Source organism: Cervus canadensis, chromosome 27 (genome assembly GCF_019320065.1).
Source record: "Cervus canadensis isolate Bull #8, Minnesota chromosome 27, ASM1932006v1, whole genome shotgun sequence".
NCBI classification, from domain to species: domain Eukaryota; kingdom Metazoa; phylum Chordata; class Mammalia; order Artiodactyla; family Cervidae; genus Cervus; species Cervus canadensis.
The window spans coordinates 2,976,433-3,120,611 of record NC_057412.1 but is presented as its reverse complement, the minus strand read 5'-3'; the positions used below and the strand labels follow the sequence as shown (position 1 = coordinate 3,120,611).

General features: G+C 42.8%; 3 protein-coding genes across 6 annotated transcripts; 2 read left to right on the top strand and 1 right to left on the bottom strand.

The window, feature by feature from the left end:
- The first annotated feature begins 69,785 nt into the window (after nucleotides 1-69,785).
- On the top strand, nucleotides 69,786-78,313 carry SOD1 (superoxide dismutase 1). The gene is made up of 5 exons (XM_043448624.1): nucleotides 69,786-69,956; nucleotides 73,694-73,784; nucleotides 75,549-75,618; nucleotides 76,419-76,536; nucleotides 77,889-78,313. The coding sequence occupies exons 1-5, from the start codon at nucleotides 69,885-69,887 to the stop codon at nucleotides 77,994-77,996; spliced, it is 459 nt and encodes a 152-aa protein (XP_043304559.1). The 5' UTR covers nucleotides 69,786-69,884; the 3' UTR covers nucleotides 77,997-78,313.
- Nucleotides 78,314-80,409: 2,096 nt separating this feature from the next.
- SCAF4 (SR-related CTD associated factor 4) lies at nucleotides 80,410-140,813 on the bottom strand. Of its 4 annotated transcripts, none has more exons than XM_043448620.1 (20): nucleotides 140,686-140,813; nucleotides 119,498-119,581; nucleotides 118,580-118,624; nucleotides 117,216-117,377; nucleotides 115,985-116,120; nucleotides 115,520-115,659; nucleotides 114,748-114,924; nucleotides 109,101-109,285; nucleotides 108,628-108,736; nucleotides 103,385-103,549; nucleotides 102,766-102,851; nucleotides 101,919-102,109; nucleotides 100,706-100,806; nucleotides 100,168-100,281; nucleotides 99,203-99,359; nucleotides 98,002-98,159; nucleotides 96,506-96,671; nucleotides 96,329-96,415; nucleotides 95,980-96,171; nucleotides 80,410-81,681 (listed from the first exon to the last, which is right to left on the bottom strand). In XM_043448620.1, exons 1-20 carry the CDS (start codon nucleotides 140,713-140,715, stop codon nucleotides 80,768-80,770), a joined length of 3,399 nt encoding a protein of 1,132 aa, XP_043304555.1. In that variant the 5' UTR covers nucleotides 140,716-140,813; the 3' UTR covers nucleotides 80,410-80,767. The 4 variants fall into 4 exon arrangements, with proteins under 4 accessions (XP_043304555.1, XP_043304557.1, XP_043304556.1 ...); XM_043448622.1 differs by having other exon boundaries at nucleotides 95,980-96,105; XM_043448621.1 differs by having other exon boundaries at nucleotides 114,748-114,918.
- A 130-nt stretch (nucleotides 140,814-140,943) lies between these two features.
- On the top strand, nucleotides 140,944-142,306 carry LOC122428642 (translation initiation factor IF-2-like). Its single transcript, XM_043448674.1, has 3 exons — nucleotides 140,944-141,072; nucleotides 141,108-141,473; nucleotides 141,591-142,306. Exons 1-3 carry the CDS (start codon nucleotides 140,944-140,946, stop codon nucleotides 141,810-141,812), a joined length of 717 nt encoding a protein of 238 aa, XP_043304609.1. The 3' UTR covers nucleotides 141,813-142,306.
- The last annotated feature ends 1,873 nt before the right edge of the window (nucleotides 142,307-144,179 follow it).

Here is a 144,179-nt window from a genome sequence, read left to right as displayed (position 1 = left end):
ACAACCATATGGGGTAAATACCCTCATGGTTTTCATTCTATGGATGAGCAAATAGAGGCTTGGGGGATTACTCCAGGGCCACTGAGTCAAAACAAAACAAAGCTAGGATTTGCACTTAGACTGTTCAATATGGCATCTATTTCTGCTTTATTGACTGTGCCAAAGTCTTTGACTGTGTGGATCACAACTAACTGTAGAAAATTCTGAAAGAGATGGGAATACCAGACCACCTGACCTGCCTCTTGAGCAACCTGTATGGAGGTCAGGAAGCAACAGTTAGAACTGGACCTGAAACAACAGACTGGGTCCAAATAGGAAAAGGAGTGCGTCAAGGCTGTATATTGCCACCTTGCTTGTTTAACTTCTATGGAGAGTACATCATGAGAAACGCTGGGCAGAGGAAGCACAAGCTGGAATCAAAATTGCTGGGAGAAATATCAATAACCTCAGATATGCAGAGGACACCACCCTTATGGCAGAAAGTGAAGAAGAACTAAAGAGCCTCTTGATGAAAGTGAAACAGGAGAGTGAAGAAGTTGGCTTAAAGCTCAACATTCAGAAAACTAAGATCATGGCATCTGGTCCCATCACCTCACGGGAAATAGATGGGGAGACAGTGGAAACAGTGGCTGACTTAATTTTTCTGGGCTCCAAAATCACTGCAGGTGGTGATTGCAACCATGAAATTAAAAGACGCTTAATCCTTGGAAAGAAAGTTATGACCAACCTGGACAGCATATTAAAAAGCAGAGACATTACTTTGCCAACAAAGGTCCATCTAGCCAAGGTTATGGTTTTTCCATTGGTCACATATGGATGTGAGAGTTGGACTATAAAGAAAGCTGAGTGCAGAAGAATTGATGCTTTTGAACTGTGGTGTTGGAGAAGACTCTTGAGAGTCCCTTGGACTGCAAGGAGATCCAACCAGTCCATCCTAAAGGAAATTAGTCCTGAGTGTTCATTGGAAGGACTGATGCTGAGGCTGAAACTCCAATACTTTGGCCACCTGATGCGAAGAACTGACTCATTTGAAAAGACCCTGATGCCGGGAAAGATTGAGGGTAGGAGGAGAAGGGGATGAAAGAGGATGAGATGAATCAGTAGCATCACTGAATCAATGGACATGGGTTTGGGTGGACTCTGGGAGTTGGTGATGGGCAGGGAGGCCTGATGTGCTGCGGTCCATGGGGTCGCAAAGAGTCAGACATGGCTGAGCTGAACTGTTCAATATGAAAATCTAGGGACTTCCCTGTGGTCCAGTGGCTAAGATTCAGTGCTCCCAATGCAGGGGGTCCGGGTTCAATCCCTGGTCAGCGAACTAGATCCCACTTGCCACAACCAAGGCCTTGTTCACAAGAATCTGCTGCAACAAAGACCTGGAACAGGCAAATAAATAAATATTAAAGAAAGAAAGTCTAATCTCCCAGTTACCAGCCTGTACCACATCCTCTGTTATAGATGCCAGACAGTGACCCTGCTGCCTGGGTACACAGAAAATAAAACGTGTTAAACACCACAGGCCTCGACTGAGACCCTCTTCCATATGGTGAACTGTGTCTTGTGCTGTGGAGCATAAAAAATCACCAAGCAACAAGAAGACAGCTTATTGTGTACAGAAAGGGAGAGCAGCTCTTTCTTCTTCTTTTATTACTGTACAGAATGCTACAGTAAAGGCCCGCTCCTGCCTTCATGGAGCTCTCAAGACGGTCAGCTGTAGGCACTCGGGACATCCTCTTCGCATGAACGTGAAACGTGCAAGCTGCTCAGTCGTGTCCGACTCTTTGTGACCCCGTGGACTATACAGTCCATGGAATTCTCCAGGCCAGAATACTGGAGTGAGTAGCTGTTCCCTTCTCCAGCGGATCTTCCCCACCCAGGGATTGAACCCAGATCTCCCGCATTGCAGGCGGATCCTTTACCAGCTGAGCCACCGGGGAAGCCCATATTAGAGTGGGGTTGGTCCTTAATCTGGTGTGACTGATAACCCGATGAGAAGTACAGAAGAGACACGGAGACGGAGGCACACAGAAGGAAGACAGGACGTGAGGGTGGGGCAGAGACTCGTGTAGCCGAAAACCAAGGAACGCCCAGGATTTCAGGCAATCACCATAAGCGACGAGAGAGGCGTGGAACAGAGGCTCCCTTGAGCCCTCAAGAAGGAATCAACTCTCCAAGTGACGCCTGGGTCTTCGACTTCAGCCTCCAGGAGTGGGCGGAGATACATTGCAGGTGCTGAAGGCACCCAGCCCGACGCATTCCCAGCAAGTGAAGGAGACATGGACGATAGGGTGAGAGCAGGCGTCGGGAGGGCGAGTGGGTGGGAGGAGGCGCTGGTCTCCCACGCGGATTCTCGATCTTCACTGTCCACTTACACAGGGGTGCTCTCCGTCCCCCCAGCCAGGCTCAACCAGGTCCCCTCGAGCCCGCAGGTCACACCAAACTCACCTAGAGACCTCAGCCTCCCTGGGACCCCCACTTCTGGGCAGGAGGCCTCCCCACCCCCACTAGACCGTGAGCTGCTGGTCCAGCCCCTCGGCTGTTGGAAGGGGGAGGGTGACCTGCGCCCCCTCTTACCCTGTGATGCTTCCTTCTTGTACCGTCGTGCCGGCTTTTCCATCCTTGGGGTACCTGCACGTAGTGTCTCGTGCAGAATCCAGCCTCCAGAAAGGCCTGCGGAGTTGAACTTGAAGTCAAGCCTGAGCTGGGAACCTGGGACAGGGCAGAAGGTGTTGTAGGGTCGCCAAGGGTTTTGCAATGGAGTGGACGCTCCATCTCTGCAGGAATCCTGAGAGAGCCGGGGGGGCCCCCTTCCTCACCCCTCTGAACAGGACGTTTATTTTGAGAGTGGGTGAGGGGTGTGTGTGTGCGTGCACCCTCGTGTGTCTGATGAGGCTGTGAGCGGGGATGGGGGTGGACAGATGGCCAGCCTGGGATGGAAGGCTGATGTCCCTCCCCATCCTTCAGGCCCCCGAAGGTTCCCAGGTGTGAGACTGGCTAAAATAGGCTGAGAAACATTTTTTTTTTTTAAGCCAAACTTTTAAAAATTTATTTTTAATTGGAGGATAATGGCTTTACTCTATTGTGTAGGTCTCCGCTGTAAAACAACATGAATCTACTACACGCGCACATATATCCCTTCTGTCCCACCCCCACCCCCATCCCACCCCTCGAGGTCATCACAGAGCCCCGAGCTGGGCTTCCACTAGCTGTCTCTTTTATACGTGATCGTGAATATATGTCAGTGCTATTCTCTCTATTCGTCCCAGCCTCTCTTTCCCCTCACTGTGTCCACAAGTCCGTTCTCCACATATTGTCTCTATTCCTGCCTTGCAAATAGGTTCATCAGTATCATTTTTCTAGGTTCCATGCAAATGAAAGTCTCTCAGTCGTGTCTGACTCTTTGCGACCCCATGGACTATATGTCCATGGAATTCTCCAGGCCAGAATATGGCAGTGGGTAGCCTTTCCCTTCTCCAGGGGATCTTCCCAACCTAGGGATTGGACCAAGATCTCCATTCGCATTGCAGGCGAATTCTTTACCAGCTAAGCCATGAGGGAAGCCCAAGAATACTGGAGTGGGTAGCCTTTCCTTTCTCCAGCGGATCTTCCCAACCCAGGAATTGAACTCGGGTCTCCTGCATTGCAGGCGGATTCTTTACCAACTGAGCTATAGGGAAGTCCCAAGGTTCCATATATATGCATTAATATAGAATATTTGTTTTTCTCTTTCTGACTTAGTTCACTCAGTAAGACAGACTCTAGCTTCATCCACATCTCTACAACTGACTCAGTTTCACTCAAGACACCAAATTTAAGCAGTGGGCATTGAGAAGCCTGGAGAAGAAAAACTGGGATTTCAACACTTAAGAGTAAGAAGAGAGAAGCAGAGATTAGCCAACAGCTGAGATGATACCTGGATTGAAGAAGGTGTTAAAGGAAAAATTATTCCAGTGAGGAAGACTATTCAAGACCATCACCAGAGGGGAGAGATATGGGGTTCACCTCCAAGTACAACAAGGACAAAGGGGATTTATAGCCAAGAAGCTGGGAGACCAGGCCAGTACGTGGGAAATTACGCAGAGGAATCAGGGTGCGGGGATTCCTGCTAAACTGACCAGACAGGATTCTTGATAAAGGGAGGCCAAGGACTTACACATCAAAATTTGGAGATGAGGAACTTGATCAGCTACGAAGGGTGAGAGATTCTCTATAAAGTGACTTAGTAGAAGTGAGAAAGTCAGAAAGAGAAGGACAAATACCATATGATACCACTCTCTATGTTGGCTCTAAAGTCCGGCACAGTTAACCTCTCCATGAAACAGAAACAAACTCATGGACGCAGAGCAGACTGGTGGCTGCCGGGGGCAGGGAGGGGGAGGAGGGATGGCGTGAGAGGGAGGGGCGAGCAGATGCGAGCTGCGGCTCACAGAATGGACAAGCAAGGCCCTGCCGTAGCGCAGGAACCACACTCTACACCCTACGACAAACCACCACGGAAAGGCGTACACACACATGTGCGTGTGTGCAACTGAATCCCTCTGCTGTGCCGCAGAAACCAACATCGCGCTGTAGATCAACTGCACTTCATCTAAGTAAAGTGACTTAGCAGCTCAGTTCAGTTCGGTCGCTCAGTCATGTCCGACTCTTCGTGACCCCATGGACTGCAGCACGCCAGGCCTCCCTGTCCATCACCAACTCCCGGAGTTTACTCAAACCCATGTCCATCAAGTCGGTGATGCCATCCAACCATCTCATCCTCTGTTGCCCCCTTCTCCTCCTGCCCCCAATCCCTCCCAGCATCAGGGTCTTTTCCAATGAGTCAAGTCTTTGCATCAGGTGGCCAAAGTATTGGAGTTTCAGCCTCAACATCAGTCCTTCCAATGAACACCCAGGACTGATTTCCCTTAGGATGGACTGGTTGGATCTCCTTGCTGTCCAAGGGACTCTCAAGAGCCTTCTCCAACACCACAGTTCAAAAGCATCAACTCTTTGCCACTCAGCCTTCTTTATGGTCCAGCTCTCACATCCATACATGACTACTGGAAAAACCATAGCTTTGACAAGATGGACTTTTGGTGGCAAAGTAATGTCTCTGCTTTTTAATATGCTGTCTAGGTTGGTCATAACTTTCCTTCCAAGGAGCAGGCTTAGTAGCATTCTTGCTAAAACCAAGGGGCTGGAGGGTCCCAAGGTAGATGCCTTGTTGAGAAGAGGGCTCAGAGAAACTTGTCCAAACTAATGGTTAAGGAGAGCATTTTGTCAACACAGCCCCACTGAGAAGCACATGAAACTAGCAGTCCAGTGGTGAAGACTCTGCCTTCCAATGCAGGGGGTGCAGGTTCGATCCCTGGCCAGGGAACTAAAGCCCCACATGCTGTGGGGTGTGGTCAAAAATTTGAAAAAAAAATGCAGGGTGGGAACTAGAGGGCTAAATATGGGAAGAATGCAAATATAAACAGTGTTGTGTAATACCTGTAGTTATGTATGATACTTAATACATATTTATAGATAATGTTTTATACATACTCTAATACTTGCAACAATTGTTTTTCTTTTCTCTAAGTAGATTTGATTGATGATCAAGAAACCCAGGACTCAACTCAGCAGAAACCATATTTAAATTTTCAATCTCTTATTTCCTGAGAAGATAACATTTTGTTGAAGATTCCCTGGAGAAGCGAAAGGCTACCCACTGCAGTATTCTGGCCCGGAGAAGTCCATGGGGTCTCAAAGAGTCGGACACAACTGAGCGACTTTCACTTTACTAACATTTTGTTGAGTACTGATGAAATCTCATGACAACATGTCCATGATTTAGACAGTTTGGGCCTAAAATTATCTGAAAGATTATACCACGATGGTTGTGAAATCAGTCTCGTTAATCTTTAATAAACTGTGGAGAAAGAAAGAATCATTGAAAGGTCAGATTTGGGCAAAGTCTGTCCCGATTATCCAGAGCCTAATTATTCAATGATGTGACTGAGGCAGACACAGAAAATAGCTGGAACCATGAAGAAAACAGAGGAGTAAATTCTGCTAAAGCCAGAAAAGTGGTTCACAAGGGGAAAGAGGGGATTCCTCTTGGGAGAGACACACAGTGGGTGTCTCTGGGAGTCTCCCAACATTCAGCTTACCGCTTGTGGGCAGTTCTGTGAATGTTTGACTGTATAGTTATTAATTATTTATATTTTATGTCCTTTTTTGGGTATTTGTATTATACCATATACTTAAAAGTTTTAAAAAATAATTTGTCTTAATTTTCAAGAAAGGAGAAATGAAAGAGGAGGCTTTCAGGAATCACACCCCAATATAATTCTTGAAAAAAACAACTCGAGGGGCTTCCCTCGTGGCTCAGAGAATCCTCCTGCCAATGCAGGAGGCGCGGGTTCGATCCCTGGTCTGGGAAGATGACACATGCCGCGCGCAACTAAGGCTGAGCACAAGTACTGAGTCTGTGCTCTGAGCCCACATGCTGCAAATACCGACGTCCCTGCGCCCCAGAGCCACGCTCCGCAAAAAGAGACGCCTCTGCAGCGAGAGGCCCGCACACTGCAACTGGAGAGGAGCCCCTGCTTGTCACAGCTGAGAAAAGCCTGTGCATCAGCAAAGACGCAGCACAGCCGAAAATAAATAAACCCAGAAATAAACAAGCGAATACACAATTCTATAACAAGCTACTGAGGACACGGAAGGACAGTGGTGATGCTAGGAGTTGGCACGGTTCTTTTGGAACAAGTTGAGCCCCAAACACCTGAGTTTTGTTTTCTATGGAGTTCCTAGACTAGTGGGTCATGGACTGTAGAAAGCAGCTGACAAGATCTTTCATGATATCCCTGTGGACCGCACAGAAATATGGGCTGGACCAGAGAAAGCTTATCTGGAGGATACTGAGGTTGGCTTGCTGTGGATGGTATAAAACACAGCTGCAAATGTTTTGATACTTTTCCTGTAGAGAGATAAGGTCCATGCAGTGTTATCCCATTAAATGCCTAACAACTGGATTTCTAAAGGGAAAAGCCCTGATTTGCAGTGTTTGCCAATTTCTGTGGTGTAAATGCTTCCACTGTGACTTATTTCAAGTCAGTGTTTGATTTGCAAAATTTTTGACCATGTTGCTGGCCAGTCTGAGCAGGCTTTACTACACTGCTGGGCCTATGTCTTCTCTTGGATTTGACAGGTTTGATTAAGAGTCCAGTGCAAAGATACAGAATAGAAACTTACAGTTACCAAGGGGGAAAGCGAGGGAAGGGGAGTAGGGGAGAAGAAATACTTGGGAAACTGGAGTTGACACATACACACCACCACATATAAAATAAGAACTAATAAGAACCTAGAGCTACAGTGGCTCAGACGGTAAAGGGTCTGCCCACAATGCAAGAGACCCAGGTTCGATCCCTGGGTCAGGAAGGTCCCCTGGAGAAGGAAATGGCAACTCACTCCAGTATTCTTGCCTGGAGAATCTCATGCACAGAGGAGCCTGGCCTGCTACAGTCCACAGGGTTGCAAGAGTTGGACACAACTGAGCAACTAACACCTTCACTTTTCTTTTCAATAAGGGCCTTCTGTATAACAGAGGGAATTCTACCCAGGACTCTGTAATGCTGACAGTCCCTTGGACCTCAAGATGAAACCAGTCAATCCTAAAGGAAATCAACCCTGAATATTCATTGGCTGGACTGATACTGAAGCTGAAGCTCCAATACTTTGGCCACCTGATGCGAAGAACTGACTCATTGGAAAAGACCCTGATCCTGGGAAAGATTGAGGGCAGGAGGAGAAGGGGTTGACGAGGATGAGATAGTTGGATGGCATCACTGACTCAGTGGACATGAATTTGAGCAAACTCAGGGAGACGGTGAAGGACAGGGAAGCCTGGCGTGCTGCAGTCCATGGGGATGAAAAGTCAGACACGACTGAGTGACTGAACAGCAAGTCTGTAAAGAACTACACGGGAAAAGAATTTTAAAAAGAGTGGATGTATGTATATGTATAACTGATTCACTTTGCTGTGCCATAGAAACTAATGTAACATTGTATATCAACTATACGCTAATGAAAATTTTTTAAAAAGAGAGTCCAGTGCAAGTGACCATTGGAAATGCAAAACACAGCCATCAAGGCTGTGCAACTTCTGCCCTGAGACTCGAACAGTCTCTGGGAACATCTTCTGGGAGCCCCAAGTTGCCATGTAAGAAGTCTGACCACCTGAGAGGGCCAGGCTGGAAAGGCCAAGTACAGACCCCTGCAGCTGAACTCAGCCTCCCAGCCATCCCCACCAGAATGCCAGATAGATGGGGGAAGCTGTTTTCGACTCTTGCACAGATCAAGTGACCCTCATTAATATCACCCAGCTGAGCCCTGCCCAAATGCCTGACTTTCTATGTCATAAGATTTAATAAAATTCCTGCTTTAAGCTATGACGTTTTGGGGTAATTTGTTCCGCAAAGTACATCACTGAAATACTTCCCACAGTCATTTGCACTCCGTTCTCAATTTGAGGCTGGAGAATGGGGCGCTCTTGTTCCAAGCCTCCCTTGCAGCTAAGGGACCATGGGACAGTTCTGGCCAAAGAGATGTGGGCAGAAATCTCTGAAGAGGCTTTAGCTTCCTGAATTAAAAAGGCAAATGCTTAAAAGGTGAAGCATTTTGCTCTTTGTTTTTGGTCATGCCTCATTCTTCCCACCTGGAATGTGGATGCAATGGTTTGAGGTTCTGCAGCTATTCTGTGTCAGGAGGAGAAAGTTGGATGTTAAAAAGAGTGGGAAAGAAGAGAGAAGGGCAGAAGTCCTGCATTATTTGCCTCTGGATCTTTTATTACATGGAAAGAATAAAATCTCACTTGCTTAAGCCATTAGAAAAGAAGCTTAATCAGGGCTGGTTTCATGGGTGTGTGATCTGTGTAGTCTTGAAGGGTCTCACACTCAGAAGGGCCCACCCTTTGTTTACAGTTCTCTTGTCTCCATCTTGAAATTCTGAATTTTTTAACAAGAAGTCCTGCATTTTTCTTTTGTGCTGGACCCCACAAATTATGTAGCCAGTCCTGCATTTAATGTGTCAGTATGATCTTAAATAGGATTTCCCTGGTGGCTCAGACAGTAAACCATCTGCTTACAATGTGGGAAACCTGGGTTCGATCCCTGGGTTGGGAAGATCCTCTGGAGAAGGAAATGGCAACCCACTCCACTACTCTTGCCTGGAAAATCCCTTGGACAGAGGAATGTGGTAGGCTACTGTCCATGGGGTTGTAAAGAGTTGGACACGACTGAGTGACTTCACTTTCACTTATGATCTTAAATGAAATTTGTGAGCAATCAGTAAGCTCTGTTCTTAAACTTGGCCGCATAGAAGAGGACTTAGAAGACATTATTAAATTTCTAAGCAGCATAGCATTTGATAGATTATCAGTTAGATGACAGATTTAATAGTTAAAAGGAAGTCTAAATTGTCACAAAGTCCAAACCAGAAAGATGACATTTATCAAGAGATAAATGAGAAGCCTGTATTCAGAGTTTTCTTTTTTTTCTTAAATCCACAAGGTCAGAGCTGTACATCTGGAAGGGACAGGGAATTAGGTTATTACCACATGTCTTGGGGCTTCCCAGGTGGCTCAGCAGTAGAGAATCTGTCTACCAACACGGGAGACTCAGGTTCAATCCCTAAGTCGGGAAGATCCCCTAGAGAAGGAAATGCAACCCACTCCAGTAGTCTTGCCTGGAGACTTCCATGGACAGAGGAGCCTGGTGGGCTAGCGTCCATGGAGTCGAAAAAGATTTAGCAACGAATTAGCAGCTGAACAACAACTGTGTGCCTTAAATAAATTACCACTTCTTTTTTTTCCTGGGCTGGGCCGTTCGGCATGTGGCATCTGAGCTCCCTGACCAGGGTTTGAGTCTGTGCCCGCTGCATTGGAAGCTTGAAGTCCTAACCACTGGACCACCAGGGAAGTCCCAAATCACCACTGCTTTGTATCATGATGTCTCTATCTGCACGGTAAGGGGTTTAGCTGGGTAATACCAGGTGGACCTAACTGTTGGGTTTGGTAATCTTTTACCACATAGCGATATTTGGTAATGGCATTTCATCTGCGAAAGAGCCAGGTGCACACACATCTGCTGAGGACCCCCTGGCCTTGCCTAGCCGGTGAATACCACACGCACACGCATGTATTTATACAGTGAATAGAAACACTGTGTGTGGGTGTGCTGTTGCTCAGTCGTGGCCGACTCTTCTCGACCCCAAGGACTGCAGCCCGCCAGGCTCCTCTGTCCATGGGATTCTACTGTCAAGAATACTGGAGCGGGTAGCCATGCCCGTCTCCAGGAGATCTTCCCAAACCCAGGGATAGAACCCAGGTCTCCCGCATTGCAGGTGGATTCTTTACAATCTGAGCCACCAGGGAAGCCCATAAATATTATATGTGTATATAATAGTTATAAATGAAAATATCATACATAAGAGTTATGGATCATTTTATTTTCATCCCATTTTATTATAGTCGCCCAGAACAGACCGCATTATCCAATAAAGGTTTATAAACAATAAACTTCCAATGAGAAACACTGATGATGTAACATGAACATTTCCCAAAACACGTTGGGTTAGCTATTAAAAGAGTAAAGCCATAAAACGTGATGCAGGTGCCCCAGGCCTGAACCACTGTTATAAAAACAGCTTGCCTCCTTATCTTACCGCGAGGATTGAAGGGGGTGATCCAGGCGACGTGCTCAGTGCTCGGTACACGTGAGCCATCAGCGAGTTTTCACAGCCATCTATTTATCCTTCACCTTCTCAGAGCCAAAACTAAAAGCTAAATTCCTCTTTGTCACCAAAGACGTGTTATTCAAGGAAAACAAATTAGTGAGAGCTAGATGTTGATGCTGCCCACCTCTGAGGGAAAAAAAAAAACATGAAGAAGACAAAGTGGGAGAGAAGGAAAGAGCTGCAAAGTTTGCTTCCATTTCAGCTTAATCTAGAGCTGAGAACAAAATGGAATTTTCCCCGTATCAATGAGTCAGCCGTCAACAAGGACAGCACGGTAATTGTGAAGTGGTGGCGCCACCTGCTGGTCAGAGCCCCGCACTCCTGCGGCCGCTGAAGTTGGATTTCGTTGCTAAGTCGTGTCTGACTCTGAGACCCCGTGGACTGCAGGCTTCCCTGGGTGGGGGTGGTAAGTAAAAAATGGATGGTTTTCTTTGTATTTTTGTACAAGTGGTCTTTTCCAGAACTTTTGTGCTCAGCAGGTAGCATTAACAGTGTTCGACATTATAACACACATGGCAACTCCTGACGCCAACAAATGCCTGATTTTGCACTTACCCACGTTAGAACTTTTTCTGGGTCGGGACGATCCCCGGGAGAAGGGAATGGCTACCCACTCCAGTATTCTTGCGTGAAGAATTCCATGGAGCGGGGAGCCTTAAGGGCTACAGTCCATGGGGTCACAAAGAATCGGATACGACTGAGCGACTCACACACACACACACATTTAAGGACTTGTAGCTTCTTTCCCTCTGACATAAAAACAAGACTATTAATAGGATCTTTAAACAAGGTCTGACTTTACCCTGGGGTAATGGTGTGTCTTGGTAACTTTCCAAAGGGGAGAAAGTTTCTGGATCTTTAACTTCCATTTGCTTCCTCCTCCAAGGCTAACCTGCCTGCCCACTAGTGTGGATGAAGCCAGCAAGCTGGTTTTCAGTCTCCCGCCCCCTTTACGATCACTCTTCTCCTACTTTACAGAGGAAACATCTGTGTCAGCCACTCAGTCTCCCGGAAGTGCCCCATCCCTGGAAGCAGGGGGTCCCCGGGAACACCAAAGGGAAATGGCAGTATCTCTGTGGCCCAAGGGAACTGACTGATACCTGGGTCACCAGTCCTGACAATCGGGTCATTTCCTATGTATTGTGTGTGTGTTTTATTTTAATTAAAAAATATGCCTGAGTTTTGTTTTCAACTTTTTTTAATCTTTTTTTTTTTTGCTATGCCACATAGCATGTGGGATCTTAGTTCCCTGATCAGGAACTGAACCCAGGTCTCTTGCATTGAAAGTGCAGAGTCTTAACCATGGGACCACCAAGGAAGTCCCCCACGCATTATTTTACACAAAGTTAGAGGAGGACCTAAGTGAACTGCCATTAATACAGCATCAAAATTGATTTTTATGGAAGATCACTAAATGATTTCTGGTAAATTGTGCTGAAGGAATTTAAAGAATCGAATGACAGGGCTGTAAGAAAACTTCTTCCAAGCCGTCCCCTGATTTATGTGAAGCTGGTTGCTCAATACATACATCTTTTTCTTCTTTTAATCTGCCTGCACCACGTGGCATTAGGGATCTTAGTTCTCTGACCAGGGATTGAGCCCGCGCCCCCTGCCGTGGAAATGCAGAATCTTAACCACCAGACCACCAAGGAAGTCCCCACATCTTTTTTTTTTAATTATTAATATAGATTCATAGAAAGTTGCAAAGATAATAGAGAGGTTCAACATATCCTTAACCCAGCTTCCCCCAGTAGTTAAACTTCTGTAGCTGCAGTGCAAGATCAAAACCAGGAAACTGATGCCGGCGCGGTGTGTGGGGGTGGTCTACGCCCTCTCATCACACGTGTGGAGTCCCATCACCACCGCCACAGGCACAGTACAGAACTATGCCATCACCACAAAGTGCTTCCATTCACTTCTCCTTCATCCACACGACCAGCCTTCCCCCTACCATCCCTAACCCCTGGCATCCCGTCTCTGAATACTGCCATTTTGAGAATGTCATATACATGGAATTATACAGTATCTGACGTTTTGAGACTGGCTTTTCCAGTCATCATAATACCCTTGAAATTCATCCAAGTTGTTGCAATGAATCAATTTTTTTTTTTTTTACTGCAGGGTAGTTTTCCACAGTAGTTTTCTATATGAAAAGTGGGGATAGAGTTCATGCCAAAGCCTGATTCATTCTAGCAGCATTTTTTTTAATTTTTGGCTGTACTACATGGCATGTGGGAATGTAGTTCCCTGAGTAGGGGTTGAACTCATGTCCTCTGCAATGGAAGCTTAACCACTGGACCACCAGGGAAGTCCCCTAGCAGTTAGGAGTTTTTATCACCAATGGGATGAATTCATTGTTACCAAAAAAGTCACTTGTTTCATTAAGCTATGTATTTCTAATAAAATCACTTTTTGCTTTATCTCATAACTGTCAATATTTTTGTTGTTTTAATCGATTGTATACTACTAATCATTGTAATTGTAAAGTAATACAATTATAGCCTTATGATCATAGGAAGTGGAAGATATTTAAATTTATGCATTCTGTTGGAGAGAAATGATGGGTGTTCAACAAAAATCTTCAAATATATAGCTAGAACTCTATAGGGCATATGGAACAGAAGGGGGAAAGGAAGCAAAATTTCTGACTGTCATTAATAGAAGAATTTGTTACCTATTTTGTGAATGATTTGTGATGGTTATTAAATCATTGGGGTATTAAGTTTCCACCAGCTTTTATATTTGTTTATTTATTTGGCTATGCCTTGCAGCTTGCAGGATTTAGTCCTCCAACCAGGGAACAAACTCAGGCCCTCAGCAATGAAACTGCAGAGTCCTAGACACTGGATTCCCAGATGCTTTTAAAAGTGATCAGAGAGGAATGTCCCTAGGGGTCCAGTGGTTAGGACTTGGGTGATTTCAATGCTGAGGGCCCAGGTTCAATCCCTAGTGGGGGAACAAAGATCCCACAAACTATGCAGTGCAGCCAAAAATAATAATAATAAAATAGAAGTGACCTGAGAGATTTTGTTTGTTTGTGGTAAGAACACTTGAGGTGAGATCTACCCTCTTAACAAATCTGTGTGTACAATACCGAATGGTTAACTATAATTACAGTGTTGCAGAGCAGGCAGATTGCTAGAATGTATTCATTTTGCGTAAGTGGAACTTCATACCTGAAAAAATAATGTATGAGTTTCATTTGAAAATGTCATTCTTCCCAGTGGTAAAGAATCCACTTGGGCTTGCTCCCTGGGTCTGGAAGATCCCCTGGAGAAGGAAATGGCAACCCATTCCAGTATTCTTGCCGGGGACATCCCATGGACAGAGGAGCCTGGTGGGCTACAGTCCGCAAGGTCTCAAAAGAGTCAGACACGACTTAACAACTAAACAACAATAATATGGGAGAAATTACATCGCAAAACTTAAACTTGGCATGAAAATGATTTTTAAATGCTAAAACCTTTAAAAAGCATGTGGCACTGTTGCATAGCAGAAGTTAACACGGCACTGTGAAGCAGTGTCCTCCAGTAAAACATTTGTTAAGGAAACAACAGCAACAGAAAAGCATGTGGTGGAACGCCAGTGTTTCAGAATTCTTCCATGTGAGCAAAGACATTCATTTACCACCATTATCAAGAGGTTTCGGCAAAGTGATTTTGAAAACTAATGAGGTGATGAAGTCAATGTAACATAAATACAGGTGGCCCTGTTACATAATAGTGTTCCATAGGTGTTCATCGGTATCCTCTTAAGAAACCAATTTGTACTAGTCAGGATAATTTCAGTGGGAGTAACCAAAATCTGGTTAAGCAGAAAAGAGGATTTATTGGCCTAAAAACGAAAAGGCTGGGGTGGCTGATCCATATGCTTAGACAGTAACAAGGATCCATATCTCTCCACTTGTTTTGGCTCTCCTTTCCTCCTGGATGGTTTCACCTAGCAGCAGGTTTTCCTCATGGTGACAATACGGCTGCAGGCAGCCCTGGCCTCCCATCCTCCCAGTTAACCAATCCTGGTGGGAAACGACTTCTCTTTCCCAGTAGGTCCAGTGAAATGACAGGAACTGAGTTTTATTGGTCTGGCTGGGATCATGCCCATCCCTGAGCCAATGACTGCGGTCATAGAAATGGAATGCCCGGATTGGCTAGGCCCCGATCATGTGCCCATCCCTGAATCTGGGGAACAGGTCAGTCCCACACAATCCACAGGCACGGAGGGTGAAGGAGTAGAGGAAGACCAGAGTTTTACCAAAAAAGAGAATGGACAATGGAAGAGCCAGGATATAAGGCTAGATATAATATAAGGCTAGATAAAAAGCCTCTTAATGAAAGAGGAGAGTGAAAAAGTTGGCTTAAAGCTCAACATTCAGAAAACTAAGACCATGGCATCCGGTCCCATCACTTCATGGGAAATAGATGGGGAAACAGTGGAAGACTTTATTTTTTGGGGGCTCCAAAATCACTGCAGATGGTGATGGCAGCCATGAAATTAAAAGACGCTTACTCCTTGGAAGAAAAGTTATGACCAACCTAGACAGCATATTAAAAAGCATCCTCTGGCATCCTCTGTCGTCCCCTCCTCCTCCTGCCCTCAATCTTTCCCAGCATCAGGGTCTTTTCCAACGAGTCAGCTCTTCACATCAGGTGGCCAAAGTATTGGAGTTTCAGCTTCAGCATCAGTCCTTCCAAAGAACACTCAGGACTGATTTCCTTTAGGATGAACTGTTGGATCTCCTTGCAGTCCAAGGGACTCCAAGAGTCTTCTCCAACACCACAGTTCAAAAGCACCAATTCTTCGGCGCTCAGTTTTCTTTATAGTCCAACTCTCACATCCATACATAACCACTGGAAAAACCATAGCCTTGACTAGACAGACCTGTGTTGGCAAAGTAATGTCTCTGCTTTTTAATATGCTGTCTAGGTTGGTCAAAACTTTCCCTCCAAGGAGTTAGCGTCTTTTAATTTCATGGCTGCAGTCAGTCAGCAGAAATTCACTGAGTTGCAGGTGTTACAGAGAAATCAAAGTCATAGACCTTTTTCATTATTAATGGATGGGCTTTGAATGCAGTAGCGTAGGTAAAGTGCTTAGAACAACGCTTAGCACAAAGTGAGCACAGATTAGCCAATGCCCGCTGCTTCTCCTCAGAAGCAGAGCCTGAGAGGCCTTCTTGTTCTAGGATTTATTGGGGGGTGGCTTTCAGGGAAAGTGGGTAAGGGAAGCAGGATGTGGTTGGGGAGATGGCTGACTAAGCAAAAGTGTGGCTGTAGCTAGAGACGAACTTCGGGCTGATCCCACCGGAAGCTGTGCGGTGAGTGGCACCCCAGAGCTGGTTCCTCTGACAGCAAGGGGGCTGGCCGTTCATCCACTGTATTGGGTGGGGGTCACTGGCTGCAGGGGAGGTGGGGTTGAGGGAACACAGCCTCCCCTGCTCTGCGCTCCTGAGCCTGCGGGCATTTCTCTGGAGAAGAGGTAGGTGTGACTGTGGTCAACACCCATGGGACGACTTCCCTTGCCAGGGGAATCTGGGCAGGGCACCCAGAGCATCTGCTATAGCCCCTTGTCTTTATCTTTTGATCGAGGGCACAGAAGCAAAGGTAAATGAGGACAGAACCTCCATGCAGTTTGTTTTTGCTTAGGCAACATGAGGGGAGGAAAAGTTCTCTCGTGGAGCGCCCCTGGGCCATCAAGGCGGAGCGGCCTCAGAGAGGAAGAGCTCAGCCCTGCTAGAGGGCCTGGGGAAGGTTCTAGGGGAAAAAAAAATGGAACTCGAGCTGTCATTCCAAGGATAGGGAAAGCTCTGGATGATTGAGGGGAGAGAGGAGGCAAGGTGGGCGATGGGTCAGCGCTTTCCCACAGTTTGGACTTAGATGGTGGAACTCTTGACAGGAGATGGATGGGGTTGGCGGGGGGTGGGGTGGGGGGTGGGGTTGGAGGGGGTCCATGCATATGAGAGACTGCAGGGGGTCGGAAGGATGGGCAGAGAGGATCAAACGACACAGTGGCCCTCAGCTTGCCAACTGTGAGCCTCTGATGGGCACATGTGTTAGCACTTGTCACAGATGAGAATATGGAGGCGCAGAGAGGTGAAACTGTTGCCCAGAGCTGCCCAGCTGTGAAGCCGTGGAGCCCAGGCCCCCTGGCTGTGAAGTTGGAGTCTGATCCTCCCCTGCTGAGCTGCCCACTTTGACGATGGTGGGAGTCCTAGAAGAGCAGCGTGGCCCCGGCTGCTGGCCACTGCGCTCTGGGCAGAGGGCGTCCGGGGAGCGGGAAGGCACAGTCCCGCTTGGGCGGGCACCCAGTGGGAAACAGTGAGAGTGAGTGTCAGGGGGTCAGTCTGTCTGTCCGGTTCTTTGCGACCCTGCGGACTGTAGCCCTCCAGGCTCGTCTGTCCATGGCATTCTCCAGGCAACAAGCCTGGAGTGGGTGGGTTGCCATTTCCTTCTCCAGGGGAGCTTCCCGACCCAGGGATCGAACCCAGGACTCATGCACTGCAGGAAGATTCTTTACAGTCTGGGCCACCAAGGAAGCCCAGGCAGTGAAGTGCAAGTCGCTGAGTGGTGTCCGACTCTTTGCGACCCCATGGACTATACAGTCCATGGAATTCTCCAGGCCAGAACACTGGAGTGGGTAGCCTTTCCCTTCTCCAGGGGATCTTCCCAACCCAGGGATCGAACCCAGGTCTCTCACATTGCAGGCAGACTCTGGCAGACTCTTACCAACTGGCAGGGCAGAGGTATTGCCAAAATCTCAGCTAAGGCTTCTGCAGCCCTGCTCTAGCCTGGGGGATAAAAGTCAGTTGGGCAACTGGGTTGGCAAGTTGGGGACCTGAGTGGAGGAGAGGGAGGTGGGAAGGCTGGGAAGACGGGGCTTGGGAAGCAGAAAAAGCCTGGGGCCAGGAATGCAAGCAAACAAAGGGCTTAGGGAGAGTGGGAACTTTTTTTATAAAGAGACATTTTTTTAATAAAGATTTTAAATAATTGATTTATTATTTTTATTTGTCTATGCCAGGTCTTTAGTTGGGGCGTGCAGGATCTAGTTCTCTGCCCAGGGATTGAACCCAGGCCGCCTGCATTGGGAGCTTGGAGTCTTAGCCACGGGACCACCAGGGAAATCCCTTTATTTTTTATAAAGACAGGACATAAAGCTTTAGAGATTGAGGTATCCGTTTTAGAAGGTGATCTAATGACTTCCCGGTGTACTCAGCCCAGGCTGAGGACCACAGAAGGAAGCCACGTTCAGTGACTGGGCCCAGAGGTCCCAGGTGGAGTCTGCAAATGCGGGGATGGGGGTTGGGGGGGTGGGGGGTGCTGGAGCGAGGAGGGGCCCACTCTGGGGTGGCTTTGGTCCTCAGACAGAACTTGGCTGCACATCCACCTTGGAAGCCGCTGGGCAGGTTTCATTTTAATTTTTTTTTAATGTGTGTGATAAAATGTCCATTTTATAAAATGTACCATTTTAACAGTTTTTAAATGTACAGCTTAATAGCATTAAGTACGTTCATCTTGTACCGTCATCAATCACCACCATCCAGGTCTAGAACTTTTCATCACCGAAAACTGAAACTGCATACAGTAACTCCCCAGTCTCCTGTCCCCTCAGCGCCCCGGTAATCTCTGTTTCACTTGCTGTGTCTACGAATTTGCCCATTCTCAGTACCCTGGATAAGTGGAATCCTACAGCGTTTGTCCTTTTGTGACTGGCTCATTGCATTGAGCGTACTGCCTTCAAGGCTCATCCATGTTGTGGCATGCAGTGTAAATACCTGATATTAAGCTTTTGTATTTTTAAATAAGGAGAGATTTTAAATTATTTATTTATTTATTATTCTTATTTGTCTGTGCCAGGTCTTAGTTGGGGATCTAGCTCCCTGACCAGGGATCAAACCTGGATCCCCTGCATTGGAGCTCGGAGTCTTAGTCACTGGACCACCAGGAAAGTCCCTTTTTTTTTTTTTAAATAAAGAGAGGACATTAAGCTTTTGGGCATTGAGGTATCCATTTTAGAAGACATGTTTTTGAACAAGCGTATTGCCTGCTGTGTGACAGAGCTATTAGCTAACGAACCAGATAAGGAACTAGACCCATGCAGGTCCCCTTTGAGAAAGCCCTGGACAACCTGGGTAACTAATTGCTCCAGTGACCAGCCTCTGTGCTTACTGGCTTCTGATTCCTGCTCAGATTAACCAACAGTGGGTGAACCTGCAAAGCCCTAGACACCCCGATAAAGGCAGAACCCCAGGTCTGCACTCAGGGCTCTCTTGCACTCTCTCAGCCCACGAGCTTGCTGCATGGGCCTTGGTGTGCCGTGAACCCTCTGTGAGTAATAAATTCTGGTCTGGTCCCAGTGGGGAAGTTTCTGTGGGGCAAGTGCCTGCATGCATTCCTAGCCCAGAGCTTTACCAGTATCTGGACTTCATCCCTTTTTAGAAAAGTTGACTAATATTCCATGGTATGGATATATTGTCTATTGTTTATCCACAGAAGCAGGTCACTGGAGCAATTAGAACCCCGCACGCCACAGCTAGAGAAAAGCTCGCACAATGAAGCAGCCAAGACCCAATGCAGCCAAAAATAAATAATTTTTTTTTTAAAGAAAGAAATGGGGGACAGAAAGAGAGAAAGAAAGGCTTTTGTGCCCAGGAGTCCCAAAAGGTCTTGCTTGGTATCACTAAGACTCTAGTTGTTACGGACTTTAAGCATGTGAAACACATTCAAGGCTGTGAGGGTTATTCTCCATTTGCCCCTCCAGACCCATCCCCGGTCTCTGCCTTTCTCAGCCCCATCCTGTGCCCTGGGGCTGACCCCTGTGGATGCTTTATCTGAGTTTCCCTCTTCTGGCTTCCTGTGGGCTTGACCAATGAGCGGTATTAAGAGATCAGACCTGGAGGAGAGGGAGGCCAGGGTATTTCTCTCCTGTAGGTCCTGGCCCACCCACTTTCCTAGTCTCACTTCCTGCAGCAAGTGTGTCTCCTCCTCTCTTGCTCCAGCTGAGAGCTTGTTGAGAACAAGGCTTGGTAACACTGTTTCTTTCCTTCTGTTGTTGTTCAGTCCCTAGCTAAGTCCTGTCCAACTCTTTGCGACCTCATGGACTGTAGCATGCCAGGCTCCTCTGTCTTCCACTTTCTCCCAGAGTTTGCTCAAATTCATGTCCATCGAGTAGGTGATGTTATCTAACCATCTCATTGCTCTGCCACCTCCTTCTCTCTTTCCCAGCATGAGGGTCTTTTCCAGTGAGTCAGCTCTTTGCATCAGGTGGCCAAAGTACTGGAGCTTCAGCTTCAGCAACAGTCCTTCCAATGAATATTCAGGGTTAATTTCCTTCCTATTGACTGGTTTGATCTCCTTGCAGTCCAAGAGACTCTAGAGTCTTCTCCAGCACCACAATTTGAAAGCATCAGTTCTTCAGTGCTCAGCCTTCTTTATGGTCTTACTCTCACATCCGTACATGACTACTGGAAAAACCAGAGCTTTGACTCCATGGACCTTGGCGGGCAAAGTGACCTCTCTTCTTTGCCTTAGCTTTAGTATTGCTACTGTGCTTTCAGGGTTCCTCCACATCTCTGTGCATCCCTTAACCCCATAGCTACTTTGAAACCAATGCTTTGTTACAAAGTTCATTTCAGAATTCCATGTGAGTGTACCTTGTTTCCTGCTGGGAGTCAAGACTGTATAGAGGCCCAGAACTATAGCCAAGTGTTAATAAGAAAGCTCTGCTCCTGGGTAGGGGCAGGATGCTCATTAACACACTGGAATGTTGTTGATGGGGCTCAGTTACAGGAGAGAAGACAGATCCCTGTGGATCTGGGAGGGGGCCTGACTCTGCTGGTGCCTCCTCCATGCATTCGTTCTTCTCCATTTGCCTGCACAACAGGAAGATGGATTCAGAGGAGGGTGACGAGTGTGGAGAACAAATACAATAATGTGAGGCAAATCCCTCCAATCCTAGGGCAAAGGTGAAATCAACCTTTTATTGGTTGCTGAGAGTTCCTGGCTTGGTGTCAAATATTTATGATCTGTGAAAGTTTGACCAGGCTGATTCCACCATGAGATCACACAACAAATTAAGTGAAGTTAAATAAATATATTTATATAAATTATTGGGCTTCCCTGGTGGCTCAGTGGTAAAAGAATTCGCCTGGCAATGCAGGAGACATGAGAGATGAGAGTTTGATCCCTGGGTTGGGACGATCCCCTGGAGGAGGAAACGGCAACCCACTCCAGTATTATTGCCTGGAAAATTCCATGGGCAGAGGAACCTGGCAGGGTGCAGTCCAGAGGGGTTGCAAAGAGTGGGACACGCCTTAGCGATTAAACAACAACAAACACAGAGTTAGATGTAAATTATTAATAAATACAGAATCAGATTTGTTTCACACCCATCCTGCTCTGCATTCTGCTGAGCTATAGCTAATAGTTTACGAAGAGACCCTAGAATTCCCCCTAGACTTTCTGTTCGTAAAAGGATCAAATCTACTGAATAGGGCCTATTTGGGGATTTCTTAGCAGCCCCTTCGCCCAGATGGCTCCATGCGGGATGGCCTCAGGACCTCCTTACGAAGTGCTCCCTGGCCTCCGTCGTCTGGCAGAAGCTCCTTCTGCTCCTGCTGCTAAAATCTTGGTTCTCTGGGCACTGAGGCCAAACATAAATACAGAGACAGAGTTATAGAGGAGAAAGGAAGAGTGGTTTTATTTCTTTGCCAGGCAAAGGGGGCCCAGAGTAGGCTAGGGTTTCAAGAACTGTGCCCCCCTCCCTGGTGAATAAGGGAGAGTTTATATAGTCAGGCAAGGGTATGTGATAAGGATCAAGGCAGTAACTAACAGTCTTGCAATCTTCTTCCTTCTGCAAAGTTTCAAAAGGGCTGCTGTTGCTCATCGTGTTCAACTCTTTGTGACCCCACGGACTGCAGCATGCTAGGCTTCCCTGCCCTTCACCATCTCCTGGAGTTTGCTCAAACTCAGGTTCATTGAGTCGGTAATGCCATCCAACCATCTCTAAAGAGTGTAGAGTTGCTGACAAGATGAGGGTGTGTGCAGGGTGTCAGGTGGTGGGTCTCTTAACCTTGATGAGTTCTCTGAGCCTTTTCAACTTGCCTCATGTGGTTTTGTGGTTGCCCCTTTCTTGATTGCAATTGTTTAAATCTGTTCTTTGGAACTCAGGGAAGGTCATGGAGGCTGGAGTTTTGCCTACAGGAAATAGGGGACAAAAATGTCTTCATGCCCGGGAGCCCCACAGGGCGCTAGCTTCAGCTCCTGTAGGAAAGTGTCAGCAGACATCACGCCTTTTGGTTCTGTTTTAGAATTCTCTGGGGGCTCCCAATTCATCTGTTCCTCCTTCCAAAGGCACAGCTATTGTTCATGGAGAGTTTCAAGGCCTATGTCTTGATGGCTCTAAGGGAAAGGAGTTAGTATTTTCCTCCATCTTTTGGATTTCAGTTTTGTATGTCAAAAGTCAATGCAGCCCATCCTAAAGGAGATCAGTCCTGAATATTCATCGGAAGGACTGATGCTGAAGCTGAAGCTCCAATCCTTTGGTCACCTGATGCAAAGAGTAGACTCACTGGAAAGAATCCTGATGCTGGGAAAGACTGAGGGCAGGAGGAGAAGGGGACAACAGGGGATGAGATGGTCGGATGGCATCACCGACTCAGTGGAATGGTTTGAGCGAACTCCGGGAGATAGTGAAGGACAGGGAAGCCTGGTATGCTGCAGGGGTCACAAAGAGTCAGGGTCACAACTCAGTGACTGAACAACAACGTGTCAAAAAGGAATTAGCGCTTTTGATGACAGATAACGGAATGCAGCCAATGAAGGGACTGCCAGTGGATTCCCTTTGAGACATTGCAATGGTTAATTTCACGTGTCAACTTGGGTATGGTAACAGTTGCTTCCTTAACTAGCAGTCCAGATGCTGCTGTGAAGGTATTTTTTAGTTGTGACCAATATTTTAAATCAGTAGGCCTTGAATAAAGTAGATTACCCTGCACAAGTGGATGAGCGTTAGTCAATCCATTGAAGATCTTAAGAGAAATGACTGAGGTCTCCAGAAGAGGAAGGAATTCTGCCTCCAACCTGACTTCAGACTCAAGATTGTAACATGACCTCTTCCCTGGGTCTTCAGCCTGCCCGCCTGCCCTGTATATTTAGGATTTGACAGCCCCCATAATCAAATGAGCCAATTTCTGTCTAAAAACCACATCAAAAGAGGCTCAACATCACTAATTAACAGAGAAATGCAAATCAAAACCACAAGTGGTCCAATGGTTAACAATCTGCCTGCCAATGCAGGGGACACAGGTTCCATCCCTTGCCGGGGAAGACCTCCATGCTGTGGGAGCTAAGCCCACGCACCACAATCACTGAAGCCCAAGAGCCCACGCCCTGCACCCAGAGAAGCACCTCAATGAGAAGCCCATGCACCCCAACTATAAGTTGTATGTATAAACACATATATAAAGAATTATATATACATACAAAGCATTGATTTTATATATGCCTGTGTGTTCACTCAGTCATGTCCAACTCTTTGCGACCCCATAGACTGTAGCTGCCAGCCTCCTCTGTTCATGGGATGTCCCAGGCAAGGATGCTGGAGTGGGTTGCCATTTCCTTCTCCAGGAGATCTTCTCCACCCAGGGACTGAACCTGCGTCTCTTGCATGTCCTGAATTGCAGGCAGATTTTTTAGCACTGCACCACTGGGGAAGACCTATTCTATATATATGTTTACACATACACACATACGTATATGCTGTCCTTAGTCACTCAGCCCGTGTTTGACCCTTTGAAACCCAATACACAGTAGCCCACCAGGCTTCTCTGTCCAAGGGGATTCTCCAGGCAAGAACACTGGAGTGGGTTCCCATGCCCTCCTCCAGGGGATCTTCCCAACTCAGGGATCGAACCCAGGTCTCCCTCATTGCAGGCAGATTCTTCACCTTCTGAGCCACCAGGGAAGCCCAAGAATACTGGAGTGGGTAGCCGTTCCCTTCTCCAGGGGGTCTTTCCAAGCCAGGAATCAAACTGGGGTCTCCTGCATTGCAGGCGGACTCTGCCAGCTGATCCACAAGGGACAGGCTCCCCACTCCAGTGTTCTTGCCTGAAGAATCCCCTTGGACAGAGGATCCTGGTGGGCTACAGTCCACGGGGTTGCAAAGAGTTGGACACAGCTGAGTGACTAAACACAGCATATGTGTATGTATGTATGTGTGTGTGTATATATATATGTATATATATATAGGGCTTTCCCAGTGGTGTAGTGGTAAAGAATCTGCCTGCAAATCAGGAGATGCAAGAGATGCAGTCAACTATATTTCAATTAAAAAGTACTTTAAAAAGTTGAATAAATTTTTAAAAATGAGCCAATTTCTTAAAATCAATCTATTTCACACATAGCACACACATTATATACTTTTATATGTATATACACACATCCTATTGCTTCTGTTTCTCTGGAGAGCCCTGACTGATACAGCCATCATGTAGGATAAAAACAGCAATCAGGGCTTCCCTGGTGGCTCACTAGTAAAGAATCCTCCTGCCAATGCAGGGAACAGGGGTTCAATCCCTGGCCCGGGAAGATCCCATAACCCATGGAGCACGAAGCCTGTGTACCATGGCTACAGAGCCTGCGCTCTAGAGCCCGGGGGCTGCAACTACCGAAGCCTTCCTGCCCTGGAGCCTGAGTGCTGCAACAAGAGAAGCCACGGCCTTGAGAAGTCCACATGCTGCAACTAGAGAGTGGCCCCTGCTCACCACAAATAGAGAGAAGTCCTGACAGCAACAAAGACCCAGAACAGCAACAAAGAAATAGATAAAATTATAAAAAAAGGATGCTAAAAAAATCAAGCAATCTGCTTTCCCATGAACTTAGTTTTAGGTGCTATATAGAAGGCTAGAATTTAGTATTTCCAAGATTACCCTCGTGAACTTCAGTTCTGAATAAGAGCTCAACTTGACACAGTCTGTTGGTGGGTGATACATCAGCTGTCCAAAACTGTCCTTTGCCCTGTCCCAAGAGATGAGCCAATTGCTGCTTCTGTGTGTTTGTTTTCAACTGAGCATCAGTGGAAGAAATTGCTTGGGTATTCAGGGCCTTATTATAGAGAAATAAACAGATACTTAAAATAGTAGAATCACACTCACAAGGTGAGATCCTCATATTGAGAATTACCTAGGAACTGAGATCTTATGAAGGAATATTGAAGTCAAACCTCCAGTCTTTTTCCTACTCTAGGCCATAGATTTATTGACGGGAATAGCAGGCAGAAATCTCCTTCATGAGTTAAGTCCATATTCTCTCTGCCCCCAATATGCATTTGTAATTGATATTATGTGCATGCATGCTCAGTTGTGTCCGATTCTTGCGATCCCATGGACTGTAGCCCACCAGGCTTCTCTGTCCATGGGATTTTCCAGGCAAGAATACTGGAGTGGGTTGCCATTTCCTCATCCAGGAGATCTTCTGGACCCAGGGATCGAACCCAGGTCTCCTGCATCTTCTTTACTGCAGTCAGATTCTTTATCACTTAGCCATGAGGGAAACCCCATGTGATGTGAGTTACATGTAAATGTATGTTGGATGTGACTTTACTGTACATTAAGAGTGATGGTCTGGGTTTCTATCAGATTTACTGAACAAATTCCCTGAGACTATGGTGTGCTATTAAAGTGGCCTGATTTTGCATTATATCTGTCTCCAAAAGAGTCATCAAGTTTGGATAGAAATGTGAAAGAGGCCTCTCTGATCTTGACACAAAAATGCCAGCGAAAGTAGCCCCATGAAAAGTCTGTCTTAAAAATCACTGACTCGGGACTTCCCTGGCATGCCAGGGTTAAAACACTGCCTTCAAATGCAGGGGGCATGGATTCAATCCCTGGTTGGGGAATTAAGATCCCACATGCCACCACACAGTGTGGTTAAAAAAAAAAAGATTGCAGACTGCTCTCTGCAACTGTCAGTCTAAATTCAAATGCTTCCAAAGAATAAAGAAAATAAAACAGTTGACCTCTTGTGAACAGAAGCCCTACCACACCACCTTGTATGTGACTTCCCAGGTGGCTCAGTAGTAAAGAATCCACCTTCTAACATAGGAGACGTGAGTTCCATCCCTGGGTTGGGAAGATCCCCTGGATGAGGAAATGGCAACCTACTCCAGTATACTCGCCTGGAAAATCCCACGGACAGAGGAGCCTGGCAGGCTACAGTCCATGGGGTCAGAAAGACTGAGCACACATGAACATGTACTTCATATACTACTGAAAAATCACAAATGCAATCGACTTTTAGCATAGAGCATATCAATGTCTGTAGAGATGAAAAAGTAGTTATGCTTATACTAAAAAATAATATCCTTGATGTTTCTTTTCATAACACTGGCAAAAGAGTTTGGCCTCAATTCCTAACAGCCACCTCGTTTTCTGGTATGTGTATCTCACATGAGACGTAAAATATACAGATAATACATGTATTAGCTGGGAAGAGGCAGTTTCATGCTTCTTAGCTTCTCTCATTTCTGAGTCTGAAGAAAATTTCAAGTGCAGTTCTGTGCATACCAAAAGAGATTGAAAACTTCTGATAAATGTCCTATTGTTTTTCAAACCTTTTTGTAGGAAGCTAATTTTTTTTTTTGAGTAGTTCTGAAGTTATCATCAGAGGTCTAGTTTAACTCTGGTAACGTTCTTGTATTATAATAATATGAAGCTGGTAGCCAGCTTCATAAGATGGGCTCTCTGTATGAATCCTTACCTTCTGTGGTCCACATATTTGTGTAGTCCCCTTCTACCCTGGGCCAACCTATGTGATCAACAGACGACCGTGCACGTGGTGGTATGTGGCTTCCAGGTCTGGATCATAAGCTATGCTGCGGCTCTGCCCTGCTCTCCCGGATCACTGGCTCTCAGGGGAGCCAGCTGCCGCGCCCTGAGGACATGCTCAGAGGAGCAGAGACTGTGCCAAGCTGCACCAAGTCAGAAGCCACGACGGAAGCCCATCCTGTGACTCTGGTCAAGGCGTAACTCAAGCCCCAGTTTAAGAGCGACCTTAATGCAGAAGTGCACGGCCAAGCCACTCTTGAAATCTTGAGAGATCATAAATCATCATTATTGCTGTTTTTTAAGCCACTGCATACATAAGAGGTGCTTCGTTAGAACTGAGAAGGATAACGGGCTCCCTGCCAGATCAGTAAAGAAAGCTTGCTGCAACCGTGAAGCCGCCCAGACACTGAGGCCCGAGGGGCCTGAAGATGGAGACCAACCACTGCCAAGTCCTCCGTCACTGCGGCCATGCCAACCGTGCGCCCGGGGGAACTCGAACACGGCGTCCTGGGAAAGAACAGGACAGTGGCCCTGGGTAGCTAAGGTGCAGATCCCAGGAATGATTCCAGTGAGCACAGACTCTTGCATCTTCCCATACACAGAAAAGCATTAAATTCCTTGAGATATCTGGTTTTCTTAACTAACAATCATCTTTTGCTTTTCATTGTGATGTCCTAGTCTTTGCTGCATAAACCATTATATATCCTAGCTCCTCCCTCACCTCTTCCGAGCAGTCTCTCAGAGTAATCTGAGAGGCTTGAGTTCCTGAGAAAGTCCACCAAGTAAAACATGATTCTCAACTTTTAGGTGGTGCATTTTTTTTCAGTTGACAGCAGAAATATGTAACTAGTACAGGGATAATATCGATCATGATTTCATTTTTAAAATTAGTTATATGGTGACAAAATGATGCAATGAACCATGTCCGGTACCAGTCCCTGTGAGTTATGACTGATACACTTCTGCAGTCTTACTCTGTAAGTTGTCTTGCTTGATGCTCAGTCGTTAAGTCGTGTCTGACTCTTCGACCCCATGAACTGCAGCACACCAGGCTTCCCTGTCCTTTGCTATCTCCCTGAGTTTGCTCAAACACGTATCCATTGAGTCAGTGATGCCATCCAACCATCTCATCCGCGGCTACCCCCTTCTCCTCTTGCCCTCAATCTTTTCCAGCATCAGGGTCTTCTCTAATGAATCGGCTCTTTGCATCAGCAAGCTAAAGTATTGGAGCTTCAGCTGCAGCATCAGTCCTTCCAATGAACATTCAGGGTTGATTTCCTTTAGGATGGACTGGTTGGATCTCCTTGCAGTCCAAGGGACTCTCAAGAGGCTTCTCCAACACCACAGTTCAAAAGCATCAGTCCTTTGGCATTTAGCCTTCCTTATGGTCCAACTCTCACATTCATACATGACAACTGGAAAAACCATAGCTTTGACTAGACAGACCTTTGTTGGCAAAGTGAAGTCTCTGCTTTTTAATACGTAGTCTAGGTTTGTCAAAGCTTTGCTTCTAAGGAGCAAGCGTCTTTTAATTTCGTGCCCAGATACGTTTCTAGATATTGAAGACTATATACAATTATAAAAACATTTTCCAGTCCAATATTTGAATTTAGGAATTACTAACATCTGTATATGTTAATTCCTAATATATTACTGATAGTATAACATAATACTGATAATAATAAGTTACTAACATCTGTAGTCTTACTAGATGACTGATTTATTATGAAAGGACATATAACTCAGGAACAGCCAGATGGAAGAGCTACAGAGGGCAAGGCAAGTAGGAAGGGCTGTAGACTCCATCCGTTCTCTGGGTGCATCACTCTCCTGGCTTCTCCATGTGGTCACTGACTCAGAAGCTATTCAAATGCCATCCTTCTGGGGCTTTATGGAGGCTTCATTACACAGCTGTGACTGATTAAACCACTGGCCACTGGTGATCGATTTGACCTTTAATCTCTTTCCCCTCCCAGGAGGTCAGGGGGTAGGACTTGACAGTTAAAACCTCACAACAACGTGGTTGGTTCCCCTGGCGTCCAGCCCGCATCCTTGGGGGCTTTCCAAATGTCACTTCATTGACTCAGTCAGGGTTGAAATGGGTTTGTTATAAATAGCAAGACCTCTTTATCCCTCTTGGTGCTTCCCTGGTGCTCAGACGGTAAAGCGTCAGCCTGCAATATGGGAGACCCAGGCTCGATCCCTGGGTCAGGAAGATCCCCTGGAGCAGGAAACAGCAATCCACTCCAGTACTCTGCCTGGAGAATCCCATGGACGGAGGAGCCTGGTGGGCTGCAGTCCACGGGGTTGCAAAGAGTTGGACACGACAAAGCGACTTCACTGTCTTTTCTTTCTTTCATCACTCTTATCGCTTAGGAAATTCCAAGGGTTTTAGGAGGTTTGTCCCAGGGATGAGGACAAAGACCAAACATACATTTCTTGTTATAAACCACAATACTGAAGAAACACGCGAGGAGCAGCTGTGGAATGAGACCAGAGCAAACAGCAATGAGAAAGGGCTTGAGGTGGGAGGGAGATGGTGAGGCTGAGGAGCAGCAGAAAGGCCACTGCCTGAATGCAGAAAAGAACGGTTAAAGGGTAAGAGGTGGGTGGGGCAGAGGGCAGGCCCGTGGGAAGGTGAGGGTGCGACGTGTGGACTCCTGCGGACTTCCTGCTGGGTGAGGCAGGAAGCCATTAAGACCAGGGGCAGAGAAGGGGCGCTGTAAATTTAAAACCTGAAAATGAAGTGTCAGTGAGGATGTACAGAATCACAGACTCTCATGCACCAAGTTCATCCAGTCTAGAGGAGAGTGCCTCAGACCACTGAAAAGTTCAGTGTGCAGGTACCCGATCATGTATCACGTTCATTTCAGAGAGAGGCACAACCTTACACGTATGAGAAGGTACATCCTGGTTAGCGAAGTGAATTAGAGTTCTCCAGAGAAGCAGAACCAACGCACCTGCAGGAGACTGGTTTCAGGACCTCCCACAGATACGAAAATCCAAGGATGCTCAAATCAGTTATACAAAATGGGGTAGTAGTTGCATGTAAACTCCCCACATCCTCCTATATACTTTAAATCATCTTTAGAAATGTTGTGAAGTAATTAGCCTCCAACTAATAAAAAAAAAAAATCATCTTTAGATCGGGCTTCCCTGGTGGCTCAGACGGTAAAGTGTCTGCCTACAATGCGGGAGACCCAGGTTTGATCCCTAGGTCAGGAAGATCCCCTGGAGAAGGAAATGGCAGCCCACTCCAGTACTCTTGCCTGGAGAATCCCATGGACGGAGGAGCCTGGTAGGCTACCGTCCATGGGATCAAAAAGAGTCAGACACGACTGAGCGACTTTGCTTTCACTTTAGATCACTTATAAAACCTGATACAATGTAAGCTCTATGTAAACAGTCGTAAGCACAAGGTAAACACTAGCTGCTGTTGCACAGTAAACGCAAGTTTTGATTTTTGGAACTTTCTGGAATTTTCTTTCCTTCGGAATATTTTTGATCTGTGGTTATTTGAATCCACAAACACAGAACCCAGGGATACTATTTTTATTTGAGACCCTAGAATGAGACCTAAAATAATTGGCTTCCCAAACCATGAACTCACTATGATATTCAATCAAAAGAGGAAGCCCCCCTCCCTGCCCTCCAGAATAATGTGTTTGTCACCATTGGAGGTAGCTATGGGTCCAGCTCCATACTCTGAAAATTGACCACTGAAGGGAAATAATTGAACATTTATCCTGCCTTCACTTTAGGAACTATATTTCAGAGTGATCAAATAGGCCTGAATGATGAGAAACGGCCAGTTAATAAATGTAGAAAAATCACAGTATTAAAATCACCATTTAAAAAAAAAATCACCATTTTACAAACTCTAATAAAATAACCAATTCAGGCAACATCTGTCATTAGATGAGAAAAACTTCGGGTGGAAGACTGATGGGGAAGAGTGTCAAGCGCCACGCCAGAGGTTACCTGCTGGTCGAGAGAGGGAAACAGCTTTCCCTGAGGACTCAGGCTGCCGTCGCCAGAGCTCATCAGATCGCGGCATCGTATGGGTCATGGGGCAGCCAGATATTGCGAGCATCCTGGTATGCTGAACAGAAAGCCCAAGACATCATCTTTGAAGCATTTTTACCAAAAATGTTTAATGCTTTTATTAAGCCTGGGCAGGATTTCAGGTGTAAATTACAGGTGACAAGAGGCAGAGCTGTGTGCGTGCTAAATCGCTTCAGACGTGTCTGACTCTGTGTGACCCCATGGACTGTAGCCCACCAGGCTCCTCTGTCCATGGATTCTCCAGGCAAGAATACTGGAGTGGGTTGCTATTTCCTCCTCCAGGGGATCTTCCCGACCCAGGGATGGAACTGTCGTTTATGTCTCCTGCATTGGCAGGCAGGTTCTTTACCATTAGCACCACCTGGGAAGCCCAAGAAGTAGAGGGGACAGGTTAAATGACTCCATGAGGGAGCAACCAACCAAAACCAGAATGTGGGACATTTTGCAGAAAGACTGATTTGGACGTCTCAATAAAGCACTGAAATTTAACAAAGAAAAAGCATGGAATTGTTCTACATGAACACAAATCAACTGGAATAAAGTGTTTTCTTAAGGACAATTAGGAAAATTCAATAGAGGCTGTGTGTAAAATGGTATTAGGGAATTAATTTTCGTATGTGTGACAGAAGAATTACGGTTCTGAAAGATGCTGTCCTTTTTATTTAGGTTTGAGACGCTATGATGTTTGTAATTTACTTTAAAATGTTTCAGGAAATTATGTAAAACAAAATGAGAAGCAAAAAGGGGGCAAATGATCCTCAGTGAATCTAAGTGATGGATTCATTAAGTCATTCTCTGTACTTCTCTGAATATTTGAAAATTTTCTCACACAAAAGTTAAAAGGGGTCCGTGGGGCTCCTAGGAAGAAGAAATTCAGAGGTTTCAGGAATCATTTAACATTTGAGAAGTCACATTCAAACAGAAATTGATGGATATAATACTTACTAATATACTTAGCTTTACAATAAGCCTGTCTCAGAAAGACTGTTTACCCAAACAATAAAAAAAAAAAAAATCCACCATCACCAACAAAAACTTAACAGTTGTTTGAGAGAAATTCATGATAGCAAACTGGTCAGACCCTTGGTGCTCAAGAGTGGATCAGACCAGGGACCAGAAGCCTTGAGTTCTAGACCTGGGGCCGCCAACTGTTATTTCTTCCAACCTGAGCCTGACTGTTCCTGCTCCAAAGCGGGGAATCTGCATCTGTTCAACTCCAGGAACACTGCTTAGCCATGAACAGTGTTCCAGCACTGGGTTAGGTGCTGCTGAAATGAAGAATGATCCTATGAGGCTTCTCATTTGTAGAAAAAACAGAAAAGGCAGTAGGAAAGACAGACAGTAAAGGCAAACCAGGGAATTCCCTGGTGCTCTGGTGGTTCAGTTCAGTTCGGTCGCTCAGTCGTGTCCGACTCTTTGCGACCCCATGGACTGCAGCATACCAGGCCTCCCTGTCCATCACCAACTTCCAGAGCCTACTCAAACTCATGTCCATGGAGTTGGTGATGCCATCCAACCATGTCATCCTCTGTCATCCCCTTCTCCTCCCACTTTCAGTCATTCCCAGCATCAGGGAATGATGGATCCAAGAAGTCAGTTCTTCACATCTGTTGGTCAAAGTATTGGAGTTTCAGCTTCAACATCAGTCCTTCCAATGAATATTCAGGACTCATTTCCTTTAGAATGTACTGGTTGGATCTCCTTGCATTCCAAGGGACTGTCAAGAGTCTTCTTCAACACCACGGTTCAAAAGCATCAATTTTTCGGCACTCAGCTTTCTTCAGTCCAACTCTCACATCCACACATGACCACTGGAAAAACCATAGCTTTGACTTGACAGACTCTGTTGGCAAAGTAATGTCTCTGCTTTTTAATATGCTGTCTAGATTGGTCATAACTTTTCTTCCAAGGAGCAAGTGCATTTTAATTTCATGTCTGCAGTCACTATCCGCAGTGATTTTGGAGCCCAAACAAATAAAGTCAGCCACTGTTCTCATTGTTTCCCCACCTATTTGCCATGAAGTGATGGGACCAGATGCCATGATCTTAGTTGTTTGAATGTTGAGCTTTAAGCCAACTTTTTCACTCTCCTCTTTCACGTTTGTCAAAAGGCTCTTCAGTTCCTCTTCGCTTTCTGCCATAAGTGTGGTGTCATCTGCATATCTGAGGTTATTGATATTTCTTCCAGCAATCTTGATTCCAGTTTGTGCTTCCTCCAGCCCAGCGTTTCTCATGATGTACTCTGCATATAAGTTAAATAAGCACGGTGATAATATACAGCCTTGATATACTCCTTTCCCAATTTGGAACCAGTCTGTTGTTCCATGTCCAGTTCTAACTGTTGCTCAAACCCCCCAGAATTCTATCCAAAGACCCCTTTGGGGTTAAGAATGTCTGAATGTGAAGCTGTGCTGCTTACCCTGAAAATAGGTACAGCACTAATGGATGTATTGTTAGGATCTTGGTGAGTTCAGGGAGAACTCAGATCTGAGTTTACTAACTGATTCTTTTAAGTGAATTAGTTTGGGAGCAGGAGATTCACACAGGCTCCCCCAGTATCTCCCTACAGGGGAGTTATCAATCATACAGAGGAAAAAAATCTTTATAGGAGGTAACTATCCCAGACATTACAATGTAAACAACCACTGCAAGTGTGCAACGTTCAGAAACATTAGTAGTAGGACACACAAATGTGTGACATCATGTCACTCTAGACCCAAAATGTGTAACCAGGATGATCTCAAGTAAATAATCAGATAACCCCAAATCGACGGACCCTGTATGCAGCTAGGCACCTCTTCTCTTCAAAATGTTCGCGCCATGACAAAGAAAGGCTGAGGAACTAGCTCAGATTATAGGAGATTAAAGCTGTTGGCTATCTGAGATTATATAAAAGAATGTCTTTGTTCTTAGAGAATATACCCTGGATTATTTGGCTGTGAAGGGGATATATTAGACTTAACAGTTTAGCAAAAATAAGTCTTTCTGTATATTAGATAGATACAAGGTATAAATATCAGATGCATATGCATACATATAGACATGTATTTCTACACACACATATAGACATATATATATACATACATATAGACGTATACATATACATATTTGGAGGGAGAGAGAGAGTTTGTGAGCAAATGAGACAAAAATGTAAACAAATACTGCATCTGGATAAAAGGTACAAAGAAGTTCACTGTCCTATAGTTGTAGCCTTTTTGCTGGTTTGATTTTTTCCCAAATCACAAAGTTTAAAGGAAATTGAAAAGCCCACTGTCCAGAGGCAGCTGTTACAAACACTTCAGCTACTGTTACCTCTGATCAACACCAGACTCTCTGTTAAATAGATAATGCATGTTTAAAATGAGTTTCATCGTGTAATCACAGTGCTCAGATGTGGGGATTAGCTGGAGTTACAGTGCAGCCCCCCAAGTTCGAGCAGGGGATAAGAACCCGACCATTCCCTTGGCCTGCACCCCTCTGAACCACCCACCAGCGCAGGGGCTCACTGGAGGCGTTTGTTCCTGAAACCAGAGAAATGACACTAGAATTGTAATCTCTGTTTCTGCCCTAAGTGAACCTCTCAGAGAAGGAAGCTTTGGAGGCTGAAGTCCTATAGTCTGGACTACGTGGAGCTCCAGGAGAGGCATCAGAGGGCTGCTGGGGCAGCTTGCTCATGAGTCTATGTGGCAGAATTCAGCCAGAGTGTATTTTTGTCAAGACGTTCTCCTTTTCTTCATTATTATTATTTTATAGCTTTCTGGAGGTATACCTTACACATACCTCCCATTTTTAGTGAATTTTGTAAATACATAGTCCGCTGTATTCGTTTTATTTATTTTCACTTCGGTTCAGTTCAGTCGCTCAGTCGTGTCTGATTCTTTGTGACCCCATGGACTGCAGCACACCAGGCCTCCCTGTCCATCACCAACTCCCGGAGTTTACTCAAACTCATGTCCCTTGAGTCGGTGATGCGATCCAACCATCTCATCCTCTGTTGTCCCCTTCTTTTCCTGCCTTTATTTCGTCACTATTTATTTTTATTTATTTGACGGCCCTGGGTCTTAGTTGCAGCACCATCTTCATGGCGTCATGCAGGGTCTTTAGTTTCAGCATGCAGGATCTAGTTCCCCGACTAGGATGGAACTGAAAATGAAAGTGAAAGTTGCTAATCGTGTCTGACTCTTTGCAACCGCATGGACTATACAGTCCATGGAATTCTCCAGGCCAGAATACTGGAGTGGGTAGCCTTTCCCTTCTCCAGGGGATCTTCCCAACCCAGGGATCGAACCCAGGTCTCCTGCATTGCAGGCAGATTCTTTACCAGCTGAGCCACAAGGGAAGCAAACAATTTCTTACATATGGACATTTAGGTTGCTTGAATATTCTGAGTTACGAATTACACTGTAATAAATAACCATTGGAAATTTTTTGTATTGTTAGAGGTAACCGAAGATAGTACCCAGAAGTGCTGTTTCTACGTCAAGGGGTAAATGCTGTGTAACTTCCTCAGGTACTGGTCAGTTCCCCTCGACAGAGGCTGGACCATTTTGTACGCCCATCAGTGATGTTGTTTGAGTACCTGCCGCCTCCCAGCCTCACCTCAGAGTAGTCTGTCAAGAGTTTGAGTTCTGCCCTTCAGACAAATGACGGGTGGATTGTCACTTAGGTTGGCCTCATCGTGTGCATAGAGCTTGCAACCTTCCACCGACGGAGCGGCTTCTAGGACCTTATTTTAGAGAAATGATTTCAACTCGGGCTCCAGGGGCTTCTTCTTTGGTCCCAACCCCTCTTTCCCCCCTGTCAACACAGACGAGTCAGTCAGGCTGTGGGAAATGGGACCCTCCCTGCCTTTGTCATCATCGTCAAACGTGCCTAAACCTCAGAGGGCACTCCGTCCCCTGGTGACACGTGGGGCATTTACGTGGAGCGGGAACCTGCCCAGCCCTCTCGCTGCCCCCTCAGCCCCCACAGCAACCTCCTCCAGGTACAGATAACCCTCCTCGTTAAGTGCCGAGAGATGAAGCTCACCCAGCCATCGAGAGGAGAGTCCAGTCCAGAGACCACACGTTCAGAGCCCCAGTCCATGTCTGCAAAGTGAGGGAACCGTCCCCAAGACGACTCACTTCTGACACCAAAGGCCAGTCCAGGGGTCCATGCAACCACTGTCGATGATTCACTAGAAGGACCCTCAGAACTTGCTGCTACTATACACACAGTTACGGTTTATTATATCAGTCAGTCAGTTCAGTTGCTCAGTCGTGTCCGACTCTTTGCGACCCCATGAACCGCAGCACACCAGGCCTCCCTGTCCATCACCAACTCCCGGAGTTCACCCAAACTCATGCCCATTGAGTCAGTGATGCCATCCAACCATCTCATCCTCTGTCATCCCCTCCTCCTCCTGCCCCCAATCCCTCCCAGCATCGGGGTCTTTTCCAATGAGTCAGCTCTTCGCATCAGGTGGCCAAAGTATTGGAGGGGATCAGTCCTTTATCAGTCCAACATCAGTCCTTCCAATGAACACCCAGGACTGATCTCCTTTAAATGTAATTCTAGATTACATTCAGTTAAAGGTTAAAATCAGCCAAGAGACGAAGAGAGACACAGGGTGGAGGCAGGAGAGGTCCTACCAGAGAGTCCAGGGAAACAGACGGGGCCTCAACGGGGCTTCCAGGGACAGACCCCCTCCCTCTATGTCCTTGCTTTAGCTCCTCTCCGAAGCACTGAAATAACATTATTTGATGTACATTTCTGGAGTTGTTTCTACAGTTGTGAAAAGCGCCCCCCAAATGGAATACGTTAACTACTTGATGACCATGAGCACTTAGCCCCCAGACCGACCCACACCTCACAACTGGTAATGTCATCACCAGGTCACCTCCCGGTTACCAATCAACCAATCAGAGGATCGTGAATGAGCTGACTACAGACCTGTAACTCCCCTCCCTCACATGGCCTTTAAAAATGCCTCCCTGTGAGAAGGCGAGGGTGGGATATTTCAAGAGAACAGCATCGAAACATGTATATTATCTATGGTGAAAGAGACCACCAGCCCAGGCTGGATGCATGAGACAAGTGCTCAGGGCTGGTGCACTGGGAAGACCCAGAGGAATCGGGTGGAGAGGGAGGTGGGAGGGGGGATCAGGATGGGGAATACATGTAAATCCATGGCTGAGTCATGTCAATGTATGGCAAAAACCACTACAATATTGTAAAGTAATTAGCCTCCAACTAATAAAAATAAATGGAAAAAAAAATGCCTCCCTGAAAACCACAATTGAAAGAGACACATGTACCCCAATGTTCATCGCAGCACTGTTTATAATGGCCAGGACATGGAAGCAACCTGGATGTCCATCGGCAGACGAATGGATAAGAGAGCTGTGGTACATGTACACCATGGAATATTATTCAGCCATTAAAAAGAATGCATCTGAATCAGTTCTAATGAAGTGGATGAAACTAGAATCTATTATACAGAGTGAAGAAAATCAGAAAGAAGAACACCAATACAGTATATTAATGCATATACATGGAATTTAGAAAGATGGTAATGATGACCCTATACGCGAGACAGCAAAAGAGACACAGATGTAAAGAACAGACTTTTGGACTCTGTGGGAGAAGGCGAGGGTGGGATGATTTGAGAGAATAGCATTGAAACATGTATATTACCATATGTGAAATAGATCACCAGTCCAGGTTCGATGCATGAGACAGGGTGCTCAGGGCTGGTGCACTGGGATGACCCAGAGGGATGGGATGGGGAGGGAGGTGAGGCGGGGTTCAGGATGGGGAACACATGTACCCCCATGGCTGATTCATGTGAATGTATGGCAAAAACCACTACAATATTGTAAAGTAGTTAGCCTCCAATTAAAATAAATAAATTAATTTTAAAAATGCCTCCCTGAGTTGGAGTATTTTGCATATTTGTTGCCCTGGACCCCTTGTTTGGTGCCTTATGATAAATACTGAACTCCTTCATGGCAAGCGGGGTCAGTAGACTGGCTTTACTGCCTGTGGGTTAATGGACCTACGTTTGTACAAGAGTCTAATGGCTTAGAGACCACCTCTGGGGAGCTGAAGGCAAAGACCAGATCTCTCTTTGGGCAAGGATAAATTATTATACAGGGCCCTTTCCTTGTGATACATTCATACCTGCTCATGACCTTGGAGGAAGAGCCCAACCTCTGTGCTCACGTGACTGGCATGAAGCGGAATCCCACTTGGCTAGAGAGCAGGATGGGGAAACAGACACGGACAGCCAGTCTGTAACAAAATGTACCACAGACTGGTCATTGAGAAATCACCCCCGGCACTTTTCTCTACTCATCCAGTGTGGAAGAGAAATGTCAGTCTGACCCCACCCAGCTCTCGCGTCAGGCCTGGTTGGCCTCACTTCTGATTTGGTTGTGTTCAGAACCCATAGTCGGCATCGATTTTCAATTGGAGCGCCAAATCATTTTTTCTTAAAAAGGAGGCAGGGGTGGAATCTCAAAGATTAACAAGCTTCTTGCCTCTATCAGGTTACCTTTCCCAGTGAGGTAATGTTACCATGAAGATTGCCTTGCAATCTTTACCAAAGGGGGAAGTTCACATCTTTATTCATTCTGGGACCTTGGTGACACTTGAAAAGTCTTCCGCCTGCACCACAGACAAAGTTCAATAGATGGGGGGCTGCCGGCCTTACTATTTCGGGCTGGAGGAGGGGAGAGGAAAGAAAGACAGCTTTGGGCCTGAGGGTGCAGGGGATGAGGGGAGGGGTGGGAAGGGGACTAGAAGGGAGAACACCTTTTCACTTGACCTCACAAGCTTTCTCTACACCCTGGGCCATCCCGAAGGAGGAGGGGAGAGTCTCTTTTCTCTGGAGGTCCTCCAGCCCCCCAATGTCCTCAGGATTTCCATTCTCCTCCAGCTTTCCTCCGATAGGAGACCAGGGCCACAGACAGATGCTTTATCCCTTCGTTACATGGACAAGCAGCAAAAAAACACCCAAACCCAAAGGCCTGGATGGCTAAAGCCTCGGTGGGGGGCGCCTATTATAGGAACAAGAGTGGGGTTTTCCTCCTCCCCGCCACCCCACTTTCCCTCCTGTGCCTCATTCCTAGAGGACCCAGGAGGTTCCTCCTGGGGATATTTTAATTATTTACTAACACGTACTTATTAATACTGAGCATCCATTACTGCCAAGCATTGGTGGGAGTGATGACGGAGAGACATAACCGATAAAAATAAAAAAGGAGTAAAAGAGTGTTTGAATGACTGGGTGAATGATTTCCAAGTGCACAAGAACCATGTCTTTAAGAAAGTGACGTTGAAAAAAAAAGAAAAAGAAGGTGATGTTGAGGGACTTCCCTGGTGGTCCAGTGGCTAAGACTCTGCCCTCCCAATGCAGGGGACCAGGATTTGATCCCTGGTCAGGGAACTAAATCCCACGTGTCACAACTAAAGGTCCTGCATGTCACAGTAAAGAGCCAGTGCAGCCAAATAAATTAATTAAAAACAAAACACACACCAGGGGACTTCCCTGGCCGTCCAGTGGTTAAGACCACGCCTTCCAATGAAAGGTTTGCAGGTTTGATCCCTGCTCGGGGAAACTAAGATCCCATATGCCTTGGGGCCAAAAAACCAAAACTTAAAACAGAAGCAATATTGTGACAAATTCAATAAAGACTTTAAACAAACACACACACACCAGAAAAAGGAGAAGGAGCAAGCAAAGCTAAGAAGGAAGAGGGAAAAAATCCTTGATTGGACTATGTAAGCCTTGAACTGAACTGGCTGAGATGTTGCGTCTACACCTTGTGGGATGAGTGTTCAAAGTAGAAATTAAGTTCAGCCACAGGAAAGTTAATAAAACTACAGTCTTCACTGTGCTTCCCGGGTGGCGCAGCGGTAAGGAAGCCACCTGCCAATGCAAGAGGTACAGGAGACGCCAGTCTGATCCCTGGGCTGAAATGGAGTGGGGGAAATGGTAACCAGCTCCAGTATTCTTTATTTTTTTTTTTTAAGGAGGAATTAAAAACATTGTATCTGTGTATTCAGAATCACACACAAGTTACCTTTACAGTTCAAATTACTACACAGAAATCATTTGGGTTTTATATTTTCAGTTAAATTCTGAACTTACAGTATTGGTTTTTTTTTAAAAAAAGACTTACATTAATTCAGTGCCTTTTTAGCATACCAAATTGAAATATGTTAAGTTCAAACTTCAGATGTATGGGAAAGAGTCTTCAAATACAACACAAACATTTTTTAAAGTTACCATATCGTTCACATGTGGTGCTTGCAATTCTGAGTTGTTATACACAGAATAGCTCTCCTTTAAATATGGCAAAACTGAAACTATGGCAAATATTCCATGAAGCTCAAAGTTGTATAGTCAAGCCAAGGAGTCAAAGTTGTACCGTCTCTTAAAAGATTTGGCATTTCTGAACTAAAAAGCACAACATGTAAAGAAGGTTAGGAACAATTCCTCCTCCTCATTAGTTAAAAAACGTTGCATGGTGGCTTGGAATTTTGCATAAGATGCCACATTATACCTTGGGAAATTCCAAGGGTGATTAGACGACGTCCGATTGGGGTCCTTTTCCCGCTCCAGCATTCTTGCCTGGAGAATCCCATGGACAGAGGAGCCTGGTGGGCTACCGTCCACAGGGTCGCAAAGAGTCAGACACGACTGAGCACACATGCGTGCACGCACAATCCTTATCATGGACGGGGACGGCTGGGGAAGGCCCAGGCCTTGGGCTGAATGCTCCAGGGGTTTCCTCCAAGGCTAACTAGCCCTCGTGGTGACCCACATCAGCTTGAGCATGGTGGGCTGGTGACAGTGGGGACTCCAGAGTCAGAGGGAAAAAGCTTTGAATTCTAGGTGTGTGATTTCAGGCAAGTACTTGATGCATTGAAGCCTCGGTTTCCTCATCTGTAAAAGGGGTCTAACGCACCCTCCCACTGAGGTCAGGAGGGCCAGATGTGCTGGCCCGTGGAGACTGTTGTCACAGAGTCAGGCACAAAGGAGCCCAGAGGGTGGGGACAGCCACGCAGCAAAGATTCTTGGTGGCCCAGGGGACAGACAACTCAGTGGGAAAAACAGGGTTCCCTCGTGTGTTCCCAGGTCTCAGAAAGGAAGCCTTTACTACCTTAGGGCTCTTTTCTAGCACGCTCTTTTTGGCAAAAGAAAAACATCACGTTCTTGGACTACTGTTACATAACTGCTTATGTAATTGCTTAAGGGAAGCATAGCTCTACTGAAGCCTGAGATTTAACAGGATCATCTGTGATTGCTTTAAAATAAACCATTTCCAGACTTCCCTGGAGGTCCAGTGGCTAAGACTCCACACTGCAGGGGGCCCGGGTTCGATCCACGGTCAGGGAACTAAGATCCCGCATGCTGCATGGTGCAGCCAAAATAATAACAGTAATAGTTTAAAATAATAAAATAAACCATTTCCCCACACCAACACAGAAAGAGCAAGCCTAACAGTCAGTGCAGGAGGCTCCCCACCACCTATGAGGCTCTGATTAATGGTGGTAGTTAATATAAACTGAAAGTAAAAGGCAAGAGCAAGCCCATCTTCTCTGGGAAGGCAGGCGATCAGAATTCTAGTCCTGGTTGGGAAAGCTTGCACAAGTCACTTACCTCTTACTACTCAAAGTGTGGTCCATGCATTAGCAGTCTGGGCACTGGGGAGCTTGTTGGAAACACAGAGTTTCAGCCACACCCCAGATTTACTGCATTAGGGCCTATATCGTTAACCAGATCTCCAGGGGATTTTATGCATGTTGAAGCTTGAGAAGCATTGAGTTAATATTCTGAGACTTTCTCTCCTAAATGAGGGACCAGAGTGGCATTTAAACAAATTGAATGTAAGTATGACTGGCTTTTTAGAAGATAAAAAATATATATTCATAAAGAAACACATTAAGCAAGACAGTGAAAGTGAAAAGCAAAGTCCTTTTTCAGCCCAGAACTCCCCTTCAATCCACAACACCGCCCAGCTCCTCCCTTCCAGTAACCATTCTCTAAATGTCTTCAAGCTCAGCCTCGTGTTCAGCCTTTCTTTCTTCCTGGCAGCCCATCCACACTCCAGCCAGGCCTCTCTCTCTCTCTTTTTGTTTCATGGAAAAGCATTTAACTTTAAATATAGCCTTGTGTACATGTCTGTCTCAACCTCCGAATCTAACCCTCCCCTCTGTCCCTTCCCCTGTGACCATAAATTGTTCTCTAACTCTGTGAGTCTGTTCTTTTTTGTAAATATGTTCATTTGTATAATTTTTTTAAAAATTCTGCATATAAGTGATATAATAATATGATTTATCTTTGTCTGACTTATTTCACTTAGTATGATCATCTCCAAGTCCATCCACGCTGCTGCAAATAGCATTATTTCATTCTTTTTAATGTCTGAATAATATTCCATTGTTTATAGTACCATACCTTCTTTATCCAGTCATCGGTTAATGGATATTTAGGTTGCTTCCATGTCCGAGCTGTTGTTAACAGTGCTGCAATAGACATTGGGGTACATAGAGCCTCTCGAAGCTAGGCAGCCTTCTCTTGAAGCCCTGTTATTTGCCTTGAGGTTGGGGGCGGGGAATAGGAGTAGAAAACACCTTTTCTCCCCAAGCCAACCATGCTCTTCAAAAAAACGCTCACAGCTTCCTTAGCCATTCGTCTGCTGATGGGCATCTAGGTTGCTTCCATGTCCTGGCTATTATAAACAGTGCTGAGATGAACACTGGGGTGCACGTGTCTCTTTCAGATCTGGTTTCCTCAGTGTGTATGCCCAGGAGTGGGATTGCTGGGTCATATGGCAGTTCTATTTCCAGTTTTTAAAGAAATCTCCACACTGTTCTCCATAGCGGCTGTACTAGTTTGCATTCCCACCAACAGTGTAAGAGGGTTCCCTTTTCTCCACACCCTCTTCAGCATTTATTGCTTGTAGACTTTTGGATAGCAGCCATCCTGACTGGCGTGTAATGGTACCTCATTGTGGTTTTGATTTGCATTTCTCTGATGATGAATGGATAAGGAAGCTGTGGTACATATACACCATGGAATATTACTCAGCCATTAAAAAGAATTCATTTGAATCAGTTCTAATGAGATGGATGAAACTGGAGCCCATTATACAGAGTGAAGTAAGCCAGAAAGATAAAGAATATTACAGCATACTAACACATATACATGGGATTTAGAAAGATGGTAATGATAACCCTATATGCAAAACAGAAAAAGAGACACAGATGTACAGAACAGACTTTTGGACTCTGTGGGAGAAGGCGAGGGTGGGATGTTTCAAGAGAACAGCATCGAAACATGTATATTATCTATAGTGAAACAGATCACCAGCCCAGGTTGGATGCATGAGACAAGTGCTTGGGTCTGGTGCACTGGGAAGACTCAGAGGGATTGGGTAGAGAGGGAGGTGGGAGGGGGGATCAGGATGGGGATTACATGTAAATCCATGGCTGATTCATGTCAATGTATGACAGAACCCACTACAATATTGTAAAGTAATTAGCCTCCAACTAATAAAAATAAATGAAAAAAAAAAAAAAACAACAACACTCACTCTGATCTGGCTGACAGATTCTTCACTTTCTCTTATGTCTTTTACAGGAGTATTCCAGGTCAAAAATTGGTCCAGCCACCTCTTAGCAAATTATGAGGGAATATACTTACATCTGTCTTTAGAATGTCAGGGGCCTATCACCTATCATTCATATTCGTGGCTTGGGGCTTCAGCTGACGTTCCCAGATGGAGGCGTGCTACAGTCTTCCAAACCTGAAGGTCTGTGGATTGATTGCAGACACCTGATTTGTTCACCCATCATTTCATGGTTGTCTCTTTCTCTATTTCTTCAGTGTGATTGTGACTCAGTCAAAATATGATTTCCTTCCATGTGGGCCATTCTGGCCTCCCTAAAGGGGATCTCCCAACATCTTGGGCTTCCATGACTCCAGTTAGATACTTTCCATCTTTCTCCAGATTTAAGCGTCAGGGCATCTTGCATGCCTTTGTGCTCAGTCACATCTAACTCTTTTGTGACCCCATGGACTATAGCCCACCAGGCTCCTCCGTCCATGAGAATTTCCCAGGTGAGAATACTGGAGTGGGTTGCCATTTCCTCCTCCAGGGGATCTTCCTGATCCAGGAATCGAACCAGTCTCCTGTGTCTCCTGCACTGGCAGGCTTCTTTATCTGCTGAGCCATCAAGGAAGTCAGTCTTAAGGCCAGTTTATCACCTGTGCTTCTGACCAATCAGCTGTAGATTGATTCCAACAACCCTCTTCCTTGAGTTTGATTAATTTACTAGGGTGGCTAACCCTAGTGGCTTAGGGTGGGCTTCCCTTGTGGCTCAGCTGGTAGAGAATCCACCTGCAATGCAGGAGACCCGGGTTGGATCCCTGGGTTGGGAAGATCCCCTGGAGAAGGGAAAGGCTACCCACTCCAGTACTCTGGCCTGGAGAATTCCATGGGCTATATAGTCCATGGGTTCCCAATAAGTCGGACACAACTGAGAGACTTTCACTCTCAGGGTGGCTAACAGAACTCAGAGAAACATTGAACTCATTAGATTATCAGTGTATTATAAAAGGAAAGGGCTTCCCAGGTGGCGCTAGTGGTAAAGAACCCTCCTGCCAATGCAGGAGACATAAGAGACATGGGTTTGATCCCTGGGTTGGGAAGATCCCCTGGGGGAGGGCATGGCAACCCACTCCAATATTCTTGCCTGGAGAATCCCATGGACAGAGGAGCCTGGCGGGCTATAGCCCACAGGAGGTCCGCCCAGAGTCAGACATGCCTGAATCAACTTAGCACGCACACATAAGTTGAAGCATCTTAGCACGCATGCCTAAAAGGATGTGAACAGCCAGATGGAAGAGGTGTGTAAGGACAGGCATGGGGGAGGGACGTGGAGCTTCCTTTCTAGGCATCCTTATCTCCCCCACCTTCATGTGTTCACCAGGCCAGAAGCTCTCCAGATCCTATCTTTTGGAGGTTTTCTGGAGGCTTTGTTACTGAGCAGGGCTCTTGGTCTTCCCAGGTCAATAGAAACTGACTAGAGGCCAGACAAGAATTTAGGCCAGGCTTACTGGGGCCACTGCTGTGGCAGTGCGGAGTGAGAGCAAAGAAACAGGTTCCCTTACTCGCTAGCTCTCAGACTGGGGGGCAGCCGAGGTTGGGGTTGGGAGCAGGCTTGTTCCTTGCATGGGGTGAGGGAAGGGGTCAGGCTAGAGGGGTGGCTTAGGCGGTCTGCCCACCCCTTAGGTGGTGCTGAGCGCAGGGGGCATTTGCAGCAGCCTGCTTTGGCCCCCAACACCAGGCTTTCGATCTTGTTCACTCAGTCCTGTCCGGCCGGCTCTTTGCCACCCTTTGCGACCCCAGGGACTGCAGCACAGCAGGCTTCCCTGTCCTTCACTATCTCCCAGAGTAGGCTCCTCAAAAAGCAGCTGTGAGATTTTTGGTCTCTTTGTATCTTTTGGCTCCAGAATTTGCCCTAAAGGGGTATGCTCATGCACACAGTTATTTTAAGTCTCATATAGTTTCTTTGTATTTTGTTGCTTGGCGCGAGTTGTGTTCAGGTGCAATCACTGCCACTCGGTAGCAGAGTCCCAGGTCTCAGCTTATCTCAGCTTCATTATATAGACATCACTGATTAAATTATCATTGGTGACTGATTCAATCTCCAGTTTCTCTCCCTGGAGGGGCCAACCTCTGATGATTTTCTCCTGGCAACCAACTCCCATCCTTCAGTTCAGTCACTCAGTCGTGTCCGACTCTTTGCGACCCCATGGACTGCAGTAGGCCAGGCCTCCCTGACCATCACCAACTCCCGGAGTTTACCCAAACTCATGTCCTTTGAGTCAGTGATGCCATCCAACCATCTCATCCTCTGTCGTCCCCTTCTCCTCCTGCCCTCAATCTTTCCCAGCATCAGAGTCTTTTCAAATGAGTCAGCTCTTCGCATCAGGTGGCCAAAGTATTGGAGTTTCAGCTTCAGCATCAGTCCTTCCAATGAACACCCAGGACTGATCTCCTTTAGGATGGACTAGTTGGATCTCCAAGGGACTCTTAAGAGTCTTCTCCAACACCACAGTTCAAAAGCATCAATTCTTCTGTGCTCAGCTTTCTTTATAGTCCAACTCTCACATCCATACATGACCACTGGAAAAATCATAGCCTTGACTAGACGGACCTTTGTTGACAAAGTAATGTCTCTGCTTTTTAATATGCTGTCTAGGATGGTCATAACTTTTCTTCCAAGGAGTAAGTGTCTTTTAATTTCATGGCTGCAGTCACAATCTGCAGTGATTTTGGAATCCAGAAAAATAAAGTCAGCCACTGTTTCCACTATTTCCCCATCTATTTGCCATGAAGTGATGGGACAGGATGCCATGATCTTAGTTTTCTGAATATTGAGTTTTAAGCCAACTTTTTCACTCTCCTCTTTCACTTTCATCAAGAGGCTCTTTAGTTCTTCTTCACTTATCCTTCAGTTCAGTTGCTCAGTTGTGTCCGACTCTTTGCAACCCCATGAATCGCAGCACGCCAGGCCTCCCTGTCCATCACCAACTCCCGGAGTTTACTCAAACTCATTCACTTATCCTTAGGTGGAACCAAAAGTCATCTCATTAACATAAAAAAAGGCACCTTGGACTTCCCTGGTGGTCCAGCAGTTAAGGATCTGCCTGCCAATGCAGGGACATGGGTTCGAAGCCTGGTCCAGGAAGATTCCACATGCTGCAGGGCAACAAAAGCTGTGTGCCACAACTTCTGAGCCAAAGCGCCAAGGGCCCGTGTGCCACAACAAGAGAAGCTACTGCAGTGAAAAGCCCGCACACCATAGCTAGAGAGCAGCCCCCACTCCTGGCGATTAGAGAAAGCCTCGTGCAGCAACGCAGACCCAGCGCAGCCAAAGAGACATTAAAAAATTTTAAAATATGATTACTAAAAAAGGACATCTTTATCTCTCTAGTCGCCTAGGAAATAGCAAGGCTCTTAGGAGCTCTGTGTTGGAAATGGATGAGGAGCAAATATATATTTCATTACGTTATCATACTGAACCCGTGTACAAGCCCCTGTGTCCTTGTCTTCTGAAGTAAAATGTTGACTTGAGAGTTAATTGGACTCCCCAGGTCATACTAGTGGTAAAGAACCCACCTGCCAATGCAGAAGACGTAAGAGACGCAGGTTTGGTCCCCGGGTCGGGAAGATCCCCTGGAGGAAGGCATAACAACACACTCCAGTATTCTTGCCTGGAGAATCCCACTGACAGAGGAGCCTGGCGGGCTACAGTCCATGGGGTCACAAAGAGTTGGGCACGACTGAATCAATTTAGCATGCACACAAGAGTTAATGATTGGGAAATGGGACGATGTAGAAACAAAGAATAGCTGTTGGGCTAAGGAACTGGTAACAATTTAGATGATAATTCTGCAACATAACAGAGTCACCAACTGCCAGGTCCTTGAAAGATACAGACAAAAGCCTGACACGCGTTCCTAAATTGTTTTCACAGGAAGCAGACTCCCCTCCACATGAAAACTGCTGGTCACAAGAACACAGACCCTAGACCGGTTGAAACCAGAAGGTTAATGATACTTGAAACCTCACTTTGATGCCAACCCATCTAAGAATTGTCCACGAGTTGATCACAGCCTGCTCCTTGAGCACTATAAAACCCTTCACTACCCCCTCCAGGGTGGGCCACAGGGTCTTCAGGGTATTAGCCCACTGTGGCCCCCTGTGCCTGGCAAAGCAAGTAAAGCTACTCTTTTCTGCTTTACCCAAAACTCGGTCTCCGAGTTTCTATCTGGCACCGATGAGCAGAGGCCGAGTTGCAACACTGCTATGACACAGACACGCGTTCTTTAGGGAAACGCAGGATTGGGGCCCATAAGCAGCCTGTATTTTGTTTTGACACCAGCTGATTTACTCATCAGATATTTAAGGGCTTCCTTTGTGTCCAGGCGCTGGACTGGCACCAGAGGCTTGCTTATGAGCAAAAGAGGCAAGGTCAAAGTCGAAGAACGGCACCGCTCTGAGATGGCTTCCCATTATTTTCAATTCTGGGAGGAAAAAATCTGAGAACTGAAAGCCTTCCCTTAGTCTTGTCAAAAGATAAACTGAGGTATATTAAATGTTCTGAGTTTATTTGAGCAAAAAGTAATTTGAGTCGGTCAGCATCCAATCCAGGAAACGGAAAGCATCTCTGAGGGGCCGTACAAAATGAGAATCCTAAAGGCAGAAGGGAGCAGAAACAAGGAGGGAGCGAGACAGGCTAGGACCTGGGACCCTTCGCGGCAGTGCGGGTGCCTGGACTCACCTCTCCTCTAGCAACAAATACAGAGAAACTGTATGGGACTAAAAATAAAAATAACTGCCAGCACCAGCCTGGGCAAATTTTGGAGAAAAGATACAAAGAGACAAAAAAATAAATAAATAAAAATAAAAAACCACAACTGCCACTTTTAAAGTTGTTGCTATTGTTCTGTTGCTAAGTCAAGTCGATAAGTTGGGTCTGACCCTTTGTGACCCCAAGAACTGCAGCACACCAGGCTCCTCTGTCCTGGACTATCTATCCCAGAGTCAGCTCAAATACATGTTCATTGAGTCAGTGATGCTATCTAACCATCTTATCTTCTGCCATCCTCTTCTGCCTTCAGTCTTTCCCAGCATCAGGGTCATTTCCAATGAGTCAGCTCTTCGCATCAAATGGCTGAAGTACTGAAGCTTCAGCTTCAGCATCAGTCTTTCTAGTGTGTATTCAGGACTGATTTCCTTTAGGATGGACTGGTTTGATCTCCTGGCGGTCAAAGGGATTCTCAAGAGTCTTCTCCAGTATCTCAATTCGAAAGCATCAGTTCTTCGGTACTCAGCCTTCATGGTCCAGCTCTCACATCTGCACATGACTACTGGAAAAACCATAGCTTTGGCAGGAGCAAAAGCAGGGTATTGCACAGGCCCTCTGCACACAACACCAGTGCTACACTAACCAGTGTAGGAATCTGACAATTCCAGATTGGCTAGTTAAAGATTCCATTTCTGGGAGAGCTGAAACTGTAACTAAATTACAGCTTGGTAACATGGGGCTTCACACAAGCGGTTCCACTGGGGGCCTGTTGTCTTGTTTTTAACAGCCTCAGCCAGAGGTGTAAAATTTATCTTAGTGGTATTTTTAATAGTCAAGCAGTTAAAGATACGTGTGATAAAATAGTTTTGGAAAATACCCGAGCATGGTAAACTCAAATGGCCCAGAAGGGTGAGCAGGTATGTCAGCACCTCCCTTCCCCAGAGCTGATAGGGGAAGTTGTGGTCTAGGACCTGGGGCGGGGGGGAGGGCGGAGGGGGGCTCCCGGTAAGCTCTCCTTTCTTCTCAGGCCTGTCCTAGATCCTTGGATCAGACGGTTCTGGCTTACTGGCCAGAGAAGGTGGCGGCAGGGGTAAGATGAGTCCCCAGTCCCCAAGAAAGGCCTTGGACTCACAAGTCTAACCAGCTGTGTAGCTCACTCACTGTCAAATGCTCCTGGGTACCAGACACTGATCCAGACGTTTGGGGTCCAGCATCTTGGAGGGGAAGAGCTAGGAAGGGGTGGGTGGATGAGCACCTGACGTGAGAAACGGGGCAAAAATCTACCCCTTCCCCACCACTCTCAACTGCAAACCAAACATTCCTGGGACATTTAAAAAAAAAATCCTGCTTGTTAACATTGCTAGAACATTTTATCTCAAAAACAAAAGTAAACAATAAGGACATTCCCCAGTCACTCTCAAACCAACTTATTAAGAACCACTTTTTCAGAACTTGCCTATGGTTCGCCATAGCGTGCTTGTCCTAAATTGAATTGTTAATTTCTCTGCTATTACCCGAATAAGCTCGTCTTCCTGGGAAAATAACTAGTTTCTAACAAAACCAAACTGAAGCACTCTTCCACCCAGCTGAACTGGTTTGACTTGTCTTCCTGGTAAAATTGGACTGAATTTCTCACTTCAAAGCAGTTCAGAGTTTTTATTCCCGTGCAAATGAAGAGCTTTACAAGAAAAAAAAAAAAAAATATATATATATATATACCATGTTGATTCATGCACAACTAATTGCATATGTAGCAGGACTGCTATTAATTTAAATACCTGATCATCTCTGGAATTATTGTGAATCTGAGTCCTGTTATATACGGCACTAAAAGTAAACTCAAAACACGTTTGTAAAAAAACCGTAAGGGGAAAAACAGTCCTGATCAAGTGGCATTTGAAGGAAAATTACTATTATTTTGAGTAATAGAAAGCCAAACAGATCTTAGAGACCTTAGGTACTTAGTGTGTGTTTTGTTTGAATCAAGGCATGTGAGAGTCTTACAGAGATTAGTCACTTTAATAAGGCTTAACCTGCAAAATCATCAAGGCTGTATATTGTCACCCTGCTTATTTAACTTATATGCAGAGTACATCATGAGAAACGCTGGGCTGGAGGAAGCACAAGCTGGAATCAAGATTGCCGGGAGAAATATCAATAAACTCAGATATGCAGATGACACCACCCTTATGGCAGAGAGTGAAGAGGAACTAAAAAGCCTCTTGATGAAAGTGAAAGAGGAGAGTGAAAAAGTTGGCTTAAAGCTTAACATTCAGAAAACTAAGATCATGGCATCCAGTCCCATCACTTCATGGGAAATAGATGGGGAGACAGTGGGAACAGTGTCAGACTTTATTTTTGGGGGCTCCAAAATCACTGCAGGTGGTGATTGCAGCCATGAAATTAAAAGACGCTTACTCCTTGGAAGGAAAGTTATGACCAACCTAGACAGCATATTAAAAAGCAGAGACATTACTTTGCCAACAAGGGAAGGTCTGTCTAGTCAAGGCTATGGTTTTTCCAGTGGTCATGTATAGATGTGAGAGTTGGACTGTGAAGAAAGCTGAGCACTGAAGAATTGATGCTTTGGAACTGTGGTGTTGGAGAAGACTCTTGAGAGTCCCTTGGACTGCAAGGAAGATCCAACCAGTCCATCCTAAAGGAGATCAGTCCTGGGTGTTCATTGGAAGGACTGATGCTGAAGCCGAAACTCCAGTACTTTGGCCGCCTCATAGGAAGAGTTGACTCATTGGAAAAGACCCTGATGCTGGGAGGGAAGAGAAGGGGACGACAGAGGATGAGATGGTTGGATGCCATCACCGACTCGACAGACATGGGTTTGAGTAAACTCTGGGAGCTGGTGATGGACAGGGCAGGCCTGGCGTGCTGCGATTCATGGGGTCTCAAAGAGTCAGACACGACTGAGCAACTGAACTGACTGACTGACTGAACCTGCAAAATTAGAATAACCAAGTGAGGACAACGATAAGACGTCATTTTAGACTTTAAAAGAAATTTCATGGTGTGGTTCCAAGACTGCTGGCCTGAAATGGACCCTGGTTCTAGTCCGGGTTTTGCCATTTCTAGACTGTGATCACCTCTGAGTGTTAATTCTCAGTCTGTAATTTGGGGATATGATACTCGCCTGGCCTCCTAAGATGTGCTTGTGAGTACAAAGCAGAACAGGAAGTGTGAGGGCAATTCATGGACTTGACTCCCCGTGCCAAGGACAGTTTTGTGTAGGAGGGGGGAGCTCCAGGTAGACAGGAGATGATACGGCTGTTGGCACAGATACCCTCACAGTGTGAAACACCAGCCCTCTCTAGCAAAGAAGAAGTACAGACCTATCACAAAACAAGCAGCTTCAAGCTCAAGTTCATAACCATGTCAGTTCCTTGCAGTGGAGATGGTCCAGCTGCTGGTACTGGGTTGACATTGCTAGTGACCACCTGGGCATCTTCATTACTGCCCTGAACGTTCTGTGGTGTTCTCCTCAGGCTGACTTTCTCTCCTTACTTTGCGTACCAGTTAGGATGCTTTAACAGGCAAGTGAAGAAAATGCTTCTCAGCATGGCTTAACTGATCACAGAGTGCATTATCTTGCAGGAGGAGAGATCCAGAGAAGGGATGGGTTCCAGTTAGTTAACTAATGGGCTAGAAAATGCTCTCTTTCAGCTTGACCATCCTTAGCTTGTTTTTACCCACATCATTGTTTGCAGGCTGGTTGCCTGAGGACATTCAGGAGGAAAAGCCAAATTCTTTTCATATATCTTTTTTTTTTTTTAAATAAAGTAATTTCTTAAAAAAAAAAATTTATTTATTTATTTGGCTGTGTTGGGTCTTAGTTGTGTTCTGTGGGATCTTTCGTTGCAGCCCACATACTTTCGAGGTGTAGCCTGCAGGCTTGGGAGTGTGTAGGTTCCGTAACTGTGGCAATTGGGTTAGCCGTCCTACAGCATGACACTGTCAGTTCCATGTTCTACCTTAGTTCCCCGACCAGGAACTGAACCTGCGTCCCCTGCATTGCAAGGCAGATTCTTAACCACTGGACCACCAGGGAAGCCCTGGTCACAGTTAAGTTTGTGATGGCTCTTGGATATCTAAGATAAGAAAGGTAACAATGGACTTTCGCTTTCAACTCCAACTTCAAATTCACAGCATTTCACACTGTGAGGGTTTCTGTGCCAATAGCCTTATCATCTCCTGTCTATCAGTAAGCCTTTTTTAGAGAAAGAAAACATTCCCCAGAGCCCCTGAATGGCTGCCCCCCCGCCCCCCACCGCCCACGTCTCACTGATCAGAACTGAGAGTCAGGCTTACCCTTCTACTTAGTGACAGGCAGAATGGGCTGACCTGGCTGGTTTAGACAGTGTTTTCTCCAGTCACACAGCTGAGGTCAGACACTGGAACAAAATCTAAGTTCTGCCAGTCTGGATGGGAAAAAAACAACAACAGGGCAGTCAGGCAGGCATACAACAGTGCCTGCTGGAATTGGAAAATAACCTTTATAGTTTGGTTCAACTCTGTGTAGAAGCTGAAAGGGAAGGTCCATTCTTACCCTTCTTATCTTAGATATCCAAGTGACATCACAAACTTTACTGTGACCAAAATGAAACTACTGATCTTTCCTTATCCTCACAAAGAAACCCTGCTCCACCCACAGTCTTCCAGTCTTTCCAACCATCCTCAATAACAAGCATCTCACACATTGAATCGAAACCCTGGAATCATCCTCGACTTCTCTCCTCTTGCATCTAGTATTCCAACCACCAAGCAACTCCTACTGGCGTTGCCTTCAAAACACACCCTCCTTGCGGCCCAGGAAACAAAGAGCAGCAGGGAGCTGAGAGGCCACGCTCTGGTACCAGAGATGACGGAGCATCTGGAGGCAGCATCCCCGCGTGGAACTGGGGGCCCTAGTGACGGGACGCTGCAGAAGCGAAACTGCTCCAGGTGGCTCTGGGGACCACGGAGGGGGACAAGAAGCCAGAGCAGAAGAGGAAGGACAAGGCCTCGTGGGGGGCTGCAACTGACATTCTGGTTTGTGGGCACCTGTGACCTGCTTCTTGGGGGCATGCCCAGAAATAGCTAAGGACACCGGGGGATGGAGAAGAGGGCTGATGCCCAACGGAGCTGGTGGCGCTTATGTCTGGAAGGAAGTGCAAACGGCCTTCATTTCGTGGCTGAAGGATAGTCAGGCTCTTTGGTGCTATAGGTGCGTGCCTCGTGGCTCGGCCATGTCCGACTCTTTGCAACCCCCATGGACTGTATAGTCCACCAGGCTCTTCTGTCCATGGGATTCTCCAGGCAAGAGTACTAGAATGGGTAGCCATTCCTCTCTCCAGGGGATCTTCCTGACCCAGGGATCAAACCTGAGTCTTGCCTCTCCTACATTGCAGGTGTATTCTTTACCACTGGGTCACCTTGGTGCTATAGGTGGGAAACTCAAATGAATACAATCGGGATGATGTTTTGAAGATATTAAACCTTTATATTTTTATTTCCTTCTTAAATCACATTCCCTGGCAGCCTTCCAACTCCAAGTTTGAGCCACCAGCCTCTTTGTCCCAGGAGAGTCTGTTTACTCCTAGAACAAGGAAGTCATGGCTTTGAGTTCCAAAGATGATTTTCTTGAGCTGTAGCATGGGGTAAAGAGGCATCCTGGTTTGCCTAGGGCAGTCCCAATGACTCTCGTAATCTCGACATGATTATTAATGCACCTGATCATCAAAGGTATCCCAGTTTGGACAAATAAATTATAGTCACCCCCACCTTAGACAACAATAGTTTGAAAATTTTTTTTTTTAGAAAAACGACTTTCTAAGTTTCTTTAGCATCCATTAACAAATCATGAATCAAGTCTTCTGAAAAGATTCTAGAATTTCACTTTAAATTGAGGGGAACAAGGAATCAGGGTAGCCACCTCCCGTCTCTCCACGGCCCCTCAGGCTAATTTGCCAAAATGACCAACACAAAGGGAAAGAGAGCGGCACCGCTACATGTTCTCGAGGCCTTTTAGAAAACATGGAGTTGTTCCTCTGGCCACATACATGCGAATCTACAAGAAGGGCGATATTATAGATATCAAGGAATGGGTACTATTCAAAAAGGAACGCCCCACAAATGTTACCATGGCAAAACTGGGAGAGTCTACAAGGTTACCCAGCATGCTGTTGGCATCATTGTAAACAAACAAGTTAAGGACAAGATTCTTGCCAAGAGAATTAATGTGCGTATCGAGCATATTAAGCACTCTAACAGCCGAGATAGCTTCCTAAAATGTGTGAAGGAAAATGATCAGAAAAAGAAGGAAGCCAAAGAGAAAGGGACTTGGGTGCAGCTGAAGCGCCAGCCTGCTCCACCCAGAGAAGCACATTTTGTGAGGACCAGTGGAAAGGAACCCGAACTGTTGGAACCCATTCCCTATGAATGCATGGCCTGAAGGGTGTAAAAAGAAAGACCTGGACTGTACAAATGTTTCTCTTAATTGAGTAGAGGTGTTGTGTCCAAATTCAGTGGGTGATGTCTTTTCAAATTTAGTGTTTTTTCTTCCTTAAAGATGTAAGATAGTTTGTTGTTCAGTATGCTCCATTTTTTAATAAATTGCCAGATATTATTTAAAAAAATAAGAAGTCAGGGTAGAAGGTAGACCAGTGGTTCTTACAGTGTGGTTAGAAGACCAGCAACAACAGCATCACCAGGAAGGCTGTAACAAATGCACATTCTTGGGCTTCCCTGCTGGCTCAGTGGTAGAGAATCCGCCTGCCAACGCAGGAGACACTGGTTCGATCCCTGATCCGGGAAGATCCCACGTGCCTCGAAGCAACTCAGCCCAGGAGCTGCAACTACTGAGCCCTCCTGCCATAGCTACGGATGCCTATGCTCCACAATAGGAGAAGCCACTGCAAGGAGAAGCCTGTGTACCACAACCAAGAGCAGCCCCCCTTCACCACAACTAGAGAAAAGCCCTTGCAGCAACAAAGACCCAGTGCAGCCAACAAATAATAAATAAACTAAATACATGAAATTTAAGAAAAAAAATGCACATTTTCCACAACTTCCCTGGTTGCCCAGTGGTTAGGACTCCGTGCTCCCAATGCAGGAGGCCCAGGTTCAGTCCCCAGTGGGGGAACTAGATCCCACATGCTGTGATCTGGTGCAGCCAAATAAATAAATAAGAAATATTAAAAAATAAAAGACGTGCACCTTCTCAGGCCCCATCTCAGAGCTGCTGAATCAGAAGCGCTGGGGATGGGGTTGAGTCATCTGTGCTTTTACAAGCCCTTCAGGGGATTCTGATGTAGCTCACGTTGGAGATCCTCTAAGGTGGAGAAAGTAAAACACCTGTCCTTCACGTGATGGGAAGAGAGGGAAAGGAGAGAGGGCCATATGCGAAGCAAGCGGCACTAGCCACTCAGGTCCTCACCTCCTCTCTCCCTGTGAGTGCTGAGGTAGAAACACCTAGACGAAATGGAAGATCCTGAGAACTTTAGGAATGCCAGCAGAATTCATATCACAGTGGGTAGAGCAGGAACAAAGCTTTAGGAGAGGGTCCGCGTGGAGACATCCCAACATGGCCCGCCAGGGTGGGCAGTGGGGCGCAGAGGGTCCGCGTGGAGGCATTCCAACAGGGTGCCAAGGCGGGCAGTGGGCGCAGAGGGAGCTGTCAGGATAGAGAAGTCGGAGCAGTAAAATGTGGGCTCTGTTTGGTACCTAGAGCCCCTGATGTTCCTGTGGGCCCCACTGCTGGGATAGGAAAAGGCTGAGTTGACCGGTGGACCAGCAGAAGACCGGGGCAAGGCAAAGAAGTGGGGATTTGGTGACAAGTTGGCAATAGTCAGAACCACAGACGACAGTGGCAGGACCAGTCACGCTACAGCTGTCTCAGGTCCAGAACCAGACTGGACCAGCTGCTGCGCGGCAGGAACCAGTGAGGACCCTGGTGACACCACGTGGGAGGAAGTGCCCGCCTCTACTGCTGCCTGACCTCTGCCATCTAGATGCCCAGCATCTCTCCTGGGGCCCAACGGTGGGAAAGGGGGAACTCTGTATTTACCCAGGTGGGCGAGCACGTCCACTATCTGAGCAAGGCAGCCTGGAGAAGACCGTAGGGGCTTGGGATAATCAACAGCCTCCAGGGGAAAATGTCTGGCATTCGTGATAAAATAATTTGAGCAATTTTCTTACAGACTTTGATGAGATTAAGAGCCCACGTGGGCTGTTAGGTTTACTTGAACGATCTTGTTATGCATCACCCGAATTGCTGACCAGCAGGCTCGTGCTGAACAGACAAGACTTTCTTGACCCTAATGTTAACAGCATTATCTAGTCACCTTTATTGCGACTGAAGTTTTCTATAAAACAAAAATATTGGAATAGGTTTTATTGGATGCTTTGTTCCCCTGCAGCAAGTTTAAAATAAAATTTCATGTGTGCTCATAATGAATTCATACTTGAGAAAGTTGTTTTCACATCGAAAAGAGATTGACTTAATCTAAAGCAGTAGGTTTCAAAGTGTGGGCCCTGGGCCTGCAGCATTAGTATTACCTGAGAACTCATTAAAATTTAAAATTTCCAGCTACACCTCAGGGTTAATGAATCAGAAACACAGCGGGGAGGAAACAGACTTCTGGGTAGGGCCAAGTGAAATGGTTAGCAAATCCTTTCCCCAGAAAGCAACTATAAAGCTAGATAAAACTGACAAGAACATTAAGGGCTCTAGAAAGTGAACAAAGAGGTACAATAGTCTGAGACGTGTTTATGCTTGAAAACTGCTGAACGTTGGGTAAGGATAGTGGATACCTGAGGCTTGCCTGCGAGGACTGCTTCCACCTCCTCCAGCCCACTGGGTGAGGAGGCCCTGCCAGTGCTGGCCAGGCCGTGAGGACTGGGACGGTGCTGTTATCAAAGGGGACTCGACTGATTTGGTGTAGTGGGTAATGCCCACGTCCAGAGGCACTGTTAATAGAAGGGATGACAGCCTTTCCTTTCAAGAAATACTACAGGATTGAAAGGTAAGTGACATCCAGATTGAAAGTAAGTGACATCGGATCACAATTTGAATGCACAGGAAGAAATGAAAAGTCCTGAAAATGGTAAATGTGTGGGTAAATATTAAAGACTCTATATAATTTTCCTCATTTCTTCTCCTGATGTCTTTAAAAGACATAAAATTGTATAAAGCAATAATTGTCACACTATATTGCTGGGTTTCTACTACATATAAATGTATATTATATATAACTGTGATAACACAAAGGTGAGGAAGAGAATGAGCTACTCTGGAGTAAAGTTTCTGTATTTTACCAGAATTAGATCAATGTTAATCACAGCTGGATTTTGGTAAGTTAAGATGTTGCAGTTTACAGAGTAACCACTAATAAAGTAAATTTTAAAATAGTAAAAAAAAAATTAACAGAGGAATTTAAATGCTATACTAAAATGTTTTTAACACAAAAGAAAGCATAAAAGGACAGAGAAACAAAATAGGAGACACAGAGGAAACAAATGGCAAATGTAAATCCAAACAGATATTAATTACATTAAATGTGAATGGTCTACAATCCAATCAAAGAGCAGGGATACAAAAAGACAAGAAAAAAGCAAGAGTCAGTTACGTGCTGTCTGCAAGAGGACAGCTTAGATTCAGAGACATAAACACACTGAATCTAAAAAGACGGAAGAAGATACGCCATGAAAACAGTAACCATAGGAGAGTTGAAGTAGCTATACGGATAGCAGCTAAAATAGATGTTAAGGCAAAAAATTACCATAGACAAAGAGAGATGTTCTAAAATGATAAAAGAGTCACTATAACAGGAAAGCATAACAATTATAAATGCATATGCATCTACCACCAGAGCCTCAAACACCTGAAACAAAAGGGACAGAATTAAAAGGAAATGTGGACACAAATAATAAATGTGGTGAGGGTGTGAAGAAAAGGGAACCCTCCTACACTGTTGGTGGGAATGCAAAATGCTGCAGCCACTATGGAGAAAAGCATGGAAGTTCCTTTAAAAAACTAAAAACAGAGTTACTATATGATCCAACAATTCCACTCCTGGGCCTATATCCAGAGAAAACTCCAATTTGAAAAAGGTAAATGACCTCAGTGTTCACGGCAGCACTATTTGCAATACCTAAGACGTGGAAGCAACCTAAATGCTCATTGCCAGATGAACGGTAAAGAAGATGCGATGTGTGTGTGTGTGTGTGTGTGTACACACAATGAAATATTACTCAGCCATAAAAAACTGAAATAATGCCATTTGCAGCAACATGGATGGACCCAGAGATGATCAGACTCAGTGAAGTGAGTCAGACAGAGACAAATGTCACAGGATACAGTTTTTTTATGGAATCTAAAAAGTGATACAAATGGACCTGTTTATAAAACAGACATAGATTCACAGCCACAGGAATAAAACCTACAGTTACCAAAGAGGAAAGGGCGAAAGGGCAAGGGTGTGCGGGCAGGGATAAAACAGGACTTTGGGATTAGCAGATATGAAATACTGTATATAAAATAGATAAAACAACAAGATCCTACTGTACAGCACAAGGAACTGCATTTAATATCTTGTAATAAACTATAATAGAAATGAATCTGAATCACTTGGCCATCCATCAGAAACTAACAGGACACTGTAAATCAACTGTACTTCAATCATTTATAAAAGGAAATGTAGACAATACGGCAATAGTAGTTGGAGATTTCAATATCCCACTCTCAATTACTTATAGAAAAACCAGACAGGAAATCAGCAAAGGTACAGAGAACTTAAAAAACACTATCAACCAATGCAACCTAGTGATGCATGTAGAATGTTTCACCAAACAACTGCGGAATACACACTCATTTCAATAGCAGATAGGATATTCTCCAGAATAGATTGTATTAGATCATAAAATAAATCTCAATATATTTAAAAGGAATGAAATCATACAAAGTATATTCTTTCAATTTACTGTGGAATTAAACTAGGACGCAATAACAGAAGGAAATTTGGGGAACCCTAATATTTGGAAGGCAAGCACTATACTTTAAAGTAATGCATGGGTGAAAAAAGAAGTCATGAGAACAATTAGAAAATATTTCAAACTGACTGAAAATAAAAATGTGACGTATCATGTTATGGGTGTAGCTAATGCAAGGCTTAGAGGGAAATTTATGGTTTTAAATATCCACACTAGAAAAGAACAAAGATCTCAAATCAATAAACAGTGCTTTCACCTTAAGACACTAGACAAAAGAAAAGCAAAATAAACCCAAGGTAAGCAGAAGAACAGACATAATAAAGATTAGATTGGAAATCACTGAAACAGAAAACAGACGAATGATAGAGAAAATCAATGAAACCAAAAGTTGGTACTTTGAGGGGAATTCCCTGCAGTCCAGTGGTTAGGACCGCACCTAGGGTTTGATCCCTGCTGGGGTAACTAAGATCCCCTAAGCTCTGTGACACAGTCAAGAAACAAAACAAAGACAGAAGCTAGTTCTTTCACGAGTCAATGAGATAGACCATGGCTCAGTTAGACTGAAAAAGAAAATTAGAGAGACAAATAAATAGCCAAAATCAATTATGAAAGAGGGGACACTATTATTAACCCTATAGAAATTTAACATTTGTAAGAAAATATCATGAACAACTCTGTATTAACAAATTACACAATTTAGAAGTGAACAAATCCCTTAGAAGACATAAATAACCAAAACTGAATCAAGAAGAAATAGAAAATCTGAAGTGAATTCTAATAAGAACCTGAATTAGTATTTAACAGTCTTCCCACAAAGAAAAGCCTAAGTCTAGATGGCTTCTCAACTCATTCAAGGACACCAGTATTATCCTGATATCAAATAAGGACAGCACAAGACAATAACATTATAGATATTAACAAATCAAATTCGGCAACATATACAAAGGATTATACACTCCGTTCAAATGGAATTGATTTACAGGAACACACAGTCGGTTAAACACCTGAAACTCTATCAACGTACTACACTAGGTACATAGAACAAAGGACAAAGACGACATGATTGTCTTAACAGACGCAGAAACATCATTTGACAAAAGCTAACACGACAGAGGATGAGATGGCTGGATGGCATCGCCAACTCGATGGACATGAGTCTGAGTAAACTCTGGGAGTTGGTGATGGACAGGGAGGCCTGGCGTGCTGCGATTCATGGGGTCACAGAGTCGGACACGACTGAGTGACTGAACTGAACTGAACTGAAATGAAATGAACACCCTTCATGTCAACTAACCAGAAATAGATGGGAACTTCCTCAATCTGGATAAAGGGTATCTATGAAAAACCTATAGCTAATATCACATGTGAGGGTAAGAGAGTTAATTCTTCCCCCAGCTATTGAGAACAACCCAAAGATCTCAACTGTTACCACTTCTACAACATTGTACTGGAGGTTCCAACCAGTGCTATAAGGCCAAAAATGGGAAAAGACTCACAGAGACATTTCATCAGGGAAGATACATAAACAGCTAATAAGCACATGAAAAGATGCTCAACATCATTAGCTGTTAGGGAAATGCAAATTAAAACCATAATAAGATACTACATACTCACTGGAATGGCTATAATAAAAAACAGTAGCAAGTGTTGGCAAGGATGTGGAGGAAGTGAAATCTTTGCTGTTGCTGATATGACTATTTCAGTAGCCCACTGAAATACTGTCTAGCACTTTTTGTGAACCAAAGTTACAAAGCAAATCAACGAGAGATGAAATTATATGTCCACATAGATGTGTATATCAATATTCTTGGCAGCATTATTCATAACATTCAAAACTCAGAAATAATCTTGCATTGGTTTGCTAGGGCTTCTGTAACAAAGTGGTTTAAATGATAGAAATTGATTGGTTCACAATTCTGGAGGCCAGAAGTCTGAGATGAAGGTGTCAGCAGGATTGGTTCCTTCTGGGCTGTGAGGGAGAACTTTTCCCACACCCCTCCCCTAGGTTCTTGAGGTCTGCTGGCAATGTTGGGTTTTCCTTGGCTTGTAGAAGCATCATCCTGATCTTTGCCTTCATCTTCACATGGTGTTCTCTCTGCCTGTGTCCAAATTTCCTTTTTATAAGGTCACTAATCATATTGGATAAGAGGTCCACCCTATTCCAGTATGATCTTATATTAATTAATTTCATTTCCAAAATACCATTTCCAAACTAGGTGACGTTCCATGGGTGTTAGGACTTCAACACATATATTTAGGGACACAGTTCAATAACACATAACAAATGCAAATGTCCACCAACTTGTGACTGGGAAACAATTTATGGTATTTCCTTGCCATGGAATACTCTTCAGACATAAAAAGGAGCAAACTACCAATACAAGCTACAGCCTAGATTCAGCTCTGAAACATTATGCTGAGAAGCCAGATGCAAAAGACTACATACTGTTTCCATTTATAAGAAATGTTAAGAAAAAGTAAATTTATAGGATAAAAAGCAGATTAGTAGTTGCCTAGGGCTTGGAGTGGTAGAAGGGCTTAAGGGAAAACCACAATGAGGAAACTTGCTGGGCTGATGGAAACATTCTAAAACTGCATTTGGGGAAGGGTTGCTAATTACAAAAATTCTCTAAAAATACTGCTGAAGTGTATACTTACAACGGGTGAATGTTTTATACTACATGAATTATATAGTAATAACGCCACTTTGGTTTTTTTTTAAGTGAAAAAAAAAACAACCAAAAACCTCTGGGGTGGACCAGCAATCAAAATTTTAACAAGCCTTCTAGCCAACTCTAAAGTATGTTAACATCTGAGGGACTTTCCTGGCAGTGTAGCTGTTAAGACACCATGCCTCCAATGCAAGGGACACAAGTTCATCTCTGGTTGTGGAACTAAGATCCCACATACCATGTGGCATGGCAAAACAAAAACAAAACAAAAAAAACCCACCAGGATATTAACATTTGAGAATCACTGCTCTAAAGAATCTGTTTTAACCAGATGAACTTGAGAAAATGTCAATGGTGCCTGTGTGTGTACGTGTGTGTGCTCGGTCCTGTCCAACTCTTTGTGACCCCATGGACTGTAGCTGAACAGGCTCCTCTGTCCATAGGATTCTCCAGGCAAGAATACTGGAGTGGGTTGCCATTTCCTTCCACAGGGGATCTTCCCGATTCAGGAATTGAACCTGAGTCTCCTGAGTTGGTAGAAGGATTCTTTACTACTGAGCCACCTGGGAAGCATAATCCTCACTAGTTTCCTACCCAGTGTGAGAGAATCATGATGACAATTATATCTCCTAAAGGGAATAAATGGGCTTCCCCAATGGCTTTGCTGGTAAAGAATCCGCCTGCCAGAGCAGGAGACGCAAAAGACACGAAGTCAATCCCTGGGTTGGGAAGATCCCCTGGAGAAGAAAATGGCAACCCACTCCATTATTCTTGTCTGGAGAATTCCACGGACAGAGGAGCCTGGCGGGCTATAGTTCAAGGAGTTGCAAAGAGTCAGACTCGACTGAGTGTGTGCACAAACAAAGGGAGGAAGTAATACATTTTCATTACAAATCTGAATAGCATATGGACTGGGTCTGATACACAGCCCACACTGGGTGACCCTGAGGCTCACAGTTCAGTTCAGTCGCTCAGTCGTGTCCGACTCTTTGCGACCGCATGGACTGCACCACGCCAGGCCTCCCTGTCCATCACCAACTCCTGGAGTTTACTCAAACTCATGTCCACTGGGTCGGTGATCCAGTAGGACCATGGGCGCTGGAGCGGCTGTGAGGAGATACCCCACATCCAAGGGCAAAGGAGAAGCTGCAGCAAGATGGTAGAAGGGGCAAATTCGTGTTTAGAATCAAACCCCATTCCTGCCAGAGACGCTCAGAGGGCTCAAACAAACCTCATGCACACCAGGACCCAGAGACCCCACAGAGACTGAGGCAAAGCTGTGTTTGAGCGTCTCCTGTGGAGGCACGGGCTGGCGGTGGTCTGCCGCAGGTCTGGGTGCAGCAGACTTGGGTATGGCATAAGCCCTCTTGGAGGAAGTCGCCATTAACCCCACCATAGAGCTGCCAGAACCTACACAGGGCTGGGAAATAGACTCTCAGAGGGCACAACAGGACCTTGAGCCCCAGGACCCAGGAGAAAGGAGCAGTGACCCCACCGGAGACTGTCCTGACTTGCCTCTGGGGGTCCGGGAGTCTCCAGCGGAGGTGTGGGTCCGTGGTGGCCTGCTGCAGGGCTGGGGGCGCTGCGTGTAGTACATGCATGGGACCGTTTGAGGGAGGTCAGCACTATCTTCATTACCTCCACCATAGTTTGGCCCCAGGTAAATAGCAGGGACGGAACACAGGTCCACCCATCAACAGAAAATTGGATTAAAGATTTACTGAGCATGGCCCCGCCCACCAGAACAAGACCCAGTTTTCCCCTCAGTCAGTCTCTCCCATCAGGAAGCTTCCATAAGCCTCTTATCCTTCTCCATCAAGGGCAGACAGATTGAAAACCACAATCGCAGAAAACTAACCAATCTAATCACATGGACCACAACCTTGTCTAACTCAGTGAAACTGTGAGCCATGTCGTGTAGGCCACCCTGAGGTTCACATCGGTGTTCAAAAGGATGCATCCACCTCAGCACTTCCAGGATCCTCAGGCACCCAGATGCACCCTTGTCCTGAATGAACGTCTTAATCTGGACCTTGCTTTTCATGGTATTAATAAATGGCAGCTCTATCCTCCAGTCTGGCACCTGAGCCCCAAATCTGGGAGCTACCCTTTGCCCTGTTTCTCCCTCGCCCTGCAGTTCTGGTCAGGCCCTGAGGCTGAAGATTCCTTTCTCATTCTCTCTCCGCTGTTTTCTAGCAGTGGCCTCTGGCCAGGACCTTATAGCTCTACTCCCAAATGGCCTTTCTGCCTTCACTCTCTTCTTTGATCTCCCCACTTGAGTATCCATCTTACTTCTGCACAAAATCAAGTCCTTTCCTGATAAAACGCCCCTGGAGGCTTCTTCTCTTTCAGTTGGAACTTGCTTTGAACTTCATGCAACAGAAACCTGGTTATGCTTGTTTAACCAAATATAAGTTTATTTTCCTCATAGGACAGAAAGCGCCAAGGTAAGCGGCCCATTTCCAATGAAGGCCATTGCCAGTTTCTTATGTAACGTACAGCAATGTCAAGTGGATCTACAGTTTAAATAAACACAATTTGAAGATGTGCATGTAATTGGGCCCAAGCACACTGTTTCCAAAAATCTCCTGGGTGGTTCTAAGGTGCAGCAAGGGTCGACAAGGACTGTACCTAACCTAGGGGCCTCTGGTTTACAGGTGGGCTCTCCTGGTAGCTCAGCTGGTAAAGAATCCGCCTGCAATGCAGGAGACCCCAGTTCAAATACTGGGTTGGGAAGATCCCCTGGAGAAGGGATAGGCTACCCATTCCAGTACTCATGGGCTTCCCTGGTGGTTCAGATGGTAAAAGATTCCGCCTGCAATGCGGGAGACCTGGGTTTGATCCCTGGGTTAGGAGGGCATGGCAACCCACTTCAGTATTCTTGCCTGGAGAATCCCCACAGACAGAGGAGCCTGGTGGGCTACAGCCCGTGGGGTCGCAAACAGTTGGACAAGACTGAGCGACTAAGTATCATCTTCATCTAGAGAGAATCACCCCCCAAGACAATACAGTAGGCCAGAGAGGGCCAGAGCCCAGAGTGCAACAGCTAAACAGAGCTTATCATGCCACGATTATTAAACGGGAAAGTGTTAGTTGCTCAGCCGTGTCCAACTCTTTGTGACCCCGTGGGCTGTAGCCCACCAGGTTCCTCTGTCCATGGGATTCTCCAGGCAAGAAAACAGGAGTGGGTAGCCATTCTGTTTTCCAGATGATTATTAGATATACAGCTAACTCTTAATTACAGTTTGCAAATGTCTAATCCCAGGCTGTTCACTCCTGCTTACCAACAATTTTAATTAATTGTTACACTTTTCCCTCCCCAGCTTTCAAAAATGCTTCAGACACTTCATGATGCTGGGGTATAATCTTTTCACAGGGTTTACTGATAATAGCTTTTGGTCTGGGGAATTTACTAGCATTAAATATCTGCAGGTAGGAATTCCCTGGTCCAGTAGTTAAGACTCTGCTTCAACTGCAGGGGGCACAGGTTCAATCCCTACTCGGGGTATTAAGATTACAAATGCCAGGCAGTGGGGCCAAAAGTCACATATATATATATTGTCATTGTTTAATTGCTAAGTCATGTCTGACTCTTTTGTGACCCCAAAGACTGGGGCCCACCAGGCTCCTCTGTCTATGGGATTTTCCAGGCAAGAAAACTGGAGTGGGTAGCCAATCCCTTCTCCAGGGGATTTTCCTGACCCAGGGATCGAACCCAAGTCTCCTACACTGCTGGCAGATTCTTTACCATCTGAGCCACCAGGGAAGCCCAGATAGGACTAGCAAATACTGCCTTTAACTGTTTCTAATTTGCTTCCTAGTTATTACCACATTTATTTCTTAGCATTAAAAAACAAACAAACAAACACAAAAACCTCTCTTTGTACTTTGCTTCTTTTGTGTTTGCCCAGTTCTGATGTTTGCCTACAACCTGGTGGCTCAGATGGTAAAGAATCTGCCTGTAATGAGGGAGACCTGGGTTTGATCCCTGGGTTGGGACAATCCCCTGGAGAAGGGCATGACAACCCACTCCAGTATTCTTGCCTGGAGAATCCCCATGGACAGAGGAGCATGGCGGGCTGCAGTCCATGGTGTCACATAGAGTTGGACACAAATGAACGACTAAGCACATATATAAAAACATATTTTTCATCAGCCTTTGTGATGAAATAATAATTCATCCCTTTGTGATGAATCCCTTTGTGATAATCCCCTTGTGATGTGTGATGTGAAGCAGATGAAAAGAAAACTACTTATTCACTGAGCACCATGAAGGTGTAAAGGAGGAACCGCCTGGGGATTTCAGGAGGAAAAGAATGATTTTGGGGAAAAGGGAGATGAAATAAAGGAGTGCTGTGCTGCGCTTAGTGGCTTGATTGTGTCTGGCTCTTTGCGACCCCATGGACTGTAGCCCGCCAGGCTCCTCTGTCCATGGGATTCTCCAGGCAAGAATACTGGAGTGGGTTGTCATGCCCTCCTCCAGGGGATCTTCCCGACCCAGGGATCAAACCCAGGTCTCCCACACTACAGGCAGATTCTTTACTGTCTGAGCCACCAGGGAAGCCTGAAATAAAGGAGAAAAGGGAGGAATGAATCCTAAGAAAGGAAAAGAGGAGGAGAAGGATCGAAACGCAAGACTGACCAGCTGGTCTCCCTTCTCACTTACTTCTTAACCAAACACTGATTTTCATGCTCAGAAACGCCAGAAGGACACACAGTAAACTGCTGAGTCATCTGCACATGAGGCAGTCTGGTCCGAGGCACCCAGTCCTCACCATTCCCTACAAAATTCAAGTCTCTCTGGGTCAGTGTGCCTCATCCTGACTGTCAGATGCCAGCCACATTCCTGGGCTCAAGACAACCCTACCTACTTTTGGAGTCCCTTGACTTCTTGGCGATAATAACTCTCAATGGGATTTGAATTTTTCAAAACCACTCGAGTTCTCTGATCACACACATGACCTTTGAGACTAGATTAGGGGGCAGGAGCACCCCAAAGCCATTAAATCGGGGAAACTCAAGGTCAAAATGAATAGGCCTGCCCTAACATAGGACAGGGGCAAGGGCATAAAGGGAAGCCTCTGTACCACATGGACCGCCTTCCTACAAAACAACTTAGGAATGTGTGTCAGAACTTTATCCTTCAGGGACCTGGGAGTTTAGTGACCTGCTCTGTGACTGGTTTATAGCCTAAATTGCTAGTAGATCCTCGGTTCAACGGCTAGTCTTTGTTTCCACCATCTTCACATTTCCTGATCATTAGCTCTTTGCAGTCAGTCCAGTGTATTGTGTGGGCTTCCCTGGTGGCTCAGAGGTAAAGAATTCACCTGCTAATGCAGGAGATGGGTTCCGTCACTGGGTCGGGGAGATTCCCCTGGAGAAGGGAATGGCAACACACTCCAGTATTCTTGCCTGGAGAATCCCGTGGACAGAGGAGCCTGGTGGGCTACAGTCCATGAGGGTACAAAGAGTCAGACACGGCTGAGTGACTAACACGCACACACAACCCTTTTCTAGAAGGAGGGGTAAGACTCTCGTGGGGGCATCTTCTCAGCTCCACACCTCTCCCCAGCGGAAATATGGCCTAAGGAGGAATAGAACAGGGCCCTCTGAAGTGTGGGACCCCTTGCCTAGGCGTGAGGGTAGTACTAGGAATGAACCTCAGAGGTCCTCGAATCCTGCACGACACAGCCCTGGCACCGACCCAGGTTTTGTCTACCTATCTCAAAAGAGGAGGAACCTGGATCCCAGGGCCACTGCATGTGGGCTAGTTTGTTGGCATGTGAACTGAAATCTGATTCCAACTTCCTGGAAGCCAAAGGAACTTTGGCCTTGGGCAAAGGCCCTTTGGCTGTGATTTGCACATTTATGCAACTTACAGGCTAACTGGAAAATGCTAGTTGAGTACAACAAGCAAAATTACAAATATGTATATTTTCAAGAGGATGATAAAAAAAAATATGTGAACTGTGTCTTTGTGACAGATGATGATTTGAGTCCAAAAGTAGAATTAAATAAGTCATGTGCAGCCAAGAAGTGGCTGAAGTAGTTTTTGCCTTGTTTCACTCTAACCTTGAACTAGATCTCACTCAGCATTTCACCATCCCCACAACTGTGTGTGTGTGTTAAGTCACTTCAGTTGTGTCCAACTCTTTGCCACCCCATGGACCAGGCCCCTCGGTCCATGGGATTCTCCAGGCAAGAATACTGGAGTGGGTTGCCATATCCTTCTCCAGGGGATCTTCACCACCCAGGGATCGGACCCAGGTCTCTTACATCTCCTGCAGTGGCAGGCTTTACCACTAGCGCCATAACTAAATCCTCCCTACCGAGCATTAGATGGAAAGGCAGATTGTGTTAGGAGTTCACCGGGAGACATGGAGGATTTCAACAGAAATTCCTAGCAGTCAGAGCTCTCCTCCCTTAGGTGTGTCCCTCATTGGCCCCTGTCTGGGTCTCTGACTCCCTGTTTATTTTCAGGATACTTTCCCCATCTCCTCTTTTGAGTCAAGTAGGTCCAGCTCTTGCCCTCAACTTGCCTACTTCACTGGGCATGGAAAACACCTGCAGGTCAGAATTTCTCAAAGTGCCAACATCAGAGCTCCCTGGGAACAAGGGAGGAAGGTAAATTCCAGGTTCCCACAGCAGACCCACTGGGTCAGAAACACAGCAATCTGCAGTTTAACAAGCCTTCTAAATGAGTCCAAAGCGTGCTTCCAGATTAAATTAACCTCATCTCTGAAAACAGTTCACTCATCTTTGTTACTCAGGCAGCCCGCTGAGGAGGGAAGAGGAAGATTCTTCTCTTGATGCCCCCTGGCAACCCGTGGTTATCAAACCATTTTGCCAAGAAAAGCATGTTTGTAGGGGTGGGGCCAGATGGTGGTGGTAGTGGGGATTCTCCTTCTGAGCCAAACTGTTGCAGACAAATGCACAGTGAAAAGTGTAAAAGTGAAAGTGTTAGTTGCTCAGTCCTGTCTGGACTCTTTGCAGACCCCACTGGACTGCAGTTGGCCAGGCTCCTCTCTCCATGGAATTCTCCAGACAAGAATACTGGAGTGGGTAGACCTTCCCTTCTCCAGGGGATCCTTCTCACCCAGGGAGTGAACCCAGGTCTCCTGCATTGCAGGCAGATTTTTTACCATCTGAGCCAGGAGAGAAGCAAATGCATAATCATTGTAAAAAAATATTTTGAGCGAACATTAGTAAAAGTTAAATTTGCATTTCCCAAAGGTACCCACCCACAGTCTCCTGTACATCTTTCTAGAGATTTCTAAGCACACAAGTAAACATGTTTATATTTTTAAATAAAAACCCACAGAAGTGGTTTGTGCTGTTAGCTAGTTTCATGAAACGTCTTCCTTGAAGGTTAAGAAATACCCTGGGGTATGGAGCTATCATTCGCCCATTCTCCCCCTCTCCTTGACTGTTGCGGCAGCAGACAAAACACAGAGGAATGTAGAAATCAATCAGTTGACTTTTGGTTTTTTGTATTTTCAGGTTCGTGGCCTTGCCACACAGGAAATATTCGAAAAGACGTAATTCTGACAACCAAACACGTACTCTTATGTGTTTAGGACGAAGACAATTGCAGAGAAGAAAAGGTGAGACCCGAGACTGAGATCCACCGTCTTTACAGACCCTCAGAAATCCACAACGCAATTGAAAAAAAAAGGAAACTATCAAAAGCTCGCAGCATGGGAGTTTCAACTTGTGAAACACAAAGGCGACAGCGTCAGGACCACAGTCAGTTATCACTCATTAACATCTGTGGACAAAGGGGCTTCAGATCGTCAAGGCGTGCCACGTATATACCTCCTGTCCCACTTTCGTGTACTGCAAACCGCAGATCACACCCTTTCGAGGAGAAAGGCTGGGTTGTAGTTTTTTTTTCCCCACGGATTCAGGTTTTACTGCGCGTTTTCACACAGCCTCAGGGCGGAGGGGGCTGGCGGCGCTCGAATGACGGGCTCCCTACGCTGCCCCTTGGCCCCTCCCCCCGGTCCGACCGGGGCCCCCAGGACCCCCGGGGGGGAGCTCGCTGAGAGCGCGGGCGGCGATTGGTTGAGGGCCAGGGTGGGCGGGGCGCGGCTGTCCGGCCATATAAAGGTGCGGCGGCGCGCTCTCCTCGGTTTTGCGTCGGCGTGTAAGCTGCGGCGTTTCGTTTTCTGCTTGGTGTGGCTTCCTTAGCGGTCCGGGCCGGAACTCCTTTTCCCCGAGTCATGGCGACGAAGGCCGTCTGCGTGCTGAAGGGCGACGGCCCGGTGCAAGGCACCATCCGCTTCGAGGCAAAGGCAAGGGCTGGCGGGGGCGAGGGGGAAGACCAGCGGCGAGGCCGAGCGCGCCAGCCTGTGCCCTGGAGCGGGAGGCCGGCCCTGCCGGCCCTCGGGCCGCCCTCGCCACGCCTCCCTCCCCCGGCGCGCGGTTCGGCGGGTCCGCGGTCCACCCCCACCCCCGGGCCGCCCCCCGCGCGCCGCCGGCCGCAAAGTGCTGAGTCACCGGGCGAGCCTGGTGGCGGTGCGTGGCGAGGCCTGGGCGGGGGTGCTGGAAGGGAACACCCGGCCGGCCCCTTTGTGTGTGTGGGGGGGGGGGGGCGGGGAGGCCGACAACCGCGGGCCCGGGAGGGCGGAGAGAAAGCGAGGGAGGAGGAGAACCGGCTGCCGCGGCGCACCTGAGGCGTCCGCAGGCCCCGACGGAGACCTGCCCTGCCTTGAGGAGGCCGTGTGGCCACCCCCCCCTTCTCAGCGGGGTCAGTGTCTGGGTCCTGACATCCTGCGGATTCTTGAGTTGCGCAGTCCCGAGGCCTGGCCCGTCCTTGAGGTCCCGGGGGTGGCGAGGTGCGGCCGGGCCCTCAGGACTCTGGTGGCGTCCGTTATCCCTTGGGGATAACGCTCAGCGTTCCAGCTCAGGGGTCTGCAAACCACGCGCACGGTCTGTGCCGGGGTTGGTGTTTGTACAGCCCTCGAGCTGAGTGGTTTTATCGGTTCAGGTCTTTCTGTTTTGTTTTGTTCTGTTTTAATGTTTGTGTTTAAAGGAAAACACGAGTGTGCAACAGTGACCCTTTACAGAAAAGTTTGCTGACACATCGTGCTCTAGGTCATGGTCAGGCTCTATGAGGGCAGAGAAGACGGACCTGATCAGAACTCCAAAAAAAAAAAAAAAAGACATCTAACAGACTCCCTTGTTTGGGGGGTTTTCTAGAGAGCGATATTAATCCTGGGTGCAGGGCAGACTCACCGCGAGCGTGCTAAGTCGCTTCAGTCGTGTCCGACTCTATGCGACCCCATGGACTGTAACCCGCTAGGATCCTCTGTCCTTGGGATTCTCCAGGCCAGAGGAACCGGAGTGGGTTGACGTTTCCTCCTGCAGGGGATCTTCCCAGTCCAGGGATCGAACCCAGCTCTCCTGCATTGCAGGCAGATTCTTTACCTGCTGAGCCGTCAGGGAAGTCCCAGAGTCCCTGGCTGAGCTTTTTAAAATAGAGATTGCAGGGCTCAACTCCGGATCAGTTACATCAGGTGCGGTGCAGTCTGAGATTTGCTGTTTTTAAAGCCTCCAAAGTGGTTCTTAACAGTGCATGGAAGATTGAGACTTCCTGCTGATCGAGGGCAGTGGGTGAGGTCTGGGAGTCCCGGGAGAGGAGGCGGAGACTATTTCCTTTGCGTGGAATTGTCATTTCTGTGCTTGGAGCATTCCTGTAAACAGATTTTCAGTGACGTGACTTTGAAATTTTTTTTTAATCGGTAGGCCTATTACCGGGAGGGTATCGGACAAACCTCTGCACAAATCATGTAAAATAAAGTGTACAGAAACACTCAGTGATAATACTGTGAAGCACAGATGTGAGGAGTGTGTTTGTGAAAAGACTGTCCCAGATCTTAGGTTGCCAGTGGGTGGAAAAATGTGTTGCCTTGTTAATCTTGAGGGAATATTTGAGGTACCAGTGAGATTTACAGTGGTTTATGGAAACAGGAGAGGATATGCAAAGTGTCCTATGTGAGATTCTGAACCTCCATTTTACTGGTGCTCTCTGCACCTGATAAAAGACCCTTGGGTATGCAGATGTATTAAACTGTCAAACTATCAACGGTATTTCTTGGCTTATTCAGTGTTTAAGATTTTTGGATTAGTTTCCGGTTTTCAAAAATTGGAAAATTTCACCTCTTAAGTCCAAAGTCCTAGCTTGTCTTGAAAATCATCTGGAGAAGACTCCTGCTGAGCCTTGTTAGCCTAGAGTGACACTGCGGGCCGTTTCCCTTCCTCCTGCTTCCCTGACCTGTTTCACTTATTTGGGATGATAGCCCGATCCCTGCAGGCTGTCCCGGGCAGCCCACCCTGAACCTCTCCTGTTCTCTGCATTACCAGTTAAGTGGAGGCTTGGAAGAACCTGCCGTGTTTGTCTCTGTGTGCTCTTGATAACATGACGTGTTTGGGGGGGATAACGTTCACATTTGGCTTTTTCCAGAATTTTCCATTAAATTTTGGGTTTTTCTTTTTTTTCCCCTTTATTTATTTTTTCTGTGGGTTTTGTCATACATTGATATGAATCAGCCATAGATTTACACGTATTCCCCATCCCGGTACCCCCTCCCACCTCCCTCTCCACCCGATTCCTCTGGGTCTTCCCAGTGCACCAGGCCCGAGCACCTGTCTCATGCATCCCACCTGGGCTGGTGACCTGTTTCACCATAGATAATACACATGTTGTTCTTTCGAAACATCCCACCCTCACCTTCTCCCACAGAGTTCAAAAGTCTGTTCTGTACTTCTGTGTCTCTTTTTCTGTTTTGCATATAGGGTTGTCGTTACCATCTTTCTAAATTCCATATATATGTGTTAGTATGCTGTAATGTTCTTTATCTTTCTGGCTTACTTCACTCTGTATAATGGGCTCCAGTTTCATCCATCTCATTAGAACTGGTTCAAATGAATTCTTTTTAATGGCTGAGTAATATTCCATGGTGTATATGTACCACAGCTTCCTTATCCATTCATCTGCTGATGGGCATCTAGGTTGCTTCCATGTCCTGGCTATTATAAACAGTTTTTCTTTACTTAGGGGAATTGCAGTGTATCTGTCCTCAAAAAGAAATACTAGAGGCAGCAGTCGCCACGCTATTTCCCAGGAGCAGTGATACCTAGCCAGTGGAAAATCAGATCTTTAAGGCCTAACACCTCTTGTCACTGTCGGCCCTGGCTTTTTAAAAAAAAAAAAAAAACACCGTCTCGTATTCCTATATGGTGTGGTTGCTGAGTTATGTTTTATTTTAGTTCCTAAGATCTCTTTGTAGCTGTGGAAGTAACTTCTTTGATTTGTCTATGTAGCGTGCAGTACCATTACCCATCACCTTTGCCAGGATTGCAGTGTATGTGTTTTTTTCTTCACTTGCTTTGGTGTTTTATCGTCCCTTTTTGATCTCGGGAGTGGAAAGGTTATCTAGGTTTCAGTGCCTGAAAAGCCTGGAGAAAGCAGTACTTCTGGTTAGACTAGGATCAGCTTCTCAGTGGCAGTGAGGAGGATGTTTTCTGGCTATAAATCAAAAACATCCATGTGGGAAACTGATAAATGTCCCTCTCCTGGGGACTGGAGAAGCGGGACCATGGGGTAGCAAGTTGAGTATTTCCAGGGAACCTTCTGTTTGTTTTTAAGACAAATCTGTGTGTTTGATAACACAGCCGAGTGTCTGCATGAAGAAAGGAAGATGCTGAAAAGTCTATGACGTGCAAACAGTTGGGTTCACGTTTGATACGTGCACATACACTTAGCCAGACACACGCACAACTTATTTGAAGTATTTACATAATAAGCAAGAACTTCCTCATATTACACATGAATGGTTAAGCAGCTACCTGGAGGTTCACTGCTAGAAGGTGGTGGGCCTTTCTAGCCAAAAACCTTGGACACAAGTTTTTCAACTCCTTAGTTGATCATCTTTTCACTTTACCTGTGAGTGGTAAAGGTTAAATCAGTCGTTTTCTTTGCTCAGAAGCATTGCCTTCTCAAACTTCTCACACTTTTCTTTGACTAAAGGGACATACAGTCGTCGTAACTGGATCCATCACAGGATTGACTGAAGGTGATCATGGATTCCACGTCCATCAGTTTGGAGACAATACGCAAGGTGGGTGTTGTGCTGGTGACTAGGGATTCACAGTCATTCACCTGGTAAGATAAACCCAGTAGTGTGTGCTCAGTCGTGTCCGACTTTGTGACCCATTGTCGAGTAGCCCTCCAGGCTCCTCTGTCTGTGGGATTTTTCAGGTAAGAATACTAGAGTGGTTGCCATTTCCTTCTCCAGGGAATCTTCCTGACCCAGGGATCGAACCTGTGTCTTCTGTGTCTCCTGCATTGCAGGTGGATTATCTTTCTGCTAGGCCATCCAGGAAGCCACCCCCACACATTAAAAACTCGCCAACAATTTTTTAAAAAGTCAATAGGACTACTCAAGTCAGCCTCAGGGATAAAAGTGACCGACTCGTGGAGTGGAAGAGGGAATTGATATTTTTATTTTTATCTTATGGGTTGATTATGTAAGAGTCTCAGGTGTTTTTAACAATAGAAAACAACACTGCTACTTTCTGACTTTGGCCTTGTGAGCTGAGGGTTGAGGGTGGGTGTGACAGGCGGGGGTACATTTATTATTACCCTGGAAGAACAGCTCCGTAGCTCCAACACAAGAGCCTTAGTTGGGACGGGGTTGGGCGGGGAGTAAGAGATAAACTGATGATAGCTGTGAACTGTTGGTGCTCTGGATTGGGTTTGATTTTCTCAATTTGGGATCAGAAGCAAGTTAACAAAATTTATGGGTTAAGTTGCTGTATTTGAGTAAACTTAGTGTTTTGACTTTCTGTGATGAGAACTTAATTCATTTTGCTGGAGCTGGAACATGTTTTTAACGTCCTATAATTTGGTTCCTATAAATAGTGATTTAAGGGTTAGATGTGATCCAGTTCAACAATGATAAAAATTCCTGGGACTAAGAGGTGGTCCAGTGGGTAAGACTCCCCCAAGTTCTCGATGCAGGGGGCCGGGGTTGGATGCCTGGTCGGGGAAAGGACAGCCCACGTGCAGGCCGCAACCCAGAATCCACGTCCGCAGCCTGAGGATCCTGCTTGCCTCAACTAGAGGTCGCGTGTCCAGCAGCTGCGAGCTGGCGCAGCTAAGGAAAAGCTCCTGCCTCTGCTGTGGGAGGAGAGTGCTCCTTGGCTCTGGCTTACTCTGCCACTTCCTGAAACCTGCCGGTCTCTCCCTGAGTGAGGAGGGCCGGGGGGTGGGGATGGATGAAGCCTGTTCACAGTCTTGATCCATCCCCCATCCCACCTGACAGCCATGGAGTGAAGAACCGTGTCCCGAAAGCGCCGCCTCCGTGGTTGTGTTCTGGGTGGATGCCCGTCCCCGGTGCTCAGGAGTGCCGTTGTTACAGAGTACAGCCTGAAGGCCGCAGCGTCGTGCAGGGCAGCAGCCCTCGGATTAAGGTGTTGCTTTATGTTCCACAGGCACCAAGACCCAGGCAGCAGCTGTCTGGCGGTGTGTTGCTGGGGAGATAGGTTTTTGGTAGTTGAGGTATCCTGTCGTCTGAGGAAGTAGGAGCATCGTCATGGGATTTTAGTAGAAGGACCGCTGAAGCTCAAGTCTTGGCCGCCTCGTTCTATGGGGCGGAAGAAACCAGGGCCCAGAGAAGGGTGGGACCTTTCCCGCGGTCACACAGGAGTTAGGACTTGTCTCGACGCCCTGCCCTTTGTTGCTGTTGTTATTAGCCCAGAGTCACATTGTGTCAGTATTTTTCTCCAGTTGAGGCTTTTAGCAATGACCAGTCTATTTTTAGAATTTATTTTGGAATTTTGATTCATAATTTAGCTACTTTATTTTTTTCTTTGGTAAACAGGCTGTACCAGTGCAGGTCCTCACTTTAATCCTCTGTCCAAAAAACACGGTGGGCCAAAAGATGAAGAGAGGTGAGTGACCTTAATTCTTTTTTGAAATAATGGCTCTGGCTTTGGGCGGGGGTGGTCAGTATGGTTTACTACTTGCAGATTGTATGCTAAGATAATTGCACCTCTGCTCTTGAATTTGTTGTTCCACAAATGGCTTTACTCCCTGGGCCAAGGAATTGACAAATGGGGACACTGCAAACGATTTGGTTTTGTAGCGTTTATTGAATATAGAACTAACACAAGTGTCAAAGGGAACTAATACAGGAAATGTCATGAATAACAGTAGTGTCAACTACTAGCAAAATAAAACATCATTGTGAAACACTGGGAGCTTTGTAGAAAAAAATTTCACGTTGAAAATTCAGTGAGACTCTATTTGTATGTGTTCGTTTTCTGAAAGCTTTTCAGGAAAATATTAAGTTTTAAGGACAAGAATTAATTTATGTTTATATCAAAGGCCTAGGGGCATAGTTCTCTTAGCCATGCCAAGTATTAATAGGCATAACTCAGTAACTTAGAGTTTACCCTCTAAGTTTACTTTACCTCTGAAGTTAGGGGTGCACCACAAGTCTTTCCAGAGCATTGCTTTATAGACTTGAAGCCTTGCTTGAAGAGCTGTGTGTCTAGAACATCTTGTTACTTGTTTTTAAATTTGTATGTTTTCAAAGTTTTGTCAGTATGGAAAAGTGGATTCTGTTCGATATAGACTGTATAAATCTCTCAAGCCACCCTTATATATCTGACTTGCCGATTTTTAATTTAGCTTATGAACTAAAGTCCGCTAGAAATCAGTCCTAATCCCTCTGCTTTTTCAATGTTAGGCATGTTGGAGACCTGGGCAACGTGACGGCTGACAAAAACGGTGTTGCCAAAGTGGATATTGTAGATTCTCTGATCTCACTGTCAGGAGAACATTCCATCATTGGCCGCACGATGGTGGTAAGTTTTCTTAAAATACGGATATGCATGAAGTTTCTTCTGACACATGATCATGTATTTTTTCACGACTTCATGATTGTTAATCCTGGCTTCTAAGCTTCCATATATATTGTACTTTCTGTTCAGATTAGGAAAAGCAGTTATTTTGTTGGACAATTACAGTGAAGGTGAATTAATGATCAAGGTCGGTTAAGACCAGTCTTGCTAAGATGCAGTAATATAGCAGATTACCTTTGATCATGTTAATTAGATCTGTGCTATGGAAACAGAAGTTGTCTTTATTTGGTTTTTATTTATTTTTTTTATTTGGTTTTTAAATGGCCAGGCTTTCTGTCCCTACTGGGTTTCCCCCTTGCAGTTGACCAGAGTATTTGAAATCTAAAATCTGGGGTGCACCTCAGTACCAATATTCATTCATGTCTGCAGGTGGTTGTCACTTGTTTAACGTGTGGGAGGCTCTTGCCCCAGGTTACGTAGCACTGCATTCTGGTTCCTACGGAATGCCTCCTGAAGGCTCCCTTGAATCCCATGGATGGAGGAGCCTGGCTCCATTAGTCCATGGGGTCACAAAGAGTCGGACACGACTGAGCGACTCACTTTCACTTTCAGAGGACAGTTAACTTTCAGTAGACACTTCTTATCAGTTCACCCTTTTATCCTTAGAATTTCCTTCTGTAGTTATGAAGCAGAAAAGTCACTTATCAATGTTTGATGTGCTATGCTTAATCACTCAGTCGTGTCTGACTCTGTGCCACCATTGGACTTGTGGCCCACCAGGCTCTGTCCATGGGATTCTCCAGGCAAGAATACTGGAGTGGATTGCCATGCCCTCCTCCAGGGGATCTTCCCAACCCAGGGATAGAACTCAGGTGTCCTGCAATGCAGGCAGATTCTTTACCATCTGAGCCACCAAGTGGTGGCTTAATGTTTTATGAGCAAAATTTAAAAGGCTACTGCTTGAATATTCAAGATATTTTTAGGGGCCTCCTACATAGCTCAGTTGGTAAAGAATCTCCCTGCAATGCAGGAGACCCGGGTTTGATTCCTGGGTCTGGAAGATCCTCTGGAGGGCATGGCAACTCACTCCAGTATTCTGATTTGAGTATTCAAGATATTTTTAGGATTATCTCATTTATGGGTCTGTAGATAATCAGGCAGTTTTTATAAGCTTATTTTTTTTGGTTCACCTTTCCCCCCAAACCGGTTTGTACTATGAAAGAACGTCTACTCTGATATTACTAAAATTTCTCATGGTAGCTTTAGCATGTGGATGCTTTTGTAACCTAATTCTATGGGTTTTTAGTATTTTTTTGAGATAGTACTGCTAACCTAGTTGTGTCTGCATCATCAAGGTCCATGAAAAACCAGATGACTTGGGCAGAGGTGGAAATGAAGAAAGTACAAAGACTGGAAACGCTGGAAATCGTTTGGCCTGTGGTGTAATTGGAATTGCCCAGTAAACATTCCCTGGGACATGGTCTGAGTCCTAGTAACTCATCTGTTATCTTGCTAGCTGTAGAAATTTAACTCAATAAGCATTTAACACTGTAAACTTAAAAAGTGTAATTTGTGTGACTTTTTTTAAATTGCTTTAAGTACCTGTAATGAGAACTGACTTATGATCACTTGAAAGATTTGTATAATTTTATAAAACTCATACGCAATTAAAATGTGTGTTCATTGAGCTCTGTATTTTGCCAGACTTAATCACATGTATATTAATGTGAATTTCTTCAATTCTCTCAAGCCTGCAATAAACACACTCTGTGGCACTGTATTTTGAGCCTCCTTTGAAGTATTTAAATTGAAATTCTCAATTAAGTTGATATTCATACATACAGCATGAATGGAAGAGATTCAGTAATATGTTGACGGGTATTAACTATCTTATAGAACTTTTTTTTGAAACTTTTTAAATGAGATTATTAAAATGTTAAAATTTTAGCAACTGGTAAATTTAGCTAAGACTAAGCTGAACTTTAATCTCAAGACAAATAGGCCATTCTTTGTTAGCTTTAGGGAAGTTAAGGTGGTAACTTTATTTTAAAAAGTAGCTGTTAACAATTTAAGAGCCCTTTGATAACTTACTGAAATTGTAAATGGTAAGTTATAGCCTTAGCAAAGAGTAAGATTTACCTACCTGTCAAAATGGCACATATTCCATTTTTATAGACCCATGACCACTTAGTTTTATTTTTAATAACGGTAGCATTTGGCACAACCTGCTTTCAGATATGCCCTTTAAAGAAATACATTATACCCAGTGTAAGGTGGAAGCAAAGAAATGACTTAGTGTTGTGGGTTCTGCCTATTTAAATACAAGAATTTCTACACCCAATTAGTAATTCAAGTCTGTTCTCTAAATACCTATGCCTATAAGAGAATGCTTTAAAATGAAGTGTTGATCTTAACGCAGGTTTGACTGTGGGTTATAGTTTATTAATTGAAAATTGTAGGATATTTGACAGAGAAGCCAGAAATAAGCAACTGTTTTGGTTGGACTTAAGCAAGTGAAGATCACTTGGAGAGGAAAAGCTAATTTAGAAAAATGACTTGTATTCAAAGTTTTAAGTAGGTTATAACAGTATGCTCACAAATTAACAGTTAAGATGACCATCAGGTAGGGAATTTAAAAACCAACACTAACATTTCATAAGGTACAGTGTGTTACATAAGTGGACTTGCTTGTGTCCTTTAAAGCTTCACGTGTAATTACTACCACTTAATACTTACGGGGTTTTGTCATGAGCAAATAGGGTGACCTTAGTACTTTCAATACTGGACTGTTTCCTTGAAACCTGAGCACTAATCAGACATGTATTTCCAGAAGCAGTTTCAGCTAGGACTTTTAAACTCAAGTGGGCCAACATACAACAGGGTAAGCTTACAACTCAAGTCTACGTATGTGAAACGGGATTTTCTCTTCTTTTCCTAAGGTGGGACACCAGTATATTGCCCTAGGTACACTCCCCCGCCCCCCCCCCATTAAGGATCTTGCTGCACAAAACTCAAAACCACATCAAGCAGCTTTGCCTGGGGAGGAGGGTAAAGAACCTGTTCACACAAACTAGGGCGGTTTAGACACATAACTGAAGGAGAAAACAGCTTCAAGGCCATAAATACTCGGGCTGTGTTAACAGCTGGTCTCTTCCTTGGCACTAGCTCAGCAGCTTTATGTAACCGCCTCTCTGTACTACTTCAGGTCCAGGTTTGATTTCCTTTCGAATGTCTTCATGTAACAGCTCTTGGATAACTCACAACTGTCTTTCCTAGTTAGCCCTATTTTTTAAGGGATAGAGTACTTCTAAGGGTAAAAAGCTCAGGTTACCTCTGCTCAGCAGGGGAAAAGAGGCACAGGCAAGGCTCATAGAAACGGTGGGGGCTGCATGTAAGTTCTTAGACTAGGCAAAAAGCTTTTAAAGCTGCAGACACTAACCTCGCTTTTCTTTCACCCTTTTGAAAAATTTGACGGGATGGTAAGAAAAACAACCAGCCTTCTAAAAAAGTAATACCCAGGCAATAATTTACAGTACAATGGGCAATGTTGGGGTCCAATGTTCCCTTAGCAAAGAATTTTTTTTACCAATTATTTAGGGCAACATTTACCACAAAGCCGGTGGGGAGGGGGAGAACACCTTGATTGAATCCCCAAACTCACAAGCTTTTCAGTTAACATTAAAATCACTAACCTTTGCCTTATGACTGAAATGCTAAAAATCAAAAATATTACAGATGAAGTGTTTGAAAATACATAAAGATGTCTGTTTCCATCAAATCAACAAGTCTAATTTAGACTAATACAGCATTAACTGCTCAAACTTTGATGAACTTTTCCACCTTAATGCAGTGTAGGAAGAATAGCACACATTAAAGTTTGTTACGAAAATAGAGTTTATTAAAAACATCCCTATTGTTTTTTGAGGAGCTTTCACCGTTACCTTGTCTTAAATTAAAAAAAAAAATAGCACTTCTAATTACGATTTGTAAACTTTTTAAAGTCAAAACTTTTAAAAAGTTACAGCAAAAGGGTAATATTTATTCATATTTTCAGTATTTTTTTTTTGTTATTTTGTGGCTATTTTTAAATAGAAGGGAAGCAATCAAATTGCTTACAACTCCCACCAACTACTGCGGGGCTGTGACATAGCGGGAGCAGGTATAATACAGCATCTGTACACCCCAAGCCCTACCCTCCTGCGTCGCCGTCATATCTGACAGATCCCAGTCTCTCTCAACGAGGAGCCTCTGCTGCTGAGCTGGGGTCCTTCTCGGGGTCGACGGATGAGGTAGCCTCAGCAGGTAACTCTTCGGAAGGCTTTGCAACTGCAGGCCCAGGCTCCCCCTTGGGAAGTTCTGAAGCAGTGTCTACGTTTCCCGCTTGGCTAGTGGGAGGCTCCACGGTCTTGTTAGTGCCCGCCCTGTCTGCCCCCTCGGGCTTCTCCTTGCCCCGGCTCTCTTCCTTCTCTCTACGGGACTCTCTATCCCTGGAATCCCTCTCTCTGTCTCGATGCCCGCTAGCGCGTCTGTCCCTGTCCTCCAGGTCTCGGTGCCTGTCCCGGTCGGGGCTCCTCCTTCCCCACTCTCTCCTCTCTCGGTCATCGGTACGGTTCCCGTACCGTTCCCGGTCATTCTCCACCCTATTTCCAAAGGATCTTCTTCCAAACCTTTCTTGGTCTCTACCTGAATTGAACTGCTGCTGCCTGCTGTCGTTTCTGAACGGCTGTGGCTGCTGCTGGGCCGGTGGCGGCTGCTGGGCCGGCGGCGGCTGCTGTGGCGGCGGCTGTTGCTGCTGCGGCTGTGGCGGTGGCGGCTGTCTCCCGTCGCGGTCCTCGGGGCCCCCTGGGCCTGGCCCCGGGCCCCCGAGCCCCGGCATCCCGCCAGGCCTGACGAAGGGGCCGTGGGGTGGGAAGGGGCCTTTCATTCCATGAGGCGGAGGCATTCCGAAGCCCCCCGGGCCTGGTGGTGGACCTCGGTGCATCATGTGTGGAGGCATGGGCCGAGGTGGCATCAAGGGAAACCGCTGTAAGTGAGGTGGCGGCATTCCTGGTGGGCGCTGGAGTGGGATCAGGCCAGGCCGGGCACCGAGGAGACCGGTGGATGGGGCCTGGAGCCCAATGACGGGACCTGGCGCAACTCCTTGGGTACCTGACGAGGCAATAAAAATGAGACTGTAAATAAAGCAACACAGAAGACCACATATTCTATTTTCAACTGTTTCCTGTGGTGCTTGGAGCAAAATGAAATTCACAATCTTCCAAAGTCATACTGTCTGCCAGTCTACCCAGGAGAAACTCAATGTGAAGTCCCAGCAACAATCCATGGCAAGCAGTCCTAAAGATACATTATACAGTTATGTACACACACCTACCCAATACAAGTAGAGGTCAAACTATGTCACACAAGGAAACTGTAACGTATCACATTTTGGGAAAAGCATATCAAAATGTCCTTCTGCACGGCCTTGATTAGCAGCTGTCTTACCAATCAAAATACTTGGGAAACACAACGTGCTATGTCCTAATGAGATAAATGAACTAGCTGAGCCAACTGAAACTTATTTCAGGTGTACTCTTAGAAGAAAATTTTTTATTCTAAGTCTAATTTGACTTTCTACTAGGAAAAAAATGGGGTCAATGACCCAGAAAATCCAGTGAAGAGGGAGGTTTCTTTGAGTCTGACATTAAAACGCTTTACACAGTTGACGTGCAGTCACATGATCAGCTGCTCAGTCGTGTCCGACTCTGTGTGACCCCATGGACTAGAGCCTGCCAGGCTCCTCTTAGAATTTTTCAGGCGAGAATACTGGTGGTGGTTTAGTCAGTAAGGTGTATCCAATTCTTGTGACTCTGTGAACTGTAAAGCCCACTAGGCTCCTCTGTCCATGGGATTTTCCAGTCAATACCGGAGTGGGTTGCCATATCCTTCTCCAGGGTATCTTCCAGACCCTGGAACTGAACCCTGGTCTTGCACTGCAGGCAGACTCTTTGTCAACTGGAGTGGGTTGCCATTTTCCTACTCCAGGGGATCTTCCCAACCCATGGATCGAAAACACTAATGCTTGTAAAATAAAGATCAATACAAGAATGCAGAGTTTGTTTTCACAAGTCTCTTCTTAAAGCACAGCATAACATGTAAACTGCTATGCCAAAACGACTGCTGAACTATGTTGGGTGCTCAGCCATTCACCTTCTATTCATTTTCCCAAAGACGGCAAGACTGATAGAAGCAAGTGCTCCTGAAAGCGACAGTGACTTACTGGTCTTACTTCCTATTTAGAGCAGGCATTCTGCTTATGCTTCAGTGTAACAGTCAAATTCAACCCAGCATGTATGATACAGAAGAGGAGGATTCGTTTCACAACTTAACTAAGTAACAGGTAGTATCACCAATATTTCTCTGCAAATATTAACATTACAACAAGAGTTACTCTAAAAATGAAAATGTTCAGATATTATCAGAAGGTGCCATCTACTCACGTACTGCAGAGATGTCTTTGGCAAGTGGTAGGTTATGACTTATAGAGTGGCAATGGTGAGAGAAAGGCTTGTTCAACACTCACCGAAAAACAACCTGATAGCAAACCCAACACTTTTTCATCCTTCCCCGATCCCAACATCATGTTATTTTTAGTTTCAATCACTTCCTCTGACTCACTTTAGCAAACATTTAAGGAAGTCCTACTAAATCCTAACAATAGATTTTCTGTGTACACAATTATTACTAATATGGAAGACAAGAATTTCTACTTCAGTTTTTGCTCCTCAGAACATATGGTCCAATACTACTCTCTCAGACTTAGGAACTAAACAGAGTGGACTGAAAATGTATGTGTATCAGTCATAACTCCTATCGCTTTACTTAGAGTACCTTCTTTTAAATGCTTAAAGAGAAACATTTGGTGAAAAACCTCACAAAGGAGTGACCCTGGACACATGCCTCAGAAATAGGGATAATAATACCTGCTTTTGGTTGCGATTAAGTGGGATAAAACACGTAAGCATGAGCTCAGAGCCTGGCACATCGTTGAGTGCTGAAATTATTATTCTACACATCTATTTTGACAGATGGTAAATATCCTAACACCAAGTATTTCACTTTGCAAAAACACTATGTTTTGTATTTCTGATCATTAAGATCTTATTAGCCTCTCCTGATCTCCCAATATCCACCACAGTTTAGAGTCAAGCAGTTTGGTAACTGAAAGAAATTAAGCTTCCATATATTAGGCCTAAGAAAATGTTAATTACCATAATGAAAAGCCACCAATGATGAACTGGATGAATGAGGCAAAGACCTCAGCCCTTCCTAGACTCTTCACACTCTTCAGAAAATCCCAGACAATGAGCATAATACAGAACTTATACTCTACCTCAGAATGATATGAAATTCACGGCAAACTTTCTTGATGTCATTTACTGTACATTTACTGAGACTGTACCATATACTGAGACAACCCAGCATCTAAGGTATTTCCTTGCTCCTACTTTTTAAAGAAATCATACAGTACCAACACTTGTGGACTTTAACTCAAAACAAGGAACGTAAAATGTATGTACCCATGTACAGCCTCTTTCAATAGTTTATCATATACAGAAGCACCTAGATAAAATTTTCCTTTCCCACCAGCTTTTACTCAAGGATAAAAATGATAAATGTTTATTCTGTTAAAAGACTTGGTGTGGCACATTCTAGTACCTAACTATAAGCTCAAGGGCCAATAGCAAGTTTTAAATTACACTAGAGAGACAAGGAAGGGGTTAAAAGCATCTTATAACAAAAGAATTAAGTTCAGATAAATCTTTAAGAGGAAACAGACCTTTGCAGGACAATGGGAATACCGATGGCTTCCTCAACTACCAATTTGACAGCTGCCAAAGGCCAACCTCAATCTTTGTACAGAGATCAAATGGGCAATGATTCTTTGTAAAATATCAACCCATCTCTAGGAATGCTTTTCTAAGTTCTAACATGCATCTGAGGGTATATACAGATCGACTTAACAGGGTTAACAGTACACGCATATATATGTTTTAATGTTTATTCTGTCAAACGGGATCTTCAGTTGTGGCATGTGGGATCTAGTACACTGACCAGGGACTGAACCACATTGGGAGAGTGAAGTCTTAGCCGCCGGACCACGAGGGAAGTCCCATATAATGAAACCTCCTACACATTTTTTTAAAATTTATTTTTAATCTTTAGCCACGACATGAGGCTTTTGGGATCTTCGTTCCCCAACAAGGTACTGAACCAGAGCCCATGGCAGTGAATGCACAGAGTCCTAACAACTGGACCACCATGGAATTCCCCAAAGCATATTTTTATAAAGAAAAAAACCACTGCCTAATTTATCTATCAAACATATGTGGATATTGGTATTTGGGATTTACTTAAAGTATTATACACTCAAATAATTTTCCTCTTTCATAAATAAGCTGATTTCCCTTTAACCCTTTATGGGCCAACAAAGTACAGACTCCCCTGACAGTATAAATGTTGGCCTTCAAAATACACAAGTGGTAGAATTAGATTTTTTTGCTCATCTGTTGTTGTTTTGCAGTGAACAAAAAAGTACTGTTTTTAATTAAAGTTACATTTAATTAAAAAAGTATATCAGGTAGTATTAAGTCCTTGGTAGGGATAACAGCTCAATTTCATTTTTATTAGGAAAGCTAACATTATATACATACCAGTGGAATATGTAGTGAGTTACTCAGGTCTAAAGGACAGTCAAAGCAATTATTCATTTTACTTCAAAGTCTGATGTGCAATATACCACTGACAAGTTCTCCAGAGTTACAAACTTAAAGAAAAAAAAATTCACCCATATGTATGTTGAACATCCAAGCTTTTTTACATTGTTAACACACTTACTGTGCTGGGGATGTTGTTCTTTAGTGGCTAAGTTGTGTCTCAACTCTTCCACGACCCTGTGGACTGCTGCCCGCCAGGCTCCTCTGTCCATGGGATTTCTCAGGCAAGAAAACTGGAGTGGGTTGCCATTTCATTCTCCAGGGGAACTTTCCGACAAATGTTAATTGCTATAGATGGCGGCACACACTAGTATGCTGACAAAAGTGCAACTGATAAAAGTCGGTGTGTGTGAAAATGAGCAGGAGTTCCATGAGATGTCTGAATTAGGTGTCAACAGAAGGGAAAAACATTCAGGCCAACATGAGGAAGGATATTACGATCAAGAGGATGGCCGATTCTGAAAAGGCCTATTAGCAAGCTGAAGCAGTAAAGTGTGCTGTTACTGCAGCAGAATGTCTTTTGAATGAAAATCAAGGAGAGAAGGTGAGGTTTATTATTGAAGCAGCTAGAATCTGTACAAATATAAATCACTATTAAAAATTAGAAACAAAAAAGATGAAGTGAATGAAGCTGAACAGGTAGGCCAGGGCAATCCAGCTCTTCCACCCGTGATAAGGAACTTGGGCTGATCTAGAATGGTGGGAAATCACACAGGGATTTTTAGCAGGGATAGTCCTATGTTCATTTGTGAAAGATCCCTCTTTCAGGAAAGCAAGAAGGGGGAGGAGGGAAGAGACAACTGAAAGAGGTGCTAGAGAAGGAGGAACATTGAAGCTTTTCAATAGCAGGACTGGCAGAATCTAAGAGCTGGAAGAACACAGCTCTCTGCTTTGAATGAGAGGATGGAGGCATCTGTGCAATGCAGAAATTTAGTAACAGAAGCAATTTTTGGAGACAGATGACAAACTTCACATGGTAACACTGAAGGCTGGAGAGGCCTGGGCTACAGCTGATGGAAATGTGCTCAAGAGACTGATTAAATGTATAGAGCTCAAAAGATTAAGAATCATGGTGTTAACTTATCCAGAATATGGATGAAACAAAAAAGGGGAAACAGAACTGGGGAAACACCACAGTAGATAGAAAACTCCAAATTTTCTAACACAGCAAGATTTTAAGGCAGACAAATTATTTAAATTCAAGGAGTAGAAGAAAACTCGTGTGTTTGTGCTAAGTCATTTCAGTCATGTCGGACTCTTTGCAATCCCATGAATTGTAGCCCTCTAGGCTCCCCAGTCCATGGAATTCTCCAGGCAAGAATACTGGAGTGGGTTGCCATACCCTCCTCCAGGGGGTCTTCCTGACCCAGGGATCGAACTCAGATCTCCTGCATTGCAGGTGGATTCTTTACTGTCCAAGCCACTAGGGAAGAAACTCATTGGAGTTTAAATAGCCAAGGCTATTTCCTATGAGTCAAAAAGCCCTCAACTGTCCCACAACTAAAAAGCAAGTATCAAGGTTAAAGGAGAGATGCCACTGCTTTCTATAGCAAAGATGTTGGTAATCATGGGAAGTAAGAAACAAGTATGTTAAAAGCCTTAAAGGGGTGGTGTGGGAGGGGAAGGTTGATATGTGGGAGACCAGTGTGGACCTTGAAATCTCAGAATAAGGCTTGACTTATTTACTGTGGCAGAGACCAGCTGAATGTGTTAGTTGTACTCTTTCACAGACAATGTAAATTTAAGTTGGATTTTTTTTTTTAAAAGCAAGGATTTGCTACATGAAGGAAAGGGAGGAGAGCGAGGAGAGGAAGGGCAGAGGGAACAGCTGAAAAGGCCAGTCAGCAGAAAGGATGGTTCTTCTGCCTCTTCTCCACCAATCATCTTGTTTTTCATTCTATCACAGCCAAGGCCTCTGGGAAGTCCTGGGCTTTTCATCAGAAGCAACTTTGTTACTTCCGAATTCTCATTTATTTTCAAGTACCCAAAACCACCATCAATCCCACTAGGATCATGTCCCTCATGCCCATCATGTCTTTCCTTTCCTCCTTACCTGTCTTGGGAGTCCATGGTTCTCCCTCACCACGCTGCTTGGAAAAACCTCAACACTGGTTGTAAACGCAACTCTTCTACCTAATCTGCACCTGAATATGGCTGGGCACCACCCCCAACATGCCGACTGGCCTCATTTTTTTTTGTAACTACAACCACAAATGCTCCCTTAATCCTGGCCAGCAATTTGAATTTCCCGAGTCAATTCACATTCTTATGTTTCTAGGTATCTGTTTCACATGTTCCTGTTTTTCATTAATTGTCTGCTCTTACCTGGTTGGTTTTATACAGCTTCTGCGAAGTAAAATTCACATAGCCTACAATTCACCCAGGTAAAGGGTGTAGTTCTATGTTTTTTAAATATGTTCAGAGTTGGGCAACCATCAAAACAAACTTTAGATCAATTTTTGTCATCTCAAAAAGAAACCCTGTATTCACTAACCACTATTCCCCATTTCCCCCCAACCTCCAGGCAACCATACATTCCATTTCCTCTATGGACTTGGCTATTCTGGACATTTCATGTAAGTGGAATCATACAATACGTGACCCTTTGTGACTGTATTCTTTCACTCAGCATATCTTTTCAAGGCCCATCCATGTTATAGCAGGTATAAGTACTTCATTTCTTTCCATTACCAAGTAACATTAAATGGAAATGTTTTATTTATCCTAGTTGGTACAGCATTAAAAAAAAAAAAAAGCATTTAGAAAAACTTTCTCACCCACCCACCTACCACCAAACCTACCCTTTACCTGCACCTGTATCTGCATTGCTCCTTCCGTCTGTGAACATGTGTTTGGAACATGTGTTCCAAAGGCTAAATGAAGTCCCATACTCAAACCCCAAATCTATATACCCCCCTCTCATCTATGTAAGAATATCAACCTAGCAAATATCTCTTCTTGGTTGCACCAAAAATTTCCCCTCTCCAGGTTTTCCAGTAATAACATGCTGGAGTTTTGTGCATCTTTTAGAAATAAAAACAAAAAAACCTCCCTCACTGTGGATCTCCCTTCGGCTCTCATCCCCATTTTAATGTTCCCCCATATAGCACATCTCCTCAGAGTAAGATGTCCAGAATCACTGTATCCATCACCTCATCTCTCATTCTCTCCCATACATATACTTATACAGGCTTTTGAACCCATCACTCCAATGAAACCACATTTCCCGAAGCCACCCAGGAGCTTTCCCTTTGCTAAATCCAGTGGCAAGTCTCAGCGCTCCTCTGACCAACGGCCTCTGACAGTTGCTGTCTCCCTCCTCCCGGGGACCTTCCTTCACTCTGCTTCCAGAGTACCTCCCTCTCCTGTTTCCCAGCTCCCTGGCTGTGCCTTTGAGGGTGGGACAGTACAGGACAGTGGGTAAAAGCAAAGGAGTTGGCATGAGGGTACTTGAATTCTAGGCACTGCCACATGGAGCTGTGACCTTGGGCATGTTACTTCATCTGTTTATGCCTCTGATGCCCCATCTACAAAATGGGGATAACTGTGTTGACTTCAAAGAACTGTAAGGCTTAAATGATTGATATATACAAACTCTTTAGTTCTCTGTACTGTATTTTCATCTGCTAAATGCTGCAGTATTCCTGGGCTGATCCCTCGCACTACATCCCCTCCCTAGGTCATTTCACGACTGGTGGCTGTAAATATCATTTGTATTTGCTGACAACACCAGAACTTATCTTTACCAGTTGTTTAGCTGACAGCAGCACCTAAATGTCACGACATCCAACATATTTAACTTGACATCCTCGCCCTAAACCCACTCTTCTTTGAGGTCTTCCCATTTCAGGAATGGCAATTACACTACCAAATACTCAGGTAAAAAAAAAAAAAAAACAACATAGTAATTCTTGGCTCTTCTCTCATATGTAAGGAATAGAGCCACTCTGAAGGCTCTATCCTCATCCAAAATAGTCCCCTCATTCCACTCTTACCAACTCTTGCAGTTTGCTTTCTCCAGAATTGCCATATACAATCCTTTGAAAAATGGAAATCAGGTCACAACAGTGTTCAAAGCTACACTTCCTGTTGCTCTCCTGACTGACCCTTGATAGCCAGCTCTGAGCTCCTCACGGCTGCACTCACACTCACCTGGTTCCCGCCCTACAGCCCTCTGCAGTGTGTTCTCAGCCCAAGCTCCCCTTCCGTCTTCTCTAAAGAAGATGCTTTTCCTCTGTATCTACACGACTCTTTCCTCTTATTACTTCTCTCTGTATTACCTCCTCAGAAGCCTTCTCCAGCCATTTTATTCAAAACAGTACACTTTACACAACATTCCTCCAATCCCGTTCTCTGTTTTACTCTCTTCACAGGAATATCTTCATGTGAAATTATTAGTTTACTTATTATCTAAGTCCCCACTAGAATGTAAGCTCCAGGAAGACAGGCCTTCTCTTGTCATTCAGGTATCTCTAGTACCCAGAAGGGTGCCTGGTCCACAGCAGGTATTGGGAGTAAACATGTTCAACATATGAATGTACAGTGGTGGCATAAACTGACAACTAAACTCATAGACAAGATACCTCTCAGGGTGTAAAAACAGTGGCTACAAGGTCCAGGTCTCTCCCCAGGGTGGTCTCTTTCCTTACCTACGAAGACCTGAAATTTATTTTGAGAAAAGCTGCAATGTTCTTTCACAACCTCCTTTTCCGCTCCCAGTCGCAGTTCCACCTTTTTTGATTCCAAAAGAATGCCACTGTGGCACTGTGCATGAACCTAATTCGAAATCTGTTCACACAAGGAGAAAGATATTCCAGCCACTCTCATCTCTCCCATCACTGCCCTGAGAGCCTCTAGGCATACAGATATATGTTTGTTGTACCATTGAAAGCTGTCTTTTCTTCTTTTAAACTACAGACCTTCAGGAAATTGAAATAACAGTACAATCCAAACATATATCTCCTTTGCCTAGATTCACCAATTAATAACAATTAGGGCATAATTATTCTGAAGAGACTCCCAGGTGATTCTTCTAGCAGGTACTGTGTTGGGAGCTGGGGAGAATGAAAAAATGAACTAGTTTTCAAAGAATGAGAGAGAAGGCACGTTAGATTGCATTATACATTACTACACCAAAACAAACAAACAAAAAACCAAAAAAATGGTATGGTAGCAAAGACTTAAAAGAAATTTGAATTTCAATAATATATAGTGTAAGTACACTAAGATGTATATCTATTTTTAGCATGGCACAGGACATGAAAACCCTAATTTTAAATGAAAAACCAGAAACCATTCTCTCTTAAAAATGACTTTTTTGTTTTTTTGGGGTTTTTTTTTTTGCAAAATAATCTACAGTAAGGTTTGGTCAGTTTTCCTATAGATCTTTTATAGTTGTTTTTTAGAATTTCAGTTTGTATCTGAATTGCTATCTTAGTGTAACAGGCAAAGCATAACAGGTGTGACTTAAGAGTTAAGAGTTGTACTACTGGAGTCAAAAAGTCTGGGATATACTGGTAATCCATCACTGAATGAGACCATCCATAATTCTCAAGTGTTATCTGGAAAAAATCTTACCTGCAATTCTTCATAGAATTATCCTTGTCTACCAAAAATCAATCTAGAGCCCAGAGTTTCTGTCCCTCCCACCTTCCTTAGGCCCCAAAAGCTGTCAGGTTTAAATTAAAAAGAGACTCTTAAGGTTGGAGTCCTGCAGCCTAGAAGGTGCAGACAGAGATGGAGACAATGTGATAAGCACCTTTCATGTTTTTGTGCAAGACTTTTCCAAGGTTTTGTTTGAAGTGCTTCACCTTCTGAGGAAATATAGTACATTCATGTATAAATTCATACCCAAAGTAAGTATTCGTTGTGGACTGATCACTATTAATCATTCCTTGAACAATGTTTTTTATACAAAGTTGAAAGAAGCACTGTGATGAATATTTTGGAAGCATTTCTAAGTATAAAACACTAGTGGAATAATAAAATGCAATATTTAGAGTACCAATTCAAGTATTTTAAAGCTTTCAAAGAACACTTTTATATGACAATGGAACATTTGGTAGACCCCTCTAGGGTATAATTTAATATAACCAACATCATAACCAAGTCTACAATAAGAAAAAAATTAAAATGCAAAAGTTTTAAAAATTAGACATTACCATTAAAAAAACTGAGTTTTCTTCAGGATTCCTTTAAATGTTACTCACACTAGTAGATTGGTGCTCTAACGTTCTAATTTAAAATATTAAAAATGACACAAAAATCAAAATTCTGAGGAGAAAACTCTAAAACTAAGTGAAATCACAACTCAAAGTATCGATTTTAAAGTAAAGCTGACCCTTGAAAAACACAGATTTGAACTGTACAGACCCACTTATACAATGACTGCTTTCCCAGTAAATACGTACTACAGGGTATGTAGTTGGTTGAATCTACAGATGTGGGACCTCGGCTACTGAGGGCCAACTATAAAATTAAAAGTGGATTTTCAACTGCATGGGAGTTGAAGCCCCTAATCCCAGCACTGTTCAAGAATCAAGTGGAATTACAGAACTTGACAATAAAATTGTTCATCTTCAAGACAGTATTAAGGTCACAGCTAGTGCATAAAAGCAAATATACCTGTTTAATTTACAAACCAATTTGGTCTACAGAATTCTTGACGTGTTCAAATTTTGGGACATCAAATGCCAGGCAAGGAAGTGTGAAACATCAAGCACAAAATACATCACTACCGTCTAGCAATTTAGCTTGTAGGCTACTGATCTGTGACTTGTGCTTTAAATCTTTGGTAACAAATATAAGAAGCAATCTTACACATACCCAATTCTTAATTATAAAGTTTACCATCATTCATAGCACTGTGACAAAACTGGGGAGAATCTCTGTATAATAATAGTTACAGAATGTATGTACCTGACAAGAAAAGAGACTTTAATTTTCCACAACAGGAATGAGTCTGACTTAGCTTAATTTCTTCCTTGAAAAGATATTTTGGATATGCTGGTAACACAATAGATATGTAACACAAACAAACATTTTTTTTGTGTATTTTTTTATTGTTTGGAACACCAAAGTAACCCAAATTTCACATTACAATGAAATTTTAAATAAGAATATGTTGTACATTGTATTAGAGATACATGTTATACATAAGTTTGGAAAAGTAATAAATACATACACTTATACAGTAAAGAGAATGTACTGAATTGCTATCATCTTTAATATTCCTTCGCTTCTAAATGGTCAACTGTAAACCATTAACTTTAATGAAATGACCACTGCTCTAGCTAGCTATTTGGGAGTGTGAGGTATTACTAAGCACAGATTCCTTTAAAATCAAGTAATGAGTTATTATTGTGCATCAAATAGTTTTTATGTTTTCAGATTGTTGGTTACTAAAACAATAAAAATCTCTCAAAGATGGAGGTGGTTCTCTACAAATCTGGTGGTGTGGGCTACCTCAGCCCAATTCCAGAAACAGATAGTCATCACTTCCAAACTAACACCTACACTTAAGTCTGATCATTCAGAAAACTCTTTAAACCAAACCATCCTTAAAGCACCCCACTGCCTCCTTCATAACCAAGGCCCACAACAGAATTTTGGGAGATCTGTTGAACATTTTATTGGCCTCTCTAGTTTAAAAATATCAATGCCACATTTCAGAAATTAAGGTCCAAGATCTCAGTAACTCTCAAGCATATATTTACCTTTCATCGTAAGAAAATAATTTGAGTATCACTAATAGGAAAAATACAGATACCATATCATGCTATTTAAATGAAATGCCACTACTATATAACTAATACACATTTTCTCACTAAGCCATGATGGAACTTCTATATATGTGAACTTATCACCTGGTGTAATATACTGTAAAATATCTGAGACAACCATGCCAAGATACATACTTTCCTGAAAAAGCTACTTCTACTGCTGACAATTAGAACAATTTAAAATAAATTATAGGTAAAATAATATAATTTTACAATTTCCAAGTATAAATACTCTTCTTTATTCTAAATATTGTCTATGATATTTCTTACCTGTAGCACCCACCATTCACTGAGTGCCTGCTTTGTGACAGGCCCCATGTCAGCTGTTTATACACATTTATGTTAGTCCAACTGAATCATCCCAACACCCTGGTTTAACATTTTTATTTCTTTTCTCACAGATGAAGAAGCTGAAGTTTAGTATCACCTCCTAGGCTTAAAATTTTCTGTATAGTGTAATGTTGCTTTTTATTATCATAAGAGAAAACATTAGAGCACCAAGAGAAAACATGAAAGCATCTTAGTTCTAGTCTTCCGTTTCGTGGTTGACATCAACAATATCCAAACTACTTACTGATCCTTTAGTACTACAATACTGCATGTGATTACTATATTCCTTTATCAAAATGATGGAATTGTGATCAGTTTTTTTGATAAATCCTCCTTTATTTGCATGTACATTAAAAAGTCTCATTTCTATAAAAGGTCAAAATTCATGGGATACTCTTTTCAAGATTTCTAATTGAAGGGAAACAGAAGTCTATTTTTTTCATGATTCAAATAAAACTACCGCATTTTACTTAAAAGTGCTTATTTTAACAAAACTGTTCTTATTTTTATGCTATATCAGACTTTAACCTTTCCAGATCTGAAACAACCTTCATCTCCTAAATTTTGTTTTAAAAGTTAAGGACAAAGATCATCATCACATGTGAATTATAAACAGCCCTACATTGAAAAGTGTCCATCCAACCACTTACATAATAAATGTTCCTCTCTCATGGAGCGTCCAGTCTGGTGGGTGGGAGGAGATGGACATCTAAGCAGGTACGTTACATAACAAAAAATGCTAAGAGATTTGATTATTTTTCTAGCACTGACTAGCTTTGATTTGTTTTGTTTCACATGTTGGCTGAGAGTTTAAATTACACATTTCAGTAGTGATGAGAAATTAAGGGCAGTTTCCAAAGTCTTAACGTTAAATAAAAGGCAGGCTGTTTATTCGTTTGTTTTTGGCTGTGCCGTGTGGCTTGCGGGATCTTGGTTCCCAGCCCAGGGACTGAACCCAAGCCACAGCAGTGAAAGCCTAGAATCCTAACCATTAGGCCACCAGGGGAACTCCCAGGGTTATTTATTCTTGAAGGTTGTTCAAAAGTAGTGGTTATCAAAATTAATGAATTTACTAAACCCAGAAAAAAGCACAAATGCAACCAAACAGTCTCAGGTGGCCTAATATCCATGGACACCAGAGTAGGAAATTTCATTTCAAAAGAGAATTCGTAATCAGGGGCATGGGTGTGGGGTGAAGGAAAGAGGGTGATCAGAAAATTCTACCCAACTTAGATCCACTGTGATTCTTGTATAATCATCTTATTTCAAATATTGGGGGGGGGGGATGGTTTGTAACAAAACTGAGATCCAAAGATACTGAGGTTTCCTGGCTCCCAGCCTACTACTGTTCCTTCTACTATGACTTCCATCAGGGCATAGACCTCTTAAGCAACTTCCCCATCAAACAAATCATTCTGCATCATTACAATGACTACTGCTCCATTACTTGTGACAAATTTTAACCATAAATCCTCTTTTACTATTACCCAGTCTGTGTACTAAAATAAATAAAATTTAAGTTTATTATTAGCCTAACCTCAGTCTTGGAGAGGGCAGAAGACAGCATGCCATTTAAAAACAAATTAATTTTTATTATAAATGTAGTACACGCAACACAGTAAAATTTCCAACAGTCCTGAAAACTGCAGGTGAAAAGTAAAAGTCCTACATCACAAACCAATGTCCCACAGCCCTATATCCCAGGAGTATAGGGCTCTTTCCTTAAAAAATCTAAGATTAGGAAAACAAACATTTGTGCACAAACACACACCTTTAAAAAATACAATAGGTTCACAGGATTTAAACATTACAATAGTAAGGATAAATTAACTACCCATTATCAGAATCAAGTGTTAATTATAGTTAGCAATACCACTTCAAATATAATAATTTGTTATAGGGTGATCACTGTAACAAGTATATGGCATATTCATTTAAATTCAAGCAAGCAAGGGTAAGGCCTCTTAAAGATGTGAACAATCTAAGCCACACTTCCTTGGATCTTAGAAGTTGAGTTGTGGGTAAAGAATACAACAGGTTAAGTTTTATAAGAGAAACTAAGGGGTCAGTGGAAAAGCATTGCCTGAGGCTGTGCAACTATCACTCAGGTAACAAAGCCATTTTATTGCAATGTATCAAAGGTAGTCTCTTTGCCAGCCTACAGAGAATGCTATCAAAGTCCAGGAATTTTAAATATATAAAAATTAATCCAGATAGGAAAAAAAACTTATGTTGCTTAAAAAAAGTCTGTATCTTATTATGCAAGGATGTCTGGGGTTTTGTTAATCATGGACTATGTACCAATTCCTTTTCATAGAGATTAGTCTGACCACTTTTCTATACCAAATTAAGATGTGCAAATCCAAACTTTTATTCAGGACAGAGAAACACACATGATTTCCTTTTTGAGGCTGTCTCTTAAGGGTAGACTTGGTGAAGACCATGTACACATATTTAAAAGAAAGATCTTCCTCCAAGGAAAACAGCCTCAGAGAATAATTTACCAAAATGAACACTGTTTCTAAAAAGCCCAACTTGGGCAGGGGAAAGAAAACTAATGATAAAAAAAATGAACTTACCAAGAAGTGAAACAGGCTGGGTTACAGGAGGGGTAGGCAGATTCGTGGGTGCAGCAGGTGGCACAGCAGAGCCATACATTTTCACACTGTCACCAGACTCGGCGTTTCCTCTAGCCCCAGACACCACTGTTGGAATGGGATTTCCAATAGATAAGTCTTTTGTAGTGTCTTCATTTATACCAGCGATAGTAGCTAAGGAATATAATTACATCAACATGTGAAGCTGAATAATTAATTATCACCCCGGTTAACATTCTTTTGCCATACTACAGATCCTATTACTGGTCCATTCTCCCTCCTACTCCCAACTCCAAGAGGACAAGTGGACACAAAGGAAAAACATGCTTACAGTTTGGGATGCTTATTGGTGGAGTGTGAGGAGGAGGAATGGATACTGGTGGAGTTATAGGAGGTGGGGGTCCAGGAGGAAGAAAACCTAGAATGAGAAAAACAATGCCAACTTAAGTTGTGTCACTTTATTTCAGGCTCTTAAAAAAAGAGTATCTTCTCAAATAACTTAGTGTACCTGGTGGCAAATGCATTGGGTTGAATCCTGGGCGCAAAAATGGTGGCGGAGGTGGAGGAGGAGGAACACCAGGACCAAAGCCTGGAGGTGGAATTCCCAAAGGAGGCGTGAAAGCAGGTGGCTGGAGAGCACCAACTACAGGAGGTCCTGGCTGATGTGGAGGGACCTGGAAAGAAAGAAAGGAAAATGAAGCCACAGACCTAGCCACCCTCTCACTCAGACAGTGGGTAGGGACAAAGAAAATACCTTGCTGAAAAAAACCAGTATCTCTAAAGTGTGCTTACTATGTGAATACACTTATTAGATAACATGTGGCAATCTGTACCTACTCCAAAACAATGGAAAATACATATTTTTCCCCCTTTCTAAAAATTCTGGGCTGCTTGCTCCATGTGGCTTGCAGGATCTTAGTTCCCCCACCAGGGATCGAAGCTACAATTCTGCAGTGGAAGCATAGAGTTCTAACCATGGAGCCACCAAGGAATTTCCAGAAATCACAGTTTGCCCTCTACTTATCAAAGCAAATACCACATTGTGATTCACCATCACCTATATTGGTGTTCTGCCAGAATAATAATGTTAAAAAACGTCTCACAGTCAGGTCAATTAAGTTTGAGGAATACAACTCTAAGAAAAGCTACCAGGTAATTTGCACTTTAACTGTGATTAAGATCACAGTTCCTGGGGTCAAACTGCCTGCCCCCCTTTTAAGTCATTTTGTGACCCTGAGAAAGCGACTTACATTACACTCCCCAGACCTCAATTTACTCATCTATAAGATGGAAAAGTGCCAACTCACATAATTATGGAGACTAGAGAATAAATAAATGTTGAGTGCTACTGCCTGGCATTTAATACATACCCAACACTTTAGCTATTGCTTAAAAAAACAAAAAGTATCAATCTTAACAGATTAGTCGAGTTTCTTTAAATGAGTGCTGACATACACTGAAACCTGCACTGGAAGGTCATATCCAAAAGGTTACGTACAGAGTGCCAGCTTGGGGAATCCATTTATAAAACATCACAGCTAAGAATGTACCAAACATGTACTTTTCTCCTAACACTGAGAAAAATCAACAAGCTAGGCAACCCAGCCCGGATATAGCTCAGATTTATCTGATTCAGTTTTAATATGAAAAACTGAGGAAAGAAGATACTGAAAGAAAAGAAAAATCTAGTGGATCACACATGAAAGTATGAATCAAGTACTTCTAATTCTTACCAACACATTAGTTACTTAGCTCTTAACATGTAGCAGGAAAATCACATTTCAAGTCAAAAAGTTTATGAGGTAATAAGATACTGAATAACCTGGGCAAATGTAAGGCAAAATGAAATTTACCCTGGTTTTTGAAAGCATTTATAAATATTAGGTCTAAAATACCAACACATAAGAAATTAGTATGCACATCTATGTACTCACAGCTTCTGACTATGAATCTAGACATACACCGACAGTAAGATTTAGACAGGGGTCTGTCAGACACCCGTACCTGTGGAGGCGGCACTGTTATAGGCGCGGGCACAGGGATGGGAGGGACAGGCACAGGCAGAGGTTTAGGGATGGGTGACACTGCTTCTGTGTGTGAGGTTTCGGTTCCTCCATTTTGAGCAACTTCATTTTCATGCTTCTTGGGAATTCCCTTCCAATCTATGAAGAGTTAAAGAAATGTAATCAGAAAGCTGAGTTTAATATCATCAACATTAAAAAAAATAATTTCTGGGTTTAAAATTATAAACTGAAAATGTAAGCCTCTGTTGCATACATACATATATACACATATGTAATAGTTCTATTTTTTATTACTCCTGTCTTATGAGAGGAACACCAAGTCACACACACTTGGCAGAGGCAGAGATGGGATTCAACCCAGACACATTAGGCTCTTAAGTGTCTGTTCTTAACCACAATGGTGGAGGGGGAGGTCTTTGTATCAAAGACCCCGGGAGGGAGAAGCAGAGTTCTGGACCAGAGACCCCCAGAACACCTGGAGCCCAGCAGACCTTCAGCACCTGTGTGCCTGAACAGAAGTGTCGTTCTGTCCGTAAGTGAAGGTGCTGTGCTGGTGTACGGGGAAAGCCCAGCTCAGCACTCCTGACTGAAGTTCTTCAATGTCTGAAATATCTACTCTGTTTTGCCACGCCATCCTGGGCTCCTCTTTGCCCTGCTGTCTATCATCCTTCAGGTCATGTCCCCACAAGGTGGCATTTTCCCCAAGGAAAATTCCACTATCAATCTGGCATTTTTAATATCCAGGCTACAAATAACTGCATCTTCTCATCTTACATGTTTACTTTTGATGCCTTCTCTGGATAGCTAAACATTTTCAAAGAAATTATTATGAAACAGTGGATCTTACTAACAATGTTCAGTTTAAGACTCATCTGATCTGTTAGGTTTCTATACTGAAAAAGTCTACTTAAGATCCACTTAATATTATAATGAATAATGAACCCCACAATCAGCAATTATTTGCATCTGCATCTCTCCCACTAAATATAAGTTGCATAAGGGCAAAGGCCACATTTGTCTTATTCACCACTGTTCCCTTAGTTTATAATGGAGACCAGCACCCACATAGTGGGTATTTGAAAAAATCTCAAAAAACAGTTCCTAAGGCAAAGAATAAACATTTGTCATAGTACTACCAAGGAAATAAATATATTAACAAAAAAAATTAACTACTACTTTACCTGGATTAAGTGTATCACTGTCCAACATTCCTCCTTCACAGAAACTCTCCAGTTCTTCAGGCTTGACTTTGTCCCATGGAATATAAGTAACACCAAGTTCTACATCCCAATACTGCTTATAATCTGCCTTTATTCCTTTGTTTAGGGCCCAGGCAATCTAGTTCAACATTTGTTAAAATATAAAAAGGGAGAAGAATGTCATAAACTGAGAGCTGTTTCCCATGATTCCAATCACTCAGACTTGGTCAGCAAGGGAACAATCTGGCTTGGCTACCCGTGGGACTCACTCAAAATATCTTTGGTGCTAGGAATCTGGTTACCCTTTCATCCCGCTCGTTTCTCCTAGAAGGAAATCTGACTGTCAATGACGTTCTTTCTCACTCTTCCAATCGCCCCCACCCATTAACCCAGAGAGCATAAAACTAAGAGAAAAGGGAAAAGTTTATCAGGGACAGGCTGACTGGGCATAGGAAAGCAGGGAACACTTTTAAAAAGTCTTAGGTACATCAGAATTACTCAACATTAGACAAAATCCTTTTGCGGTGAAATCCAAGGGTAGAACAGTAGGTATTGGGACTTTAAGGAAACACTGAGTCTGGCCCCTCAGAGGAAGAACACCCATGCACCTATATCTTTCCCTCTATCTTCAGTGATTATTTTTCATAATTAGTTCTGAGATGGCATTCTTTAAAATTAAAATGTGAAAAATACATTTTTTGAATAACAAAATAAAATATTTTACAAAATGACATTATATATATTTGAAACACCAATTAAATACTTTCATGAAGCTACCTGCCCTTAAAAAAAAAAAAAGGACAAAATTCTACCATATACCTAAGCATTTAAAATTTCATGTTAACTCTTAGGAGGTAAGTTCTTTAATAAAAGATGCACGTGTGACAGTTTTTAAGTCTCATGCGTCACGTCTGAAAAGAAATGAGCGATGAGTGGTGAAATAGTACCTTTATGGATTTCTGGTTCACTTTGTAGTTCCCTCGGCTGAGTTTCTGCAGGGCACGGTAAGCGTCTTGCCTATGAACCATAACAATATAGGCACAACCTCTGGGAGGGATCATCTGCTCCAAAATATTTTCATATTATGAAATATAATAACAAAACCAAAAAGTAACAAGATATAATATTAAGCAGTCAGTTCCAACAACCCCAACCCCTTGCACCCTCCAGACCCTGTGTTCTACAACTGGAGATTTAAAAAAATTTGAAAATTGGTGGTTCCAGTTTAGTCTCAACTGCCAATCATCAACAATCTACAGTTCCAAGCTTTGTTATATAAAGTCATTTTTAGAAAAAGATTTTAGATTAAATTTGGTTATCCAGAAAATTTAGTTAAATGCTAAACAAAAACTTAGAACACCTCAACTCCAGCCACATCTTCTACAAACCTAGACCAATTTTAACTTAGGTCTCAAGTCCTTAATTTCGCAAAATAACACTGACCACTTCTATCTACTCTTGTTAAGAAATTTAATAAATACTCACGTTAATTGATTCAATTGGACCAAACTCTTCTAAAAGACTGGCAACATCCTGCTGAGTAGTCCTTTTGTCCAGCTGTCCTACCCAGAGTGTAGTACTACAAACTTAAAATAAAATTATAATCACAAAAGTATACACATTCCATACTGAGCAGCTCTGTAATTTACATGAAAAAAATCATTACAGAAAACATGCATGAGTTCCATTATGATATCCACAAGTTAAGCATAAAGCACTCAACCACTCAGTCCTGTACGACTCTTCTTGATCCCAGGGACTACAGCCCGCCAGGCTCCATGGCATTTCCCAGGCAGGAATACTGGAGTGGGTTGCCATTTCCTCCCCCAGGTCTCTTGTGTCTCCTGAAACTACTACAGGCAGATTCTTTACCACTGAGCCACCTGGAAAGCCCAAAATCCCATATAAGTTTTAAAAATTCTAGAAAATTATGGCAGTACTTCCAGAAATGGAACCAGGATAGTGAAAGGTAAACTGATGAGGTGGGAAGACACTGGTCTTTTGAAGACACATCTGAAGATTTCATCTCTGTAAACTAGAGTCAGAGAGGCAGCACTGTGCCTGAGATCGTCCTTGGCAAATTGAGCAAAGGAGTTAAAGCCTTGATCCCAACGACCTTGATCACCAACCAATTCAGTGCTTTTGTTCACTGTAAGTAGCTGTCCCTTTTCAACTGTCGAGTGTAATGATTTTTGTTTCATGCTGTGTCCTACATAATAAGCCCTGCAGGGTCAGAAGTTTTATATATGCCCAAGTCATATTATCAATCAAAATTTCATTAACAGCTATAGAGTCATATCAAGAATATCTACTATACCTTCTTAAACATATTCTAACATCATGAGACTCAGGAGACAGTGCAAGCTGACACACCCTATAAACTGTGTATCTTTATAAAGTAAGAGCGCATCAGTTGTCCTGGAGGGGAACCTCCGCCTTTCCTCAGTGTGTAGAACTAGCTAACAGCTCTATTTCATGCATTTGATTCAAGACACACTATTGCTCATCACTGTTAGCTTGGCTCACTCTTCATTGCTGCTTTACAGTCAGCTACAGGTACAAAAGCAAATCTAAAGGTATACGCCAAAGCACAGATAAGACACAATAAAGCAGTATTTTGCTAACTGGTTACAAAGCATTTAAAACTCATGACATGAAAAAAAAAATGCAGGAAATGTGAATATAAATGTTCACTTACCACTCGCGGTTTCCGCTTTGATCTGAGGAAGGCCTTTTTGTCGGCGCTCTCTTTCCTTTTCTCGATCCCGTCGTTCTTGGGATCGAGACCGAGGAGAATGTCGGCGTCTATCTCTGGACCGAGATCGAGAACGTCGATGACGAGACCTTCGAGATCTAGAACCAGATCGAGATCGTCTCCTTTTTGGTGACCTAATATTTTCAGGACAAGGGAGAATGGATTAATATATGGAAATAAAACTTCAGCATGTGCTAATGGGAAGAAGAAAAAATACAACTAGGTAATTTAATGTAAGATATGTGAGAATTTGTAAGATGTGTAAGAACTGGACAGTAGGGAATTCATTTTAAGGATTTTTAATATGCTCTAAGTTAGAAAGCACATATATATTATAAACAAGTTTGCTAACTTATAGAAGTATCTCTCATCTTTGATACCTCTAGTACTATTTTAAATGACATCTTTGTAATGAAAAAGCTAATGTCATCACAGAGATATACCATGATTGCTATTCTCTATCTTCTCAGAAAGATCTGATTATAGTATTCCTTAATTTTTTTCCACCTTTTTTTTTTTGCTTGATCAATTGGTAAAGGAACTTTGAATACATAAATCTTACAATTCCATGCATATTGGTAAACAGGCATTAGAGAAACTCAGAGGGAAAAAATATTGGTTAAGATGACTTAGTTTTTTAAAATTAATATGTCTTCTGCCTCCATTCCACTCATACATACAAACATACCAAGTGTTATTTCATTAATCCCATACATCTGAAAACAATCCAACTTGATTTACTAAGTCTCTTAAAACATGCACATGTCGATTAACATTTTCTATAAGCTACCTGGAGGCTGATCTAGATCTTGACTTTCTGTGATCAGATATATGCCGCTTAGCCTCTTGAATACAAGGTTGTTCTACTTCCATTTCCTTTAAAAAGAAAAACAAAATACAAAACCCATCATTAAAGGAGAAAATGGAAACTATAAATAGAAAAAAAAGAGTCCAAAAACTTACAAAATGCTAAATTACAAATCTCTTGCCCGGAAAGTTCTCTCTTGATTACTTGAGACCTAATTACTAGCTTAATGATGACTGGGCATGAGTGGGAAAAGTTTTTTCATATGGTTCACAAACTTAGAAGAAATACTTATCTACTTATGGAAATTATTTTGTGAAAGTTAACATACTGTGTTAACAAACCATCACCTAAAGCAGTGAATTAGGCACTGTTTAAGCATTCCATGCTGTCAATCCTCATGAACCCTATGAAAATTTATAGTATTATTATGTCCACTTCCCAAATGAAAAAGTTAGGTCACAGAGAAGGTGAATATGTGCCCAAAGTTAATAGCCTTTCTTTATAATCAAAACTGAAGATAGAAAGCCAACAAACAGGCAGGAATCCACTTATAAATCAAGGGAACCAAAAAATAATCAGCAACCGGAGAATGAAGCTTTACCTGATGTGCCTTCTGTGTAAGTGGCTCATTTTGTGCCTGAAAGGAAGTTTGGAAGGGCTGCTGCACAGGTGGAGTTGGAGGAATCACGGGCTGAGCCATGGGAGGAAACGGAGGTGTAGGAAGAAGGCCAAAGCCTGGCATCTGTCCATTAGGAGGAAGTGGAACCTTGTTTGTTTTAAAAAAAAAAACAAAAAAAAACCAACTTGCATGAGCCGATTTTAAGTAACTGCTACCAAAAATAATTTTTTAAAAATTTAGTTAACTTTATATAAAACTAAAACATCTTCAATAAATTTTGATCAAGGAAAAACTATGACATTCAACCATGACCGACAATTTCTACACATACAATTTTTTATTCAAAAAAATTGCTTATATCCAAGAATACAGCTTAAAAATCCTACAACTCATTTTAAAATTGACACACATGTCAGGTTTTATAATTTAAAAACATACCTTCATTTATATGAGGAGGCAAAGTGACAGACTTAACTTAAACTCAGAGGTACTCTACTGTAAATTTTCTCTCTTCAACTTTAAAGGCAATTAAGCTTTAGGGGAGGAAAAGTGTTTAGAAGCACTGACTTGTACGTTTGTGTTAAAAATTTTACTCCAAGGGGAGTTTCAGCCAACATGCCTACAGACCGAATATATTTAGGGTTTGAAATATCATAATAATGAGAATATTATGTCACAATCTAACAATTTTATACATGTAACATTCTTATGCTGATACAATAGAAAGTATAACTGTAATGTCACTATAATATAAAAAAGCAATCTTTCTAAATTATTAATAAACTATCAATAATTGTTAAACATTTGGAATTAAGTTCAGAGGTTTCACCTGTATTTTAAACAGGCTGATAAAATATTTCTTTAATTTCATCTATCAACAAGTTCTGCCAAGAGAACACACTGGTCATAGCAAATACCCTCTTCCAACAAAACAAGAGAAGACTCTACACATGGACATCACCAGATGGTCAACACCAAAATCAGATTGATCATATTCTTTGTAGCCAAAGATTGAGGAGATGAAGTCAGCAAAAACAAGACCGGGAGCTGACTGTGGCTCAGATCATGAACTCCTCTATTGCCAAATTCAGACTTAAAATTGAAGAAAGCAGGGAAAACCACTAGACCATTCAGGTATGACCTAAATCAATCCCTAATGATTATACAGTGGAAGTGAGAAATAGATTTAAGGGATTAGATCTGATAGACAGAGTACCTGATGAACTATGGACGCAGGTTCATGACACTGTACAGGAGACAGGGAGTAAGACCATCCCCAAGAAAAAAAAAATGCAAAAAAGAAAAATGGCTGTCTAAGGAGGCCTTACAAATAGCTGTGAAAACAAGGGAAGCGAAAAGCAAAGGAGAAAAGGAAAGATATACCCATTTGAATACAGAGTTCCAAAGAATAGCAAGGAGAGATAAGAAAGCCTTCCTCAGTGATCAGTGCAAAGAAAAAGAGGAAAACAATAGAATGGGAAAGAACAGAGATTTCTTCAAGAAAATTAAGAGGTACCAAGGGAATATTTCATGCAAAGATGGGCTTAATAAAGGACAGAAATGGTATGAACCTAACAGAAGCAGAGAATATTAAGAGGAGGTGGCAAGAATACACAGAAGAACTGTACAAAAAAGATCTTCACGACCTAGATAATCACGATAGTGTGATCCCTCACCTAAAGCCAGACATCCTGGAATGTGAAGTCAAGTGGGCCTTAGAAGCATCACCACAAACAAAGCTAGTGGAGGTAATAGAATTCCAGTTGAGCTATTTCAAATCCTGAAAGATGATAATGTGAAAGTGCTGCACTCAATATGCCAGCAAATTTGGAAAACTCAGCAGTGGCCACAGGACTGGAAAAGGTCAGTTTTCATTCCAATCCCAAAGAAAGGTAATGCCAAAGAATGTTCAAATTACTGCACAATTGCACTCATTTCACACAATAGTCAAGTAATGCTCAAAATTCTCCAAGCCAAGCTTTAGCAATATGTGAACTGTGAACTTCCAGATGTTCAAGCTGCTTTTAGAAAAGGCAGAGGAACCAGAGATCAAATTGCCAACATCTGCTGGATCGAAAAAGCAAGAGAGTTCCAGAAAAACATCTATTTCTGCTTTATTGATTAGTCCAAAGCCTTAGACTGTGTGGATCACAATAAACTGTGGAAAATTCTGAAAGAGATGGGAATACCAGACCACCTTATCTGCCTCCTGAGAAATCTGTATGCAGGTCAGGAAGCAACAGTTAGAACTGGACATGGAACAACAGACTGGTTCCAAATAGGAAAAGGAGTATGTCAAGGCTGTATATTGTAACCGTACTTATTTAACTTATATGCAGAGTACATCATGAGAAACGCTGGGCTGGAGGAAGCACAAGCTAGAATCCAGATTGCTGGGAGAAATATCAATAACCCCAGATATGCAGATGATACCACCCTTATGGCAGAAAGTGAAGAAGAACTAAAGAGCCTCTTGATAAAAGTGAAAGGGGAGAATGAAAAAGTTGGCTTAAAGCTCAACATTCAGAAAACTAAGATCATGGCATCTGGTCCCATCACCTCATGGGAAATAGATGGGGAAACAGTGGAAACAGTGGCTGACTTTACTTTCTTGGGCTCCAAAATCACTGCAGATGGTGACTGCAGCCATGAAATTAAAAGATGCTTACTCCTTGGAAGGAAAGTTATGACCAACCTAGACAGCATATTAAAAAGCAGAGACATTACTTTGCCAACAAAAGAAGGTCCGTCTAGTCAAGGCTATGGTTTTTCCAGTGTTCATGTACGGATGTGAGAGTTGGACTATGAAGAAAGCTAACTGCCAAAGAATTGATGCTTTTGAACTGTGGTGTTGGAGAAGACTCTCGAGAGTCCCTTGATCTGCAAGGAAGTCCAACTAGCCCATCCTAAAGGAGATCAGTACTGAGTGTTCACTGGAAGGACTGATGTTGAAGCTGAAACTCCAATACTTTGGCCATCTGATGCGAAGAGCTGACTCATCTGTAAAGACCCTGATGCTGGGAAAGATTGAAGGCAGGAGAAAAAGGGGATGACAAAGGATGAGATTATTGGATGGCATCACCGACTCAATGGACATGAGTATGGGTAAACTTCAGGACTTGATGATGGACAGTGAGGCCTGGAGTGCTGCAGTCCATGGGGTCACAAAGAGTCGGACACGACTGAGCAACTGAACTGAACTGATCAGGTCACTAAATCACAGTGTCAATTTCATATGACCAAATACAGGCATATCTCAAGATATGATGGATTCGATTCCAGATCACTGAAATAAATACTGCAATAAAGTGAGCCACATGAATATTTTGGTATTCCAAAGCATATAAAACTTATGCTCACACTTACTGCAGTTCAGTAAGTGTGCCATATATCCAAATAAAACAATGTATATGCTTTAACTAAAAAATACTATCTTGCTAAAAAAGATGCCAATAATCATTTGACAACCCATGGTTGCCATAAACCTTCAATTTGTTTAGAAAAAAAACAAAAAAAGTGTAAGATCTGTGAAAAATAAAAAAAAACAAGGTATGCCTTTATATATAATGAATTGAACATGATACAGATAAGAAAATGAATATATTCTAAAAGGTTTCTTAGAACACTTTCTAAATAAGTCTATAAAGGAGCATTTTCCAAAGGCTGGCTGTACAACAGAATCATCACTTAATTAAAATAAATAGCTGCTATCCAAAAGTCTACAAGCAATAAATGCTGGAGAGGGTGTGGAGAAAAGGGAACCCTCTTACACTGTTGGTGGGAATGCAAACAAATACAGCCACTATGGAGAACAGTGTGGAGATTCCTTAGAAAACTGGAAATAGAACTGCCATATGACCCAGCAATCCCACTCCTGGGCATACACACCGAGGAAACCAGATCTGAAAGAGACACGTGCACCCCAATGTTCATCACAGCACTGTTTATAATAGCCAGGACATGGAAGCAACCTAGATGCCCATCAGCAAACGAATGGATAAGGAAGCTGTGGTACATATACACCATGGAATATTACTCAGCCATTAAAAAGAATTCATTTGAATCAGTTCTAATGAGATGGATGAAACTCGAGCCCATCATACAGAGTGAAGCCAGAAAGATAAAGACCAATACAGTATACAAACGCATATATATGGAATTTAGAAAGATGGTAACAATAACCCTATATGCAAAACAGAAAAAGAGACACAGATGTACAGAACAGAGTTTTAGACTCTGTGGAGAAGGCGAGGGTGGGATGTTCAGATAGAACAGCATTGAAACAAGTATACTATCAACGGTGAAACAGATCATCAGCCCAGGTTGGATGCATGAGACAAGTGCTCAGGGCTCGTGCACTGGGAAGACCCAGAGGGATGAGATGGGGAGGGAGGCGGGAGGGGGAATCGGGATGGGGAACACATGTAAATCCATGGCTGATGTTAATGTATGGCAAAAACCACTACAATATTGTAAAGTAATTAGCCTCCAACTAATAAAAATAAATGGGAAAAAAAAATAAAATAAATAAAGATTCTCTAAGATTGACTATAGCACCAGAAGTCTAGGATATGTATTTTTTAGTATGTTCCTCCAATTGAGATGTACAGTGAAGTTTAGAAAACTCTGCATTAGAGGATTTATTAAAATAAATCCAACAAACAAACTTAGTCTAACTTCCTGAAATTCTCCAGTATGATGTCCTCTTTATACTGCAGATTTCAAACCATATTCCTGAATGCTGAAGAGCTGAAAGCCCTCTAAAGCAACAAGTCACACAACGTTAATAAAGAAAAAAGGGAGACTTCCCTGGCAGTCCAGTGGTTAAGACTCTGTGCTCTCAATGCAGGCAGCACAGGTTCAACCCATGTCTGGGGAACTAAGATCCTGCATAACACAGTGTACTGCAAAAATAAATAAGTAAATAAAAGGGGGGGGCGGGGGGGGGAAGGCTTCTCAAAAGGGGAAAAGCTGTATAACTAAATAGGTCAGTTCCTTAAAATAGAACCAACTCTATTTAAATAAAAATATCAATTATTAACATGAATATCTAGCATCCTTGTTTTAATTAAAGCAAAAAAGCAACTCAAATCAGTTATGTGCTCGACAGCTTTTAGTCCAGCTTAAGGACTATTTAGCCACCTACACAGCTAAATACTACTACTCTGGGAAGTGCAACCCAGATGTGCTAATGAACACATTTCAGTAATTAGAAAAGCCTCTACCTGATGGTGCACTGGATCCTGCTGCACTGTCATCATTCGAGGCGGGAACTGATCCATGTTCTGATGTTGGGTATATGCTGGTTGTGGCATGCCATCTCCAGGAAACCCACTAAAAGAGATGAGCAGTCCACTTTTTACCCATTCAAAAACACATCATTCTTGGCCACATTTACACTACAGAAACTTACAGAATGCTGTTCAGGAGTTGTTAACAATCAACATTTTACTGAATCATTTACTTATTTGCCTATATTAATTTAAAAACTCAGCATTATTTCCAAAATAAAAGTCATTTTTTATTGTAAATCGGACAGGATCCCCTCCCCATTCAGAAGAAAGCCCCAAATACCACACTTTTAAAAAGAATTTTAGAAGACGCTATATGAAAAATGACTGTTAAGTGTTACTTGCATTATGCCTTGTAATGACTACCAAAGTTCTATCTGCTGAGGAATCGAAAGAAAGAGACGTACAAGGATGCCTGTGGAGGAGAGGCAGTGGGCGCGGCCACAGAAGGTGCAGCGGCAGCAGCAGGCGTAGTGGGCACAACAGCGGCAGGAGCAGGTGTTGTGGTGGCCGAGGGGGCAACAGCATCTTCTTTCTTGGATTCTTCCACAGCTTCTGGCTCATCATCATAATCAAATCTATCAAGTAGCTTCTGCAAGAGGTATGCCAATATTCTGTTTTAAAATTCAGGCTGTGATTCACTGCACAAAAAAACTTCATAAAAACAGACATTCACCATCATCTATAATTCTGCTAAAAGCTGTGATGTACAATTTCCTCTTCCCACATGCCTCTTAGGGACTTTGTCGCATAGACAATTTTTACACAAATGCCACTCTGAAAAGAAGACCCTTTTAAAAATGGTTTTTCTTCCAATTCTAAACACAGTGTTTCCTTTCTATTTTCTATATTATAACTAATTTAGCAGTAGAAAGATTTTACAAAAACATTTTCCTAGACAAGAAACTGCGCACATGAAAATGGATATACATTTTTGGTCGGCTTTGTAAAATGTACAAAAAGAAAGACCATCTTATCCAATCTTATAAACATCCACTTATAAATTCTGCTCACTCAAGAATATGAAAGAAAGAGAACGGCACAGAAAAGGCTGCAAAATCTACCTGTGCCCTTGCTTCTTTCTTAAAACTTCACAGCTCACCTTTTACCAGAAACTTCCATTAAAACAAAAACAGAAAACAAAAACCAATCAGTGTACTCCACAGGATCACATGTCTAGAAGAGCCATTATTTGAAATATGATTACATTTATTCAGAATAAGGAATCAAAGTATTGGGCTAAGCCAAAAGCTTGTTTGGGTTTTTCCTTACAATGTTACACAACCACTACTGTGTTTTGGTAGATTATACATAACACTTCATCACATGCAATGTGATGCATGCAATGTAGATACAGTTTCCTCTTCTTATAGACAAGGATACTAAGGTCAGGTAATTAAGAAACATTAATTTCTTGATATCAATAACCTCAGATATGCAGATCACACCACCCTTATGGCACAAAGTGAAGAACTACTAAAGAGCCTCTTGATGAAAGTGAAAGTGGAGAGTGAAACAGTTGGCTTAAAGCTCAACATTCAGAAAACTAAGATCACGGCATCCTGTCCCATCACTTCATGGCAGATAGATGGGGAAATAGTGGAAACAGTGGCTGACTTTATTTTTCTGCGCTCCAAAATCACTGCAGAGGTGATTGCAGCTATGAAATTAAAAGACGCTTACTCCTTGGAAGGAAAGTTATGATCAACCTAGACAGCATATTAAAAAGCAGAGACAATACTTTGCCAACAAAGGTCCGTCTAGTCAAGGCTATGGTTTTTCCAGTGGTCATGTATGGATCTGAGAGTTAGACGATAAAGAAAGCTGAGTGCCGAAGAATTGATGCTTTTGAACTGTGGTGTTGGAGAAGACTCTTGAGAGTCCCTTGGACTACAAGGAGATCCAACTAGTCCATCCTAAAGGAGATCAGTCCTGGGTGTTCATTGGAAGGACTAATGTTGAAGCTGAAACTCCAATACTTTGGCCACCTGATGTGAAGAGCTGACTCACTGGAAAAGACCCTGATGATGGGAAAGACTGAGGGCAGGAGGAGAAGGGGACGACAGAGGATGAGATTGTTGGATGGCATCATCGACTTGATGGACATGGGTTTGGGTAAACTCCAGGAGTTCATGATAGACAGGGAGGCCTGGCGCGCTGCAGTCCATGGGGTCACAAAGAGTCGGACACGACTGAGCAACTGAACTGAACTGAATTAAGAAACATAACCTAGACTGTACAGTTATATATAGTAGAGTCTAGATGTGGACAATGGTCTTTTTCTAACCTCAGTCCCTGGCATTCAATAAGGCAGTCTTTTCTCTCAGGGTATGACCTTCCCGTTCATGGATTTCCAATCTCAAACTCCTAAATTTGTGTTGTTCTGTGACAGTTCTGCCTGGAAATTCTGGTTCTACTTTACTGGACAACAGATTTCTAAATTGCCTCTTTCTTCATAATTCTGGGCCACATGATTAAAAGTTCTGATTATAATAGAGAAATCCAACATGGCCCAGGCACCTTGCTGCTTTATGCACAGGAGGTTAACTTAACCCTCAAGGCAGTGGAAAAAAAAAAAAAAAAGGTACTACCATCACTCTTTGACAGAGGTATATAGTGAATAATTAAATAAGTCACATCAGTAGAGTCAATGACAGGAGCCAAAACTAAAGCTCAGGTCCAGGGCGTCCCCGATGGCTCGGGGTGGAGACTGCCTGCCAGTGCAAGAGACACAGGTTTGATGCCTGGTCTGGGAAGATTCCACATGCCGTGGAGCAGCTAAGCCTGTGTGCCGCAACTAAGAAGCCTGTGCTCGAGAGCCCCAGAGCTGCAGCTACTGCAGCCTGCGTGTCCTAGAGCCCGTACTCCACAGCAAGAAAAGCCAACCTGAGGAGACTGGAGAGTAGCCACCACTTGCTGCAACTAGAAAAAGCCTGCACAGTAACGAAGACTCAGCACAGCCAAAAAGAAATAAAATTTAAAAAACAAAACAAAAAAACTTAGGTTTAAACTATCTACAAAAACAAACAAAAAGAACTCTCTGCAGTTTATCACATATAGACATGTTCCTTAAAAGTTTTACGATTCATACCTATTGCTTTGGGAAAACATCTGAAGCAATTAAAAAATTTAACTGAGCCCTACTATCTAAAAAGATATTTCTGTTGCTTTTAAGGAAATTGAAGATCTATGAAGCAGCTGAAACAGACAAGCTGTTCCTAGTCAGCTGTTTGACTAGCTTAAAATAGACCTTTTCAGTCAAAAGCAAAGCACAAAACTCCTTTTTCTAAACTTAATGTGACTAACACACATGGGTCAACCCACTGAAGATAAAGCACTAGAGAGTCAGCTGCAGCTCAAACGGACAAAACGTGAACCCACTGCTGGCACTGCTACTAGTCAACATTCTTTTTTCCTGAAGTCCTAGCCATCAGACAGTGAAAAAAAGAAAGGTCTAGATGTTGAAGGGGAAAAGTCAAATTTAGCAGCCTACAAAATCTGAGAACCAACTAGAAAAACCAAGATAATTTACAAGATAACATAAAAATTCAATAGTTTCCCTCGACAGCATCAACTGGGCTTTCTGGGTGGCAGCAGTAAATAATCTGCCTGGAATGCAGGGGCCACCAGTTTGATCCCTGGGTTGGGAAGATACCCTGGAGGAGGAAATGGCAACCCAACTCCAGTATTCTTGCCTGGAGAATCCCATGGACAGAGGCGGCTAGTGGGCTACAGTCCATAGGATTACAAAGAGTTGGACTTTCATGAAAGTGTTATGAAACACTAAACATGAAAAATGAGTAAATTATCTAAGAATGAATGAAACAAATATAAAAAAAAATCAGAAACCTAGTAAATTGAGATTCTATATAAGAAATTATCAGTACTTCTTAAATTAACTTATAAATTCATAAAAATATATGCTAACACTCAGCTCATCTGGAAAAGCATGCTGTGATGGTTAACTGTATACGTGCCAATGTGGCTAGGTTATGATGTCCAGTTGTTTGGTCAAATATTAACCTAGATGAGGTTTTGACAGTATTTTAAAAATGTGATTAAAGGGAATTCCCTGGTGATCCAGTGGTTAGTACTCTGCACTTTCACCGCCATGAGCCTGGGGTTCAATCCCTGGTTGGGGAGCTAAGATCCTTTAAGCTGCATGGAGCAGCAAAGAGAAAGAAAAGTGACTAACATTTAAATTAGTGGGCTGTGAATAAAGAAACATCTTCCAAAACATGGGTGTGCCTCAACCAGTCAGTCAAAGGCCTTATAGCAGGGTTTCCCAAAGACGGCATTCTCAAGACAGCAACAGGAAAACCTTTTGCCTTGCAGAATTTAGACTCAATACTGCAGCATTAACTTTAACCTGGATTTCCAGCCTGACACTCTAACCTATGCTTGACAATTACATGAACCAATCCCCCTTTGTGTGTCTGTGCCTGTAACTGGTTCTGTTTCTCTGGGACATACCCCAGACCAATTCACATGCCCAAGAATAGGCAAAGAATGTTTGAAAAGAATAAAGGCAGAAAACACATCTAGAAATGAACTGTAAGTTGCAAGTGTTTAAACTGCTATGATGCCTAAATAAACACAGATATTAGTGGGACAAAATGGTATCTAGAGACAGACATAGAAAAAAATGTATGACAAAAATTGTGAGGGAGAAGTGGCTATTTCCAAAAATATAAAGGTTTAACTATCTTGAACTATATGCTAATGTAAGTTCTTGATACATTGAGACAAACATAAAAAACAGAAATATAAACTACTAGAAGAAATAGAGAATTTTAATACAAGTGGGGAGAATTTTCCTAATCACAACACAGAACAGAAGACTAAAAAACAAAACCACAGCACTTAACAATTTATGTTCACATATACAGAGGAAACAGGTCCAAAAAACCATACACCTATCAGTGGGACTGATTTCCTTTTTCACTTCAGAACTTTCTATATTATCTTCATTTTTTCCCCCTAAAAGTGTGTACTTATTTTGTACTCAAAAATTTTAATCCAACCTTCTTTTTTTTTCAACCTTCTTTTAATCGGTAGTCACTCATAAATCATATAGATAGAATAGCAAGCAGTAATTTGCATATGGATTCTTAATATTAACTACTAGCAACAGTTACTGTATCTTAGAATGCTAGAAAGAAACATATTTTAGAGATGATTAAAAGATAGTTCTTTCTAGAATTATCAAACTTCCGTGTTTTTTTTATACTGTAACTAGTAAAATGAAATTAAATTTTATATAGTCATATATAGATAAGACACAAACAGGTAAGAGTGGAGTTGTTTAGGCTAATGTTTCAACAGGAAGCTCTGAACTGTGCATCTTCAACACATCTATATACCGTTAGTAGGAGCTCCTTGAACATAACTAAGGCCCAAAAGAGAAGTCTGAAGACACTAAAGCAACCCAAACTCTCATATCATAGATAAGGTAACTAATGTTTTCAACAACGGAAAACAAAGTAACTTAAATGTCTTTCAACAGGGGAAATGGTTAAGCCGATGTGTCAATGTAATAGAATAATCCTAATGAGCACTCAGTACATGTGTAGATTTACATCTATTAACCTTAACAACAACCCAGAGATGTGAGGATTAAGATGAAAAATAAGCCAATTAGAAACAATGTGTATAAATATTTATGTATATAGATTAAAAATACCTATTTTTATATATGTATATACACACACATACACACAAACACACAGATACATAATGACCAAAAAAGAAAAGACCATATCCACAGGAAATCAATTCTGAAAAGATATACAGCAGAATGTTACAGTAGTTATCCTTGAGTAAGGGGGTTAATGGTGAATGTTCTGTTTCCTTTATACTATTTACTTTTCTCTTATATTGAAAATTTTGCAATGAGTATATATTACATTTATAACCAAGAATAAGAATCAATGTTTTGATGTCGAGGGGGAAAATCCCTCAAATAACTAAATGAACAATCCAGTTAAGTCAGAAAAGGGTTAACCTCTACAGAGTGACAGAAACAATGGGATGGGTTATGTGAGAGAAGCATACCTTGTCAAATGCAGTTTTTTGTTCAGGTGGGGGGAAAGCAGCTTTTTGTTCAGGTGGTTGTGTAGGAGCTGTCTTTAACTGAGCTGTGATAGCCTGAACCTGAGCCATCACAGCATTGTCAATGGCGGGAGACTGTGGTTTTGGAGGCTGTTGAAAAGTCTGAAGGATCTGCTGAAGCTTAAAGAATGGGAAAACTGATAAACCACACAACAAAGGATAATCATAGAATCAAAAGTTAATTCACTAAAAAAAATCTTAATGGTGAATCAAAATAGCATAGGCACGGAGGAACTTGGAAAAAGGAACCAACCTTTTAGTAATGGTTAAATTTATCGTGAATGAATGTATCAGGGATATAATGTGTGTCACTTAAGGTTAAAAGTATATGCTGATGACTTCAATGGTGGACAGTGATGGTCAGAGAGAAGAGAAAATACACTGAATTGTGAACAATGTATATATGTTTTCTGAAAAAGTGTAAAAAAACCATCTCCATTAATCCACATAATTTTGTAACTAGCACTGTGAGCAACTCCACCACCCTTAGAGCTCCGCAGTTCTCTCCAAAGGGCACATCATTCCTCAGTGTGCTGCTCCCGCGCTCACCTTTCCCACATTTCCCCTATTATCCTTGTGAATTTACCTTCCTCGCAAAGGCTTTTCCAGTAGAAATATTCCCTCCTCACAATGTGCTCGCTAACCAGGAATGTAAAGTAAGAACTGACAATAGTACCTAACTTCAAACTATTTAATCTTTGGATAGACAGTTTACCTGTTGACCTTGAGTTGTCTGAAACAGTTGGGCCACAGCAGCAAAAGCATCAGAGCTGGGCAACTGTGGTACAGTTGGTACAGAGTTCGCAGTGGCTTGTGGGGGTTCAGAAGCAACTTTAACTGGAGGTGGAGGTGAACCTAAAAAAGAAAAGATCATTAAGGCCTCAGAAAACTTTTAACTCATACATATTTCCTTTAAACTCCATTAAGCTTCTTTACTAAAACAAGACTCCATTCAGTTTAACATACAGTAAAAAGTATAGATTATGGTATTACAGCCTATACTGCAACAAGCACTGAATACTTTTATTAGAAATAATGATGGGAAGAAAACTTTATCTTCCAAGATGTAAACTCAAGTTTCCTTCTTACAGAAAAATTCCATCACTATAAACATATTTCAAACATTTCATGCACAAAAAATGATACAATTCTCTAAGCCCACAGACACACCTGACCTTACCTTCATTATTAGTAACATTTTCTGTTACTGGAGCAGCATTACTGGTTCCTGCTGCCATGTCCAAAAGAGGCTGAATAATTTCAATTTTGAATACTCCATTTTTTTGCCAAAGGTTCAATACACGAACTATTTTACTCTGTTATGTGAAAAAACATGAATATACAGTAAGTATTAGCATAAATAATTATACTTCTTATGAAAAGAGAGAACAAAACACCACAGGCTAACATTTCCATGCTATATCTGTTTCGTAAATAGAAAACAATCTATCATCAGAATTACAGCCTCATTAAACTACTCTAACTGGCCTTCCTTCAGTAGTGTAATCCAGGGTAAGAAACAGGGAGAGGAAAAAAACAAAAAATTAACCGAGAGAATCAAAAGAAATGCATTAGAATTACTTGAAATTTTCATATTTACGATTACAAAGAAACCAAAAATGCAGTTATCTAAGAAAAGTAAAATGAAGAACTTTCCAGGATGATTTTAATAGTTAAAATATATAACACAATTAACTGGCCTCTAATTGCTAGGTAAGTTGTTTTGTGGGCTACCAAATTTGAAGGAGATCCAGAGAAACTGTGTTATTCATGGTTGCAACTCTTATCTCCTACTCAAGGAATGATCTTTTCTCTTGTACATCTTTCCCACAAGAGCATTCCTCCAAGAATATAGAGAATCCATAACATGCAAATTTATATGTCATTTATTATACAGGCTCTAGTCTTCGTTATTCTGAGTTTACCAGTGTATTTCTCCTATCTATTAGAGTCTAGTTTTTCGTCTATATTTTTCTATCTTTTTATAGTACAGAGTAAAACCAGCTATAAATGTGAGGAATTAAATACAGTAGTCTAATTGCTAATGAATATCATTTATACTTCAACATCTCTATATGATGGGAAAAGTCAATGATTGGTCCATTCCTTCTGGAATAAACAACAACTTGAGATAAGCACTGTCCTCCTCTACTGCAGAATTTCTTTACCATTCAGTCACAAGACATTTTTCTACTAACGTTTTCTTTAAAGCAAGATGATGTTCCTTTTGTATTTCAACAGTACAACATTTCTAAAGGACTTCACAAGAAAATAGATATGACTACTACAGAAAAAATCTGGGTTTTGTTTCAAGTTCACAGAGATCACTATGTGATTACCTTTCAAATACCTAATATACATATAAGAACAGAGTAAGAATACAAGTTTAATTTAAAAATTATAAACTATACCTTATCTTCAGATGGACAAAGATACAGATATTGGAATGTGGCAGTTATGTTTTTAGAGAATCTTGGCCCAAAAACATCTTTATCAGTTCCAAACTGATGACGAGACTGTCGCACAATTGAGTCAATTACATATAATCCTGGAACCTTGTATTCTGGTTTACACTACAAAGATTAAATGTAAAGTCAATACAAGAAAAGCAAACCACAATTTGACACCCACTAATCTCACTCTTATGAAACTATACATCCAAGGTTATTTCTATAGAAATAACTACTTAAGTTATTGATTTAAGTAATTAAATAACTACTTAAATGTTTAATTCTCTTACTGGCTAGCCTGTCAAGCTTCCCACAGGTCTGTAGAGAACTACCATTCTCTTGATGTTTCAGACTCCCAATATTTTACTTTTTTCTGATCCTTCTCTCCTCCCCTCCTCCAACTTCCTATAATCAGCATCACTTTATCAATTCTTAAGCCACGTCCATACAGATCTACTGATTATGGAAAAATCTACTCTCATTCATCCTGCTCAAAAAAATAACTTTTAACTTTTAAAATTATCAAAAAGCCAGTTTTAACCAAAATATTAACTTCGATTCTATTAAAGTACAGTATCAGAGAAACAAAACCCAAAAGGCGAAGTCATTCTTGGCCTTACAAATTGACAAGATAAAATGGACAGACACCTGCATACATTTCTGGTGGCACAACCTTTATGAAAAATAAGTTAGCAATAAACACAAAGCCTTATTTGATCCAACAACTCTATTTCTAGAAATTTATACTAAGGAAAACAGACTCCATATTTCCAATGCAAGGGGCACGGTTTGATCCCTGGTTGGGGAACTAAGATTCCACAAGCCACGTGGCATGGCCAAAAAAGTTAAGAAAAAAAAACAAAGGAACAGCTCTAGGTTGGGGGAGAAGACAAAGATGTCTAAGTCTCCTTTCTCAGCCCTTTACTGACACAGACATGTGCTAATGTTACATATGTTACAAAACAACATGTAACTGTAGAAGTGAAAAGTGGCTTAATTATGATGGGAGAAAGGCAAGTTGAAAACACCAGAGTGATTTCATTTGAAGTACTCCAAGATGAGTTAAATGTCAACAGAGTAGTCAAGGCAATGGGGAGAGAAGGCTCAAGCAGACAAAAACTATTTCAAATCCTGACTCATAGTAAGTACTCAATCAACAGTACTGCTATACATTTTTGTTTTGTTATGACACAAAAAACCAAGACTTCTAGTGACAACTTTTCTGTAGAGTGACTTTAGAAGCAATTATTCAAATTACAACTCACAAAGTAAATTACAAATACTGATCATAACTAAAATGAGGTAATAATAAAATGGATAGTTACCTTTTTGATGAACTTTTCTACTATTTGAACCACATGCTTATAAAGCTGAAGAGAATGAAAAGAATATCATTATCCAGCTGACACACTTTTCTGTTAATACATTTCCTATAATTAGAAAATACCTAAAACCTCAAAATTTGTACAATTTGAATAATTCTCAAGGTAATAACTGAAAGAACCCTGGTAAATAATCCATACTCAACAACTCAAAAAATTCTTAACAAATCAGAAAGAAACTATTAACTAAAACAGAAACTACAAAAATCCACCAAAAGGTTCTTTTCTTAGATGTTTAATCAATAAATCTTCATAGAACAGTTTATCAAGCGACTTTATGGGAGAGAGAACAATGGAATTGGAACTAAATAATGCAGTTTTTAAAGAGACTCACTTCTTTAAGGTGTGATCTTGGGTAAGATACTCAATTTCATGAAGTTTTTAAATAAAAATAAAGCTAATATGCCACTGATCTATTATGGTAAGAATTAAATGGAATAAAGCAAACAACAACAAAAACCTCTGTCATCCTGTTCCTTACTTCAATGAGTTCAACTTTTTTTTAGCACCACACATAAACCAGGTAATTATGTGAGGTGATGGATGTGTCAATTAGTATAAGGTAATCATTTCACAACGTACATGTGCATCAAATCATGCTCTATTACATACTACTAAATCTGTCAACTATACCTCAATAAAGTTAAAAGAATACAAAGAGGAAATACAACAAAACAGGTTTTGAAATATGTTACAATGTAGATGCATCATACAGTTATTATTATGTACTTTCAGCAAAACCTGGTTAGTGCTCTTTGATTAGGCCTGAACTACTTCACAATATGAAACCTCAAATTTAACAATAACATTTTCAACATTTTAAAAACACTGTCCAAATTAATATATTTCTTTTACTTTTACCTTTATAGCTTTAATAGCAGCTTTCGTGATGAGAATCATCTTGGCTCGAGAGATGGGAGGTTTCATATCCATAAGTGAAAAGAGCTTTAAAAAAAAAAAAAAAAGGAAAAAAGTTTTAATTGGAAGTAAAATTAGAGGTTTACCCTTCATTTCGACAAATATATTTGTAACTAAAAGAATAATAAAATTTCTGAAACTAGGTTTAATAATTTGTCTGGTAAAGAAAAACCAAGAGCTTTCTTACATACTAGCATCACCACTTTGAAAACAGAATGGGAAAAGATTATGCTAAAATCAGCAAAAAAGGAGGAAAAGGTAAAAAAACTGTCAAAATCTGTAACAGAAAATTTATAAAACCCTACTGAAGAATTCAAAATTGATTTGAATGGAAACACACCGTGTTCCCATACTGAAAATGGCAATACTGTGACTCAATATTTAATATTTCAAAATCAAACCTCACTGAGACTTTGGAGGACTTCAAATAATTCTTATGTTCATTTGGAGATACAGATGTATTACATCAGGTAAGAAATTTAACATGCCATTATAAAACTTGAATTCACAATTTCTTGATTAGTCAGGAATAAAAATGACACCATATTTAACAAATTTCACCAAAGTAAATCCAACAATCAGGGAATCCCAGGAGATGAAACCACACAGGCACACTCCTTTTCCCTAAAGTTTAAGCCCAACCAAGATATAATGAGAGCCCATAAGAGTCATAAAGATAAAATTCTGACATTAAGAAGAAGCTTATATCTAGTTTCTTAAAATCTTGTTTTTGTTTTAACCATAGGCATATATATCTTCTAAAAATACTTTTTGAAATAAATTTCAGGGCTTTCTAAGCATTATCAATCTTACATGAATCATATTTCCATTTCTCTCCAACTAATGCTGGAATTTCAAATATGGAACCCCTAAGACATAGACCATCTTTACCAGACACCTACTAAGAAGCTACCCTGAAGAACAAAAGTCTCCTTTTTTAGAATAAATAGCCCTACCTGTCAACAAAATACTCTGGCAACAGAATTTTTGCAGCTTTTCAAAACTACAGACACAATGGGACTATAGATAGTGGTAACATTAATTTTTTAAAAAAGTATGCAATGCAAGATATGATCAAATAAGAACCAAAAACGTACTCTGTTTAAGCAGAGAAAAGTAGAATTTTTTGATAAATGATGCTAAGATGAATTTGCGTAAACCCCAGGAGATAGTGAAGGACAGGGAAGCCTGGCATGCTGCAGCTCATGGGGTCACAAAGAGTTGGACATGACTTAGGACTGAACAAGAACAACAAATACTAAAATACAGAGAATGGGAAAAACAAAGATACTAACACAGAGACTCATTTTTTTAAAAAGGCATTATCTAATTAAATAAGGTCATGATTTTTTATTTCCAAAACAATAAAAATTCTCTGTGAAAATAAATGCTCACTAATTGAAAAACAACTAGACAGTAATCTTTAAAACTATATAAACCAATGAGAAACTAAGAAACGATTTAAAGTATTTCAACTCCAATACAAACTGAAAAATATATGCAGCACACATTTTATAAAAGGGCATATTCTGCCCATTTCTAAGTTATTAAAGTTATTAAGACAGTTATTTATTACTACAGTTCTATTTCCTTTTCTGGATCTTAAAGCAGAGAAACAGGATACAAAAAAGTTTATACATGATCTTAAGAATAAGCAACAGCAAGAACTACTTTTCTGGCCATTAAAAGCTTAGCGAATCATATTTCTCTGAAGCCTAAGCCAGCACAAACACTCATTTAATGTCCCACATTCTTGATTATTTCTACAGTAAGGAACTCCCCATATTAAAAAAAAAAAAAAACCCACAAAAAATCCCAGCCAACTGAGGAGACAAGACAGATTAGTGTTATCTTCTGATGAAATACTCTACAGTTTATTTTTAAGTCATTTATCTTAAAAAATTAAAGTACAGACTATACCATATAGCAGTATAACTATCAATCAGGCAATAAACCAGTAAGAGAGCATTCAAGTGCTACCATTTAAGAGACAGACAGAGGAAGGGTATTTATTCCAGTAAAGAAGGCACAACTCAAGGAAAGAGGAAGAAATCAACACTAAGTGCATCATCTTATTTAATCATATTAATGATCAACATAGATTGTCAAAGCTGTTTTGAGCTGATACCCAAAGGGATTACATCTGCTTTCAAATGATTCCCAGAGAATGTGTCTGGACTAGAATTTGTTGATTGTAAGGCTCACAATCCTTAAGAGCGTCGGTTCAGTTCAGTCACTGAATTGTGTCCAACTCTGCAACCCCATGACTACAGCATACCAGGCTTCCCTGTCCATCACCAACTCCTGGAGCTTGCTCAAACTCATGTCCATTCAGTCAGTGATGCCATCCATCCATCTCATTCTCTGTCATCCCCTTCTCCTCCTGCCTTCCATCTTTCTCAGCATTAGGGTTTTTTCCAGTGAGTCAGTTCTTCACATCAGGTGGCCAAAGTATTGGAGTTTCAGCTTCAACATCAGTCCTTCCAATGAATACTCAGGACCGATCTCCTTTAGGATGGACTGGTTGGATCTCCTTGCAGTTCAAGGGACTCTCAAGAGTCTTCTCCAACACCACAGTTCAAAAGCATCAATTCTTAGGCACTCAGCTTTCTTTATAGTCCAACTCTCAAATCCATACCTGACTACTGGAAAAACCATATAGTCTTCTCCTTATACAATGCTGCTTGCTGTAAATACACACAAAGACCATTAACTATGATGGAGAATGCAGGCAGAGTATCAAGTAGGCATCTGTGCTAATCTCTCTCTCTCTCTATATATATATAGTATTGGTTCAGGGGTAACGATGAGATGAATCTAACTTGGGATGCCTACTGAAAATCCAGGCAGAGATTTCAGCAGACTGGAATATGGATCTTGAAAAAGCACAGGTCCTGCTAGAAATTGAGAGGTTACAGAATCAAAACCATGAAGATGAGTAAGAAGGGAACAAAGATACAACTAATTACAGTATACCAAATATTTCAGTGTGGCACAGAAAAGGGGGCAACACAAAGCAACACCAGGACAAATGCCAGAAATTAAACCTTTAATGCTATAGTTTTTTTTCATATGGCTTGACTAGTATTACATCATGTGAAATGCCAGGCTGGATAAAGCACAAACTGGAATCAAGATTGCCGGGAGAAATATCAATAATCTCAGATATACAGATGACACCACCCTTATGGCAGAAAGCGAAGAGGACCCTAGAGGACCCTAACTCTTGATGAAAGTGAAAGTTGCTCAGTCATATCCGACTCTTGGTGACCTCATGGACTGTAGCCTGCCAGGCTCCTCTGTCCGTGAAATTCTCCAGGCCAGAATACTGGAGTGGGTAGCCTTTCCTTCCTCCAGGGAATCTTCTCAACCCAGGGATCAAACCCAGGTCTCCCACATTGTAGGCAGATTCTTTACCTGCTGAGCCACAAGGGAAGGCCAAAAGTGAAAGTGGAAGAGTAAAAAAGCTGGCTTACAACTTAACATTGAAAAACCTAAGATTATGGCATCTGGGCCCATCAATTCATGACAAATAGATGGAGAAATAATGGAAACAGTAACAGACTCTCTTTTCTTGGACTCCAAAATCACTGCAGATGGTGACTGCAGCAATGAAATTAAAAGACACTTGCTCCTTAGAAGAAAATTTATGACCAACCTAGATAGCATATTAAAAAGCACAGATATTACATTGCCAACAAAGGTCCGTCTAGTCAAGGCTATGGTTTTTCCAGTAGTCAGGTATGGATGTGAGAGTTGGACTACAAAGCAAGTTGAGTGCCTCAGAATTGATGCTTTTGAACTGTGGTGTTGGAGAAGACTCTTGAGAGTCCCTTGAACTGCAAAGAGATCCAACCAGTCCATCCGAAAGGAAATCAGTCCTGAGTGTTACTGGAAGGACTGACGCTGAAACTCCAAAACTTTGGCCACCTGATGCGAAGAACTGACTCATTTGAAAAGACCCTAATGCTGGGAAAGATTGAAGGCAGAAGGAGAAGGGGATGACAGAGGATGAGATGGCTGGATGGCATCACTGACTCAATGGACATGAGTTTGAGCAAGCTCCGGGAGTTGGTGATGGAGAGGGAAGCCTGGCGTACTACAGTCCATGGGGTTGCAAAGAGTCAGACAAGACTGAGCGACTAAACTGAATGACTAGTATTATCATCTGCAACTGGGCAAGTGCTCAATAAACATCACTAGCTGCAGCATTCTCTTTGCTACTACACATCTGCATTCAGAATTAATGTGATCTGTCAGAAAACAAACAAAAAAAAAGTGTCAGAGCGGCCACAGAAAATGATGCAATTCTCTTACACAGGTTAATAGCAGCAGTAGGCCCCCAAAGGTACAAAACCTCCTTAGAAAGCATTAGTAAGAAAAACATACTTGCCAGCAACAGACACAAGTTTGTTTTTTTGTTGTCATTAGTTGAATGACTATTAGAAAACCTAAACATGAACACTGTTCTGCTGGGTGCCTGATATACAAAGTATTCTAAAAATTCTGGAAAAAAAAAAAAAAAAACACTCACAATGATCCCTAATATCAATAAAGAACAATTTCAAATTTGGCCCATGACACCTGTAGAATTCATAAGGTTTGAGGGTTAGTCAAAATAACATGATACTCTGCTATTTATTGACAGTATAAACTTTGACAAGTTTAAACTTTTCTGAATTTCAATGACATATGAAAAAGATGATTAATAATATTCACTTCATAAAACTGTTAGGATTAAATGAGATAATGTATATAAATCTCTTGGTCTAGATCTGACACATAAATGGCTCAGTAAAAAGAAGTACATAATGCCCTGGGAATCTTAACATAGATCTCAAGTTTAAGTTTTTGCCATTAAACTGAAGGTGTTAGTGGCTCAGTTGTGTTCAACTCTTTGTGACCCATGAACTGTAGCCGGCCAGGCTTCTCTGTCCATGGACTTCTTCAGGCAGGAACACTGGAGTGGGTATCCATTCCTTTCAGGGGATCTTCCTGACCCAGGGACTGAACCCAGGTCTCCTGCATTCGCAGGCGGGTTCTTTACCATGTGAGGCACCAGGGAAGCCCAGTTTTTTATTATGGCTTAGCATAAAAACTTTATTGTTACATCTACTATTCAAGTGCTGCATTTGGAGAAATTTTCTCCATACTGAAAACAGAGCAGTATCAAAGAGTTTTACAGCTGCATAGCACCTTAGTACCTAACCTAGTATTCACACTAAATTCAGAACTGCTTTCACAATGTATCTGGCAGGTCCCATGTCAGTTCACAGGCTTACTAACTCATAACCAATCAGCTCCAACGGTTGCAGCTGTCGTCTTTGCACTGACCCCAAATCTCCCTTCTGATGATAACCTTCCCTCCCTTTCCTGCTCTAGTTCTGCCTCTAGAGCACAGAACAATAGTGATCTTTCTCATTTGAGAAAATAAACATAACTAAGCATGTTTTCTTATCTGCTTCAACTACTAGCCAAATGATATGATTTCTAGATCTGACTATACTGGCTTATTCTTTTTTTTTTTTTTTAGTTCTACCACTTTATTGCTACCAACCCATCTCCCTCCACCCTCGTGCACACATGCTCAGTCATGTAACCCCATGAACTTCAGCCTGCTAGGCTCCTCTGTCCATGGACTTTTCCAGGCAAGAATACTGGAGTGGGTTGCCATTTCCTTCTCCATGGCTAATTCCTTTTAAAGTATGATAAAACAAAATAAAGAGGGCCTGGATATATTCCTGAGGAATCTAGTGGGTTGTCTTTTGTATGTTTCCTCTTTCTGCAGGAACACATTACCACAAACTCAGTAGCTTAAAACAACACTTTTGGAATTCACAGCCTCAGTAGTCTGAAATCAAGGTGTTGGTAGGGCTGCCTTCCTTCTGGGCACCCTAGGTCAAAATCTCTTTCTTTCCTTTTCTAGCCAAAGGGTGCCTAAATTCCTTTGGCTCTTCCATCTTCAAAGCTGGCAGCATAGCATCTTCTGTCCCTCCTTAGCCTCTGCTTTCACTGTACATCACTTTCTCTGACTTTCATGTCTCTCTCATTTAAGGACCCTTGGGGTTACACTGGGTTCATCCAGATAACGCGGGACAATGAACTCAAACCCTTAATCACATCTGCAAAGTCTCTTTTGCCAAGTAAGGTAACACATTCACAGGTTCTAGGATTCAGAACATGAACTGCTTAGTTGGGGCTTCCCTGGTGGTCCAGTGGATAGGAGTCTCCCTACCAACGGAGGAGTCATGGGCTCAATCCCTGGTCTTGAAAGATCCCATAAGCCTGTGCTCCACAAGAGAAGCCATTGCAATGAGAGGTCCATGTTTCCCAATAAACAGTAGCCCTCCCTCGCCACAACTAGGGAAAGCCAATGAAGCAATGAAGACCCAGCGAAGTTTAAATATACAGTGCTCAGTTCATTATTAACTCATATTTATAACCAACTAAAACCCTCAGACTGTTTCACTGCAATCTTTACCAGAACTAGAACTTCATGTTGATTTTATGTTGGTTTCTGACAGTCCTCAATCTACTTCAATCTAGAAATCACTTCCTGTCATCAACGGAGCAGCTATTCCAATTAGTTTGTAACTTTCATGAATCTGCTATATACATGGCTTTTTCCAACACCACAGTTTTTTAAAAATTAGAAAGACCAGGACCTATACTTGCAACTTGTAGGAAGACTTATCTGATATTCCGTGGACCTTGCCAGTTAGCTAAAATTCACTTAACAATACTCTCAACTTATCAATATTTTTTCTAATTTATTCAAGATGAAATCATGATAAATATCTGAAATATTTGGAGTCCTCACTAGATGAATCACACTTTATTCAAGAAAAATGTTTAATCTGGCCTGTGAGAATCTGTTCTAGCTCCAAGTGACTAGAAATCTCTCGGCAGAATCTCTTTTAATGGGATACTTACCCCATCTTACCCTCTTAAACTTACTATAATAAATTATACTGAAGATATCTAGTATTCCTTCCTTTGCTATTATGATCTCCGTGATGACAAATTCTGCCTGAAGCTCCTGTTATTAATAATTAATTACAAAGTTTAAAGAAAAAATTTGGATGCTTCCAAAAATACATACACATACTCACATTAACAGGCTGGTACTCAAATCTCCCTTCTGACAGATGAAGTTATCAAAGCATTCAAGTCTACAATCTCCCTCCCCCTTTTGTTCATTTGTCTCATCAAATCTGATACATTGGCTTCAACCAAATCAAGAGTTAAAGCCAACTTAACTTAAATGTTTACTGGTAAAATATACTTTATAAAAGCACACAATAAATTTAACAAAAGAAAACATAGAGGGAAAATCTTAAAATCATCTCCACAAAGATGCTTTGTCCCTCTAATTATAGCCTGAAGACAGCTCTACAAAATACTTACTGCTAGAACAATCAGGTAAGAGATAGTTTAGTCTCTTCTTACCTGGCATTTCATTTTATGCCTTTACCAAAGCTTTGTCTGAGCTAATTCTTTAATACTGGGCACTTAATGTGACCATGTGTATGTATGTGAAACAGAGAGAGAGCGTGGGGGGTGCGGGTGGGCAGGGAAGGAAAGAAGAGTTGCAAACCAAGCATGTTAGACAAGTACCATAATACCACTCTACCCGAAAGCAGAATACTGTGCATGAGTTAACCAATAACAAACATAAGAGATCTAATAAAACTGGAAACTGTACAAAGAATAACAAACAGAGCCAGAAACTAGTTAATATACATGGAAAAAAATGTTCAGTCTTACCAATAGTCAAAAAAAGTACAAATTAAGACAATGAGATACAGTTCACTTATGCATCTAGTGGGCATGCGTGTAGATTAGCAAAAAGCAAAGAAAGCACTCTGCTGATGAGAACTAACAGGCGAGTTTCAATTTCAGAGAGAAATCTAAAGCTATATATATCAAGAACTCAAAAAGTCCGTATCTTTTAAACCAACAATTCCACTTTTAGAAATTTATCTAAATCAGATGTTCTCAAAATTTCCAAGGTGGCTTTTAAAATCAGAAAGTAATTCATGTTATTAAAAAGATCTGGTAACCATATCCAAACACAGTGGAAGGGGGAAAAAAACACTGACATAGTCTAAAATGTTAAAGATATTTGGCGGGATATTTTCTTACTTAAATTTACCTAATTTGCATTAGTTCAAAAATAAATAAATTAAAATTCATGGGTTAAAAATGGAGAACTTTACATTTGTGTCTGAGACACAGAAATGCATTTCTCCAACTTGATTGTGAATATATATGATCATCATTACCAGGTACAACTTGTCTATGGAATAAACCATATCTTTGAAGTTAACACGTATGTTTAAATTAATGCCTTGCAAATCTTTAATATAATTTTTCAAAACTGCTAAAACAAGATTTTAAAAATAAACATAAAATCTGCCATTTAAAATCTTTATAACTGAAGCCTTTGTGCATAAAACCGAAAACTGAAAAATCACTTAAGTATATTTTTTGGCATCTGTGCATTAAAGAAAGCATCCCTTTAATTACTGATATATGATTTTTGTTGTTTTGTTTTAGTCACGAACTTGTGTCTGACTCTTACGACCCTATTACTGTAGCCTTCCAGGCTCTTCTGCCCACGGGATTTCCAAGGCAAGAATACTGGAGTGGGTTGCCATTTCCTTCTCCAAAGGATATTCCCAACCCAGGGATTTACTCCCATATATTTACTTTCCAGAGAGTCAAATCCTTGGAAACCCAAATATTTAACTAATTTTCCACCTGGTTAAAGGAATGTATGGAGACAAGACAGGTGTGGCACTAATATACAGTATGTCTAATAACACGGCAAATTTACATGGCTCTTTAGATGGGAAAAAAGAAACTACCCAGTTCCTCTGCTCCTATGAAGCAGGGTCTCCGCTTAAACACTACAAATCAGTTCTACTTATTTCTCCATAAGGTTACAAACAAGGTATTTTTACAAACAGCAAAGCTGCATATACTATTCTCAAGTTTAAAGAGTCTTAAAATTTTTCATACTTACTCCTTTCTATACTTCTTTACCTTACTACAGTTACCCACAAACTCACCAAATTTTCTCCTGGTTCCAGAACCAAGAGAAATCCTTTACAAAATACACACATATAAATGCAAATATATACTGTTAAATTATATATGAGACCACTTTCAAGTTAACTACTTATGTTTCTATGTGCATTATGAAAATAGAATATAGTAATATAGCAAACAGCAGTTTAAACTTCCTCTCTATTTAATTATATCACCAATCCCTAATTCTGTTACCATTTGCTGCTGCCAGAACTAATTTTCTAAGTAGTTAATTTCTGATGACTCACTACACAAAGTATGCCCTAATTTATTCTTCATGTAAGACTAACTCCCTTACAATTTCCAAGGGTCTATCCTTCAATTAAACTTTTTACTTTAGAACCAAGGCTGCTACACCCCCTGCCATCAGGCCTTTTAACCCCCTCAGTTCCACTTACTAGGTCATTTTTTATTCCTTACCTCCATTTTGATTCACTGAACTGCAATCGATCACTCCTTTGTCTTCACTTGCTCACGAAATAGGCCAGGATTTGATCTTTGCAAATGCCAAATATTCTACCCATGCCATTACTCCCCACTTTACTAGCATAGCTGCCAGGTTTCAAAATTGCTTTTACTGTGCCTCACTAAGTAAACTTTGTGTCTACCCAAAGCTGGCTATCAAACATTTTAATGACTTAAAACAGTTCCTTCCAGACTAATTGAACAAATAAAAACTGGTTCCAGGATATAAAATCATTTGATTAGAAGAAAAACATTATCCTATATATTATATGTTTTATCCATATCTACTTCTCTCCCCACAAAGTTGTAATGACTAGATCTATACACAAGCATGGGATTAAAACTGAAAAGGTTAACATTTATAAAATCCCCAATCAATTAAAAATTTTAATTGTGAATGTAAATTAGCAAATGAAATATAGCATCTAAAAGCATACCTTAAGTTTAAAACACTGACTGCATCTATTGCATTATTGTAGATGACTTAAAAACTCCCAAACTTCATCATTCTTAAACTCTGGCAAATCCTTCCACAAATAATACATTACAGTGCTCTTGCTACTTTGAATCAAATATACAAAAGTTGTTTGGGGAGCCCTCTTCCTTCATAAACAATACGATAGACAAAGATGAGCTGCTCAAAAAACTTCAGAGCAGTACTGTGGGGCTGTGGATTGGACTCAAGCAGCCTCTTAACAGTTCTCGGTCAAATCACACCATCCCTTCCAGTTTCCTTACCTCTAAAATAGAAAGAAAGTAAAGGCATATATAAGACACCTAACCCATATGCTAGTATCTAGTTGGGAATAAGCAAATGCAAGATTCATTTACTGTCCTTCCCTTGAACTGTCTCTGCTGGATTACTTCTTAAAATAGCATGTAAAAACTAAAGATATCCTTTCAACAAACTTATGCTTCAGGATCAACAAAACAACTTGCAGAGCCACTCAACAGCTAATAGATATTGTTTTCAATCTGACAGACAATCAAATCAAGCAAAAAAATAATGAAAATGGTGTTAAAATATAACTTTTCTGTGTTTTTAAAAGAGCTCTGAGATAGAATTCATATATCATAAAACTTACCTCTTTAAAGTGTACATCTCAGTAGTTTTTGCTATATTCAGAGTTACAACCATCAACACTATGTAATTTTAGAATTATTTTCATTATACCTCAAAGAAATCCCATACCCATTAGCAGTCCTCCTCATTCCTCCTCCATCCCCTCATGAATAACCTACTTTCTCTATAGACTGCCCATTTTGGACTAATTCATATATTAAAACAAAAACCCCAACTTTATAAAATATGCTCTTACATTAGTCAACAATGTTTAAGGTCTTTATAAAGATTTGAACGTATCTCCAACTGAACCCCAAACTTGGCTGTCCTTGATAAAGTGATCTATCATTCAGCAACTTGTAATTACAGTGGACCAGGTCATATATGACCATTTATTTAAAGGATAGTTTATGCTTCCTGAAAACTTAAAACGGTATGATCATAAATTTTCCTATTATAGGTTTTCTATAGGGTATTCTAATTCTACATCAGCTAAGACTAAACTCTGGCAAGAGGATTAAAGTGGAGTATTCATGATAAAGCATAAAGATATACAGGGGATACTACAGAAGATTTATAGACTATAGCATTAGACAATTACTGCTCTCCAGAATAATAACCCACCTAGAGTGGAACAATGGGAGAAGCCCACCAAGGGGCAGGCAAAAAGTGGGTGAATTGTCTTTAAAGACTTACAAAACAATGAAACTGTTGAAAACTGTTTTATCATCATCAAATACTAGCAGTTCTAAATGATATCAGGGATAAAATATTCCTTTCCCTAAAGTATTTGGTTGACTGAGATTCTTGTTTCTCAGGATAGCCTGTCCTCTTCTCAGGCTCATTTTACATCCCTAATTCTGCAGTTCCTAAGTGTATATATTCAAATGTTTAAACAGTACATTTAAAGTATGAGAGCTGTTTGCAATTCTTCATCCCTGATATATATTTTTTTGTGGTATAAATATTTATAAACAGCAGAGTGAGTCTTAAAGAAAATACAAAGCTTGACGATCCGTGAATAAAAATTATGGAGAATGCCATTACACATAATTTTAAAGAGGTTCATCAATTACAATAGAGACCTATATTGAAACTGTGGGTGAAAATATTTCACTGAAATTTTTCTGACTGATAGTACATTTGGAAGTCACCAGTTGTTGTTTCAGAGAAGGTGATGGCACCCCACTCCAGTACCCTTGCCTGGAAAATCCCATGGACGGAGGAGCCTGGTAGGCTGCAGTCCATGGCGTTGCGAAGAGTCGGACACGACTGAGCGACTTCACTTTCAACGAGTTGGAGAAGGAAATGGCCACCCACTCCAGTGTTCTTGCCTGGAGAATCCCAGGGACGGGGGAGCCTGGTGGGCTGCCGTCTATGGGGTCGCACAGAGTTGGACACGACTGAAGCGACTTAGCAGCAGCAGTAGCAGCAGTTGTTGTTTAGTAGAGAAGTTGTATCTGACTCTTTGCGACCCCATGGACTAAAGCCTGCTAGGCTCCTCTGTCCATGAGATTTCCCAGGCAAGATATTGGAGTGGGTTACCATTTCCTTCTTCAGGGGATCATCCTGACTCAGGGATCAAACGTTCATCTCCTGCATTGGCAGGTGGATTCATTACCACTGAGTCGCCAGAGAAAGTCACTAGAATTATGTCAAAAAAGACATGGGTAGTGTTTTGATTTCCAGAATTTATTGTGAAGTGAGCTTTTCCTACCTGCCAAAGGTAACTTTATGTTTAAGATTTCCCAACTACTGTGTATCTGCTGCTACACATACAACCTTTAGTAAACAGAATTAATGAGAAGTGTTCTTCAACCACTTACAGGTGGAGATAACACTGCTAAATCTGACTATAATTGTCTACTGAACTCAAATACTGTGACGATCAACACTGACAATCATTTGACAAGTATGCAGAAGTTAAGGCTTAAAAGGAACTGAATATTATTATTTATTACTGTGATAGAGCAGTATGTAGGTAAGATTTTCTACATGTAACAGAAAGAAGTATTAATGAAATTTTAAAACATTAATCAATTATTTCTTTGTTGTAATATTTACTTGTAACTGACATGAAGTTCAAATTTCTTTCCTGGCCAATTTCAAGATTATATTTGAAAATAATTTTGTTGTCAAAGAGGAATTAAGCTAAAAAAAAAAAAAGAAAGGAAGAAGAAGAAATAAGTTCTCAGGATGTCAAATATGTTAGGTATGCTACTGTCTACAATCTCCTCCACATGACCCACTTGGATTTATACCAAAAATCATGAATTATCCAAACACCAATTATAACTTTTAAGGGGTACCTGTATGGCCCTCCACTTTTCAAGAGCCCTGCTATTTCTCCCATCCCATCTGAATCTTGGCTTCGAATTCTTAAACCCCCTTTACAGTTTCACTGGATTTCTTGCTGAATTCACTAATAACCTATAAAATGCTTTCTTAATATTATTAAAGTTTCTATAAATACCTATGGCTTCACAAGCACCAATAAAGAGTCCCAACTATAACACAATAAAATGTTAATTGATAAACCACGCAAATATTGAAAAGGATGAAGGTGACTGAAGCATAATAAATTATAATACCGTTTCAGAAGTCTTCTAGTTCTCAAAAAAAAATCATTAACAGTATATTGTTAATTACACTTAATATTAACACAGAAATGTTGACATGTCTCTTCCAGACTAAGCTCACAACGGAACTTGGTAAAACCTAACCAAATTTAACTATTACCAACTCTATCAAAACTTCAATTGTTAATAGCTGCTTACCCTATACATTACCTGATAACATAGTACAGCTTGTTTTTAGCTTATTGTTAAAAAGTTGTATGGTGTTGCTGTGAAGAGAGAGATTCTGCATATTATCTCAACAAACATCAAAAACTTCTAAAGGTTGATCATTTACGTAACAATGTTTTCCCTATGTTATCAAAGTATATTTGAAAGGAGTTTTAAACACATGCAGATATCTACAGAAAAATTACCTGTCATACAACTTAAAAAAAGTCAGAAAATGGGCAAAAGACTTAAACAGATGTTTTTCCAAAGAAGATAAACAGATGGCTAACTGGCACATGGAAAGATGCTTAACATCGCTAATGATCAGAGAAATGCAAATAAAAACTATTACAATGAGGTATCACCTTGCATCATTCAGAATGGCCATCATCAGAGTCTACAAATAATAAGTACTGGAAAAGGTTTTGAGAAAAGGAAACCCTCTTATATACTATTGGTGGGAATGCAAATTGGTGCAGCCACTATGGAAAACAGTATGGAGGTTCCTTAAAATACTAAAATAGAACTACCACATGATTCAGCAATTCTAGTCCTGGGTATATATCTAGGAAAAACAACAACCCTCTAATTTGAAAAGATACATGCACCCCAATGTTCCACAGCAGCACTAAGTGCCCACCAACAGATGACTAGCTTAAGAACATGTGGTAAACATACATAATGGATCTTGTTGTTGTTGTTCAGTCACCCAGTTGTGTCTGACTCTTTCTGTAATGGAACATCACATGGACATAAAAACTGAAATATTGTCATTGACAGCAATGTGGATCAATCTAGAGAGTGCTTAGTGAAATAACAAAAAAGTACTGATATCACATATATGTAATCTAAAAAATAATACAAAGGATCTATATACAAAACAGAAACAGACTCACATAGAAAACAAACTTATGGTTAACAGAAAAGGAGCTGGAGAGGGGAAGGGACAATTGATACTACAAGATACCAGGTATCTCTGTAATAACAATAATAATGGAAAATAATTTGAAAAAAAAAAAAAAAGCCTGGAATTACTATGCTGTACACCTGAAATGAACACAATATTGTTCATCAACTGTACATCCAAAGAAAAAAGTGTCCTGTAATGCTTAAGTAAATTATATTCACTTGGGCTCAAAATCAGAGGCGAGCAACCTAAAATTTGGTAGCTTGCTGGTAAAGAATCCGCCTGCAGTGCAGGAGACCCCAGTTCGACTCCTGGGTCAAAAAGTTCCCCTGCAGAAGGGATAGGCTAACCACTCCAGTATTCTTCGGCTTTCCTGGTGGCTCAGATGGTAAAGAATCCGCCCACAAGGCCGGAGATGTGGGTTCGATCTCTGGGTTGGGAAAATCCCCTGGAGGAGGGTATGGCAACACACTCCAGTATTCTCGCCTGGAGAATCCCCATGAACAGAGGAGTCTGGCGGGCTACAGTCCTTGGGGTCGAAAACAGTTGGACACAACAGAGCGACTGAGCACATAAAAAAAAACAAAACAGTCCCACAAAAACACAGACATACAAAAACAGCCATCTTGTCAACTTTTTATCAGGTACTCACCCCACCCCCCGAATTCTGTTCCACAAGATTTACAAGACAACTTCTCCATTATTCCAATTATTCTTTGAATCAGTTCCTTATCGTACGTCCACGTATTTTTTTTTTCTGAAACAAAATTCTAAACAAAATGATAGACTAAGGAGTGGGATGTTTTCAATAAGAACATCAGTGATAAATTCTGCTAGAGAAAGCTCGGAAGGGCCAGCTTTATTCCACTCATCATAAAGCCAGACTTCTACTATTGTCAGATCTATAAGCAATTCTCTGTGAGTCAAGAAGGAATGGAGAAAACAAAATTACAACTAATTTTTAATATCCCAACCCCTGTTATAAATAACATAATACAGTCAGATGAATCATGAGAAACCTCAAAATTTACTTCTGTTGCCCTGGTCCGATACGTATCTCCCATACAGTTAAGAACCTTGTTTCACATCTTTGTCCACTTCTTTAGACAGACCTCTCAGAGAACAAGGGAATGATCAAAAACAACCAGATTAACATTACAGGTTTAAAAAAAAAAAAAGTTAACAAGGTACTGTCATCATATGATCTGAAGTCTAGAAAACAACCATGCCAGTAATCAAGAGGTAAAACACAGAACAGTTGATATAGAAAAATTTCCACTCGAACTAGGAAGGGTGGCAAGCTCCTTAATGAGATGTGGAACTCAGTTCTTCTTCAGAGTAACATGGTTCAAGACTGACAAGGGTGAAACAGATCACCAGCCCAGGTTGGATGCATGAGACAAGTGCTCAGGGCTGGTGCACTGGGAAGACCCAGAGGGATGGGTAGAGAGGGAGGCAGGAGGGGGGATCGGGATGGGGAACACAACGGGATGGGGAACACATGTAAATCCATGGCTGATTCATGTCAATGTATGGCAAAAACCACTACAATATTGTAAAGTAATTAGCCTCCAACTAATAAAAATAAATGGAAAAAAAAAAAAGACTGACAACCTAAGTGGATAGGGCAGTAATGTAAACTCATACGTTAAAAGTACTCATAAAGTTTAATTTGCCTGATTTTAAAGATAAACAAAAGGGACTTCCTTAGTGGTCCAGTGGCTAAGAGTCCATGTTCTCACTGCAGGGGGCCCAGTTTCAATCTCTTGTCAGGGAACCAGATCTCACACAATGCAACCAAGAATTCACATGCTGAAACTAAAAGATCCCATATGTCACTAACAACAGAAGCAGCCAAATAAATATTAAAAAAAAAAAAAAGATAAACACAAGTAAGTATCATTATACGCATACCATCGCTATGTTGTAGTTCTTAAAAAGTAACTCTAGGGTGGAGGGGGGTGGGCAGGGGTGTCTGACTTCCTTTCAGTGGTCTGTGAGGTAAAAACTGTTTTCATATTAATGCTAAGACATTCCTTATCCTTAATCACACAAGTATACAGTGGAGTTTTCCAAAGGCTACCTGACTTGTGTAACAGCTGGAAACTGAATGAAGTATATACAAGAATTCAAGTTTTATTAAACCTAAGTTTAAATGAGATCTGCAAACAGATAAAACCATGTCATTCTTTTCACTAGATTTTTTTTTTGTCTTGGAAATATTATTTTTCATTAGAAATGTTATGATAATATGTAACAGGTTTATTATTTTTAATAAACCTGTTTCTTGGTTTGAATTTCTCATACAATAAATATCAAGATATAACCCATAGATACAAAAAGTCTCTGTGGTCCTTAACTTTTAGAGCTTGAAGGAGTCAAAACCCAAAGTTTGAGAACAGCTGTCCGAGAGAAACTCTTACACAGAGACATGTCTGAGAAAGTTCATTGATTGCAGTGTCTATCAGTAACAAATGAGAAACAAACATTCATCAACTGGGGAACCAGATAAAATTCGGTTTATTCAAATGATAGAATACTAAACAGAACGAACTATACAGTTCTTAACACACAGCATCAATAATTTTTATACACAAACCATTGGGAAATATGTATCAAAACAGATTTTACACACACACACACACACACAGAGTTTAGGGACCACAAAGATTGATACTAAATTCATTAACTGATTGCTTCTGACTGGGGGGTCGGTGGGGGTGGGTAGAGGGGTGGGAAAGGGAGGAAAGGAAGACTTCATAATATTTTATTTTTAAATTAAAAACACCTAATAACAACTGTCAATTTTTGTTATATCCTCTGCACTTTTTTTTGTACTTTAATTAAAGATCTTAAGATCACAGATGCTGCAAAAAGAAAAGTAAGGATGAGGGAAGAGTTATTCTTTTGGATTTATTTCTTTTGATTAAAGGTTAAAAATGCAATCAATGGATTTGAAAATTCCAATCTATAATCTTTATCCATGTAGCGAACCTTCACAATAAGGAGTATATAAATACAGTAGAACACATTAAGTGATCACTGATTTTTAAACTCATCTTTCCATTTTTTACATTTAATAGTGTCTTGCCATGAAAGTTCTCTCAAAAGGTCTTTAACCTTATCTTTCTCTTCCTCTTTTTCTGTATCACAGATACATACCTTTACCTGTGCTTCCCATCTGTCCTCTTCCTTTCATCCACAATTTTGCTCTAAGTTAACCAACCCCTCTAGCCACTTAACTATGCTTTTTTGCACATCCCCTCCCTCAACATGCTCTAGCATCTACACCCATCTAATAAAGACCAGGGCTTGACCACCACTTACTTAGGTTAAGACCTTGTATACACACTGTATATAGAAACATATCAAAGGGTTAGCTAGCATCAGTGTCTACTACACTGTCAATTGCTCTTTCTTCCCTTCATCCCTGAAGAGACTTTTCCCCAGAACATCTTACAACCAAACTTCTAAAACAACAATAAATCCGAAAACACCCAACTACTTTATATTTGCTACCTTTTATCTGTGTCTCTCCCATCACCATTCAATCTTAAACTACAGATCCCATATGCTCAAAAAATTTTGTGGCCTTTGTCTTACTTAACCTATGACCATTCCCTTGGTATTATGTAAAATATTATCTTCAGGCAGTAATTAAGATGGGACCATCTGTATTCAAACCTCAGCTCTGCCATGAACTAGTAGTATGCCCCTGGGTGAATACTATTTGATTTCTTTGAAATCGAAAATCAGCTTCCTCATCCATAAATGGATGTCTACATAAGGTTGAAGGAGTATTAACTTCGATATGTATATACAAAACACCTCACATGCTATAGATGCTTATTATTAATTCATTTTGTCTCCCCCTCTCAATTTTCTCTAGGGCAATCTGAGAGTGACTCTCTGATGTCCTCCTCTAACTCTTGGTTGCTTCCAAGTTTGAGTCCAATATGATCAACTGCTGGCCAAAAATTTTCACATGACTGTTTCACTCAAACATAAACTGTTCAAAATCAAACATATTTCCCCCTCCACTAAATATACTTTTGATGACTGCTTGATGTGTCACCCCTCTCCCAGAGCTTAGATGTCCGGGGCAAAAGGTGCTTATAAATCTACCAGATGTCAAATCCACGGATTCTTCGGGTCCACATCCTCACCCTCCTCTCTATTCCCTTTATAGACATGCCAAATTCAGATTCCACTTTCTTCTCTCACCTCAGTCCCCAACCCGCCATGTTTCCCCAAACCTCTGTCTTCTATAATACATACTATAGATCAAGCAGTATTTTGACTATATTACTCCACTACCTAAAACCTTCAATTTATCCACAGACTGGGAAAAAAAGAAAAAGAAATTCAAACACATTAGACAGACTTGAAACTTGTCAGGCCCCAAACTACCTTAACCACCCTCAGGAGTCAAACTACTGTTCCTTGTTTTTCACCAATGTTGCCTTTGAATTACTTTTCCTACACCTTCAGAAATTCTGAGCCTGACACTCTCTTCTCCCAAGTCTAATGCCCCACGGCCGGCCCACAGTACTTTAAAAGGACCCCAAAGGAAATTGTTCCAGCACACATTAAAGTTACTTGTCTAAGTTTTGTGTCCTCTATTAGTTTAGGCTCCTACCAGGCAGAGATCCTCAGTAGCAGTGCCATCCTAATCAGGACACAGCTTTACAGCTAGGCAGGCTCTCAAATATTTGTAAAATGAAGATTTGGGAGATTTAAGGTTGCAAGAAACCAATCACTAACATTTTATGAATGGGGAGAATTAACTGACAAGCACTATACATCAAGCAGGGACAAGGAAATGGATTTTCAAGTCAGACTAATTTCTCCAGAAGAAAGTTTTTGGGGAAGAAAGTTTGGCAGAAAGGAGCTAGAATTAGTAACATACACCTAACATAATGCAGTTAATAAACACTAGGAACGGAAATAAAAATTATTTAGAGAGGAAAATGATCGATAGGAAAATTCTTTTACATTTTCACGTACAAATTCTCACGTACATTTTAAAAGTGTCTTCTTGAAAAATGAAAATGACATTTTAACCTATCATTCCCAATCTTGGTTTTCAAAGTAAAAACTACTGACCACATTTCCCCAGAATTAACGTTAGACACTTTACTTAATAACGTGCTTAATGTCCATAATGCCTCAATCAGAATTAAATACTTCTGGTCCTAAGAATATGCTAAAACCTCTCCTCTTTGTTTATTGAAAACATCCAGAAAGTTTTCATCTTGAGAAAGAAATGTAACTATCTTTTAAAAAATTGTGTCATTTGTATAAGTGCTCATTCATTCAACAAGTTTTTTCCCAAGCAGGTGCTATGAGGAAGCAAAGAACAGAAACTCTCCGCCTCATGAAGCCAACATTCCAGTATATTTTGCCTTCAGGAAACAAAGTCAACTTCCAATCCTGAAATCTTTGGGGCATTATTACAAACTCCCTAGCCATCAAAAAAAAAATCAGGAAATACTATTTCATCATTTTGAAAATACGCAATCTGAACTTTAAAAGACACTGTCCCACTTTCTGCATCCATCAATTAAAGACAAATCATTTCTAGGATAACTGACAAGGCAATGAACGGTCCTAACCGTAGTGTTACTGGAGGCACTACAAAGTGAAAGTTACTGCAGCCTAATTGTTACAACTGAAACTACAAAATCACGTTATGCAGGGTGCACCAAGTCATCAACGTGGTCCCAGACATCTAGCACTGCTACATCTGTTTTTTTCAGTGTTGGGTTGATGTGCGGTATTTGGAAAAGGAAGATAATCCAACTCAACATATGTCAATTGTTTCCATTCTGTAGGTATGCTTGAAATCAATGGTCAAGACCCCTCCCCTTGAAATGGATTCTGAAAAACAGAATCTGTGGACTCGACGCTTCAAAAACAGCACCTGGAAGGTTTTGAGATAAAACCAGAGAGCTTTAGGGAGGCAGGCAGCTTTGTTCCCGGTTTGGAGAGGTTTTTCACATGTAAATGTTCCCAAAGAAGGGAGCCAAGGATTAACTAACCGCGAGGAGGGTGCGAGGGTGGGGGGACTGGAGGCCAAAGCCGGCTTTCTAGCGGTTTAAGGCGGAGCAAATGCTGTCCTCTCCCATTCAACTTTTTAGGTGTCACGTTGGGACCACGGAGCCCGTTAACAGGGTTGAGTTCACGACTCGGGAGGGTAAAGAGCCCCGTCTATTAACTCCATTTCCCAAGTGTAGGAATCCCGAAGGGAGGAGGGATGAACACCCTCGCCAACTCCTCCCCGACCCGAGATCAGAGTCCAGCCGCCGGCGCGCCGCGCGGCCCGAGCAACAGGAGAAGCCCTGGCCACCGCTCTGCCGGCCCCGCGACCGGCAGATGCTCCCGGCTCCCCCACTCCCCCACCCAGCCCGCGCTTCTTTCTTAGCCCCTTGCGGGCTCCCGGCACCGCGAAGCCAATAACGGGAGCAGAGGACTAGAGCGCCCGGACCTGAAAAGGGTGGGGGGGTGGGGTGGGGGGCGAAATGAAAGGCACCGGCGGCCGTCGCCGGGCTGGACGAGGCCGGAAGGGGGCGAGAGGGGGCAGCCTGAGGTCGCCGCCCGGGGGTGGGCCGTGGGGGAGGGGTGTGGGGTCGGCGCCCGGGCCGCCGCGACCTCCCCGGGCCACACAGGCCCGCTCCGCGCAGGCCCGCCGCTCCGGAACCGGGGCAGGAAGCGTCCCCACCCCGACCTAAGCTTTAAACCTCAGGCGGCGGGAGAAACGACGGCCCGGCTCCCCCTGGCAGGCCCCCGGCACTCCCTTGTCCCGAGCACCCCTCACCTCTTGGTTGAAGGCGTTGACGGCGTCCATGTTCGCGTTGCGGCGGCGGCGGCTGCTCCGGGCCCGCCGGTCACATAAGACCTCGCGCCGCGGCGGAGAGGAGCCGGGGAACCGGCCGGGCCTTGAGAAGCCGGTGGAGGCGACGAGCGGCGGAGCCGGAGGCCGGGCAGGAAGAGGCTGCGGCCGAGGCGGTGGGGCAGGCGGCTGAGGCTGAGGAGGCAGAGGGGTGGCGGGCCCCCTCTCAGTCCCGTTCGGAGGATGAGGAAAAAGAGGCGGCGGCGGCGGCGCCGGGCTCCAACATGTCCGTTCGGTGGCGGCGGCTGCGCTTTGCGTCTCGCTGACACGGCCCCCCGCGCCCTCACGCACTGGCCCACACTGGCCCGACCGGCAAGCGGGCGGGCCTCTCCTCTGCCTCTCGCCAGCGGGATGGCGGCAGCGACCCGAGTCCACGCCGCGCGGGGCACACTGGGACGGCTCGGGCCTCCCAGCGCTTCCTGTGCCCGGCTCCAGGCCCGCCCCGCCCCGCCCACGCTGACCACGCCCCCGCGACCGCCCCGCCCCGCCCCGCCCCGCGCGCGTGCGCGCGCCGCCCGCCCGGCCGCTGGCGCGTGACGCCGGGACGCCGAGCTCTTTCCCGCCTGCTGCTGCCTCAGGCCGGGGAGACCGCCAGGCATGTACACCGGGTCCCCGCGAGGGGCGCTGGAGAGTGCGGGGAAATCCAGGGCTGGGAAGCTGGCACGGAGAAGGCCCGCGGACACGCGCGCCCCTGCCGGACGCGGCGCTGCCGGGTGCGTTTTTGTGCCATCCTGCCCAGGCAGAGCCCGCACCCGTCGGGGGACTCGGAACCGCTTACCCTCCGTCGCTTGGAACAAAGGGCTCAGGATTTTTTTTTTTTTTTACCTCAGCCCGCAGGACGTGCATTTGCTGGCTCCCCGCACAGCCTTTGCCGATGCCGTCCCCTGCCTGCCCTGATGGTGGGGTTAAATCTGCTCAAGCTGAAGCCCCGAGAAGGACATGCAGGCCCTGGACGTCCACGCAGGCCTAAAGGAAGCCCTGTACCGCCGGCCGCGGGAGGAGAGGATTCGCTTACGACCGCGGTTTCCTTTTCGGTGGCCACACTGTTCTGATTCACTCCCCTCGCAACCTTTCTGTCAGTGGGCGCTGTGCTGGGTTCAGGGAATATGGAAATTAAAGGATAATTTCTCTTTCCGCAGACAGCTCGTTTTAGTGGGAGAGGACAGGCAAATGAACAGGTAATAACGAAGGCATGGTAAGTGTTAGGGCAGGGACCCTGGGTAACAAAGATCCTCGTCTGACTGGAAGTCCAGGAAGGCTTCTTAGAGGAAGTGGCATCTTCCTGTTTCTGGAAAAAGCGGCCAGGGTGGTTGAAGAATGCACCCTGGCCTCACTGAGCTTGCTGAGCACGGAGGCATTAACTCAAGGAGAACCAGCTGGAGTTCAGAGAGCGCTGAGGACTGTGACCAGGCCCCGAGCAGTCTGGAAGGGCAGCCCTTCCAAGGAGTCTGGGTTTCGTCCCCAAGGGCGCCATTGAAAGGTTTTTAAAAGGAGGATGGTGTCCAGTGTGCTCTTTCAAGACTGCTGTGTAGAGTAGGAGAGTGGGGTCAGGGGAAGAATAGCCCTAGCCCCAGGGGATGCTGAGAGTTTAAGGCAAGGAGTAGAGGAGAGACAAGGTCACATACCTTATGAAGGGGGAATGGATGGGCTGGGACAGAACAACTGACGTTAAGGAAGAGGGAGACATCGAGGATGCTCTGGGTTCTGGCTCATTGAAGTGCACGGGTTTATTTTTAAATTTATTATATATATATATTTAATTTAATTATTGGCATGTGGGGTCTTCATTCCAGCATGCTGGCTTAGTTGTGCATGTGGGACCGTAGTTCCCAACCAGGGATTGAACCCGTGTCCCCTGCATTGGAAGGTGGATTCTTTTTTTTCCTTTCTAGTCTTTATTGTTTTTCTTTTGTGTGTGTGTGCACCTGCTTGCTAAGTTGATTCAGTCTTGTTCTCCTCTTTCAGTCTTGTTCTCCTCTTTGTGGCCCTACGGACCGTAGCCCACCAGGCTCTTCTGTCCATGGGATTCTCCAGGCAGGAACACTAGAGTGGGTTTCCATACCCTCCTTGAGGGGATCTTCCCATCCCAGGTATTGTGTGATATATTAGAAGGAGTGTGTGTGCTAAGTCACTTCAGTTGTTTCCAACTGTTTGTGACCCGATGGACTGTAGCCCACTAGAGTCCCCTGTCCATGGGATTCTCCAGGCAAGAATACTGGAGTGCATTGCCATTTCCTATTCCAAGGGATCTTCCTGACCCAAGGATTGAACCTGAATCACTTATGTCTCCTGCATTGGCAGGTGGGTTCTTAACCTCTAGCACGACCTGGGAAGCACTTATTTGACATGCTAATCTGTGTTATTTCATTTAATCTGCTTAATGGGCTTCTGTATGATGTGACTATAGGTAATCCCCTGTTTTAGAGTTGAGGCAGTGAGGCCCAGTTAACTACTGTGCCCAAGGCCAGATGCTTTCCTTCTGGGGCCTATGGAGTTTGAGCTGCCACTTGGGGCAAATAAATGAAGATGTCTAAGAGGCAGTTGGGTAAACAGTGGAGTCAGGAGAGATGCTGAGAGGAGGCGGAGGTCTGGGAGTCATTAGTGCACATGGTGATGGGAGGAGCTGAAACTGACAGCACACTGAACCAGACAAGGAGAGAGGAGGCTGGGAGCTGAGCTGTGTGAGGGGAGAAAGGGCTGAGAAAGAATCTGCAGGAGAGGCCAGCCTCCTCTGATGCTGGAGTTAGAAGTCAGCAAGGTAAAGATTGGCAAGTACCTGAGAGCAACGGGGACCTCAGCAGGAATGTGGGCGGGAGTGCACTCAGCGGAAGGCAGCAGGAGGTGTTTCACAGGCTTGACTATGAAGGCAAGCTCGTGAGGGCCCCAGGGAAGAGCTGCAGAATGAAGGAAGACTGTGCTTCTTTCTTTTTGGATGTGAGACGTGCACTCTTAATTTTGTTGAAGGAACAAGCAGAATATTCTTTCAGGGCCCATCTGGCCTCTACTTCATGTCACTCCCTTTTTTATCTCTCCGTTGAACTACCGTTATGTTTTTTAAACCCATTTGGCTTCTGTAGGAGTAGTTATCCATAGGGCCATTGCATTAGAAAATACAGTTCTTAGAAGATCTTCTTCTTGGCCCTTCTGGATATCCATTGTCTGCCGAAGCCTGTCCAAGACTCCTACACCATGTTTCCAGCCTATGGCCAGGGGCCCTCCTGAGTTTGGTCATTCCCTGGACACTGCCCTGGATCCACCTTTGTGCTTATGTAAAATCCCTCCCTGCTTCTCGTGTAGGCAGGCCGATTTAGCATCTGGTTGATGTTCAGACATTGTGTATGTGTGTGTTACTCAGTCATGTCTGACTCTTCGCAACCCCGTGAACTGTAGCCTGCCAGGCTCCTCTGTCCATGGAATTC

Bases quoted from the DNA above. Each gene is read 5' to 3' on its own strand.
- SOD1 (XM_043448624.1), top strand. From the start codon at position 69,885: ATGGCGACGAAGGCCGTCTGCGTGCTGAAGGGCGACGGCCCGGTGCAA. The intron at 75,619-76,418 runs GTGAGTGACCTT...TTTCAATGTTAG, and splicing joins GGGCCAAAAGATGAAGAGAG to GCATGTTGGAGACCTGGGCA. The intron at 76,537-77,888 runs GTAAGTTTTCTT...TGCATCATCAAG, and splicing joins TCATTGGCCGCACGATGGTG to GTCCATGAAAAACCAGATGA.
- SCAF4 (XM_043448620.1), bottom strand. From the start codon at position 140,715: ATGGACGCCGTCAACGCCTTCAACCAAGAG. The intron at 117,378-118,579 runs GTAACTATCCAT...TAATCTTTGTAG, and splicing joins TAGAAAAGTTCATCAAAAAG to TGTAAACCAGAATACAAGGT. The intron at 98,160-99,202 runs GTAAAGTAGTAG...AACTCTTCATAG, and splicing joins CAGTGATACACTTAATCCAG to ATTGGAAGGGAATTCCCAAG.
- LOC122428642 (XM_043448674.1), top strand. From the start codon at position 140,944: ATGAGGAAAAAGAGGCGGCGGCGGCGGCGCCGGGCTCCAACATGTCCG. The intron at 141,073-141,107 runs GCAAGCGGGCGG...GCCTCTCGCCAG, and splicing joins GGCCCACACTGGCCCGACCG to CGGGATGGCGGCAGCGACCC. The intron at 141,474-141,590 runs GTGCGTTTTTGT...TTTTTACCTCAG, and splicing joins GCCGGACGCGGCGCTGCCGG to CCCGCAGGACGTGCATTTGC.